Source organism: Balaenoptera musculus, chromosome 4 (genome assembly GCF_009873245.2).
Source record: "Balaenoptera musculus isolate JJ_BM4_2016_0621 chromosome 4, mBalMus1.pri.v3, whole genome shotgun sequence".
Lineage (NCBI taxonomy): Eukaryota > Metazoa > Chordata > Mammalia > Artiodactyla > Balaenopteridae > Balaenoptera > Balaenoptera musculus.
In genome coordinates, this window is record NC_045788.1 from 64,457,632 (window position 1) to 64,601,810 (window position 144,179).

Sequence of the window (144,179 nt, forward strand, 5' to 3'; positions counted from 1 at the left end):
TGGTTAAAAAATTTTAAACTAGGAGTTTCCTGTGTGCTGCCTAGTTCAAGAACCACTGGTATAGAACAAGTGGAGCGAGAGCCTGGGCTCCAGAGTCCATCAGAACTGGTTTCAAATTCCAGTGCTCCTAATCTCCTAGCTGCAAGATCTTAGGTCACACTGTTTTAAATACAAACTTTTAATTTTAGAATACTTTTAGATTTTTAGAAGAGTTGTGAAAATGATGGAGAAAGTTCCCATATACGCTTCACCAGTTTCCCCTGTTATTAACATCTCATGTTAGTATGGTGCATTTGTCACAATTAATAAACCGGTATTGATATATTATTCTTAACTATTCAGATTTCCTTAGTTTTTACCTAATGTCCTTTTTCTGTCCCAGGATGTCATCTAAAGATGTCTTCTTAGGCTCTGCATTAGTTTCCATAAAGGGCTGCCATAACAAAGCACCTCAAACTGAGTGGCTTAAAACAACAGAAATGTATTGTCTCACAGTTGGCAGGGCTATGCTCTCTCTGAAACCTGTAGGGGATAATCCTTCCTTGTCTGTTCCTAGCTTCTGCTAGTTTGCTGAAACTAGCATTCCTTGGCCTTCCTTGGCATTCCGTGGCTTGCCGCTGTGGGATTTCAATCTCAGCCCCCATCGTCACATTGTGTTCTGCCCTCATGTGTCTGTTTCTCTGTGTCTCATCTTCTCTTAAGGACACCAGTCGTCACCTACTCCAGTATGACCTTGTTTTAACTAATTACATCTGCAAGGCCCCTATTTCCAAATAAGGTCCTGTTTGGAGGTACTGAGGGTTAGGACCTCAGCATATCTTTTGAGGGATACAGTTCAACCTATTACAGGTTCCTCTTGGCTGAGACAGTTTCTCAGACTTTCTTTGTTTTTGATGATCTCCAAAGTTCTGAGGAGTGTTGGTCAAGTATTGCGTAAAATATCCCACAGCTGGGAGTTTTCTGATATGTTTCTCAGGATTAGAGTGGGCTTATGAGATCTGGGGAGGTAGAACACAGAGGTGCAGCAACATTTTCATCACAGCATATCAAAGTCACAAACTAGCAGTGTGACTCACCTCTGTTGATATTAACTGCGCTCGTGTGGCCGAGGCAACGTTTTGTCAGGCTTCTCCTCTATAAAGTGGCTCTCCCCTCACCCCATTTCCATACTGTACTCTTTAGAAAGAGGTCACTATATGCAGCCCACACTTAAGGGATGGGGAGTTATGTTCCACCTCCTTTAGGGCAAAGTATTTACATAAATTATTTTTTATTCTCCTCTATTTTTTTATTCAATTATTTATTCATATAAGTATATATTTACGGGTATTTATTTTATACTTTGAGTTATAATCCAATAATATTTTGCTGCTCAAATTATACCAGCTTTTACCACTGGAGCTCTTCCTGTTGGTTCCTGTGTCACACACCCCCATCATTGTGTGACTTACTTAATTTCTGGTACCTGATACTTTTGTATCATCTTGTATATTTCCTGCCCTGGTCCTAGAATCAGCCATGTCTTCAAGGAGCCCTTATTTCTTTTATTGGAGAATAGTATTAGAAACCAAAATCTGGACAGTACGTGTGCTCATTGCTACCGGGGTGTTGTTGTGTCTAGGTAGAGCCACATTTTTAACCTCACCGTGCTTCAGTTTGCTCAGCTGTAAAATGGGGATAATAATAGTACTTTTGTCATAGGTTATTATGAGGACTAAATTAGAGAATTGTGTAAGAGCTTAGTGTGGTCTCAATCATATGGTAAATACTCAGAAGTATTTTAGTGATTATTTCCCATAGACCTTTTTATTTTGAGCTAATTTAGTTTCCAAAGTTCTTTCCTATATGCTAATTCATCTGATTCAACAACCCTCAGACAGGGGTAGGGCAAAGATTTTTCTGCCAGTTTATAGATGGAGAAATTAAGTGGATAAAGAAGTCAACATATGCTTGCATTAGAACCTAGGTCTCTTGATTTCAAGTCCCATACTAGACCCAGATTGGCCACTGTCTCTGCTGCATGAGGGGTATAGATTTTCCTTCCAAGACTGTTGCCTACCTTTACTTGAAGGACTTCTTAGTGTTGCTGATTCTTTGATTCCTGCCACCTGGGAATAAGGTTAACTCATGGCAGAAGGAATGTACATACTCCAATTCAGAACAGGCCACTCATAGACCCGGTGCCATATTTTCTGAACCAAACAATTGAACACATGATCTGAAAAAAAATGTTTTTTCTATTCTAGGTGTGGGTGACAATCAAGAAATACAATTTGGATATTGAAAGATTGGCATCCTGGGATATTTTGATAACTTACAGGAACAATAGAACAAGGTATTTAATCAGAACTGACCTGAAAAGCCTAAGAAGTGCTTTTGTATCGATAATTTGATCTTCCCATCATAATCTCTCTCTCTCTCTTCATGGTTCAGGGATCCTAATTGGATACAGAGAAATGTTGATAAACGAAAACACAACTCACCAGAACTATCAGTACGTGAAAAACATACAAGCCAAACAGGATGCTTTGACTCAATACAGATTTTATTGGAAGTAATGTGTAGTTACAGCTACACATGTTGTAGAGCAACAGCTTCTGTTTCTAATGAAATCGGGCATGATCATTATTGCTGATAACAACGTTCATGGTACAGAATCATAGCTTTAGATATGCTAAGTATATTCTGGGAGGTGGATTTTGGTTGTATAGAAGAGATCTTTCTAAGAGCATGTTTGGAAGTTGAAATTGGCTATATTTGGAGGTAGTGAGTTTCCCATCTTTAGATATGTTCAAGAACGAGGTCATAGAGTTAGACAATATGGTCCTAACAGACACTCCAACCCTCTGCTTCTATGACTCTGTGAGACATTTGGTTTTCTTGGACCTTAGCATCAGTGCGGGGGCTGGTATATCTAGTAAATGTTTGTAGATCAAGGGTAAGCCCAAGTCCAGCAGCACATCTAGACATACCTTAGAATCAGGATGAAATTGCAATTGGAATAAACAGGATAAACTGGGTCCAGCCAGAAGTTAGTATTTGTACACAAATTCCGAGGCTGCTTCAAGTCTCAGGGTTGTCTGATTTTAAGGAGAAAGTTTCTTTTAGACGTTGGCTCTGATCCCAGAGTCAGAGCACTGGTCTGCTGGACATGTCCTTTTTGTGAGGGAAGAGAGTGTAATCTGAGGAAAGCCTGAGTGGACATGAGCTCTTGTTGTCCTTCTACCTGGAAGGGCTCCCTGTGTCTTACCTGTGGAAATGCCCACCCTCTTCAAGGCTCAGCTCCAACACCATCTCCTCTGGGATGCCTTCCTGATGCCCCCTCCTCCAACGTCTCCATACTAGAATGGCCTTTCTTTCACCTCTGCGCTGTTCTGACACATAGCACTTGGTGGGGTTCATTCTGTTCATGATAGACACTTGTGTATGTGTCAGCTCTTCCTGTAGGAGCTCCTGGAAGGTATGAATCATGTTCCCCTCGTCTTGGTGGTCCGCATAGCAGTCAGCATAGCCTGGCACATGGGGGCACCCAGGCAGTGCTGTGAAATTGGAAGGCATGGTGTTTGGAATGCCTTAGGGTAGTTCCAAAACTTTGCATTGCAATTCTTCTCTGGTGTCTGAAATAGAGCTCCAGTTTGCTTGACAAATGTCTGGTGGGATTGAGTATGATTGTCATCTTCCGTTTAGCGAATAAACAGCAGGGCACAGAGAGGTAGAATGACTTGCTCAGAGAATCAAAAGCAGGCTGTGAATTGCCGTCCCTGAGTGGTGAGCTTAGGGCTTAGTGTCCATAAGTTCTCATTCCTCAGGATCATCTTCCTTCAGCAAGAGACCCTGAACGACTCCAGCAGCTGCAGTGCAGGTCGAGAAATGAAGTCTCGCATGAAGACCAATTTTGATAGAACAGAAGCCAGGGACTTGGGGCTTCTGATCCCTTGAAGGGCTTAAATCTCAGAGCTCTGGAGGGGAGGAGGTCCCTGGAAGCTTCCTGAGAGAGGAGGTGGCTCTCGGAGAGGAGAGGCATTCTGCTTGGGAGGCACTTATGACCCTGCAGGGCTGTGGTGTTCAGGGTGAGGAACAGGGGTGAGGAACCAGGGGAATGGTGGCTTGGGGTCAGCTGTGGACACAGGGAGGGAGAGTGCAGGGGGCTGAGTCTAGCCTCCCAGGGCCTACCTTGTACAACTCAGGTTCCCAGGAAGAAAAGGAGGCCGGTGCCTAGAGCAGAGGCTCTGCTTAGGAATAAGGAAAGGCCCCTTGGCTAGCACTTCGCCAGGGCTAGTCCTTGGGAACTAGGGTGTGGTGCACAGGGGTGGGTGTTGCAGTAGCAGCAGTGTTTGGTCTGCAACAAAGCTCTGTTGAACCTAAGGCCATTTTTGCCTTTCGGTTATTTTGGCTTTAACTATCTCTTCAGGGAGAAATGGCTTCATTGGATCCTAGATTGTCAGAGCTGGGAGGGTCCTTTGGGATGAGGGGAAGGGAGTTGCATAGAGTCACAGGGAGCTGGGGGAAGAGTTGGTTCTAGAACCTGGTGTCTGACTTCTTAATTCACCATTCCCAGTCTCCCCACCCTGTGAGAGTGCCTGCTTCTCTCAGGCACTCTCACAGTTTGGTATCTAGCTCATGGTCGTAAGTGCATCACTATGGGACATGCCATAGACTAAGAACATTGTCTCTTTTACCTTTTTATGGGGAGGGGTGGGGATTGGGGTTGGGAAATGCATGGTAGCAAAGAAGCATGGAGCATTCGGGGGCAGGTGAAGGAGATGGTCAAGGTTGAGGGGAGCGGGGCACACTGATCAGCCCTAAGGCCCAGCCAGGATTTGTAAGAGAACGTAATGTGCCTAGTAGACACACTGGCCTTCTGCTAAGTCATATTTATTGAGCACTTAGTTTATGCCTGCACTGTGCTATGTGCTATATGTATATTAACTAAATTTGATCCTCATCAGACTTTTATGAGGTAGGTAAGGTATGCCATTTCCATAATATGGACAAAGAAACTGAGGCTCCAAGAGGTGAAGTCACCTGCCCAGTGTTACAAAGCTAGTAGGTGATACAACCTGGATTCTGACCACCCTGCTACTCTGCTTCTTTAAAGAGAGTGAGAAGGGGGCTGAGATGCCCCCTTTATTGGCCAGTAATAGATGGGCCGAATGAGGTGCGTGTAGGGCAAGGGGCATCTTGCATCAGATAACTATCCTCTGCTGCTGACCGACCATGGACAGGTGAGGAACCGAATTCAATTCCTTATCCCGGTGACCCTCTGTATCCAGTCCTTGTTGTGGAAGATGTAGGAATACACTCCGTAACGGTCCTTCTTTCCGCAGTCCACACCCCAGGACACCGTGCCCACTAGGTACCATTGGCCTCTCTCTGTATCCAAGGTCGCCATGGGCCCTCCAGAGTCACCCGCACAGGCATCCTTCCCGCCTAGAGGAAGAAGTGAGGCAGGTTAAAGTGTCTCCTTCCCTAGCCCCAAATCCAGAGAAGCTGCCTTCTCTCCACAACTGCCTTGTAGTTCAGAGAATCAGGCACCAGGGGGCGCAGTAGACCATTGGACCCAGACCTGGACTCTCAGCTGTTGTGGGTCAGACCTCCTCAGAACTCAGTGATTTTAATAAGTGCAGGTTAGGACTCTCTCATTTCATAAGGCAAGAGCTGGGCTGGGAGAAAGGAATTATGGAAATTCCTTACTTAGCCCCCTTCTCTCCGATGCAGCTTCTTCAGTGGAATCCTTCCTCTCATGACCGTCCTCCCTCTCCCCCGCCTCACTCCTCCCTTTACGCCGCTACTCAACCTGCCAGCTCCAAGGTCTGCAGTCCTTCCACTGCCAGGCTCGGCTCCCCTCCCTGGCTGGTGTTGCCCTGTTGTACGTCGGCCTCTTGACTTACCTTCCTTCTCCCCAGCACAGATCATGTCTCTGGTCACTTTCCTCTTCAGTGGGGTATAGGCCTCCTGGCAGATGCGGTGGTCAACAACTGGGATTTCGATCTGGAACACAAGGCCACTGTCGGTCCCCACCCCTGGCTGAGGAGCCCTGCTGCTCTGACACCTCTAGAGCTGACTCATCCCCATCCCCTTCCTGGATGAGCCTGGGTCTGCCTTAGGCCTGGCCTCACAAACTGCCTATGGTACAGGTGAAGGAACACTGAATGCAGAATCAGGAGATCCATGTTCTGGTACAGTCTTAGTCATGAACTTGCTGTGTGACCTTGCGCAGGTCATTTGCCCTTTCTGGGCCTCAGTTTTCTCATCTGTAAAATGGAGATAATAATACTTGCCTAGCACATGTATTATCTCAAATATGGCAGTGTATGCAAAACATATGGGCAGTCTTCTTTTCCTCACTCTTCCCATTATTGGTTGTGGGACCTGGGGCACGTAGCCTTCATCACTGTTTTCTCAGATCTCTGAGACTCTGTTTCCTTATCCAAATAATCAGAGTCACAATATTTGACATACTAATCGCATAGAGTTGTTGCACAAAGAGGAGATGAATGAGCAGATATTCTGTAAACTATAAACACTGCATAAATAGTAGGTGGTGTAGGGTTAGTGAGGCTCACCTTGCAGCAAGCATTCACTTACGTTCTCCCCCACCACAGTGTGAGCCTCCAGACACTCGGTCTGTATGTTGTCCATTTCTATCTCACATAGCTTGGAACGTGGTCAGTACTCAGGAAATGTTATTTTGAATTGAGGTGATACATTGATACATAAAGTAAGGTATTGTGATTATTATTGCCCTTGATTCAGCTTGGGGGTAAACATTGGAATGGACGTCTAGAATAAAAAGAGGAAACATATGAGTCTCATTCAGCCAAACCAAGAACTGAATGGGTCACACTCCCTCCAAAAGCACAACTCCTGTTGGCCCTTGCTGGGAGGGGACCAGAGGCATTCAGGTCTCTTTGGGGCCATGGCCTTCCCAGAGAAGTGGGGAGAGGAAGTCAGGCAGGGTGGTCGTGAGCACATGTCCTCGGCAAGCTGCTGAGCGCCTGATTGACCTCTATCCATCGCTCGTGCATCATTTAAGTGTCACTTCCTCTGGGAAGCCCTTCTGTGCCCCTGAGACAAGGTCAGGGCCCCTGCTGTACATTCCGGAGCATCCTGCACCTCTTCCTCATTCCACTGATCACACTGATAACTGCTTTCTGTCTATCCCACCTGACTGTAAGCCCAAGGAGGCCAGGGGCCAGATCTGTCCTCTTACCTCCCAGCATACCTAGTAGTTAATACAATGTCTGGTACACGGGAGGCACCGAATATACACTCTAGAGTTAATGATTGAAGGGCTAAATTGCTGTTGCCAATCCAGAATTTTAAAGTACGCTAAAATAATGCATGTTGAAGGGTTTAGAGACTAGCTGCGGCAGTCGTAGAACCTGGTAATGTCCGAGCCAGGCAGCTCCTGGAGGACATCTAGCGTTGCCCCTGACTTTGCAGCTTGAGATAACTACACTGCGGTCTAGAGAGGCAAGATGACTGGTTTAAGATCTCGCAGCAGGTTACTAGGAGCCAGGACTTGGAGCCATGGCTCCTTACTCCTGGTTCAGTGTTCTTTTCTGATATGACAAGAATGTAAACTTCTAAATGCAACAGTCAAGTTCATTGCTGCAAGGACTGCAGCTCTCAAGGCCCATTCCTTGGCCCATTCTTGGTTACTCTGTTATGTGAATCTTCATGATGTATATAGATGGATCACCTTTGGGGGTGTCCAAGCTGGCTGTTTTCTGGAAGAATTTCCAGAAATTGAGACTTTAATAAGCTACAGAAACATTAAGCAATGTTTAGAGACTAGAGCCCTATGACATGTAGAACAAACAGATCAAACTAGTTGGGATTCAGTCTCATTTAACTTTGAAGGTGAGTTTGGGCCCCTGGTACCTCTCTCACCCACCCCCTGCCGAAGCCTCTAACCCCCTAAGGGGCACTATGGTGCAGAAAGGTCCAATGCAGGGCAGAGGTGTCACCCTCTGAAGGGTATACATTGAACTTCACCTCCATCAGGGTCTCCGGGAACCTTTGCAAGAACTGCTTCCCCCAGCCACTGACGATGACCATGGCCCCTGGAGGAGAGAAGACACAGTGAGAGCAGAGAGGCTGTCTGTGGGGTTTTCAGAGGGTGGCATCTTGCAGCCCCATCATCCTCTGCCTGTGGAGGAAGGGCTGAGTTTGCCCCCTCAGAGAATGGCAGCATGGTGGGGAGGAAGACTGCTGCGTTGGAGGTTACCCACGACAGAGGTTTAGGCATTTGTTTCTATGAGACGTTAGCTGGTTTATTTGTTTAGTTGCCTGTTCTCTCCCACTCCCAACTAGCTTGGAACCTAGACTCCATGAGAGCAGTAATCTCGTCTATCTTATTCGGCGCTGTATCGCCATGCCTACAGCAGTGCTGACACATAGTAGGTGCTCAATAAATAACTGAATAAACACAAAGTCCAGCTTAGCCCACAATATGCTATGTTCCCTCCCCTTCTGAGCCTCAGTTTCTCCATCCATAAAATGAAGAGGCTGGACTTGGTATTCTCTAAAACCTCTCCCAGCTCTGATATTCTAGAAGTCTATAAAGTTGGCAGATCTCGAGGCAGTGTGGAAATGGGTTGAGCACTGATAGAACACTTATCTCTTCATTTGTAAAAGAGCCTGGATACTGAAAACAACATTGGGCTTTAAGTTGGAAGATCTGAATTCTATCCCCAGATCTACTTCTTACAAGCTGAATCTTGGGTAAGTCACTGTACCTTGCTGAGCCTGTTTTCTCATCTGGAAAATGGGACAATACCACCTCACAAGGTTTTTATAAGTAGTACATAAATTAATTAATGTAAATCAAGTGGCACATGGTAGGCGCATGGCATCTGATGAATCAGAGCCATACCTGTACCTTTCCTTTTGGCTTACTTCCCCTGAATACTTCTCAGGTTCCATTCAGCCATTTTTAAAAATAACTTCTTTGAACTAAAGGAGGTTATCTGTGACATGGCACCACTGAATTTAGAACAGGATGAAACAAAAGCCAACTGCCCTGGGTTGGACTCTCACTCTATATTGGATATGTTTGATTATTATTTCATTTAAACATCACAACCACCCATGGGATATTATCCCCAGTGTAGAGGGAAGGGCCTTGAGGTTAGGCAACTTCCTCGAGGTCACCCAACTAGGAAATGGCAGCATGGGGATTTGAGCCTGTGCTGGTGATTAAGCTATTGTCTCTCAGCTCCAAACGTACCCTTCTACGCTCTGCTTTGTGATGCTGCGAATGAGACTCTGAAGTGGCAGATCTGCTTTGTCAGGGGCGTTCCTGAAAATAGGGGGCACTTCCAGGAAGGCTTGCCATTCCTGTTGGCATCACCCTAGCAATGGTTCCTCACCCCAGCAGCGGCAGTTGGTTCCAGCTATTCTCCCCGGCACCATCAGCACAGGGCCTCTTTTGCAGCGTCTGAGTTCCTGCTTCACAGGCCCCTGTCAAGCTTCTAGGTTCTATATCTCCAACTTCTTCTCTTTGTTTCTCCAGCCCCAGGAGTGGTGGTTTCTTCCTGCAAGTGCTATCTCTATTATCTCAGCATCCCCCTTTACTTCTCCAGTCCTCCAATACCCTATATTAAATTCTCTGTGATATAATAACTGGTCTGGTTTCTGTTTTCCTATCTGGACCCTGACTGATATAGTGCTTGCAGTACTGATCAAGCCTGCCTGTTTACCTTGGAACCAGTTTTGACTCAGCTGTTTTAGGGGAGGCAGCTGAGGAATCACACAGACATGGTCAGCTGGCTCAGTTGGCACCAGAGCCTGAGCAATGCTGGAGAAGAAGGCTCTATGGAGGCACCAGGTGCTCTGCAGAGGTGGAATCACAGGTGGGGGTGGTACCTTCCTGCGATGGCCCCTGGGGCAGACAGATGGGCATCACAAAGTCATTCAGCACCGGGCTCTTCAACAGCTCCACCAGAGCCATGTCATTCTCAAATGTGTTGGGGTTATACAGGGGATGGAGGAAGATTTGTTTGACGTTGAGACTCTGTTCATTCTCATCTGACCGGTACCGCCAATGCTTGCCTGGGCAAGAAGAAGGCATGTGAGGCATGAGGGCAATGCAAGCTTAGAGGATAAGGTCACACCTTGTTTCCTGTCAGCCCCTGTCCCATTCAGCCCATGTTCCCAGCCTTAACCCTTATACTGCCCTTCATCTACCTTTTTCAAGGCATCCCATCCTACCTGCCCTTCTCCACATATTCTCATGGCTCTGACCTCTGTCTTTCTTCATGACCTGATCCCATTGCCTTATAATACTCATTCCAGTGCCCATTGCCATATGTCCAAGCCTTCCTTGCCTGGGTCATGTGTTGCCTCCCTCCATGAAACCTCTCAGAGTCTTGAGTTAGATTCTTCAATTAGAAATCTCTTCCCTACGAACTCCCATGCCCTTTATCTGTTCCTCTCCTATAGAACTTACTGCTTCCTACTTTATATTCGAGGTCTCTGTGCTCATATTCTATTCCTTCATTAGACTCTAAGTCCCTGTGGGCAGGAACTTGTGTAGTTAGATCCTGGCATAGTGTCAGGACATAAAATATGTGGTGAACTAAACTGAATCAGCTGGTGGTCTCGATTTTACAAAGGAGAGGGGAAGCTTGGATTGTTTGTGTATGATCCACTTGAAACCATGGATTCACAGAAGCCTGAAGCATTTTTGGAAATTATCCAGATGGGGCTCTTTACTATAAAAACTGAGGCTTCACCTTCAGTGACCTGCTCATGGTCCCACCACCTGAGAATCACAGCCTTGGGCTTAGATGCAGGTCCCTGGCCTCCAGTCCTGACTCTTCCTTCATCCCAGGCACCTTCCCTGATGATTGAGTGAGTGAGTGGACACACCCCATCCCCAGAACCACAGCTGGCTGCAGGAATCACCTTGCTCCGCACTCACCCATGATGATTTTGAAGGCAGAGGGGCTGAGCAAGTCCAAGCCATGTAGGGTTGCCTCCTCTGAATCCAGCAGTTGGTGAAGGCAGTGAGCCGCGGTCACAATCCATTTGGAGCCTGAGAACAGAATTGTACACACACTCTGTCCTCACGGCCCCATCCTGCTTCCCACAGTCTCAAGCTGAGGGCTTTCAGACCTCTCCTCTCCATGGCACCCCTCTCTCTTGCATTTCACAGCCCCAAGGCAGAAACTCATATGATCCTAATCTGAAAATGGGGAGTCGAATCTGTGATTTCATCTGCCTTATCCAACCTAGGCCAAAACTGAATGTTTTAAAGATGATTTCAGGTCTCCCTTAAACCCATGGGGTTGGTGAGCTCCGGACAGCCCAAGGTGTCCACAAGAAACTTCTTGCTCACTGGCTTCCCCTCAGGCCTTGCTGCTCAAGGTGTGGTCCCTGGACCAGTAGCCTCAACCTCACCTGGGAGCTTCTTGGAAATGCAGACTCTGAGGCCCCACCATACGTCTACTGAATCAGAATCTGCATTCAGTAGTAAAATCTGAGGATTTTAATAAGATCTCCAAGTAATTTCTATGCATATTAAAGTTTGGAAAGCACTGTTGTACGTGGTTCTTCTCAACTTTGGGTGCACATTTAGAATCACCTGGGGAATTAAAAACAAACAAGCAAACAAATCACCAAAAATAGTACCTGGGCCTGAAGCCAGACCATGTATGTCATGGGAGTGAGGCGCAGGTACAAATACACTTTAAAAGTGCCCCCAGATGATTCTACTGCCCCCAGGGCTGAGAACCACTGCTCTGATCCAAACCTCTCATTTTATAGACATGGATTCTGAGGCCTGGAGGAGAGCAAGGATGTCTAGGGCAACTCTGCAGGTTGGTGGCAGGGCCAGGGCCAGACCCTGGGTCTCCTGATGGTCAGCTGAGCACATCTCTTGCATCTTGGCTGTCTCTTTCCCTTCATGGACAGGTTCCTGCCCTTTGCTCAATATAGGGTCAGGCTTCGGTTCATCCTTAAGGTGGAACAGATGACAAACCCATAAATAGCTGAGCCCAGAGACATGCTGGGTTGAGCCAAGCAGATAGAAGGGCACCAGGGCTTTGGAGTGGGGTATCAGGGCCAAGTACAGAGTCCAGGGCAGAGGCCCTTTCTGGAGCAGGTCCCAGGCTCCACTGGGCCCTCTCAGGAGCAGCTATGTTCTCTGGCTACTGGCTTCTGGATAGAGCTCCGCACAGGCCACCCTCTTTTCCCTGGTGGCATTTTTGATACCTGTCCACAGCCAGGGGCTGTTGGCTAATTTTCCAGGTAGGTAAAGTGGGATGAGGTACCCAGATTAGGGAGCGTGCCTTGGAGCGGGGCTCTGGGCCATTTAGATGAACCTAGGGTATGCAGTGGTGAGTCCAAAGACATGGCTTTGCCTCGCAGCTCTGCAAATACTGAGTCCCTGAGCCAGAACCCAGGCTTTAGGGTGGGCACTGAGCGGGAGCTTCCTGTCTGTCCCTCAGCTCCTTCCCTGCTTCCTCTGCCCTCTCCTGCCTTTCCCTCCCTCTAAAAAACTAGACAACAGAGGAGGAGAGAGATTCTAGACAAGGAGAGCTGTGGGGAGGGCTGAGTAAGTCAGATCTTGTAACTTGGCTGAGGGTAGAGAAGTGGGAATAAACACTCAGTAGACACAAGTGAGTGCTGAACATCATTGAACTGAAACACTCAAGGCTTCAGAAAACGAATCTAACTCTTAAAACCGTGGGCAGTAATCCATCTATTTACTTACATTCTAAGAAAACCAGAAATGTCTTTGCTCCCTTCTGCTCTCCCTGCCGGCTCCTCCCCTCTCTCTGCTTCTCTTCTGATGCTTTCTTTTCTGGGTCCTCCCTGCTTTTCTATGCCTTTCACAATTCTCTCTCTCTGTCTCGTCTCATGCCCCACCAGTTTCTCTTCCTCTGGTTGTATTTGCTTCCTTTCATTTTCCCCTTAATTTCTCTTCCCTTCCCTCTCTAGTTCTCTCATACACCCTCTGTCTCTCTGTCTCTTTCTCTGTCTTTGTCCTTGTCCTTCTAACCCCTCTCTCTGTCTCTCTGCCCCTTCTCATTCTTGGTCCTCTCCCCTGCCTGCTCCCCACTGGGCTCCCCTTTAACCTGTGCTCACTCTCTGTGCCCCTTTGGGAGGCCCCATAGGGTGAGACCACTCATCTTTGTGTTTGTGGGAATATAAGGATCAGACCCTCTGCTGGGTCACCATCTCACATATCTCGGGATGTCCAGACTGCAGTCTCACCAGAGCCTGCGCCTCCCCTCGGGGATCCCGGTCTGGGAGCTGTCCTCACCTGAGTGTACCCTGGAGGAGGAGGGTGGGTCAGGGCGAGGCGAGACCGGCAGCCCCAGAGCTGCCCAGGCAGAAGTGGACCCATCCATGCCTTCTTCCTCTGTGATAGGGTCAGGGGGACTCTAGATTGCTATTAATTTTTATTATGATGTCAGAGCTGGGATGGACCTTAGATCATTTGGACTAAACAGGCAGGAAGAGCCATCAATCATTTCTTCCCTGCCTTTGCTCCCACTCCCAATTACGTTCAGTCCATTACAAAATTCTGACAATCCTATTTCTCAATGGCTTTGAATCTGCCTCGTTTCTATGCCTCATCCCCTGTCCTTTTTCTGAGGCTAATGACTTCCCTCCCCACTATTGCACTATAGCTGCCTCACTGGACTCTTGGCTTCCAGATTCACCCTTCTTTCAATCCATGCTGTCTCAGGAGAGAACTTTCCAGAACATGCTTATAAACCTGGAGCAGCATTCAAGATAAGATCTAAATTCTCAAGCATGGCATTCAAGGCTTTGTAAATCTCCCTTCTCTGACTCCTCCAGGGTGGGTTTCCTGGTTCCCCCTGGTCCCACAGCGCTGGCACACCCTCACTTTGAGCCGCATGTAAGTGCCTTGTGTTGTAATCCATGTTTAAGGGTCTGACTCCCTCACCCTTCTCAGTGCCAGAGAGTGACCAGGGCTCGGGAAGTGTTGTTGGCTGAAGGAGCCAGCTAGAACAGAACACATGTCTCCTGGCTCCAGCTAAGGTTTCTTTCTACCACTTTGTACTTCTGGGTCCCGCTACTACTATGGAAGATTCTCAGTGAAGAAATCTTGTCAGTCTCCAGGAAGAGGGTCAGGTCCCTTTCCTTCTACCTTACCCTCTAATCCTGGGTTCCCCACCCCTTCCACCTTCTCCTTACCTAAAAGGGAGCCCCCGCAGAAGGGCTGCCCATTCAGGTGCGACAGCATGGCAATCCATGGAGTGGTGCCCTTCTGGGCTGGGCGTCCGTTGAAGATCCTGGCCATCAGATTCCGGGAGAACTTGGGGATCCCACACACTGCAGCCAAGGGAGGGAGGACAGATCACACTCTGGGCTCCATCTTGCCCTTTGCCAGAGCTACTAGCACATCACCCTCTGTTAGGAACATCTGTTATTTTTGATTTCCCAGCATCCATTGCTCCTTTCAGTAACAGCATCCCAATTTTCCTCTGGGGCCCACTCTTCCCCCATTTCTTGTCCATATAGCCTGAGTTGCAACGATCTTACCTCTGGTTCTAGGGGTAGGAATGTGACCCAGACCTGACTAATGAAAGCCTCTTATACTCTGGTCACAGCGATTGCTCAGAGATGGGAATGTAACCCTGGCCAGGCCAATGAAAGCCTGCCTTGGGAATTTTGCTAGAAGGTCCTTCTCTGCTGGGGTTGCTAAGCTGCTGGCTATAAGCCCAGATTTGCCAAAGATCACTTCATGGAAAGTTTGTAGAAAAACTTTCTACTAATGGAAAAACCAAACCAAACCAAACCAAAAGACATCCTCCTCTCCATCTGCTCCCTCTGTAAACTTTCTTCTCTTCAGAACTAATTCTGGGCTTTGGATCTCCTCACTTCCAAACTTTTGGGGACCTGGCTTTGAGGATTCGCACCCCTCTCCTCTGTCTTGCATCTCTCCTTTGTCTATGCCTCCAAAACATGATCAAGACCTCTCATCCTAAAAATTAAATTTCCATTTTCCCTGATTCTCATTCGTTCCACAGTCTCTCCCTCTCCTCTCTTCCATAGTCAAGCTTCTGGAAAGAGGAGTTGACACCCTGTATCCACATCCTTCCCTGTCCTTTGGAGGTGGATTCAAAAGAAGAAAGTGCCATGCTCCACACAAACTTGGACATAAAGTGGCCATTTGAATATTTAATAGGTCTGTAATCATAGATGGAGATAAAATGACTCTGGGCCCATAACTGGAACTTCAAAGATGATATTCACATGTATAGGAGAACACTATTTCTGAAATTTTATCTCACGTATTCTTCATCTCTAGGAAATCTCCTCGCCTTGTGGCTGCCTGCTGTTAAAGCTGGAGCATCTGTTATTTTAGGTGAGGCTGGATACAGCTTTGACTTTTGGAAGAGCAAAGCAGAAGCCAAAGTCTGGAAATACAAACCCATTTGAAGAGTCAGACTCTGTGGTAAGAATAAAAGATTTGTAGGTTTCAAGGAAGAAAAACCTGGAGAACTGAGCATATAAACCACAGAGATGGGAGGATGTAAGGGCAGTGTGCTATCTCAGGAAAGAGATAAAAACCTAGGAGAAGCTGGAGAGAGAAAGAGAAGGAGGGAGGGTGTGGGAGGGAGGGAGAAAGAGAGAGAGAGAGAAGAGGGAAAGAAGCAGGAGAAGAAAGAAGTGGTGGAGGAGGAAGAGGAGGAGGATTAAGGACGAGGAGGATAAAGTAAGAGGGAGGGAGGGTTAAGGACTTCAGCATGAGCGCGGGCCTGCTCCCTGGATCCTCTCTCAGAGTTGACAGTAGAGACCGGGTCCCAGCACCCAGGAAAGTCCAGCCTGGAAGCATCCTCTGGACTGTCCTGGGTCATTTGCACTGTTGATCACTTTATCCTTCTTGACACGTTCCCTCCTTGGCTTCTGAAGCTCCTCTCTTCCTGTGTTTCTGATTCCTCTTTCTTGTCTCTTTCTTGGGGTTTCTCTTCTCCTCTCCATGCCGTCCATGCTCATGTTTCCCTTTTTGAGTCCTCAGCCCCCTTTTCTTTTCTCTTCCAGTAGATAATGCCATCTCCTCCCATGCCGTCATACCATTTAGACCCTGATGAATTTCAGATCAGTGTCTCTAATCTGCCCTTTCCTCTGAACTGATCCTTACATCTCCAGCTGGATTGCACATAAACTCCTCAAGCACAGAAAACCCAAGTCCTGGTCTCCACCCTTCACCACCCATCTGTCTCCCCTTTGTTATTCCAGATGTCTGTTAACGTCTGCACGGACTGCATCCTCGTTGCCTCCCTCTTCTTCAACACCCGTATTTAATCAGCCACTAAACTGGTAAAAAAAAGTCACCAGAAGAAGCAGAGAGTAATGTCACAATGTGCTCTCCATGCAACCTCATGACACCTGTGTCTCAATATGTCACAACATAAAGTCCAAATACCTAGAGGAAAGTAAAACTCTGAAATGTAATAGAATACAAGACATGATAATCTTTGAAATCAGCTACATATAAAGTATAAGGCATAATGTAAGATTCATTTAGCTCTCAATAGTGTAAAAAGCATGACAGTTTCATTATGATACAAACCCCAAACAAAGGCAAACTAGGAGCGCATTGTATGGGGAGCCCTCACTGACAGATTAGCTTGTGTCACTCCACACCTCTGTGTCTGCACTATTTCACACGATGCCTCCTCACCAAGCCCTGCCCAATACACTACTTAGATGTTTTCAAACTCCCTCACGCCCACATCTGCAGTGTCACGCCCACATCTGCAGTGTCACGCCCTAGGTCCCGGGGGTTTTCACCACCTCTCTCCAGAATGGTTGCTGCAGTTTCCCAACCGCTCTCTCTAGCTCGGTCCTTCCCCCCACCCCTCCACTCTTCACAGCACGCTGCTCGCGCTCCAACCTGCTGATTCAGAATTTCCCATGGGTGAGACCCAGGAACCTGCATTCCTAACAAGCACCCCAGGTGATACTGATATACCCCAAACCAGAGAATCACTGGTTACAGGACAGAGCACAAACACAGAATGACCTTCGAGGCTCTGTCCGCCTTCCCCTCATCCCCTCTGCCCCCACTCTACTCAGGGCACACTTTCCTGCTTGATCTCTGTCCCCTCTCTCCTTCTCTCCCATCTCCCAGTGCGTTCTTTGTAACCTCTCTGGAAAGCTATCCAGATCCTCTTCAGCTGTATGAACCTCCCCCTCCTTAAGTTCCCGAAGTACTGCCATCTCCACTCCTCTAATGCCGTTAATTCCCTTTGCCTGTGTGAGACCTAGGTGCGCACGGTCTTGCCTTGCATGCTCATTCGAGCTCTTTGAACTCAAGGAATTAAATGGCAGGCACTTCCGTGATGGAACAGGCAGCCTTCGAGAGGACACATGTCCAGAACCAACTCCATTCCTCATCACCCTTACTTGGAAGATGTCCAGGTGACAAAAATTGTACTTTTCCTGCAATGGGAGAGATTTTGTCTTAATGAGGGGCCAGGTTTTCTTCAAAAAGTCAAAACAAACAAACATCAACAATAAGCAAACCCCAAAACAAAGGCTGTTGGTTATCCACAGAGGGTTTATTTCCACTTTAGTCCCCTGACGGGAGAAACGGAGTGCAGAGGAAACTTACAGAGGAGTGAAGCTTGTGATATGAAATATACAAAATACAGTATCCTCTACATGCACTGTTCATACACATAGGAGTGTGCTTCCAGGACCCGACTGGAAAAGTGGATGCTTCCCAATTGCTCCCTTGGAATCCCTCTCAGGGCTTCTTCTTTCTCTGATGGAGAGTCCCCAGGAGAGCGAGCCTGGGGAGAAGGAGGATGATCAGCCCCGTGAGGGCCAGGGAGAGGCTGCTGGCATTGGAAGCACCGAACGCTGGAGCTGGAAGGACCCCGAGGGGGATCTGATGCCTTCCTTTTACAGATGGGGAAATTGAGGCCCAGAGAGGGAAAGTGACTTGTCAAAGGTTACACAGCCAGTTGGGGGCAGAGCTGGGGCTAGAACCCAGGACTCCGGGCTCTCCCTCTCTTCTCACTGTCTTTCACGGGCAAGTCCCTGCTTCTCTTGGCTCTGGCTCCTGGAAACTGGAGGAGTGGATCCCTCTGGACATCCACGCTGGGTGTGTTCTCTGTAGAGCTCAGACCGCAGACACGCTGGGCAGTCTGGTGGGATTGGGTCACTCCTATGTCCTGAGCCCTCCTTCTTCTGTTTCCCTGTCCAGAGGCACAGTGGAGCATGGTGTGAGCCTTCTCTTTCTCCAAACAATCCAGTTGAGTCTTCACGCCCGAGGCTGAGGCTCAGGTAGCCTTTTCAGATGACACATTTCAAGGCTGGAAGGTTGCTTCGTGCTCGCCTGGAGTGTCAGGTGTGGACACCCACGTGGTCAGCTGGTATTCGGGAGTGACGTATGGGTCCCAGTGATGTGTTCTGAGTTGTTGGTAGGAATTTAACGGGGTTGGGGAGTCTCCCGCTGCCCTTCTCCTCCCCCCAGCCACCACGGAACTCCCCAGCTTTCTCTTTGTCCTTTGAAATTCCTTTAACAGGGAACAGAAGGGATAAGGCTTGGTCTGCAAGAAGTTTTGGGAGAGAAAACCCAGGGACAAAAGTACTACAAGGCATTACACTCGGAGAGAGGGGCCTCGGGGTGTCATCCCTGTCTCCCCAAACCTGAGGAGTTTTCTGCTAGAACGTACCCAGAGGGCAAAGCTGGGAGAATACACGGACTTAGCTCAAGGCAAGGAAACATTTTCTAACAGTCAGGTCCAAGCTCAGTTACGCCAAGAGTGAGACCAGGACCACTGGGTTTGACAAATGACTAGGAGTGAACGAGGCCCCTGGGGTAAGCACTCGGGAGAGGAGTAGGGGGGTACTGGCCCCAGTCTAGCTCCCTCACTGTACTGCGGGGAGAAGGAGGCCTGGAGAGGGGAGGGGACTCAGCCGGGGCCAGCGACCCAGGTCTCCTGTGCAGGGCCTTTTTCCTGTACCACACTGCTGCCTCTCAGGGTCCCAGGGGCTGTCTTGGGAGGGTGGGAGCAGCGTGGTCCATCCCACCGGTCACGTGAGTAACATGGAGCGTGCCGTGTTTGGGAGCATGCGGTGCAGCCTCACTCAGGCTGGCCAGGGCAGGCGCCCCGAGTGCGTCAGGCAGCTCACCGCTCCACCTGGAGCTCCCCCAGGCCCCGCGGGGAGCCTATCTGCCCCCACACCCAGTCCACGTAGTTGGAGACCTTGGTGTAGACCCCGTACACCTGCTTGCTGCCACATTCTTCGGGGCCCCCCCAGGACACCAGGCCTTGGGCCACCCAGCGCTGGCTCGAGTCGTCGAGGACGACAAAGGCGCCGCCGCTGTCCCCCAGGCACGTGTCCTTGCCACCCTCGTAGTAGCCGGCACAGAACATGTTCTCTGTGACGCTGTAGTTGCCTGACCGGGACTCGTAGCTAGTCTTGCACTCGGCGTGCGGCACCACGGGTAACTTGACGTACTGCAGGACGTCTGACAAGGTCCGCGTGCCACTGCTGATGATCTCGTCCACCGTCACGTTAGGATTGGAGATGCCCCAACCAGCTACCAGCCCCAGCATGTGGGGTGCCGGGCCTTCGGGCTCGGGCCGCGGCAGGCACACGGGCATGATGTGAGGCCCCAGGGGCACGGGCTCCCGCAGCTGCACCAGAGCGATGTCGTGGTTGTAGTTCTGGATGTCGAAGTCCGGGTGGAGCACCACTCGGGCGGCCGAGCTGTTGACAGCCTCCGATTTGTCCCGCACGTCGTGCAGGCCCAGGTAGACGGTGACGTGCTCCTTGGAGACCGGTGTCACCGTGTTGTCTCGGCGCTGGGAGCGCAGCACGTGGGCTGCCGTGAGGATCCAGGACTCAGAGAGCAGGGCCCCGCTCCCAAACCACTTGTCATTGGGCACCCTTGAGGTGTCCTCCACCACGATCAGGGCCTGCCATGGGAAGAGGCCGGGCTCTGCATTCCGGCCCCCGATGATCCGCTTGACCAGGTTTGGCAGAGAGCGGGAGGGCTGACCACACACTGTAAGGAGAAGGAGGGGGCGGGGACAAGAGACAGAGACGGGTCAGGTCAGCCAGGTGGAAAGACCCTCTGAAAGAAATGCACATCTCACCCACTGTAGATTATGCCACCACGGACCCTACTCTACATAACAGAGCCATGCTAGCCTGGGGAAGCTCCGAGTGGGGTCATCTTTGGCCTAAGTCTTTCTAGTCTGGCCCATCTGTAGTTGGACCCTTCTGTAGCCAGGGCCGTCTATGGACCAGACCTTTTTATATGTGGGCCTTCACCATCCTGAACCATTCCAGCCAAGATCACTTGTGGCCTGGATCATCTTTAGCCAGGACTATCTCTAGCAGTGGTCACTTTGCCCCTTTCTTCCCTAGAAAGCCATCTCAGAACCCAGATGTGGTCCATGCTGTAGGTACTTAGAAAACTTCTGAAAACCACAGGTCAATGGCTTTGAGAGACGGAAGGAAATTAAAATACTGTCTAGCAGGTCACAGCAAACACTGGACCGGGAACTGAGACACCTGGGGCCTTGAACTGGCTTTTCTCTCCTCTGTCCTGTGTTACTCTGGGTAAGGAAATTTCCTTCTCTGGATTTCAATTTTTGATCTGCTAAATAAGGCAGTTGGTCAATATGATCTCCAAGGATCCTTTAAATTCCAAATTCCTTTGATTTTTATTTCATTTGCCCTGGTCACCCCCGTTTTATAGGTGAGTAGAACTCTCCAGAGGTTAAATGACTAGCCCAAAGTCACATTGCTATTAAGTTGAGTAGCAGGGCTTAACTAGATTCTAAGATGAATGTCTTATCCCTGTATCCCACAGTGCCTCATTACATATAAAGATTTTCTTCTCTGGCCTAAAGGACACATGATGTGAAGGGATGCCCAGGGCATCTAAGGTTAGGGAAAGGTGGCATAATCTACAAGCAATGATGCATAGGCTCTGCTCTACCCATCATTGCACCCGGGAACCCTGTAGTACCTTCAGGGAAAGAAGAAAGGTCTGATCAAACTTCGTTCTACCGAGTTGTACCCCGAGCATGCACACGCACCACCAGCCTCCTGTAGCCAAACACCTTTGGCCCATGAGCAGAGGGTCTTCAGAACCAGCCCCCTGCTGCCTAAGAACAAGCTCCCAAGGGCCCCTCCCAGCAGGGTGCTTAGGTCTGGGGGCTAAGCCTGGTATGAGCGTGGACCTCCTCCTGGTTGCAAATTGCCAGGCTACACCCCTTGGCCTGGAATACTTTCGGCAGTCCTTTAAAGACCAAGGAGCATTTGAGTTTTCTTGGCAACTCTGAGAGGTCAGGCTTCCAGCAACCTAATGCTTTTCAGATGCTCTTCTTCTGGATGCCAAATGCTTCTTACGTGATCCTGAGGCACCCTGCTGTTCACCCCAGGCCAGACGTGAGCTGGTTTTTGCTAACTGTCTGTGGCAGGCCTTTCAGAGCTGAAGGCCAGAATCCCAATTATAAGCAGCAGCCTACAAAGTGACTTCTCCAGGCAGGTCTGTGACTGGCCCTGCAAAACAGCTCATTGAGTGCTCATAGGCCCTCATCTGGTGAGGGACATGTCTGTGGCTCAGTCCATGGTCACAGCAAAGCCAGCACTGAATGGTGCCTTTTTCCCACGAAGGTGCCAGTGGCATAGTCCAGGTCACAGAGTGTCTGAGCGGGGGAAGCTTGGAGAACAGCTAATTTACAGATGGAAAACTTGAGGTTCAAAGAAGGCAAGTGACATACTCAAAGTCATTAGTGGCAGAGCCAGAAATGGAGCCTGTTTCTTTGGACTCTGGCTTCATTTTTTTCCACTAAAGTCTGTTTTTCTTCTTGATATGCTCTTGTCCTTTCAAGAGCTTGAATGATGCAGCAAGCCTTTGAGAGTGCTCATTGAAATGGGGCCATTCTTTTAGGCTGCTACCGTTCTCCATCCAGTCTTTCCTGAGGCAAAGGATTCACCTTGAAATACTAGAGCTTCAGCTGTGCTGAAGTCAGATTTGGGCTCTAGAAGACTGGAGGTACTGAGGGAGGGCCCTAAAAACAGAAATGTGATATTCGAGAACTCTGGGTTCATGAGGATGGCACAGTCACGAACGGCTCAGCATTGCTTGTGTCGACATCAAAAGTCTTGGGTCCATCTTCCAGTTCTGCCTCTAACTTTTTGTAGGTAACCCTGGATGAATCATTACACCTCCCTGATCCTTAGTTTTCTCATGTGTAAAATAAGGGGCAAATAATATTTTCTTAACAGTTTCCTTGGAAAGGTGGGATATTATGATGCCAGATGAAATGGCTTTCTCCATTCTGGCTTGCCTTTGGGTTCAATCTCGGTGTTTTAGGGGGGGAGAATTTAGAATTCTCTGGCCTGGTCCAGTGATACACGATGTTCTGCTCAATACCAGGTGTTAAAAGAATTTCATGACTCATTGTATCCAAGATGCTTTGTATGAATCTAGAGGACGATGACCATTAAGAGTCATAGAATGTCAGGGATCACCTGGTCCTGCTCCCTCGCTTCTGAGGTATGAAATCCTAGCCCCAGAGAGGTGAGGTTACCTACCAAAGCTTGCAATTAGGAAAAGACAACAGTGGGACCAAGACCTGGGCCCATGACTCCCAGCTCAGTGCCTCCTCCCCTTCTAGACACCGCAACATGGCTGCCCGGGATGGAATCCACCTGCAGTGCCGTTTTCTTTGGCCCCCCTAGTATTTTAGCAAAATGGGGGTTTGGCCTCCAGTTTGCCAGAGCACCACCATTCCCCATCTTCTCTGAGGCTTCTCCAGCCGTGGCCCCTGGGTGTGCTCCTGGCTAAGCCTACCTGAGATGATGGGGATCAGCGGAGTGTGGACAGGTTGGCCTTTCCCCTGTTTCAGCTCCTCACGAATTCTTTGCGTTCTTTCTTAGACTTAAAGCCCTCTTAAGTGAAGTCTTCCTAACCAGTCCCCATCCCTTTATTCCCAGACAACTACATGCAGGAATTTCTTCCTTCTCTGGGAACTCGTAGCAGCTGTGATGGCCAGGGACATTTCCTATTACCACAACGTTCTTTGTTCGTTTTAAAGTGGGGTCAGTAGACAGGCTTGGGGGAGGTAGCAGTCACTAAGACTTGAGCGCATTGCTCTTTGGAAGAACCTGTTGCTCTGTCCTATGGTCATTTGGTATTTGTCTGATTTCCACCTCCTCTGAAACATAGTGAGTGCTTGAGGACAAGGTGTCTACTTTCTCACTTTTCCTGGTGCACAGCCAGTGCAAACACCAACTGTGTGGGATGAAAAACCTGGTGGGAAGGGTGCAGAACTGCAGAGAGAAGAGGCAAGAAGTCTCCTGGTGTGACAGAACAGGTTGAACATAGAGGCTGGTTGGTTTGAGAAGATGTGAGGCTAGGCTTTTCTGACCTTTGACCTTCTGACGTTATCTCTTAAAAATCAATCGAAGCATCATGACCCCACCCCCACCCCTTACTCCATTAACAGCCAGAGCACCTGTGGCCCGAGGGCCTGGCGTGGGAGACCTTGAGGCAGAGAACTTGAGGGTGAGGTACCTGGCAGGCAGGTGGGCTGGCTTCTCCCCAGGACTTCATTCATCCAGACTCCTTGGGCAGAACACGTATATACATCTGGGAGAGGGAGAAAAGGTTGAAGAAGAAGGAGAACATAGGTGATTTATAACACATGGAAAATAGATCCGGGTTTTTAACTCCTCTGTTGTGGATCATTGCAAGTCTTCCAAAGAGTCTTTTTGATGCCGTTCTCTCTGAGCCAGTCCTGTCTGCAACTTGAAGCATCTTTCTAAACTGGGAATCGTTTCATCTCTGCTCAAAATCACAATAGCTCCCCACTGGCCTCAAAAATAAACAGGATGCTCTTCAGTACAGTGTCCAAGGCTCTGAGCAATCTGACTCCTGCCTGTCAAGGCCCCGCCCAGCCCCTGGAAGGCACCTCTCATCATTAGTCACACAGCTCTCTGTGGCGCACTTCCCCTGCCCCCGCTTCTCCACTTAACAAACCCTTTCATAAACCACACTTGTGCCCACCATCTCATGAGGCTTATGCTAGCTCTGTGAGCACTACCACTATTCCCCTTCTGGAAGGAGGACTTGGAGGCTTTGAGAAATTAGGAGAATTTTCTTAATGCTAGTCTGTGGTGGAAGCAGAACTGACTGGCCTTCACATCTCCTTGAGGGTTCCTTCTCTGCCAGAGGCTGTATGTCTGTGTGGGTATGGGGATGTCATGTAGCCTAACTCGGGGTGCAGGCCTGAGGCAGGGAGAGGTGAGGCATGTCTCCAAGGGTTTCTCTTCCCAATTCCTCCCAAACCATGACCAACAGACTGGCTGTTTCAGCCCCCAGCCTAACCCTGAGACCTGAAGCGTGTGAGGAGGGAGTGGGCTGGTTTAGCGTGGAAGGCTCACCTGTGATACTGTGCAGCATCTTGTAGTAGGGCTGCTGGCAGGAGTATCTGATCTCAGATTTGTATGTGGTAAGGTTGTTTCTGGTGGAAAATGTGACCAGCCCGTTTTCCAGCTCTGCCGGGGCTCCACAGTCCACAACTGAGAGAGAAGAGAGTGAGACCCCTCAATCACCCCTTCCTCTTCTTCTTGGGGCCATCTGGTGCATGTCTCATATGATGTGCAGCTTGTACACTGCACACAACTCCAGAGAGCAACGTTATAGGCTATGCAAATGGTGGCCCTGCACTTGGGGTCTCTCCCATCTATGAGTACTGTGTGGTCAACTCACCTGGCCTGGTGTCAATTCCAGGGCAGGGGCAGGTCTGCTGAGATTCAAGCAGATCCCAGTCTTCTCCCCACCAGGGCCCTTTCCTTGACTTCCAGTTCTATTGTGCAATCCTCTTATCCTCTTCTGTCCAAGCATGAAGCCCATGTCTCAGTGAGAAAATTCTGGCTCACATGAACCAAAGAACCTTCAGTTCTTCCAGACCCAACCACATGCTGAGTAAGAGCAATTATTGTGCTCACTTTGGAGCTTGGCATAAAAACAAACAAACAAAAAGAAACCCAGCTCCTGCATGAGTACACAGCCGCACCCTGCTGGCTCTCTGCAGGCACAGAAGGCAGAAGGGGGGTCAGGAGGGACCAACTTTTAGTCTTCACCTACTTATTTTCTCTGGTTGTCGGTGGCTGGACGTTGGGGCTGGCTGTAGGGCAAGACCAAAGATGCCTGCTCCTCGGAGGTGGTCTTAGGAGAGCTTGCCAGTCCAGCCAAGTCTTAGGGGAGGCGCCACCACGAGTCTGCCAGGAGCCAGGTCAGGGGCTGAGGACCCAATTTGTCTATGTCTCTTCAGGGGCCTTTGTTAGAAGATGGTGCTCATTTCTAAGGAAATCCTCATCTTAGTTCAAACAGCCTCTGCCAGAATTGAAGAATCCCAGAGGACTGAGAACTTCGCAGGTGGAAAGGAACCTGAAGTCAGGCAACCTAGAACATGATCTTTACCTACAGATGAGCCCAGAGGGGAGACTTGACTGGTCTAAGGTCACAGAGTGAGTTACAGTCAGAGAACTAGACCTGACCTTAAACTCAGTGTGTTTTTAAGTAAACCAGACTCACGGTCCTTAGGATCCGTTTTCTAGTGACAGTGGCCTGTAATCAATATTAGCTGGGTAATGGTGGACATTAGCTGTCCATCTTCTGATAATTTCAGAGGATCATATTCTAAAGCCAGAGTTTCCCTCCTCCTGAATTTTACCTGATCACCTCGGGAAACAGAGATAGGGGCAATTTACCTCTGAGACGCTATTCAGAAGTTGTGATTTTTAAATTTGGGACTCCAAATTTATACTTTTGATTGAACAGAGAGTTATCTAACTGAAAATACAGAGGATTCTCTAAGACCCTTCAGGGTGGAGGAGAGGGATGAAGCATGGGAGTAAAAGCAGGTAGGTACCTCCTGTCTACAAGGAAGGCAAACGCCAAGAGAACTGGCTAGTGTTGTTTCCTGGCCTCCAATCCCCCTGGACAAATCGCTCCCATTTGTTTTGATCTCCCAAAGGTAGAGACACCCTTCTACTCTGAGGAGAAAGCATGTAAGGGTCAGCACTATGATAACAAGAGGCAATAGTATTTACTATCTAAAGCTATAAACAATTTTAAAAGTATTTTCCTGCAGAGTCTCTAAGCAGATTTTTCTTCCTTTTTTAGGAAATACCATTGATTAGTGCCTGGATCTTTGTATTACTCTTGAGTCCCTTAACTTCGGTCTAGCAGTTTATTTTGCCCAAATTATCCTCAAGACCTAATACCTAGTTCTGGGTGGAGGATTCCAGGGTCAGTCGTAGACATGGCTAGGTGGTCAGGCCATTGAGAGCCTGTACGCAGCCAGCACCGGTGCAGAGAGATTGTCTGGACGGAGGGCCTGCTTTCACTTTACTCCAGAGAAGTAACTTTGCCCGCTGATGAAGCTGGTTTTACAACCAGACACAGGGGGTGACAGATAGTGGAAAATAGAGGGTCATTTCAGCTTGGGTATAGTGAGTGGGGAAGAGGTGAACCTTTTCCCCAAGTCTACACTGGCAGGCAAAGAGCCATGTGTCTCTGGGACCTAGAGACAGCTTCCCTTTCGGAAGGCCCTTTGAGTTCTGCCTGCCGCAATCCAAGATGCTAGATCCAGACCCTGCTTCCTCAGTTAGTCCATCTTCTTTGCTTGGGAAAGGGTCTCATCATCTTCTCTAAAGTGTGCCTGGCCACTTCCACACTCTGGGATCAAAACGCTCTTTCTTTCCCCTTTCCTCTGGCCTCCCATCCTCATCAGTCTCTGGGTTGGGTTGTGCCACCCACACCCTGTCTCCACTGTCACTCTTCCTGCCATTTACTTTCCTTCAGACATGTCTTTCTTGACCTGCCGCCCTGAGGATACACTGACACAGTCTTGGGGCTTCCTAGGGAACCACACACAATCAGCTCACCTGGCCCTCAGGTCCCAGGCATGCCCCTGACCTGCCCCACCCCACTTTCATCTTCGTCTCTCCTGTGGTGCCCTTGCACTCCAGCATCACACACCCCTCACTGTGCTGCTGCTTTCCCTACACAGGAAATCCTGTGGTTCATGCTCTGGCCGCCCTCCAGGCCTTGATCGAACATCGCTGCTTCTGGAAAGGCTTTTCTCATTCTTCTAATTGGATAGGGCTGCTTCCTCATTTCTCCTTGCATGGCCCTTTATTCACTGCTCTCTGAGGCATGTATCTTAAGTTGCCTGGTACTGCAATTATTTGGGTTTATATCATATCTTCTGTCTAAATTACGATCCCCTCTCTCACATTGAGTACAAGACCTGTTATACTTTGTGGTCTTAAAAATATTGATTCAACTGATGCTTATCTTTAGTGATTGCCCCATCTCCTCTCTCAAGGGTACCCTTGACCTAGGATGGTGCTGCAGTCTCCGGACCATTCATTGTCCGACTTTGCAGGATTCTGCCTTCATCAAGGGGCCATTCAATCAGCAAATAGACTGAGCAGTCACAATGTAATGCGGGGGTGCTCTGATATGTCTACCCAGATTTTGTTCAGGCTGAAGCAGAGATTCCCACCCTCCACAGCCCTTTCTTTCTCATTATTTATGACCCATTGATGTCCCATGGCACCAGAGCTGAGGACTGCTGCTTTCAAGCGTGATACCTATCTTTTGAAAAACTTTAATTAGGGAATTTTCAGAAATGCAAAGTTTGTAAACCCCAGAGGAAAGATCTTCTGATGATGGAATTTCAGCCCTGTGTTAGGTATAGGTGGAAGAGAAACTCCTGGGCATGAGAATAGGTCTAGGTTTCCTAAAAATCCATGCTATATGAGTTATTGTTAGTTTCACCTACTCATGGTTGTTAAGAAAGTAGCAATGGGGACAAATATTAAAGTCATAAAGCCACAGGCATTCTGGCCCATTTAAACTTGAAGTGTGGAGTGGAAATCAGGGCCCACTTTGACCTGGTCCACCTAAGACCATGTGAATGTCTCTAGAATGAAAGCCATTTTTCCTTTGAGAAGAGTATAGTCCACTTAGAAGTGCTAAAAAAAAAAAAAATCCCCCATTATCTTTTCATTATCTTTTCAGCATAATGTTTGTATGATGGGTGAACCCTCAAAAGGAGAGTTGTTATATACGCCGCGGTTTCAGCTGCTTAGGCCTGTGTTGCCTTGTTCAGCATCCATTCTAATCCGCACTGAAATGGGAAATGGAGTGTTGGCAGGATGGGGAGGGATGGAGGAGCTCTGGGACCCAGGGGTCTTGTGAGTGGTCCATTCCTGGATGTCTGCACTGTGTGGGGTCCCGCCATTCACTCTGCCACTTGCTCTGACTCAGGTTCGCTCTCCACATCCATTTCCGTTTCTGCCACCATGATGAAGATCAAAGAGGGGTCAGGAGGTAAAGAGAAAGGAAGCAGAGAGAAGGAGGGAGAGAGAAAAAGAAGAGAAAGAAAAATTAGCAAGCAAAGCAGAAACAGTTTCTGCAGGAAATACAGAAATCACTCCACCAGAATCGATTAAGAATGCATAGTGTAGGTACAGCCAGTGTGAAGGACAGCTTGGGATTGTGGAATGCGTACCATTCTGAGAATTTGCACAGTCATAAATCCTGGCTCATGGCAATGATAACATTCTGCCCGTGGAGCAAGCTTTGCATTCATCTGGTCCAAACCCTCATTTGGCAGATGGCATCAGAGTGGAGCAGGACTTGTTTGGGGTCACCCAGCAGGGCCAGAACCACAGCCCATAATTCCCACTTCCTGTTTTGGTGCAAGTTTCTTCACTGCACATGCACACTTCCTGTCTGTTCCCAACCCCTTTCCCCACAGTCCCTGGGGACTCACAACTTCTCAGTCTTTTTTGTCTTTTTTGCATCTCGCCTAGGACCCAGCACATGCCTGGGACAAAAGTACTCAATAAGTACCTACTCAGTGAACAAGCAGAGATGCCGGGTGTGTCTGAGTGGGGAGTCTAATAGTCCTGACTCAGGCTATGCTGGGAGAACCAGGCCATATTAGGGAGGAAAAATTCCTCTTTTCTTTAGTACAAAATGACAGCATACCTTTGTATACTAGCATACGTCACATAAAAGAGCACCAGCAGATACATTAGTGCCTTACTCTATCAATAAAAAGTGTGTGTTTCATCAGGGACAAAAAATTATCACCAACGTTTCCTACTTTCCAAGAGTATGAATGAGAGAAACCAAACCTCTTCCTATGAGGGGGTTGGGTAGGGGAAAGAAACAAGCTTTTACTGAGCTTTTACTTATTCCTGGTGCTCCATGGGTATGATACATACATTAACTCAGTCCACAGAACAATCAAGAATGCAGGAAACTCAGGCCAAACGAGTCTCAGTCAACTGCTCATGCCTATTTAACTGGTGGAGTCTGGCTTTGAATCTAGAACTTCCTGTCTCCAAAGCAACATTCTGTCCTCTCTACCCCTCATCCTCTGCCTTGTCCTTCAGAGCGCCTCCTTGTCCTGTTCTGCAAAGTGCTTCACACAGAACTTAGTCACAGCACCACACACGAGCCACATGTTGGAGGAGGTGGCAGACGTGTGTGTTGGCATTTAGTTCTTCAATGCCTGGGCCTTGTCTTTTCCATCTGAAGTCCCTGTGGGCCTCTGCACAGGCGTCCAGTAAATGTCTGTTGAGACCTTTTGTTGCAGCCATAAAGTGCACCCATTTCCCACACTGGGCTCCAGCCTCTTCATCATATAGAAAAGAAAATTGGAAACAAGCACTTTCTGCTCCAAAATTATGCCTGGGATTTGCCTCAAGGGAGCACCACCCTGACAGTGTCCTCTTGGGGCAGTGGGAGTGGATCTGCCTGCCTACTGGACCCGAGCCATTTAGTAGAAGGGAAGAGGACAACACTCTAAAGTTTATATGAGGTCATGAAATGGGGCTGGGCAGGACCCACCCTAATTCTTGACTTCTCACCTCTCCATTCGAAAATATATCCTCCTTCCCTCCCTCCCTCTTTTCTCCTTCCCTCTCTGTCGTCAGGCCTCCTCTCATCACCGTTGCCACAGATAAGTTTTCTAAAATTGTGGTCCTTACAAGTCTTGCATTGAAATCACCTGGTTAGGGGCAGAGGGCGTGGTGGTTGGTGATTTGTATTTTTACAAAGCTCACTAGGTGATTTATATGGATTACATTATTTCTGAGCCAGTGGGATATATTCTAGAATGTTAAAGCTAATCCAACATCTTTATAGCTGAGGTGAAGGATCTTGTCCCTGGTCACAGCGTGGGTTAGAAGCAGAGCCAAGGCAAGAACTCCGGGTCCCAAGAACCAGTGCAGAACTGGACCCCCTGCTTCACGTAGGTTCACTGTGTTGACCACACAGCCCTTCCTGCACAGCCCCAGCTCATGAGCTGTCCCAGGAGACAGTGGATATAGCTGATGGCCACGTAAAGACTGGCAAGGTCACTGGGCTCTGGGCACCAGTGCCAAAATAGTTTCCTGAGTTAGCAATTGCCAGAGCTAGTTTCGAACCTGGAAACAAGCTATTCCTTTAGCAAATTTGGCAACCTGTATGCAGGCAGAGGTAAAATTAGTATTTAGAAAACAAACTGGGACCCACAAGGTCCTTTTGGAATACTAACATCTTATTGCTGAAAGAAACATTAATAAACTTTTGTCCAACCCCGATGTGTCTGTGGAATTCCCCCCTAACGCGCTCAGAGTGTATCTGCCAGGATTCCCCCCTTGTGTGGGCTCTGCTCGGATCCCACCCGTGCTGGGGAGCTCATGATGCTTATAATCAACCGATGGTGTGTTCTTACTTTTACAGGTGGGAATCTTGTTACTCCATGTCCCATCCTTCAGACACTCGATCTGGAACGTGTCCATCTCCACATTATCCTGGGAAGAAACATGAAGAAGGTATGGGAAGAAGGAGGAGGGGTGGGGTTTGTGGGTTTTCCCCAGTGAAAGCAGCTCGAACAGCAAAGGTGGCTGCCCTCCCCTGAGCTTTCCCAACCATGGGCCTCCAAGGGCTTGAAGCTAAGGGGAAGACAGATGCTGAATTCCTATCCCCCCGCTCCTACGCTGGAGACAGGCCAGGACTGCGTGCAAGAAGGGGTCCGGGAGGCTGTCCCTGAAGGGAAACCTGGACCCGTGACTCCTTCAGAGCAGCGGCTCTCACACCTGAGTGAGCAGCAGTACCCCTGAGTCCCCGAGGGCTTTTGCACAGGTCCCTGGGCCCTTCTGAGTCAGTGGGTCTGGCCTGGGGACCACAGCCTTGCATTTCTAACAAGTGATGTGCTGATGCCGTGGGGTCCTCACTTGGATTATCGTTCCCCGAGAGCAGCAGTCCACTAGCTTGGCTCACATCAGACTCACCCGGGCAACTTAACAGAGAACAGTCACTGGGCCCCGCCCCAGAGATTCTGCTTGAATTGATCTCAGGTGGGGTTGGGAGGTGATTTTTGTTGTTGTTGTTGTTGTTGTTTTTAAGTTAACCATGAGGTTCCTAGGAGAACGACTGTTTCAGAGAGCAAGCAATGCCCACCTGCCACCTTTAAAATCTCTACTTCTATCCCAGGTTCCCCCCAGAAGCCTGACAAACTTTGTTAATGTTGTTTGTACTGGTTATCGGGCTGAATGGATTTGATGTTTTGCTCTGACTTTTGTGTCACTTTCAGAAATGAGAGTCTGGGACACACACTTTGAATTTTTAGAAGACTGGAAATTCTGATGCAGTTTGGAGGTTTATGGAGAAGCTAGGAAATACTGTGGTGGGACCGGGACAAGCTCTAGAAGCCCATCTGCCCTGGGAGGCTCTGGAGAATTTCTCTGGCCCGGATGACCTCCCTCCCCCGGCAGGACCCTGTACCTTCAGCACTTGGTAGCCTGTGTCACAGCTGACGAGCACCTGGTCTTTGAAAAAGTACTTGGCTTGCAAGGGCTCGATTTTCCCATCGACAGGAGGCTGCAGCTTGGGGCACTCATTCCCTGGTGGGGAACAATGAAAGGAGAAGGTGAGAAAACAAAGAAAAGTCTGGTCACGAGAGGCCATTCCCTAGAATGCAAGGCCTGATGAAGGTGGAAAAGCCACACAAAAAACATACCCCCAGGCTATGGGGGCCTGGACCTACCAGGCCCTGAAGAAGGCTTACTTTGGAAACTTGAGCAGGTCACTTTCCAACATGGACCTCTATTTCCTCATTTGTAAAATGAAGTGGTTGGCCAGATGATTTCATCAAAACTCAGGGTTGGAAAAGACATTAAATGTCACTGAGTGCAACTCCTGTCTAAAGTTTCCTTTACATCTTCTATAGTAGACCTCAGACATCTATTTGCATTCCTACAGGGACAGGGAGCTCGATATTTCCCAACCTGTATCTTTCATACTAGACTCCTCTGATTAAAGGAATAGAATTTTCATATTCAACTGAAATTTATACCCTTGTAATTTTTACTCAGTGGGCATAGTTTGCTCTTTTGGGCCATGCACGATGACCCCACTCTTTCTTCCCAAGACCATTCTTCAAAGTGTTAGAGAGACTGTGATTATATGCCCCTGAGCCCTCTCTTCAAAAGGCTAAATTGGATAGGATTCCTCTTTCCTGGACAAAGTCTCCTTTGTTAATATCCTCTTCCTGCCTCTCCCCACAAGCAGGCACTAAATGTGATGATGCAGGCAAGGCCAGGATAGTCTCTGAACTGGATTAGTCACACACAGCTGTGGTCTTGTCACTGATGTCTACCCCCTTCTTCCTCAAGTTACTGCAGGCCCGTTGGATCAAATACCTCCAGCAGGGTATGGACCAGGACTGGGTGCCCTGAGGTACTGGGGAATGAGGCCTGTGGGCTTTGTCAGTCTGGGGGACACATGGAGGCAAACGGCCATGGTGAAACATTTTGAGCTACAGACTCTCACCCAAATTCCTGCCCCAGACGTGAGGAGGGCTGGCACTGGAGGGGTCCTCCCCACGCCCAATGAATCACAGTGTGAAAGGGTGAAGCTCAGGAAACAGTTTTGTTTTTTTTTTTTTTAAATCTCCTCATGTGATTCTGAAGTGCAGCCAGTTTTGAAATCTACATCTAGTCCAAACCCACCATCATTGCTATCCTTGCGCCCATTTTACAGATGGGAAACTGAGTCAGCAAAGAGAATTTGCCTCGGTCCCAAGCTGCTCACTGGCAGAGTTGGGAGTTCTGCCACATCCCCGGAGGAGCCCCAGGCCTGCTCCCCCTCACCACCTGGCCACTGCCCCATGAGGTCTGAGCATGGGAGCCAAGTGTGACCCAGGAGGGGAGAGGCCGTGTTACCTGTTGCCCTGTACAACAGCCTCCAGCCCCGGTTCTCGCCTGAGTTGTCACTGCGGAACAGGATCTGGACGCTGTGGCTCTGGGTATTGATGGGTTCTGGGGCTTTCTCTCCACAGAAGGGCCCCAGAACTTTTGGACCGGTTTTAATCTGTGAGGGGCAAGACAGAGAAAAAGCAGGGTCACACCTGAGTGGCAGTGGCTGCTGCAGGGATTGTCTCTACACTGCACCCGGGGGTTTTCTGGAAGCTTCGATGTGAGCCCATGGTGTTCACTCACATTTTTAGTGGGCATTACCACTCACCAAAGGGTTCCATCACCACTCTCCCATTTACAATTTACAATGACCCTGGAAGTGGACAAGGCAGGCTAATAATCCTCTGCTCATAGATGAATATATTATGGCTCAGAAAGGAGCACAGCCCTGTCCACGTGCACAGGACAGAAAAGGCCTCTGCTCACAAAGACCCTGCAGCCTAGTTGGGGCAGACTAATAGATAATAAACAAAATAATTACAGGCTGTGGTAAGCATTATAAAAATAATCAGGATGATGTACATATATAATATAAATATATGCTATATGTTTATGATTTATGTAGTAAAATCTATGTAGTTTGTATAATTCATCATTAATATAATAGATAATAACTTTAAATAGGAAGTCAGGGAAGGCCTCTTTGAGGAGGTGACATTGGATTTGAAATATGTAGGATGAGAAGGAGCTTGTCATTGGAAGAGGAGGGAAGAATACTTTCCAGGCGGCAAAAACAGCTTATATGGAGGTTGAGGCCAAAGGTGGGAAAGAGCCTGGCAAGTATCAAGAACAGGAAGGATTTGCATTTCTCTAATGATAAGTGATGCTGAGCATCCTTTCATGTGTTTGTTGGCAATCTGTACAAACAATAAATGCTGGAGAGGGTGTGGAGAAAAGGGAACCCTCCTGCACTGTTTGTGGGAATGTAAATTGATACAGCCACTATGGAGAACAGTATGGAGGTTCCTTAAAAAACTAAAAATGGAACTACCATATGACCCAGCAATCCCACTACTGGGCATATACTCTGAGAAAACCATAATTCAAAAAGAGTCATGTACCACAATGTTCATTGCAGCTCTATTTACAATAGCCAGGACATGGAAGCAACCTAAGTGTCCATCATCGGATGAATGGATAAAGAAGATGTGGCACATATATACAATGGAATATTACTCAGCCATAAAAAGAAACGAAATTGAGTTATTTGTAGTGAGGTGGATGGACCTAGAGTCTGTCATACAGAGTGAAGTAAGTCAGAAAGAGAAAAACAAATACCGTATGCTAACACATATATATGGACTCTAAAAAATAAAAAAGGTCATGAAGAACCTAGGGGCAGGACAGGAATAAAGATGCAGACCTACTAGAGAATAGACTTGAGGACACAGGGAGGAGGAAGGGTAAGTTGGGACGAAGTGAGAGTGGCATGAACATATATACACTATCAAATGTAAAATAGATAGCTAGTGGGAAGCAGCCGCATAGCACAGGGAGATCAGCTCGGTGCTTTGTGACCACCTAGAGGGGTGGGATAGGGAGGGTGGGAGGGAGGGAGACGCAAGAGGGAGGGGATATGGGGATATATGTATACATATAGCTGATTCACTTTGTTATACAGCAGAAACTAACACACCATTGTAAAGCAATTATACTCCAATAAAGATGTTAAAAAAAATGAAAAATAAATAAATAAATAAAAGAACAGGAAGGAAGCCAGTGGGGCTGGAACAGAGGGAATGCCCCGGCTTGAGGTTGGAAAGGCAGACAAGGACCATATTGTGTTGAGGAATTTATGTTTACTCCAAATACAATCTTGATGTAACCTGGCTTTCATAGAGTTTACCCTGGATTCTATGAGAGAGCAGACCGTGTAGAGCAAGAGTGGAAGCCAGCAAACCCGCCAGGTAGCTTTGCAGTTTACCGGAAGAGAGCAGGGTTTGGACTCAGATGGAGGCATCGGGGATGGAGAGAAGGGAAGACGCATTCTGGGCTGGTCCGGATTTCCCAGCTCCCAGGCCCGGTCCTGCCTATGCCTTTAACTCTTTCTCCTTCCACCTCTGAGGACCAGCACTCTTTAACCCTCATTTGATGAATTCTATAATCCTGGGTACATCTTCATCTTGCCAGCCTTACTGTGGCAAGGGGGAAAAGTGAAGCCCCAAGAGGTTACATGCCTGGATAAGGCACATAGCATAGCTCCCAGGATATGATGTGTGGTAGACAGAGTTCTAAGATGGTCCCCGTGACCTTCACCCTGGTGTCACTTCATGATGATGTTATGTTACCTGGCAGAAGGGATTTTGCAGGTGGGCAAATGGCTAGTTTGGGATCAGGGAAGATTCCTAGACTGGATCCAATTAAGCTGGTAGATGTTATTTTAAATAATTATTTTTAGGAAGAAATCTGCTTGGCCCCCTCTCCTGGAAGAAGGGAGGGCCAAGAATGTCAATTTTCCCAGTTCATCCAAGATTTTCCAGCATTTCCAGGGCTTATGCCCACTGTCTTCTTACCTTGATGTAGTCATAGGGGCAGGACACCTCAGGATGGTCCTCAATGTCGAAAATGTCCTCAAACTGCAGGCTGATCATGAAACCCTCCTCCAGCTCAATGGTGTAGAGGCATTCAGAACTCTTAGGGTAAGGGCTGGGGAAGTCGGGGCTGGTGATCACACCAGTCCTCTGCGTGAAGAGGTTGTCACTGCACTCCACTGTGGGAAACACACCGGAGCAAAGTGGCACACCACACCCACGGGCACAGCAACCCCTTTCTTATCTGCTACTGTACAAGTTTCCCAGTGGTCCTGAGAGGCAAGTGGGGAAGGAGTCATTATCCCCATTTTACAGATGGGGAAACTGAAGTTTAGTGAGAGGAAGTGATTTAACCAAGGTCACACACCCAGTAATTTGCAGAGTCAAGACTCAAAGGCAGTGAGCGTGATAAGCTTTCTTGTCAAATTCTCTGGTCTTCGTGGGGGGCTGGAGGGGTATGAGATGGGGTGGTCCGGGAGAAAGCCTGGTCTTCTTTTGTCCTGCTCTCCCCTCAGCCAAGGACTCCATGGGGTCTCTGCTCAAAGCCTTCCTTGATCCCTCATGTAACACAGGACCTTCACAGGTACCCTCACTCTCTGGCCCTGGTCTTGCTTTGTTTCTCTTCATGCTGCTGACCACTGCTTGCCAGTATGAAATATATTTGTCAGTTGATTTTCCTGTCTCCACTAGACTGTAAGTTCCCTGAGCTCAGGGATTCTGCTCTGTTCCTCACCACAGCTGCAACCCAGCACCCAGGGTCCTGGATCCTGGCCATGGCTGAGCCCTGCCAAGGCCCTGTTGTTTGCCACCGAACCATTGTCCTTGGGCTAACCCATCCTGGATCTGGCATGACAATTCTTCCTAAGCCTTTGTTTATCCTGCTTATTTGTAAACGAGAAAACTGTGGCCGGAAAGGGGGCGTGACTAACCTGAAGTCCCACAGCTATGAGCTGCAGAACAAGGTTTAGAGTCGTTTCTGAATCCCAAAGCTTTCATTTTCTACACCAACCACTTTCATGGGGAGAATATCACCCCTAAGGGGGCCAAAACTGGTTCTTTGGGAGGGGGAGTTGTTACTTTTTTTATGCATAATACACAGATAGACATACAGTGCATAAGCATATATACAGTATGTCTGTAGTATTAAAATTTCATGGGTGAGGCAATTAGGAAGAGAATGTTTAAAAAGGCTCCTGGGGGCAGAAGTGAAAATGAAAAACAGGATTGGGAAACATTGCTCATTCTTAGCCCCTCTGTACTCAGCACATAGTAGATACTCAATAAATACTTACTGAATGAAAACCATGGAAAATACAACCTTCTTCAAGAAAACTCCTGTATGTGCCTGCTTTGTACTGATGGGCCCTATAGGGTTTTATCTGGAAGTAAGTAGAAGTTTTTGAAGGAGAAAGGAAAAAAATTCTTGTTTCCAGCCTTTCCTTCCTCCAATGATCCCTCACTCAGCTTCCAAGTGACCTTTCTAAAACACAGATCCTTACCTTGCAGTCATACTAATCTACTGGCAATTCCCCAAACATTCCAAATTCTGTCATGCTTCTGAATGTTTGCAGAAGCTGTTCTCTCTGCCTGGAGTGCCCTCCTTTCCTTGTTCTTTCTCCTTCATCAAGGGCACCATCTCTGAGAAGTGCTTGCTCACTTCTCTGTGCAGACTCAGGTCTGATGGTACCATGTCCACACTTCTTTTACAGCACTTACTACATTTTACCATTTTCCTATGTGGCTATTACCTGCTAGCCAGGAGGTCTTCATGGAAAGTGGCTGAGTCCTCCTATTTCTCCACCCCTGCCTCAGCCTGGAGACTGTGGCAGAGAAGGCACATTGATGAGAGGTGAAAGCAAAGGGAGCTAGAAGGAATGGGACGTTTTCTTGCCATCTCTGTCTTTGCCCCTCTCTTCCCTCTTCTTTCCCTTGCACTGAGGTTCTCTCTATCACAGAGGAACTTGCGGGGCCATGAAAGAGCAGGAAAAAAGGACCTGGTGGGTGAAGCCTAGTTCATGGTTCAGGACTGGGTTTTCCCTTGACTTGGCCAGTTACTTACAGTAGAAGGGGAAATAGGGACTAAAGAGCAGAAATTCCTGCTGCCCAGGAAGAAAGACGGAGTAGAGGCTAGGTAGGGCTTCTGAAATGCGGTCCTCTGAGAACCTGAACCCGACTTCCAGGCTGGTGGGCATTTCAGCATCTTTATCCCTGTGGTATCTGAGGCACAGCTCTCTGATTTCATTTTACATCATTCCTACTGCATATCTGTCCTTCCTCTGAGCCTCCCCAATCTTATCGGAAAATACGGCGCATAATGGTGATGCACAGAATCACTGCTGGGCCCCACCTCGGCATGTCCTGTTGTCTGTGTGGAGGATGTAGCCGAAGCGGCAGGAGCAGTAGTAGCCACCAATGTAGTTATGGCAGTAGTGGTCGCAGGACAGCTCCTCGTCCTCCCGCTCCGTGCACTCGTCCACATCTGCGGGGCAGGTAGAGCCTCTCAGTCAACCAGGTCATGTGTGACGGTGAAGACAACAGCCAACATTTACAGAGCACTCAGTATGGGCCACTCACTGTGTTGGGCGGTTCCTGCATTCCCTCATTTAAGCCTCACCGAAGGCCCATAAGTAGCCATCACCTCCATTTACAAATGAGGAGACTTAACCCAAGATCACAGAGAGCCTGGTTCAAACCCAGGCAACCTGACTCCTGGTGGTGCCACCGTTCTCTAACAGTTGTGATAATAGCAAGCAGGACCATTATGATCCCCTTTCTATAGATGATGAAACTGAGACTTAGAGCCATTAAAGAACTTACTCCAAGTCACACCAAGAGTTAAGTGGTGGAGTCAGCATTCAAATCGAGGTGGGCTGGCTCTGGAATCCGGGCTCTTAACCTCTCCTCCATGCTGCTTCTCTCTTTCTAAGTCCCTATGGGGGTCAAGCCCTATCCTAGGCATTGGAAATATAAGGATAAAAAGAGGTATGTTCTCAACCCAGTTTAAAAATTGGAACATGTATTTCTTCCCAAAAGATACAGGAATGGCCACGAAGCACATGAAAATATGCTCAGCATCACTAGGCACCAGGGAAATGCAAATTAAAACCATAATGAAGCACCACTACATACTCCATGGAATGGTTAAACATTTTTTAATTGATAACATCAAACGTTGGTGAGGATAAGGAGCAGCCAGAACTCTCATACATTGGTGGAGAGACAAAATGGTGCAAACACTTTGGAAAAAGTTTGACAATTTCTTATAGAACTAAACATACACCTACCCTATGACTCAGCAATTCTGCTCCTAGATATATACCCAGCAGAAGTGAAAACATGTTTACAAAATGGCTTGTACAAAAAGGTTCATAGAAATTTTATTAATGAGAGCCAAAAAATGGATAGAACCCAGGTGTCCATCAATAGGAGAATGGATAAATAGATTGCAATATAGTCATACAATAGAAAATTATTCTGCTAGGAAAAGAAACAATTACTGATGCATTGCAACAACATGAATGAATATCAAAAACTTTATGTTGAGTAAAAGAATCCTCACCTCACAAAATATATTTGGTATGTGTTCATTTACATGTAGTTTTACAAGTGGTAAAGCTAATGTATGGTGGAAAAAAAATCAGGACAGTTGTGGCCTCTAAAGGAGGTGGGAGTAGGTTGCAGTTGGGAAGGAGCACAAGGGAACTTTTTGGGTTAATGATAAAGCTCAACATCTTTTTAGGGGTTTGTGTTACACACAAATATAAATTTTTGAAAACTTAAATGTACTTAAGATTTGTGCATTTCATTGAATGTAAATTTTACATTAAAAGAAAAAAAATGTGAATAGATTAGATAAACAATATGCATGCTAAAGTATTTAGGAAGAAGAGTACTGATGTCTGCAATTTATTTTGAAATGCATCCAAAAAGATGAATTAATGGATAGAGGATAGATAGATGGATAGAGCAAATGCAGTAAGACATTACTGGTAGAATCTATGTGGTGAGTATAAGGTGTTCATTTTAAAGAAGAGAGCACAAGTCATTTTTAATCTTGAGAGAGAAAGGGAGACCTGGGCATGAGCCACCCACTTCTCTAACTTACCCACAGCCATGTAGTGGGCATCAAAGCCTGTGAATCGCTCCTCGTTGGAGAAATCTGAGCGGAAAGTGATAGACATGAAGGAGCCAGGGGAGAGGACCACTTCCTGGCCAGGGGTCTGTTCTGTGTCTGTGGTCTCCCTGCCACAGAAGGTTGCCAGCACCTGGTCTTCAGTTTCTACCTTTAGGGTCAAAGAGAAAGGGAACAAGATGAGCAGCTTCCCAAATTAGCTTCTCTGCTGGTCTCCAGGAGAAAAGATGGAGGGGCTGCCCACAAGTAGACCAGGCAGCCTGGGAAAGCCAGGGAAAGGGGTTTAGGGATTCTGGGATTTGAGGAAAGACACATTACAGGTTAAGTCAATGTGGCCGTCCAGCCACTGTTTCACTCATTTTGCTTAGGTCCATCAGAAGTAGCTTGACATTTGTCATTCCTGTTGACAACAAAATGGCTTATTTGTTAAAAATAACTCAGTGTTAAAATAAATAAATTTTAACATTGGATAATAGAATAAATAAATAAGAAGAGCTAGATAATCTCACAGATAGATTCTATATGCAACAGGAACTTACATTTCCAGGAAAAGAAAGTTTATACACAATGTAAGTCATTCATTGAACATTCAGTGTGTGCCTGCCACAGAGCAAAGCGTGGGGTGGGGATGATGGGAGATGAGTAAGACACAGAGCTGTCACGGGGAGGCAGTGTTCAGGGGGAGGAAAACAGACAGAGACAGAGCTATCATACAGTGTGACAAGTGTCTCATTGCGGATGCGCTCAGAGAGAGGTGAAGGATCCCCATTAGAATGTATGCTGCAAGAGAGGGAGACTTTAATTAATTACTTGTTTATTGATATATCTGAGCTTTATTTATAAAATGATACAATATCTGTATCAGAAATGGAAGTTTTAAAAAAATTGCATATGCTTTTTATTTATTATTATTTTTATTGAAGTATAGTTGCTTAATAATGTGTTATTTTCAGGTGTACAACAAAGTGATTCAGTTATACATATATATGCATCTATTCTTTTTCAGATTCTTTTCTTTATAGATGTATCTTCAGTGCATGGCGCAGGACCTAGAACATAGCAGTTACCCAATAAATATTTGTCATTAAGAACTAAAAGTGCAAGACCTATTCTGAGAACAATGAGATGCCAGGGTGACTGTGGGGATTGTAGGAGGAGATATATTTGGAGGAATAAGTTGAAACTAGATTACAGTTGACCTTGAATGACATAATAACAAGTGACTCAATTCTGTGAGTAAAGGGAAGACGTAATCAGAGCTGTATTTAATAGGTAGTCTTAATAATACAGAAACTACTGGAGTCACCCAGAAATAGTTGCATTTGTGTTAAGACTCAGATGCAAATATTGCCTGTTTGCTAAAGAATTCTCTACTTTGCAAGAGTCTGAGGCCCTGGGTAAATTCAGAGACCCAAGGAGAGATTCTAAACTGATTGCCTAAAGCAGAATTTGTGTGTTTGCTTTGGGAAGCACAGTGTTGGAGCTGGTTGGTATATTTATTTGACTACCAATACTTGGCCAACCTACCACTCTATCATTTACACCTACCGCGATCCTTTTAAGGTAGTGTTTCTGTTTGCAACCTCTAGATTGGTATTTTAACCAAGATGCATGAGAAAAATCTCTGACCAAGAATGATTTCTGCTGCCTTTCAAAGTCAAAGGAAAGTTCTCAAAGGCTGCCTATCTCTAGTAGCTTCTAATGAATTCATTGTTTTGTTCATTATCTTAGTATGTCAGAAGTATCTTAACATTTGACACTTCTGTTTTGAAACTAATGATTTATTTATTTAAAATAAGTGGGAGTTTTAAAGAAAAACAATTTGCCCTGGCAACAAAACACAAGGACAATTAATCACTAACTTTGGGAACTGAAGTGTAAACAGAAGATGAGATCATAGCTTTGCTATTTTTTCCTCTTCTCTGCAGATACTAGCCCAACTCACACCAGACTTACTGCTATAGAATGTGCCTATCTGCACACAGCTGAAATGTCACTTCCTTGAACATCACAGCTGGTTTGCTGTTTTGATGATCTGAGTTTTCCAGGTAGCTGAAGTTTTTACCTAGCTATGATTAAAAAAATTTTTTCGGGGGTAGGGGGGTGTAATGCTTTTTAAGTGCTTTATTCAAATCCCTGCTTTCTCAGGTAAAACATGCTAATCCTTCTTGGTGATCCAGGGACATTGTTATGAACATCAACTATCTTAGGGATATTGAGTTATGTAATGTTGCTTGCCCTGCTTTGAAGGTCCCCAGACTATTATGCCTTTGCAATTCTTATGTCTTCTTTATGTAATGTTTTATTCACTGTTTTAAAATCAGTTTATTAGCTGAAATATGTTGTAAAATAGAAACCAGTTAAGCTGTTATCATTAAACTTAATAAAAATAAGATGAAATAGATTTAGAGTGAGGGCCTGGGAGAAGGCTTCTTCCATGAGTAACTGCATGAGCTGGAGTGCACTATCTTGGTGACCTCTGCTTTGGAGTGTATGGACCTGGCATTTAGAGGTCCTGAGCCCTATTCCTGACTCCACCATAAACTGTTATATGGCTGACTCCTGTAGCTCTCAGTTATCCACCTGGTAAACTAGGGGTTTCAACTTGCTGAGCTCTACACTCTCTTCCAGTCCTGACATACTAGTATTCTAACAAGTCATCATATCCATACATTAAATAAACCAACTAGAGGATGGTGAGCAGGAATTTCAACACACAGATTGCTTCCTGCTGAAGAACTTGATGAACTTGAACTTGTTTGTGGTCTATAACCATGTGATACAGAATCAATTACTAATGAAGAGTCGTGCCTTGAGCATTAACACTTCCAGGCACAGCAGCCTCCTTCCTAATTCGGTATTCCCAAGGTCTCTGGGGTTCTATAGTACCTGTAGCATGGACACTTTCAAGTGAAACCAGCCAGATATAATTTGGATTAGGGAGAGACCTAATGAAAGTCTGTGATAAACAACCTCCCTCCTTGTAACTTCCAGGCTTAAGGACCGTTTATGATGGCAGGTAAACGATCATCACCTGCAGAGCCTCACTATTCCAGAGGACAGGTAAGCATGCCCCAGCTGAGACCCATGGGGAAATCTGAGCCAGATATACCTTTAGAAGCAGGGAAGAAAAGGCCCCAGGGCCCTAGGAATTCAGCCTGCAGCTCCGAATAGTCCTGGAATATCAGAGCGTGGAAGGAGGGACCCTTAAGAGCTGTTTCAATCCCCATCCTTCTAGAGGAAACTGAGGTCCAGAGAGGGGCAGTGACTTGCTCAAGAGTAGAGAGATAATCATGATTTCCTGATACCTGTTTTGTTTTTGGAACTGTTTTGACCCTGGAGAAAGGAACCCACCAACCCAGAGAGTGCAAGGCAAAAGACATAGGCACTTTGCCAAACAACTTTTCTGGCTCAAGGGCCTCTTGAAACTTTATCTTGGGTGCATGGACTGTCGCCCAGAGAGGATGTGGCTCAGTGACAGCTCTGGCCATAACCTAAACAGAGGGGTCACTGGCCCTACTTAATATCTTCAGCCCTTGCTATGATTGTAAAATTCTACAAAAACCATTGACTTCTGAGTACAGATGGAGGATTGAGCTCTGGCTTCTGTTCAGACTATCCCATTTCCAGGGTCATCGTATTAACATGATGGAGGGAAATACCTTATCAAATGAAAACACAAAATTCGTAATAATAGAGAACCATCTGGCTGGGGATCACAGACTCTTCATTTTTCTACTTCTTATTATGGGCAGCCATGTCCTTTCAGACTATTGTGATTTAGGGCACCAACACATGGATGCATGTCCTCAACTTGCTTTCTTTCAACTCAACTCAGCAAATATTTATATAGCAAGTTCTGTCTGCATTATAATGTGAAGGATGTCAAAAATTACTTATTTGTTGCACGTGCTTAATAAGGAAGTCCCCTGCCTCTGGGAATGTAAAATTTAGTAGGAGAATAAGTACTCAAATGTGTATGTGTTAGGGAATCACCAGATTGTAGTTATTGCAATGAAAGCTAGGAAGCCCCTGGGCTTATAAGATGGGAAAATATTGCATCCAGCTGAGAGGAATCAGAGAACACTTAAGAAGAAGAAAATGTTCTTTGATCTGGGGACTGAAAGGTGAGTAGAATTTAGGCAGGTAGAAATAGTAGGTGGAGGGTTTGGGGGGCAAAGGGGAGGACATCTAGGCAGAGGGAATAGCGAAGTCCCGAGGGCATTAGGAGTCTCAACTGCCCCTCCCTTCCCACCACCACCTAGGAAAGGGGTTCTATTGATGTAGGAAAGGGGTTCTATTGAGGACAGAGAGCAGGGGAGAGGGATCTAAGGAAAAGAAGCCAAAGCCTGTTTTCTATGAATTTTCTACCTTAGTAGAAACAGCACAAACCTCCTAGGCAAAGCTAAGGCAGAGCAGCAGAAAACTTGGTCAAATTTCTGTAGGAGGACAGCTATGGGTGCTTTCCACATGTCCATAAGGTTATCTCACCAGAGCTTAACAAATACACTGACAGCCACCCAATGAGAAACTTGAAGCCCAGATGATTTAAATGAATCAAGCAAGGTCATTTTCTAGTGAGTGGTGGCTTCAGGTTCACAATGCAGTATCCTGATTCCCTAGTCAATAATGCTCATGCTTCTTTAAGACATGAGGCAAACAAAAAATGCTGTCCTCTACTGTATGATATCACTTATATGAGGAATCTAAAAAATAATATGAACTAGTGAATATAACAAAAAAGAAACAGGCTCACAGACACAGAGAACAAACTAGTGGTTACCAGTAGGGAGAGGGAAGGGGGGGCAACATAGGAGTAGGGGATTAAGAGGTACAAACTATTATGTATAAATAAATAAGCTACAAGGATATATGTACAGCACAGGGAATATAGCCAATATTTTACAATAACTATAAATGGATTTTAACCTTTAAAAATTGTGAATCACTGTGTTGTACACCTGTAACTTATATGATATTGTACATCAACTATAGCTCAATTAAAAAAAACAAAGAGGCCGTCCTATAAGCCCAAATGCCTGCGAGCTTTGCTTGTCGATGTCCCCAAGCTTCATCCTGGAGCCCCACTGACATCTTCTCTGGGCCCTTGAAGAGCTTTTCAGATTTAATTTAGGCAGACATTCAGGGAGTGTGCTGAATTGTCCTGCTGTCAATTTAGTTAACCTGGGAACCATGTTCCCCAGAATCTCCTTCTCTCTATAGTTCCAGGTTACTGTTGGCCAAAAGAGGAACTTGTGTGAGTTTGGAAGGCAATAGTCCTTACTCTCTGGAGGTTGTTTTATGATCAGATACAGAGATGGACAGATGTAGATGTGCCAATAGGTTCTAATTGTCTTCACTCTCCTCCTCTCTGCATCCAGCTCTTCTTTCCTGCTTCTGGCTCTGAAGACTAACAGTGGCCCAGGCCCACCAGAGGCTTGCAGGTGTCCCCACAGACGTAGTGGCTGCTCAGAGCCAACAGCTTCTCATAGACTTCTCTCCATGAGCTCCCCCTTCATGGCCCAACTTTGGCTTCTTCAATAGGTTTGAATTCTCAGATTTCTCTGCAGATGCCAATATTTCCACCCATGCCAGGGCTTCACGAAAATGGGTAAGTGAACTGTCTGTGGTCCTCCAACTCTCTGTCTATGAGAAGCTGGGATCTTTACTTTCCTAGCCTCTCCTATAATTACATGAGTTCTAATGCCCATAAATAGCTGTTATCTCACAATACTCACAGAGGCTCTGCTTTTCTGACTGAACTCTGACTGATACAGACTGGAGCCAGAGGAATGACCTCAGGCAAATCCAGCAAAAGGACCATCCTGCCAAGTCTAGCCTAAACTTATGACCACAGAATCATGAGCAAATAAAATGGATATTGTTTTGGCTACTAAATTTTGGAGTGGTTTGTTACACAGCACTAGACATGTTATAGGGAGTAAGGAAGTAATCTGGGACAAAGAGAGACACTGACCTTTGTGAACTGAAATTTTGAGAATTACAGTCTCATGGGGTCTTAGGGCCTTGAAAGTTACCTCATTTAACCTCTTATTTTTCTACCACACCCTTGAAAAATTCACACCACCTTTTCACGATCAGTTGCTGAGATGAGAAACTCACTACCTTCCAAGATAGATGAGGCCATTTTGGATTATCTTTGGCTTAGAAAGTTCTTCCTTGGCCCCATATCTGGGAATATAATTTAGGGGAAGATATTCCAATTGTGGAAAAACTTATGAAAAATGATGTTTCTAGCAGTTATATATAATAATAGAAAACTGGAAACAACGTAAATACCCAATTCTAGGGGAACTGTTGCATTAGCATTAGCTTAGTTAAGCAGCTATTAATTATTGCATTAATGGAGAATTTTCAGTGATCTGGAAACATTCTTAGTAGGTTATACTAAGTGAAAAAGCAGGACAAATTGTATATTCGATGTAATTATAACTATGTTGAAAGTATACATTGAAAATAAAAAGTGGAAGGAATTAGAGCGAACAACAATGGCTAGTGAAATGATAGGTAATTTTTCTTTTTCCTGTTTTTATATTTTAAAAGTATTTTAAAAAGAAATTTGGGCCCACAGCTACTTCCCTCTAGCTTCTACCGAATGGCATAAAATCAGTTGGTTCAGGTCAACCAACAAAGGGAGCACACAGGTGGGGCAGCTGAACCAGCCTGGAAGTTCAGGGTTGGTTTCCAGTCTCTCCATCTCTTATAACCACCTGAGTCTTCCCTTCCTCATGGTCATGTATGGAGACACCTCATCAATCTCTCACTTCCTTCTCTCATTTTTTTCTAGCCCTTGGGTCCCAACAAAGCTGAAAAAGAGGTGAAAATTTTTGCTTTAATTCCACACAAACAATACGGTGAAAAATAAAATTCTGAGAAAACAATCAAGAAACTCGGAACAACTAAAATTCACATATGGCAGTACATGGCAGGGAGGGTCTCATGTCAGGGAACAGTTTTTGTGATTGTCAAGTCCAAGAGGGACCCAGAGGATGGGGTGTAAGTGGAGGTATGAGGGGAGATAGAAGAGATCCTTGGTGTGAAATTCATGAAGACTTTAGGGGAAAGAAGAGGAGAGGGAGAGAGGCGGCATGGAGGATTGAACATTTAAGAATGTTTGTGATAAGAACATCTCTGCCCTTTTTTGGTTCTCAAGAGAGTGAGTCAAACTGTGAATTGCTTTCAATTGTGTAAGTTTTCTGTTTTTTTGGATGTAACCCTTTACTGAGACTGGATCATGTGGGATCTCATCTTTATATAAGTTGCACATGAGTCTTCACCAATTAGTAGATGTTAGGAAAATTATTTAAATTCTCTGTGTTTTAGGTTAAATTGTATTCCCTAAAAGATATGCTCAAGTCCTAACTCTTGGACTTGACTTTATATGGAAATAGTTCTTTGCCTATGAAATTATGTTAAGATGACATCATACTGGATTAGGGTGGACCCTAACCCAATGACTGGTGTCCTTATAAGAAATGGGAAACTTGGACACAGAGACATACACAGAGGGAAGTGTGAAGACAGAGGCAGAGACTGGAGATATGTGGCCGTAGCCAGGAATGCCAGGGACTGGCAACAACCACCAGGCAGCTAGAAGAGGCAAGGAAGGATCCTTCCCTAGAGCCTTCAGAGGAAGCATGGCCCCACCGACACCTTGATTTCAGACTTCTGGCCTCCAGAACTGTGACAGAAGAAACTGCTGTCATAAACCACCAGGTTAATGGCAATCTGTTATGGCAGCCCTAGGAATTGAATACACTCTGTATATAGGTTTTTCTCATTTGTAAAATAGTGAAAATAATAGTATTTATAAATCATAGGACTTTGTGAACATGACATGAGTTAACATATGTAAAATATTTAGAAAGTTACCTGAAATATAGTCAGCACTCAGTAAATCAGTGAGAAAAACAGGACCACTGAGATTCAGCCAACTGAGGTGACACCTTTCTGGACTCCCAGCTAAGTGGGGCGTAGGTAATTTCACATATTTGAAGAAGAATTAAGAGACTGAAACCGTCCCTGGATACCCTCTTGTTTCCTGGTTCCACTCTTTCATTCCTAATCTCACTGGGGGCATCAGCACAGACATCTCTTTTTATGAGTCCCCCAGATCCGAGGCTGATGGGGCAGGCAGGGAACCTAGGGAGACCTTGCAACCTGGCCTCCTCATTTGGCAGGTGGCATCTTGGGTCCCTTTGGCTCTCTGAACTTTACAAGCCTCCTATCAGTCCTGGGAGGTGGGTGACATGGAAAAGGTAGTATCCTAATTTTATAAGAGAGGACCAGAGTAATTTAAGGGATCTCTGAAAGCTTCCATCCACAAGAGAATAATATCAAGTTCAGGAATCCCTTTACTTTCCTGTGTTTCAAAGGATTTCTCTAGGTGTGTGAATTTAGGCCAATGATTCAGTGACAGCCCTGGGCCCAGGACCCCTGCCTCACAAGTGAGTGCTCTGTGCTCCTGTGGTCACCTTCACCGCAAGTCTGTCACCCTCCAGGGACTGGGCCAGGGGTTAACAGCTCAAATTGCTACTTTATCCAGGTGCCCAAACTGCAGTTAAAGATCATGAGAAGGAGCAAAGTAAAGGTACCAGATGCCAGACAAGAACCTGGGTCTAGAAAAAAAGGAGACACGTGTGTGTGTGTGTGTGTGTGTGTGTGTGTGTGTGTGTGTGTATGTGCATATTGCATTTCAGAAGCTCTTGAAAGCCATGTAAGTAAAAATAGCACAGCTGGTGGGGTTAAGACTCAAGTTGGCCACATTTGTGAGGGGCTGCAGGTTGTTGCTTCAGTCCTGGATCAAGTCGTTTGGCCATAAAATAATAATGATGATAATAATAATAATAACAATAATAATAATAATTGTAGTAGTAGTGGTAGTAATAGTAATAATTCCCACTCCCCCCCCCATGTGGAATTTCCAGTTGACAAGGTGTTTTCACCTTCTTTATTTTATTTGCTTCTGATGGCAGTCTTGTAATGAATGCACTTCAGGTAGACATTGTGATTCCCTGACCAGAGAGGTGACATGAATTTCCAAGGTCACATAGCCTAGGAGTAGCTGACCTGAGATAAAAATCCAGATGTTCTGACTTCCAGCCTTGTTCAGTAACTGGAATTACAAGACCACAGAAGGTCAGAGATAGAAAGGACATTAAAGGCTACCTATCATTTTCCTCTCTTAGATGGGGAAACTGAGGCTCAGAGAAGTGAAGTAACTGGTTGAAAGTCACATGGCCAGATAATGGCAGAGCCACCATCAGGGCCCAGATATACTGACAGTCCCAGCAAAGTGTTCTTATACATTTGTTAGTCAGAGTAAAAACCTCCTAACAGAGCTAGGTAAGCCCCTAGGAAGGTATGTATCGTGTACATGCAAATGCTAGACGCCATTAGCAGTGTGAGGACCTGAGACCCAGCTGGCAGGTGTTAGAGTCCCCGCATCCCTCTGCTACCAGGAGGATTGCCCAGTTGCTAGGAGGGCTCCGGGCAGAAAGGGAGATGGTCTCTAGGCAGCAGAGCACGGGGAGAAGAAAGAGCTGGCTGGGGAGGGGTGGCCGCGAGCTTGGGAAGCAAGCATCCCGCAGGTGGGAAACTGGAGGCGCCTGGCATCTCAGTGCGGCAGGGCTGGCGGGTGTGGGTGGGAGCGTCTGGGAATCATGGTTGGGAAGGGGGGCCAGGAAGGACTTTACTCTCATTGGCCCGTGAATGGCTTAGACTCCCCATCCACCCCTTCTGTGACTTCAGAGCCAGGCCCATTCACATGCAAATACCCTGTGGGACCGGGAAGCTGAGCCCCAAAAGGTTCAGGACAGGAAAATAGCCTGGGGACAGGCAAAAACAAAGCCTTGTTGTGTTCTTCTCCTGCAGAGGCAGCCTGGCTCCAGGTCAGTCACAGTCAGCACTGGGGTGAAAGCAGTGATTAAGTAAGTGCTGAGCGGAGAGAAGGGACCCGCCACGGGCCAGCGTCTCCAGGCACTTTCCAGGAATGTGCAAGCCGGTATGTCCCTCCGCCGCTGCCCAGGACCCTGCCCGCCCCAGCCCGAATGCACATCCTCAAATCTTGGAAAATTTTCAAGACAGCTAGAATAGGGACCAAAAGACCTGACTTCTGGTCACCGCCCTGCCACTCACATGTGTCACTTTAACCTCCCCAGGCACTGGTGCCCTGGAGCTGGCTCTTACCAACTTACAGGGGCCAGCTGTCAACTTTTCAGGGATTTTTGCGATGCTGTTAACACAGCCATCGTGAAAAACTGTTTCATAAATTTACAGTTAAATAAATTATATTAAAAAGAAATAAATTATATAAAAACTCATCATCTCCTAACTATTCTATCATTTTACTATTATCTCAGCACTTGAGTTTACTAATGTCTAGGATATCCGAGTGGTGAATAGAGAGCTACCGAGGTATCTCTTCTCTGCCCTCCCAACCCATCCCCCAGTCCAGACCAGGTTGTTGATCATTGATAAGTGCACCACTGGGTTCAGCCTCAGTTTTCACAAACATACTAGGTGGACCTTAATTCTATCCTCTAAGAGTCAGGAGGTCAAATGACACATGGGTGGGAAAGCAGCTTGTAAAGTCTGCCATTGCCTGTGAGCATTAGCAGGGAGCCTATTTCCCAGGCCCCCTGGTGATGGGGCTCCCACCTGTACCTCTGTCTTCATCTCCCATCCCTGTCCCTCCTGCTCCAGCCACACTGCCATCCTTGCTGTTCTTCAAACACACCAGGCACTTTCCCACTAAGGTCTTGGCTGTTCTTTCTGATTGGGATGCTTTTCCCCAGAAAGCCACATGGCTGACTTTCTCAACTTCTTCAAGTCTTCGCTCAAATGTCACCCTTTCAACAAGGACCACCTTGATCAACATATTTCAGTGTTAACATGCACCCCACCTCATGTGGACACTCTTTACCCTGCTCTGTTTCACTTATTTGCCTATCACCTTACTACTCAGTATATAATTAACCTGTGGATTGTGTTTAGTGTTTATTGTCTGTTCCCCCCAGTGTCATGTAAGCACCCAGACGACGGGCATTTCTGTCTTGATTACCGCTATACCCCAAGCTCTAGTAAATGGTAGGCATTCAATGAATATTTGTTGAATAAATGAATACCTCCCCTTCCCTACTTTTTCTCCTATGAGCACATCAAAGCAAATTCAAGCCCTGCTTTTTACCAAGGTGTGTCTGAGAGCGGCCTGTGTACACATAAGCACACAGATTTGCACACCGGGGCGCCTATTCCCCAAAGCACTCCCACCTCACACTCACCCACACTTGCCCCAGAGCCTGTGCTCTGCCCCAGTGCTGCGGACCTTCCTTCTGTTTTCCATCACCCCAGAGCCTGTGCTGTTTGTACTTCCTTCATAAAATAAGCTTTTGTCACACTTTTTCTGAAGCTCATTTTCACTTCCTGATTCTTCTGAATCAGCTAGAATGGATTTGGAAACCTGGTATCTCTGGAGTGAAGAATTCCACTAGGGAATACAATTGAAATTCATGAGAAACATTTACCCATTCCTCTTTTCCTTCAGGGGCAAGGCCTCCTGTCTACTCCCAGAGAATGAACAGAGCTTCGGCAGTAGTTGAAGGTCGAGGGCATGTTCAGAGTAAACACAGAGCACTGCACAGAAATTAGGAGCCGGGGGTCAGAGGAGTCAGTCTTGGAGCAGGGCCATGGGAGGGACTTATCTGTCAATTACACAGCAGGATGCAGACTGACCCGACGAGGCCTGGGAAGGGAGCATCGGGGCTGGAAGGGCTTAGCCAGTCCAATTTCCTCATTGGGCAGATGGAGAAACTGAGGCCCAGAGCAGACAGGTGACTTGCCCAATGTCTCAACAGGAGTCAGTGGCTGATCTCTAGACCAGAGCCCTTTCCTTTATGCTTACCACCAGGAGATTTTTGCTTTTTCCTGTTCTGCCCCCAGGGCTGTGCTCACTACTAGAAATAAACACAGACATAGGCCCTGAACTCCTGGGGCTGACAGTCTAGTGCAATGTCCTTGAGTTCACCATTAGACTTGTGTACCACAAACAGATAAATTGAGCACTTTCCCAACCTTCATAGCTCAGACTCCATTTTTATTATTTTTGTAAAAATTTTTTTTTCTCTCAAAGTCAGAATAAAAGAGTAAGTTCTTTAACAAAATCTAGACAACACAGGGACCCTCAAGGTCCTTCAGTTTTACAAGATTTTACTAAATTTCTCTTATAGCCAGGAAGCATATCAAAATCCTGAAATCCCTACCAGGATAAAACTTGTTCTGAGAAGGGCCAAATGGAGAAACACAATCATGACTTAGGAGTAAGGAGACCAAGGGTTGAGACTTGGATTTGCTCTAAAGCCCTGGACAAATGCACTTAAGCTCTTGATGCTCAGCGTCCTTTCCTGTAAATTAGGTGCAGTAATCCCAGCTCTCCCTAGTCCATGAGAATCAAAGGAGGCAATAGATCAGAAAGTGCCAGACCTTGGGTTACGACAAATGAATACACAGGAGAAATAAACAACCTCTTGCATTTGATTAGTCCTTTCAGAGTACTTTTCCACAAATTGCCTGAAAAACTGAGTGATATGTGCAAGGTCACAGACAGCCAGTTAGTGGTAAAGTCAGAGCAGATGAGAAAACTGACACTCATTGAGCATCTGGTGATACCAGCAGGCACTTTAGTGCTCACACCCTTGCCATCATTACCACTATAATAATGCTTACTGAACTAATTACATAGGTGTTGGACATATGTCAATATAGCATTTACCTCACTTGACATTCACAATAAGCCCAAGAGATAGGCATTACTGTTATCCCTATTTTACGATAAATAGTGGAGGCAGGACCTGACTCTAGGTCTGAGTGGCTCTAGAGCCTGAACTCCAAACCATTGAACATGTTTGCCTTTTGCAGTACTGATTCCACTCATAGCCATCATTTCATTTAAACCCTTGCATAAACTGCAAGGAAGTCTTTATCATTGAGTATCATTGAGTCTTTTTTTTTTTTTTTTTTTTTGGTACCAATCACAAAACTGATGCTTAGGTAGATCAAGAAGCTTAGGGAGATCAAGAAGTTTAGGGAATTACACTGTTAAATTCCTCTTTACCCTTCAAGACTTATCTCAAACATTAACTATTTCCAAAGCTTTTCTTGAACACACAGAAAGGGTCACTCCACAACTTACATACTGCCCTATACTCTTGTGTTACTCTGCCCAGCTTTAGCTTATTAATTATATACTTGTCTTATGACACACTATGAAATCATGAGTTCTTGGAGGGCAGGTACTGTCTTACCCATCTTCATGAGGCCTGTCTTTGGTGCAGTGTCCAGCTTATGGTAGATATTCAATAAAATTCTTGGACTTCATTCCATAGACAGTGGAGAACCACTGAAAGGTTTTGAGAGTTGCACAATCAAAGCAATGTTTAAGAAGATCTCTCTGGACACATGTAGAGGGTGGACTGGTTGGGGAGAGACCCACAGCTGGTAGACATTTAGGATGGTATTGCAATAAACTAGGTGAGAGGAATAAGAACTGGAACTAAAGGGTTAAAGTGGAGAGAATGGAAGAAATGTTGACTGTATCAAGAATATTGAGTTAAGAGGAGAAAAGTGGTGTTATGTCATATGAGCATTTAACAGATGCCAGTTGAGCTATATGCACTCAATAAAAGAAGGGAAAAGAGAGAAAGAGAAAAAAGCCAAATGCAGGTTTTTATTATCTCCTTTTCCAGTGAACAGATACCATGAAGTGAACTTGAAAATAAGATGTGTGAATCTGCTGTTCCCTTGGTGGTTCTGGTTTCTGAGTACTTTTTCAGTAACTATAGCTCCAGGGCTCATTTCTCAGCACAAGTCAAACTACTTCATCTGATGCTCAACTAAAGGAACTATATAATTTGTTGCATTTCTGGGAAAAAAGTCTCTTCTGGACATTCTAAAAGACAGTGCTCTACTATATTTAAGACAGTAAGTTTGACTATAGACAATATTTGCCTTACATTACACTTAAAAACCTAAGCATCCATAAGATGGGGGACTCCACTGTCACTTAATGTTTTTAAAAGAAGAAAAGAAAAGGCTGAGAGTTTTGAGATATAAATTCTGGTCCCAGTGTGACCTTGGCCAATGAATTGCCCTTTCCAGGGCTTGAGCATGATGATCATGAAGTTGAACCATGATTCCTGAGGTCTTAGATACATAGAATATCAGGGCTAGGTGGACCTTAGAGAACATCTGGTTCAACTCCCTGTATTTGAGAGAGGAGGAAAGAGTCCACTCTAAAAGCAATCACTTGCCCAGGGTTACTTAGTTAGTAGAGAATGGCCACAAGAATCTAGGCCTCCAGTTTCCTGGCCAGTGTCTGTGCTCTGCCCCTCGCCTACAGCATTAACCAGCTGTGATTCGTATGTCTCATCTGTGCACTGTAGGAATCCACACATTGCAGCCACATTCCAAGGAAGCAAATCCTGTCGTGCAGATGTGCATGTGCCTTGAAGACCAAAGACTGCGGGAAGTCAGGCTGGAGAGGAATTTTCATAAAATGAGAGCATCCAGACCACAGCCTTGGGGTCCTGCCCTTCTTCAAGCTGCTGATGTGCAGTGTCAGCAATTCCGTCATCATTGCCCTGATGGGCCAGGGTGGGAAGGGCAGTCTGTGGACTGGGGCTGGGCTGAAAGGATTCCTGTGAACTGGACGGTCCTTTAAACCCACTCCCAGGCCTGCCAGGGGAATTCAGTCACAGAATGAAAGAGACTCAAAACAGGGGATATTATCCCATCAGACGGAAATGAGTGATATTCCAAGTTCCTTGGAAAAGGACAGCACTGGCATGATATATTTACAAGTTTTCTTCAAATGACATGTCACTAAGGCAACTCCAGCAGACTATAGTCTCTTAATGGAGTGCTTATGGCCACGGAACTTCAAGAAGTGGCCGCTGTAACATATTATTACCGTTTTCTGGCATTATCCTAACTAGGATAATGAGGGTTTGGGGGGGGGGGTCATCTGGAAAGCTCTGGCAAGGAGAATGAAGATTAAAATTCTGGAATTTAAGAGACCTTAGGGATCGTCTCATTCTACTCCTCATGGAACAGATGAAAAGACAGAATTTTGTAGAGGGGTATTGACTTATCTAAGGGTGACAAGGCTGGCATGCTCATGCTTCGTTCAGATGAAAAGGGAAGAGCCTCCTTCTCATTCATAGCCAGGAAAGCCACATATTCTGGGGGTGGAGGGTTAGGGAGAGAACACAATTAGAAAAAGTCAACGGGTTTTGACTATATGTTGAAGGCTTCTGGGTTTTAGGGTTCACAGGCGAGAGTACTAGTCTTGTCCCTGAATTGGGAACTTAAGGAGTATTCAAGCTGTAATTCCTGCAAGGTGTGACCTTCAGGGGGACCAAGAAGGTTGAGCGAGCAGAGTGAGCTTCTGAGCCACCTTCAACCCTAGCAGCCTCACTTCTGTTTCCTATATCAGGACTACTAGAAGATTTGTAAGAAGAAAATGTCCACGAGGGAGAAAATATATGAAAAACAACAATGACATGGGACTAGGTGGGTCTCCAGAGGGCCCCTGTGGCCTGACATCTTGTGAGTTCTTGAGTCCAGGAGGGGAACTCTGCCGGGCACGTGTGGGCAAGGACACAGGGCCTGTCTCCACGTGAGCACTAGTCATCAGCTGACCAGGGTGCAGCATCCTGTGAAGGAAGGCCTGCTCAGGCCCCATGGCTGCTAGAACCTCTGCAGGGAGGCCAATGCCAGTGCTGGGATGGCATTCTGGAAGGAAGTGAGCTGTGCAAGCCCAAGCAAAGTAATACCTCTCTGTCCAATATGTTAATCTCTTCTTCTAAAGGAACTGGAGAAATGTGTTGGAATCAGAGAAGCAAGGACTGTTGGGCACTTCAGGTAGGCAGCTCAGTCTCTGTGTTGCCTCACACAGACTGTTTCTTTGCTATGCTCAGAGGTCACAAGTCTAATTTTGGAGCAGAGAGAGTGCTAAAAGATTGTCTTTTCTGCTCCAGATCATTTGGGAGTTAGTGGCAGATCTGGGACTAGAACAGGCATTTCCTGAATCCCAGTCAAGAAACCAGGATGATGCTGCCCTCCCAGAGGGCTGGGTCAGAAGAGGTCTTCACAGTCTATTGTTGTCCTTGAAAAGTATCATTTTTTTCCACTACAAAATGTAGCTGATGTCAACTCTTTAATCTGCCTTGCCAGGAGACTCAATTTATTTGGGGGCAAAGGAATGAGTTAAATCCTCTATTGTGTGTTTATCATCTCGATAAAGGAGTCCTAACAAGGTCAAACCTGGCATCCATCTAAGTAAGAGGAAAACTTGTGAGAAATGATTGAATATGAATTGAGAGTGAATTCTTAGGGTGGAGGCAGGGAGGAATAATGAAAATAAGTCATTGTCACAGCTACAGAAAAAAATTCTAATTTCCGTGGTCTTGAGGCCTCAGCTACTAATAAAGGCAAATGTTTCCGCTGGCAAAATTTCTAGATGGTTGACATATTTGAAAGTAGAGAAAAAAGCAGTTAGGAAGTTCACATCTAGCCTTGTCTAAATCTATGGAACTTACTCTTCTATTAAGCCAGTGTTTGGTCATTTTCCTTCTGCTAAGTTCACTCTCCAACCTAAATATTTGAGGATACCATGGTTGTACGGCGAGCATTAGCTAGGGGAATGGGCTGGGAGATTCTGCTAACCTAATGTCCCCTACCCATAATGCATCTGGGATCCTGGAGTTTGGTTCTGCCGGAGGCTAGATTATGTGCTAGAAGACATAACTAACCTGTTTGTTAGAAATTTCAATTTAGGATGATGAACACTTAGGATCTTGGTGAATACTCCCTGCTTGATCCTTGCAAGTCTGAGAAGTTGGCTCCATTTTTAATGAATTTATAGAAACTGTATGTCAATCTAGATTACCAAGCCACATCATCTCTTAGAGCAAGCAGTTTTACCTTTTCTCATTCTTTTTGTCAATCTTTTATTGTCGTTACTCTTTTTCATCTTGTGCAATGGCTATTTTTCTAGGCTCATCTCTCTTTTTAAGGGACTAGATTTTTGTGTCCTTAAATTCTCACAGTTTCTAGCACAGGACATTCAAAGATGGGCAGCATCACATAGAGAGAGCAATGGATCTCAAATGGGGAGAGTTTGCTCCCCTGGGGATATTGATAACTGCTGGAGACATTTTTGGTTGTCACCGCTAGAGTGGGAGTGCTATTGGCATCTAATGAGTAGAAGCCAGAGATGCTGCTAAAGATCCTATAATTCGCAAAACAGCTTTCTTCAGCAAATAATTGTTTGGCTCAAAATGTCAATAGTGCTAAAATTGAAAAACTGTGTCATGGAGCACCAATTTTAGAAAGTTTTCAGTCACATAAAATGTGCTTTAAATGGGATACTTGATGCATATCCAACATATATAATTAGCAGCACCCACCATTTAACATGAGTTAATCAGGGTAGGGGTTCACAGCCCCACTTACCAGGCCTCCGCCCCACCCCATCCCACTGTTCTTTTCAGCCCTTGCAGTATCCTAGGGCTCAGTGGAGTACAGCTTGTGAGCGGTTTGGTGGAGCCAAAAGAACATGGTATTGAAAGTCACAAGACATGGGTTTGGAATCTTGATCCATCACTTACTAGCTGTACAACGTTGGGTGAGTTGCTTCACCTTCTTGGGGTTGTTTCTTTGCCTGTAAATGGGATAGTAGTACCTGTCTCATAGGATTGTTTTAAAGGTTGAATGAGATTTTAAGTGTAAATCACCTTGTCAACTCACTTCTTTGTTGTTGATCAAACATTCTGGTAAATACAAGGTTAACTCTTGTTGAATTACAGGCTGTGGAAAAATGAGACTATACTAATACCAAAAATATAGAAAGCCTACTCTAGAGTGGTTTGATGAGAACTTCTTCCAGGAAGCCAGAGAGAGCTATAAAGTAGGTTCTTAGGTCTCCACATCTTTTTGAACCAGATACAACCTTAATAAGTGTCATCTCTCAGAAGTACTTTAACATTTCTTAGCTCCACTTTTAAAAGAGAACAGCTTCCCACCCATGGCATTGTTTGTGGGCTCTCCTTAAATTCTGGGAAATGTTGTTTTGATGTTGTAATCATTTTCTGCTCCTCTTCCATTTGTTTTTTACATCCATCTGTGTAGTGACCCCCCACTGTTGCCCATACTCTTTGTTGATAAAATCCAAACTCTTTAGCATCATATTCAAGGCGCTTCAGAATCTCACCCCAATCCAACCTTCCAACTTCACCTCCTACTCTCCGCTGCGGCATAGTCTACACTTCCCAAACACTTGATCATTACCTAGGGAACAGGGCAATGCTTTCTAATGCCTCAGCTTTGGATATAATGCTAGCTTACTCTGATTAATGCTGACTCTGGGGTCTCCGCCCTTTTCTGCTTGTTGAATTAAAGGTGACATTGGAAGCAGAGGTTAGTGGAAACGTTAAAGACTTTGAGATCAGAAAGGAAAAGGCAAGGTTGTGTCTGGCTGAGTCACACTTTGCCAGTTTCAGTTTCCCTCAAGGCCTTTTCTAGGTCTTTCTACTCAGCCTGCACCTAGCATGCCACCCCCAACCCTCCTTCATAATGTTATAACATTGTATGTCTCCCTCACTAGACTGCCAGCCTGGGTGGTAAACACAGCATCTAAGCTCCTCAAACTCCCAGCAGATTCTCCCGTAAAGAATCTGGCCCAGTTAGGGAACATCAGGGGTCTCACCTTCACATAGTCGTATTCACAAAGGTAAGAGGATTCCAAGTTGAAGTGCATGAAGTAAAGCTTGATCCGAAATCCCTCTGGGACAGTGATATTCCACGTCACCTCTGAATCACTTGGATAAGAGTCTGGATAGCCAGGCGACTGAATCTGGCCAAACATATTGTTAAGCTCCACTATGTGGGCCAAAGCCTTCAACAAGGAGAAGCACAGAGCATGAGAGAGAAGGAGCCACCTGAAAGACATGAATGGATTCACTTACATTCACAGACACTGGTCCTTGCCATTTAGCTAAATCAACAGCCAGGAGACCAAGTTCCCAGCATGTCTCTGCCACTGACCTGCTGTAATTACTCTGTCCTTATGGGTCTTGCTTACCCAGCCTATAATACTGGAGGGGTAACTTGATTTTAAAGGTTGCCTCCAGGGGGCTTCCCTGGTGGCGCAGTGGTTGAGAATCTGCCCGCCAATGCAAGGGACATGGGTTCGAGCCCTGGTCTGGGAAGATCCCACATGCCACAGAGCAACTAGGCCCGTGAGCCACAATTGCTGAGCCTGCGCGTCTGGAGCCTGTGCTCCGCAACAAGAGAGGCCGTGATAGTGAGAGGCCCGCGCACCGCGATGAAGAGTGGCTCCCGCTTGCCGCAACTAGAGAAAGCCCTCGCACAGAAACGAAGACCCAACACAGCCATAAATAAATAAATAATACATAAATAAATAAATAAAGGTTGCTTCCAGTTGTGCTCTTTTTAAAGATTTGATAATAGTATTAAACTTTCCCAGAAAATACCATATTTGGGACTCCGAGGCATATCATTTTTTGGTTGAAAATATAAATTTCATAGTTAGGTAAAAGCTGATATCATTTCTTTAGCTCAGCTTCATTTAAGAATCATAAACTCTTGATTCAATTTTCTAAAAAGTAAGTAATAGTAACATGGTAATATTGAGATAAGACTTATACTCAATGATGGGATCTGTAGTACCTAAAACAAATTTAACAAAATGAATCAAGAAATGCAAAATTTTGAATTAAGAAGGAATGAGCAAAACAAGTTTTTTCCTTTTGGCAAGTGTTTTTATAAAAGGATCAAAAACATACAGTTTATTTCCAGCTGCAGGAATGAGAGATGATGGACTGTGAAAAGAGTTGCATAAGGGGCACGGGAAATTCAACAAAACTTGCAGAATACACCCAAAGTGGCTGATGCAACAATGAGGCAGAATGTCCAAGGCTTGTCAAAAACCTAATGGTCAGTATACAACACAACCAAGGCATCTAATAGATTGCTCCCCCTGTGAGACTCAAGGACCTTGAACTCAAACATCCCAAACCTGGCTCATCAACTTCTCCGTTAAATACTATGTGTCCTGCTTCCTATGTTTTGGGAACCCCTCCGCTTCTCTCCAGTCAATTAATTTAAATGTTCTTATGTGGACTGTTGCTATTGCATCCTAACTGATCTCCCTGGCCACCACTTCATACCATTCAGCAATCTTCCGCCAAATTTGATTTTCTAAAACACAGATGTGTCCACACTGCTCCACCGTGCCTGCAGGGCAAAGCATCTGCTACCGGGATGGCTGATAAGCCCTTTTCGATCTAGTGCTGATTTACCTGTCCAGCTTCATCTCATAGCAGCCATGCTGAGGCAGATCATTCTGGAAGCATGCCATGCCCATCCAGGCCTTGGTCCCATTGTACATGCCCTGCTCATTCCTCACCTGGTTGTCTTATTTATCCCCCACCATCCAGCTCAAAGCTTCCCAAGATACCACAGAGTATCCTTCACTCCAGATTCCAGCTCCCTGTACATGCTTCCAATTAGAGCACTGCTTTAGGCACAGCCCCTGAAGTTAGGTGTATTTGGGTTCAAATCCCAGTTCTCTTACTTACTGGCTGTGAAACCTTGGGTAATTAGTCTCTGAGCTCAGGTTTCCTCAAATGTAAAATGAAGATTATAATCTCTAATTTACAGAGCTCACATGAACATTGGAGATGATGTATGTGAAGGACCTAACATAAAGCCTGGTATATAACAGATGATGAATGAATGAACAAAAGCATGAAAGTGGGGTCAGAGTCTTATATAGCCTAAAAAATAACTTCTGGGAAATTATACCAGTGTCTTAAGATTAAGTTACAATTTGGCTAATCAGGAAGTTGTTTCTCCCCAAGCTGCCCCACCCTGCTCAGTAAACAGATGCACATATGTTTATATATGCACACATATGAATTTTTGAGTGTGTAAACACAATGAGATAACTACAATGAGATTATCTAGCTGTCTTATATAACATTTACATAAAAGGTAAATACGTAAGTGCAAAATGGCCTAGAAGGGTGTCAGTAGGATATTAACAGTAGTTATCTCTGAAGTGGTAATATGAGTGTTTTTAATTTTACTTTTGTGTATATAAAATGTTCAGATGTGTCTAGAAGGGCCTTGTGCTATTTTTTCAATTAAAAAAAAATAGAGTTATTTAAATTTTTTCCAAGGCCTCTGCAATAGCAACATGTGAGATGCAACGAAGGAAACAAAATGTTTTAATCCAATTGCCAGGGTCAATATTTTTATAAACCAATCTGTGGAGGAGAGAGAAGGGGAGGCACAGGTCCAAGCTCTCCCGTGAACTAGTAGGAAAGCTTGAGTCTAGAAACTATGGCTTGCAGGGCTCAGGCAGCCCCACTTTCAAGTGAGGAAATATACCGATGGTACCTGGGCTAGGAGTTCTGGTTCAGTTCCGCTTGGGGAGGGGAGAGCACTGGTCTTAGGTTGGAAGAGCTGGATTCAAGTCCAGACTTTGACTTTATTTATCTGACCCATCTTGGGGAAGTCACGTAAGGTCTCCCTCTCAGTTTCTTCATTCTTTAATTGGTGATAATAATGACATAGCCCGGGGCTGCTATCAGAATAAAGGAAGATTGTACTTTGTTAACTGTCCAGCCCTAGGCAAACATTAGTTATGATTACTCCATCATGCTGCTTCCCGAAAAGCAGGGGTTAGGAATGAGCTTTGGATCCCCAACTGGACTTCCCTGCAATAGCAACACCCAAGATTATGTAAGGCTGAATGGTCAACTTTCTCCACATCTGCTTTTTCCAGACCACATGGAGGAGACTCTGAGCTTCCTAATGCTGCTTCTGTCAAGGGCTGGCCCAGGCTAACGGCTCCATCTATCCTCTGAGGCCAAGGACCATGTGTAGTAGGCAACTGGTCATCGTGGGAGGAAGGCCTGTGAAGCTTTCTGTTCTATTTTGTTTGCATCTCAAAACAGTTTCAAACATATGAAACAAATCTCTCTTTTCACATAATAAGCCTGAGCATATGCTTGCTTGCTTGCTTTCAGGGCTGCAAATTAAAGAATGTAAGTGGCAGCTTTCATTTCCCATCACACTCTCTGAATGTTTTTGGCTTCTTATCCACCAGGCACCGGCTGTACAAATTCTGACACCTGCTATCTATTCTCCAACTAATCAAAAAGTTTAATTACATTTGCTTGAAATGTCAAAAGTAATATATAACGCCAGGAGTTCCTAAGCTCTACTGTAGGAGCAAGCTCTCAGGAATGCCTTAAAAAATGCCGGCATATATCCATGGTTGTGGAATGAGTAGCACTTTCTATCCTTTCCATTCACTCCTCACTTCAACCTACACTACACCAAGACTGTTTTGGGGTAGAAGAGTTGAAACGGACTATACAGATCCCTTTGACAACACCCTTACTTGACAGATGACGAAAAGGATACCCCAAGAGGTGACATGTCATGCCCAATACCATATGGTGAATTAGCTTCAACAGAAGAAGGGAATAACAAAAGCTCACAGAGGATGCTGGGCCCATGCCCATATCATGCCCAGGCACCTGGCCAAAGTAATTAATCCTGTGAAAAATAATTTAAAAACCCGTAGCTTTATGTGAAAATTAAAAAAAAAAAAAAAACTAATACCAAAGCCCCTCCCCAGCAGATTTTAGTTTAATTGGTCTGGAGTGAGGCCTGGTCACTGACATTTTTTAAAGCACCATAGATGGTTCTAATGTGCAGCTAGGATTGAGAGCCGCTGGTGTAGAATAATATACTTGGTTGAGAGTCTGGCAAAATATAGTAGAAAAACATCTTGAACTTGGAGCCTAAAGATCCAAATTTGGGTCTGGGCTTTTTCAAGATCATCAGTGTGGCTTTGGGCAAGTTGCTAAACTCTTTTATCCTCACTTCTCCATAAATCCTACCTCATCCAAAATCTGAAGACCAGATGAGACAGTGCCTATGAAAGGGCTTTGCAAACTCTGAAGTGTTGTGTCTATGTGAGGGAAGACCTTTTATAGACTTCTAGTGGAGCACTTTTCCAGTAGTAGTTTTGCTATTGAACAACTGAATTCAATTCAGCTAATATTTATTGCATGCCTAATAGGAAACAGACATTATGCTAGGTACTAGGCGTACAAAGATGAACATGCCATAGATCCTATTCCTTAAGGAACACTCAGTCTTGGAAGAGGAGGTGGACATTTCAACAAAGAGATATTAAGAAAGGTAGCTCCCAAGGACAGAGATATCACAAAGGAGGAGATGCTGACTCTGGGGATACTGGGCAGGGAAGAGGAGGTGATTTATGAGCCAGCTTGAACAGTCGGGTCCTCTAGAAATAGAGGAAATAAGAGGGAGAGCTATTCTGGCTTAAGGGATCAGCAAACACAAAGATACAGAACTGATCATTGGCCTTGTAGTTTGGTATGGCTGGGTCACTGGGTGGTAGGGTGAGATTTGAATAGTGGACAGATCAATCAAACTGTCATTCCATGTAGATGGGCATAAATCTCCTCTCTTTTAGGAGAAAGGAAAATGAAGTTAGATAACAGGTTTAACATTACAATGGATTTAAAAAGAACAGAATGATTGGATTAGCCTTAAAGACCTGATTATCTCTCTAAACCACAGGTAATCTGAGTTCAAAGAGTTAACATAGCCCGAAGCCCCTCATTGGCCCCAGACCCTGAAAAGTTGCTAGGTGACTTTGCAGAAGAGAAACAAATAGAAACTCTTTTCCAATTGAGAAGAAAATTAACGGGAAAAGATGTTTAGAGACTTAACACATCTGCAGAGTGTTTTTTTTTTTTTTTCTTTTTTGTATTTTTAACAGTATTAACACTTATAAGTAGTAAAAGTAATTATGGTGGTTGGATTTTGACACTTGGAGAGAAAAACTTACAAGAAATGTCTGGTAACAAGCATCAAGTAACTCTAAGTATAGGCTGAGGAATGGGAAATATTGAAGAGCTTGGAAACAATTAGAATTTAAAGTCCTAGTTTCAGAACTCCAAAGACTCTTTTTTTTTCAATTTGTAATATTCCTTTAAGAGCCATTTGGTGCAATTCATAGCCTGATTCATGCCACTGGCGGCCTCTGATTTCAGTAAGAAATGCAGAAATTTATAGTGGAATGTAAAACGGGGACAGGTTTTTAGTTTTCTAAATTGAGGTTTTAAACTAGCAAACTTCTGAAGGTTTAAGAAGCCACAGAGCTGAGCTACGGGAATCTGGTTTCTTTTCCGGTCAGAACAAATAAACACACAAACACATATCTAACTCACAAAGTGTTGGAAGAGATAAAGCAATGCTCTTTACAAAGGAGGAAAACAAAAACTCAGCCTTGTGGGCACCAGATGAAAAGTCACATTGGCCAGCAGACAGCACCCTACGCTGGCAGAGGGAGAAATCTGAGTTCCAGCGGCGTCAGGGGCATTTGCACACAGCCTCCCGTTTCAAGTTGCATGTCTCCGGAGTCCCAGGGAAGGCCCAAGCCCGTCTCCTTTCTCAGAGCCCCAAGGAGTGATGAAAAGCCCCTGAACCACCCGCAGGACACGCAGGTGAGTCGGCCCAGAGACAAGGTCAGACCTTCCAGGGCTACTTGGCACCTGGTCCCTGGAAGGACCCCCTGTGCCCGCTCCTGCCCTGGCACTCACCTCATTTTCCTGCCTTGGGTGCTCCTGGCTGCCTGGTCCCCCCGGCCTGACTTGTCTGCGAGCTCGTCCCCGGTGTGGTGTCAGCGATGCCTTATCTTTGTTCTGAGGTCCCTGTGTGTCTCTGGAATTGGCTGGCATTCTCCATTCAGGTCACGCCTTCCCCTGCCTGCAACAGATCCCCTCTCCCCCTCTCTCCCTCTGCCTTTTCCTCTCTCTCTCCTCTCTCTCTTCTCTGACTTGCTCGTACACACACTCAGAGGAACCTGACAGAACAGAATCTGTCTTCTTCCTTAAAAGATCTGCTCCTCCAGGTCCCTCCTTCATCCCATACGGCTGCTTCCAGCTCCTGAGAGAGAATAACTGAGCAGCTCAAATAGGTATTTGTATCACCGTGTGTGTGTGTGTGTGTGTGTGTATGTGTGTATGTGTGTGTATATGTGTGTGTATGTGTGTGTGTGTGTTTGTGTGTGTGTATGTGTGTATGTAGAGGGTGGAGGGGGACAAAGTCTGATCTCTCCGTCTCCCTTGCCAGATGGCTATAGTTTTCTTCTCGTGTTCAGGACACTGGCAAAGGACACCAATTAAACAGGATGACCAACTAAGAGGGCAATTCTAACATCTACACTAGGCGAGAAAATAGATCCGAATCGCAAAGCTTGTCTGTCTGCAAACAACTCCAGGCTTTCCTGTGAACAGAGCGGCTGGCCCGGTATGCGAGGGAGCAGTCAGTGCTGCAGTTGGTTAGTTGTTCTTCGCCACTTAAAAGCAAGGCTTGTGCTGTTTACCTACTCAGAGCATTCAGAGGCCTGGTACAGCCCGGGGAGGACCCACTACACACAGAAAGCCCCGCATCCCATGGCTGTAGAGAGATCTGGGCCTGTAAAGGTGGCTAGATCCGGAGTTTGTGGAGAAAAGCAGCATCAGATATAAGCTGAGCTGAATAAGAAGAAAATTCCTTTCTTCACAACAATGACCACCAGTCCTGAATAGGGAGAGAGACATCTGGGTATAAAAAGTAGATTTTACTGAGAATCTTTTCTGTGTTAGGCACATGGCTAGGTGCAAACATCATCTCAATTACTCCCACAAACCTGTGAGGATCATACTATTATTCTCATTTTACAAATAAGAAAACTGAAGCATAGAGAGGTACACAATTTGCCTGGATTATCCAGCCCTTTATTACCCCTTACTGCTACCACGGTAAACGCAAGCAGTTAACATTTACTGAGCACTGCGTGTCAGGTACTGTTCTAGTAATGTACTGATTGCTTTTGATCATCTTTACATTTTGTGTATCTGGGTAGTAATATTATCCCCATTTTCCCGATGAGGAAACTGCCCAGAGAGTTTAAGTAAGTTACCCAAGATCACACAGCTAGAAAGTGATAGGGGAAGAATTTGAATTCTTACCCACAATATTGTACTGCTTCTCACTAGAATATTATAGTACATACGACATTTCAAATACACACCACATTCACAAAGAAACTCAGTTTGGGGCATTTTGAAAAGAGCAATTAGACTCAGCATTAGAGTTGGCTATAATCTTCCCTTTCTATCCAAGCTGGCTGTGCACTTTGGGCCCAATTGTCAACATCTCTGATCCTGTTTTCTCATCTGGAAAATGGGGGTTGCTTTGAGACTTAAAGGAAATTATCCTTGTCCTTTTTTTAGCTGTTCAGTGTACCCAAGAGAGGGCTCCCACCCATTCTAACCAAGGCGGCAAACACTTGCATTCTCCACCCTCTGATAACACTGCTTTGGCACATTTTGGGGAACAGTGCCTTGCATCTTGCTGAAATTCTCCTGGCTCCATTTTCTCTCCAGTTTCTCTATTTTATCACTTTTAAAGGTCAGCTTTGCTAATCTGGACATTATTAAGAGGCTGTGTTTGATAATGTGAGTGCAAGTATATGAGATGAGAGAATATGTGTGAACCTAGGCACCGTTCTGGCAAAACAGCCTAAAAATTTCTGTTAGGCAGGATAGAAAAAATCCCTTTAAAAGTCCCATTAAGAAGACTCACAGGCTCCTCAAACATCAAATAACTCTCACACAACATTTTAATGATTTAAGTGCAAATGAATCAGAAACACATGGACTACATTTCTCTTGGAATATACAAGGGTTTTAAAACCAAGGGAGAAAGAACTTGGCACGAAGCATCCTGCGCCATGCAGAGGGCTCTGCCCACTAAAGACATTCCCTCCATCAATACTGCAGCTGAGCTGACCCTCTTGTAATTTAGGGCACATCCAGGGAAATGCAATCATTTGTTCTGGGCACAGAGGGGAGAGCTTGGGAGGGAAAGCCATCAGCTTCTCCTTGCAAAGTGTCATAGAGTAACTGAGTCTCCTGGAATAATTTCCTGGCCATGTTTCTTTAAGGCTGCCAGTGCTCAATGGGAGGCATTTGAAATATGTTCTGAGCCAAAGTTCTGCCAATATACAGCAGAGCTGATATGTGCTTCCCTGGGAGTTAGCCAAGGCTCAGATGGAATCTGCATGATAACGGGAGCTATGTGGCTCCGGACTGATCTGGGTGGGATTCAGGGCAGTTTCCCACTGTGTTGGGCTGCATTGGTGACACCTTCCTGACCTCTTGATAAAAACTGCCATGAATAGATCATGGGGAGTGGGAGGAATGGAAAAGACAGTGGTCTAGGAATAGACTCAACATGAGTAGGCTAACTCGTATGGGACCTTGGGCAAGTCACCTACTTTCTCTGCTGGAGGAGGGGAAGGAGTGACCCCAGTTTGCTCCGCTATAAAATCAGGGGAGAGGAGTCCGTTGAGATCATGGAGCACATATAAATGTGGGGGTGAGGACTAGGAAATTGCAGTGGAGGTGGGGAGGTGAATTGCTAATGATCTGTAAAGAGAGTCAAGGAGTCCAGAGTGACCTTCTGATCTTGACACTTGCTTTATCTGTGGTCACAATAGCATTACATTACTCAGGATTCAATCATAGGTATTCAGAAAGATAATTTTTAAGAAGATTCAACTCGTTTTTTAAAATGTTGATGAAAAGGTTAACATATGGGTATAAGGAACTAACAGTATGTCAATTAGAATCATAGAAGTGTAGAATGACGGAGGTGGGCTCAACATCTCGTTTATAGTCAGGGAAAGGGATCAGAAAGCTACTACTAAGAGAGTAAATACTACAGCATTCCTACAACTAGAACTGGGCTTGGTTTACATGTTCTACCAAAGTATTTATTATATGCAACTCCTGAGCCCAGACTTTCTGGAATTCCATGAATGCGCTGGAAAATGTAAAATATTTGGGCAATGAGTTTTTGTTGGCAAAGTGTGAAATCCAGGCTTCCTATAGAGTATCTAAGAACTGATAAATAGCCCCAAAGATTACACCTTAGAATTAAATTTTAGGTTATTCAACACATTGGCTGACAGTATGCTGGAAACCCTGGCTTCAGAACCTATCGGATCATCAGAATAATATGGGAAATAAAAACAAAAAACAAAAAACAAAAACAGTGCCTGAGCTTCATCTCAGAAGATTCAAATTCAGTGAATCTCGGGTGGGGCTCCTGCATCTGTAATTTCAAAAGCGCCCATGGACGATTTTGTCATTTTGGGTACTTATAATGGTGCATCTTATTATTAATGGCATCTTAGATTTGATGATATAGTCTTAGTATCTGCCAGATACCTTCATATACATCATTACATGTAATATTCACATGTGTTTACAGCTGAGGACACTGAGGTTCAGAGAGACTAAGTGTGCCAGCAAGAGGATGATGGACATCTAGAGCTCAGGACTCCTGACCCTCAATCCAGGGCTCTTTCAGCTGCAGCCCCTTGATCCTGCCTGTGGACTTTGAGCATCCATGAGCCATGCTGTCATGTGACTGCAAGATTTCAGGGAAGGGAAAAATAATTTACATTCAAAAAATAAATTATTAAGCTCTCTTATGGGCTAAATTGCACCCCTTCAAAATTCACATATCAAACCCAGTACCTCAGAATGTGACTATTTGGAGACAGGACCTTTAAAGAGGTGATTAAGTTAAGAGGAGGTTATTAGGATGGGCCCTAATCCAATATGACTGATATCTTTATAAGGGGAGGAGATTAAGATAGATACAATCAGAGGAAAGACCATGTGAGGAGACAGCAAGAAGGTGGCCACCTGTGACCCAAGTAGAGAGACCTCAGAATAACAACCTCGATCTTGAACTTCCTTAAAATACCTGCCAACACCTTGGGCTTGAACTTCTAGTCTCCTAAACTGTCAGAAAATGCATTTCTGCTGTTAAAGCTACCTAGTCTGTGGTACTTTGTTATGGCAGCCTTAGCAAACTAATACAGGCTCTCTCACAGAAGTTCTCCCAAAGCATGAGCGCATACCACCATGGTGTCAAGCTGATTTCAAGCACCGCAGGCACAGAATTAACAAATACTGGGTCAGTTAAGGTTCTGTTTGGTAGGTAATAAGAGACACCTTGACTAAAGCTGAAACAGAGTTTATTTTCCTCACTTAGCAAGAAGTGAGGCAGTAGGTGGGCTTGGGGACATTTTCTTTTTTTCTGTTCTGCCATTCTTAGGAGCTAGGCTATGTGTAAGGAAGAATCCAGGGGTTCTTAAGTACTTGAGACATAGACCATTTGTTATGGGCTGAGTTATACCCCCCACCCAAATTCATATGTTGAAGCCTTAACTCCCACTATCTCAAAATATGACTGTATTTGAAGATAAGAGCTTTAAAAAGGTGATTAAGTTAAAATGGGGCTGTTAGAATGGGCCTAATCTAATTATAAAAAGAGGAGATTAGGATACAGACAACACAGAAAGCAGGGAGACCATGTGAGGGATACAGTAAGAAGGTGGCCATCTGCAAGCCCAGGAGAGGGGTCTCAAAAGAAACCACCTAGACTTCTAGCCTCCAGAACTGTGAGAAAATAAATTTCTCCTACTTGAGTAACCCAGTCTGTGGTATCTTGTTACGGCAGCCCTAGGAAGCTAATACAGCATCCCCATCTCCCTTACCTTTGCTCACCTAAATCCATTTGATACCAATTATTGTTGCTATTCACTCATATTAGGTCTCCCCTCCCACAGAAGTTCCTCAGATGCTAAAACTACATGGCCCAAGCAGATTCAGCCATAGGACAGGATTAATTAGGCCTTAAGAAGCAAATGGACAGCTGAAGTTAGACCATGTGAAAGGCAGGATTCATATCAGGGGAGTCAGTGTTATCACTTCTCTAACTCCCTAATGCTGTTTCCATGACCATGACTTTTCCACCCTCCTTCCAAACTCCCCTGCTCTTCTATCATTCTGGCACACCCTACTCATCTCTATTACTGTCACCTTCCAATCTCTTGGTCCCATCCTCTGTTCCTTTCATTAGGAACTTAGGCATGTGGCACCATGCTTACCTCTCCTTCCCAATTCCTCCTGACATCCTGAGTGACACTGGACTCTCACTGCTTGCTCTCCTCACTTCAATGATGACTTCTTCCATTTCATTGTAACCATCTACTCTACTTAAAGCCACATCCACCTCTGAAACCTTAAACTTGTAACACCCCATTCTCTGACCACCATCTCTTATCTTTCTAAGTCTTTGACTCCTTCAATAACCCTAGACTTCAACCTCATCAAGACATCCAGTCCTCTGACACCACTCCATTTCCAGTCTATCAGATCCTCTTGGCTTTATATCTTCTGAATCCCACAACCAATCACCAGCACTCCTGTGTGGATCCTTCTGTCTCTACCAGTTTCTTGACTCTCTTCTTACTTCAGAGGAATGATTTTTCATCTTTCTGGTGAATCATTGAGAATCTAATGAAAGCTAGATTCTCTGTCTGGAATACCCCCATAAAGCCACGTAATTTACTCCCTCACTTCAATTCTTTCTAAAAATGTCACCTTTTCAGTGAGGTCCTTTCTGGCCAATCTATTCTATTACTTCTATTTCCACCCAGCTTTGCTCTCCCCATATCCTGTTTTATTTATCTTAATGGCAGTAAGCATCAGCTAAGATGGTATTTATTTTAAGTTTTTATTGGTTTGTTGCTTGCTCCCCACCCATTAGAATAACACAATCTCCAAGTGGACAAGTATTTTTATATTTTTTGTTTACTGCTCTATTCCCAGTACCAACAATAATGCCTTTGACTTGCACAAAGTAGGACCTTAATAAACATTTGTGGAATGAGCCTTCCTCCAAGAAACATTTAAATAGGCACATATTCTTGAATTTTGGCATATAATTTCAGGGACTTGATGGCTCTCCTGAAGCCATGAAGCTCAGAAGCTCAATTTTAACCATTCTTCCTGAATATTTCTCATACATCCCACCACTGCAGTTTTAAATATCATTACATACTGATCACTAGCAAATCTATTTCTTTAGTCTAAATGTCTTCCCATAGTTCCTCACCCTCAAATCAAATGTCTGTTCTCGCCTCCATCTGAAAGTTCCACTGGGCAGAGGTCATTATTTTTCTATTCCTGACTTGCTCATTCTCTCATACCAACGATGTCCATGAACTACCATCAACTCAGAAATTCAAGCCAGATATTTGAGTGTCATCCCTGATTTATATTTTCCTTTTCTCCTCATATGCCATCAATCAATAACTCCTATTGTTTACATATAAGTATCTTTCAAATCCATCATTACGCATAACTTCAATTCCCCACTGCCCATGCATTAGTGAAGGGATTCATTAGTTCTCACTGGATTATTTCAACAACTTCTCATTGGTTTCTTTGCCCTTAGTACCAATCTTATAAATATAAAAGTCTCATTAATTGTCTCCCTTTGTCAAACCTTTCAGATCACTCCTTTGCTTACAGAATAAAATAAAATTAACTTAGAATAGCATTTGAACCCTGAAGTTTAATGTTGACATGAGGTGCAGTGAAACTGAAGTAGCCTGCAGTGCTGAGCCAACATGTGGAGGACAACTGCCCTGGCCTGGACCCACAGCAGACTTTGCATAAGTGAGAAAGAAACTGCTGTGTGAAGCCACTGAGCTTTTAGTATTATTTGTTACTGCAGATAATTTAGCCTATTCTGACTGACACGATACTCTTATATGGGATTGCTCTTTCACCTCTATATTCTCTCCTACAACCAGCACACTTACACATACAGACTTTTATGTCTAGAACTGGTACCAAACTAGTTGCATATTCCAGATTTTATCATGCTCTCTCATGTCTGTATGTATTGATATACTTGGTTCTCTTGGTCTTTAATGCTATTTTCTTCCTCATTTGTCTGTAGAATTTCCTCTTACCTATCATATGAAATCTTGCTTAAACATCAGCTTCTCTGGAAAATCTTCCCCAATCACTCAACATGGAAGTAAACACTACCTTTGTTCCTTACACTTAAACTTTAAATTATACTTTAAATTGCATGTGTCAAATTATAGAGCAAATTTTTGTCTACTTGTGTCATCCTTTCATCAGAATAATTTGAGGGCCTGAACAATATCCTTTGTACCTTTGGCTCAATAAATGTTTATTGAATACATAGATGTCTAAATAAATTTTTAAAAAGGCATCAAGACAGGTAAACACACAACTAAGTCTATAATTATAAATTGTGGTGAATGCCATGTAGAAAGAGAGCAGAGTTCTATGAGAGAGGCTAATAGAAGGGTTTAATTTACACAGAGTGGTTAGCAAAGTCATGGTGAAGTGGTATCTAAGCTGAATAGGATGAGTACAAGTTCGCTAGTGAACAGCTGGTGATTTCACAGTGATGGACTACACTACCTGGACTTCCACACATGTGGAAATTCCCCATTTTTATAACCCAGTTCATAGAAATAATAAAGATATAGAAATGAGATTAATAAATGAACAGCTGCACTCAGAATCAAGAAAAGGTATTTCCTGTGGATGAGGAAGTGGGAAAGTCTGCAAAAGGAGGGCGGTAGATGAGAAGCTATGGCAGTGAGTTTCCCACAGTGGGAACCCATCCTGACCATGTGGGAAGTCTTCACAGTCCCGCTGGAAAGCTGGGGGCTGACAGGGCTGTATGTGAAGTCACTGGGGAAGGAGTGAGAATCACCACCACAGAAAAATTGCCAAACAAGAATCAACAAATATTTTTCAAAGCCTGCGTATGGAAAAGGGGTAATAAACTCAATAAGAAAAGGATTTCATGGAAGGAAATAGAGTTAATAGAACCATAAGAACAGGATTTTAAAATAAGCTGTTTCCATAAAGCTAAAGGAGGGGATATCATCTATGATACAAGAAGAGGAGAAAGATTTGAAACAAGAACAGGTTGAAATGCAAAAAGAAGCAATTGGATAATTAATGAAATTAAAATAACAATTTTACATTTATTAAATATAATTTATTAAATATATTTATTGAAATTAAAAATAAAATGCAATTGTAAGTATAAACAGCTGAATGGTCAAAAATGAAGAATTAATTAATGATTTGGAAAATCAAGCTGAGGAATTCCCCCAGATAAAGAGATCAGAAGTATGAAAAAAATAAAGGGGGTATGGATTCAGAAGGTCCTACATATGTCTAATAGAATTTTCATTAAAAATGGAATAAAGAGGGGGAATGGGAAGTAATCTTTGAAGAAATATTGGCCTCAGTTTTCTAAGAATTGAGAAAAGACAAGAATTCTCAGACTGAAAAGATCTACCAAGGCCCAAGTGAGATACTTACATAAAATTAGACCTAGATTTCTTGCAGCAAAATTTCAGTGTACTAAGGATAAAATTAAAATCTTAAAAATTACCAAAGAGAAAGAATGAAATTAGATTATCATTCAGACATTCTCACCAGCCACCTGGAAACAAAAGGGAAATAGAGAATACCCACATGTACAAAAGGAAATTACTTTTAAACCTATCATTCTATACTAGCTGAAGGATTATGTAAATGAAGCTGAAATAAAGACATTTTCAGACTCTAAAAAGCCTACCATTCGCAGGCCCTTTCAGAAAGAGTTACTAGATGATGTTGGAGCTGGTTAGTGTTGGTGAAATTGTGGAGAAATAACCACACTTGTACCATGCATGTGGGAATATAAAGTGGCCTGGCTGCTTGAAGTACAATCTGGGGGTATTAATAAAATAAAAATTTGCATATCCTACAAACCAACAATCTTACCTCAAGATATCTTCCTAGGGAAACATTCATTTGCAAACATGTTTATTGTAGCATAAGTTGTCAAGGTGAAAAATGGGCATCAGTAAAGTAATGGCTAAATATAATATGGTCATTCTATGAAACATAGAGCACCAGTTAGAAGAGATGAGAAAGATCTTTATGCATCAACCTGGATTTATCTCCAAGGTTTACTATTAAGTGAAAAGGGCAGGCTGAAGAATGATACGTGCATTAGGATACCATTTATTTAATGAAAAAGCAATAGGCTCAACCAGCAATACATATTTTTCACATATCATAGATATTTTGCATGTATTTTCCATATATCACTGAAAAGAGCATGGAAGGAAATATACCAAACACAACTAGTTACTTGTATGGAGGATGTGGTGAGAGGCTTTATTCATATTTGCAATAAGCAAAACCTTTAGTGTCTGGTCAGAGCTGTTTAGGTAGGGGATTTTAAGGATAAAAGAGGACTCTGGGAAATGCAAATCAAAACTACAATGAGATATCATCTCATCCCTGTCAGAATGGCCATCATCAAACAATCTACAAACAATAAATGCTGGAGAGGGTGTGGAGAAAAGGGAACCCTCTTAAACTGTTGGTGGGAATGTAAATTGATACAGCCACTATGGAGAACAGTATGGAGGTTCCTTAAAAAACTAAAAATGGAACTACCATATGACCCAGCAATCCCACTACTGGGCATATACCCTGAGAAAACCATAATTCAAAAAGAATCATGTACCACAGTATTCATTGCAGCTCTATTTACAATAGCCAGGACATGGAAGCAACCTAAGTGTCCATCGACAGATGAATGGATAAAGAAGATGTGGCACATATATACAATGGAATATTACTCAGCCATAAAAAGAAATGAAATTGAGTTATTTGTAGTGAGGTGGATGGACCTAGAGTCTGTCATACAGAGTGAAGTAAGTCAGAAACAGGAAAACAAATACCATGTGCTAACACATATATATGGAATCTAAAAAAAAAAAGGTCATGAAGAACATAGGGGCAGGACAGAAATAAAGATGCAGACCTACTAGAGAATAGACTTGAGGACACTGGGAGGGGGAAGGGTAAGCTGGGACGAAGTGAGAGAGTGGCATGGACATATATACACTACCAAATGTAAAACCGATAGCTAGTGGGAAGCAGCCGCATAGCACAGGGAGATCAGCTCGGTGCTTTGTGATCACCTAGAGGGGTGGGATAGGGAGGGTGGGAGGGAGGGAGATGCAAGAGGGAAGAGATATGGGGATATATGTATATGTATAACTGATTCACTTTGTTATAAAGCAGAAACTAACACACACACAAAATAAATAAATAAATAAATAAATAGAAAGAAGACCAGGGAGAGAAATAAAAAAAAAAAAAAAAAGAGGACTCTGGGTATTGTGAGGAAAATGGATTTGGAGGATAGGAGCAGGGAGACCAGTTTGGAGGCTGTTACAGTAGTTAGGACCATTAGGCACAGTGGGCACACAGCCCGGGGCCCATGAAAATGTTTTAATTTTAATTCTTTTAAAATCAGAATTAAAAACTAAGATAATAATGAATACATAATAAAGAATCCTTTTATAGCAATGAAGCACTAAAATACAATTTTTATTTATTTATTTATTTATTTTATGAATAAAGCCCAGATTAGGAGAGAGAATGCTTGGATGGATCAGAGTGGTAGCAAGCGAACATGGAGCCAAGAGGATAAAGACAAAATATATTTTGTAAGAAGAAAAGCCTGAACCTGGCCATAAATTGAGAGTGAGGAATTGAGGGAGAGAAAGACAGCAAAGAAAACTCCCAGAATTCTGACTCAAGACGGTGTTGGTGCCATTTACTGAGATGGGGAAGAGAGGTGGAAGGTGAGCAGGGGTCAGGGTGTAAGGAGCCTTGCGTGCCGGAATAGATGTGGAAAATCTACTAGGCAGGCCAGGGATTCTCAACTCTGGATGGATGACAGAGTCACATGGGAGCTTGAAAAATTCAAATTTTTGCAACAACTCCCAGACCAGATCCCACCCAGAGTCTTGAAAGGGTTGCGGAGTGCTGAATTTTTAGGCCACAGGGAGACAGAAAAGATTTTTAAACAGAGAATGACATGATCAGATAGCGTTTTTAAACAAATTCATATCTGAAAGCAGTATGGGAGCTGGAGACGAGTTGGCAAGAGACTGGAGGATAACCAGGAGCTACAATACCTAATGAACACAGGCTGCCTGATTCTCAGGCCACTCCCAGGCTCAGAAAAATTTAATGGAACTAAAGAAGTTTGGAAAAAAGTTGAAAAGACCTCCCAGCCAGACCCAGTACAGAGCACAGCTTGGCTGAAGGCCAGGGGCATTTGAAGCACATGGGCCTTGGGGCCATCAACATTCTCTCTGGCCAAACCACAGTGCTAATTTAAATGTTCAGTTGTCACAAGACAACAAACCTGAACCACAATTGCTTTTTATTTTATTTTATTATTATTTTTTAAATTTGTTTTATTGAAGTATAGTTGATTCACAATGTTGTGTTAATTTCTACTGTACAGCAAAGTGATTCAGTTATATATATATATATATATATATATATATATATATATATATATATATATATACACATACATACACACACACACACACACATTCTTTTTCATATTCTTTTCCATTATGGTTTATCACAGGATATTGAATATAGTTCCCTGTGCTATACAGTAGGACCTTACTGTTTATCTAAGCTATAGCCATTTTAAACTTCTTTCTACTAACCCCGGAGCCTCCTAGAATCACTTTCTCCAGGCGCCTGAATTAAATCCTTCTCCTCACTTCTATCATGACACCCATTACACTTAGTTATAATTGTTTTTGTCTGTCTGCCCTACTAAGCCCACAATCTCCATTAGGGCAGGAACCATGGCTAGGCCTTTTTTCAATGTATCTCCAGCATCCTGAACTATGACAGGCACAGACAAGCCACTCAAATTAAGTATCACCTGAATGAATGATGCCCTCAAATTCCATATGTCCCAAACTGAACACTCACCAACACCTTCCTTCCACAAACTAGGTTCTACTTCTATATTCCTCTACCATCCCTTCCACCTCCCACATACCCCATTCATGTATTCTCATCAAAATCTTGGCATAATCCGTCACTTCTTATTTTTCTCACTCCATACATCCATTTTGGTGTCTTCAGTGAGAAGCAAGATCTGTCCTCTAAACCTCAATAAATATTCATCTGGTAGACAATCTATGGAAAGAGCATGGGCTTTGGAATCAAATAGAAGTGGGCTCATCTCACATCTGCCTCTTAATCACTAGGTGATTTTGAACAAGTTATAATCTCAGAGCCTTAGTTTCCTTATCCTTAAATGGGTTTAACAGCACCAACCTTACATAGGTTTTTATGAAGTTAAACGTGAAGTGCTTAGCACTTCAATGTTACTCAATAATAAATGTTTCATTTCTCCTCACAGCACCCCTGACAGGAGTAAGCAGCGGTCAGGAAGACAGGTAAAGAGCTAAATAAAAGGTCAATAAAATGCGAGAGAGTGAGAGGGATAACATGGAAAGCCAAAGAAGAAATAAAAATTTAATTCCCTTAAAGAATCATGTTTACTTTTCTATTGTTTTCTTTTCTCAAAATTTAACACATAACATTTATATTGATCAAAGAACACAGTAATATCCAAGAGAAATGAAAATATATGTCCACCAAGAAACTTGTATGCAACTGTTCATAGCAGCATTATTCACAATAGTATACAAGTGGAAACAACCCTAATGTCCATGAACTGGTGAATGGATAGACAAAATATGGTACATCCATACAATGGAATATTATTAGGCAATAAAAGGAATGGAGTACAGTTACATGGATGGACCTTGAAAACATTATGCTGAGTGAAAGAAGCCAGACGCAAAAGACCACATATTGTATGATTCCATGTATATGAGATGCCTAGAATAGGCAAATCTATAGAGACAGAAAGTAGAGTAGTGGTCTCCTAGGGTTGGGGGTGAATATAATTAAAACGATTGAATCATATACTCTAAATGGGTGAGCTGATGGTGTGTGAATTATATCTTAATAAAGCTGCTAAAAAAGAAGATAGAAGAACAGCTGGAGAAATGTCCAAAAATTTTTTTCCTAATTATTTCCTTCCTACATCCTAGTAGATTATCTTGTATATCCCACTCTGAAGACTGCCACCTTTGACTAAAGAGAAACACAGTTGCTTTCTAAAAGCAGGATTTTAAAACCCGAAATACTTCACAAAAAGCATGTCAGGAAAGCTGGCTCTCTTTGGGACAATTGTTTTAAAAGGTGGGCCTCAAAATATTTTCAGCCCCCCGATGAAGGGGTTGAAGAGGGAAGGGGAACAGAGCTCTATGGACCATCTGTCCTTACCCATATCTGACTGTGAATAAGGGTGACTCTTCTGGAGACATGCCAGCAGACCCTGATAGTTGAGCAGGAGATCACGATACTCAACGCTTATACTCATCAGGACAGTGAGGGTATTTGGGTAAGCTATGGCAACTCTTGGGGCCTGAGTTATTTTGTTTTGTTTTCCCCATAAGATGGGAGAAATGATAGCACTTTTTTTTACATATTGTTTCAAGGACACAGTTGTTCTTAAAGTCTTTTGAATGAATAATACCTTTGAGAATCTAATGAAAGTTGATATTCTCTGGAGTAAAGTATAAAATATACATGTATCTGGGTATTTATAGGACTGGTAATTAATCCTTGGTAATGTTATAAATCACCTGCAAAGCTCCTGGCCCTTTGTGGAGACTCAACTGATAGTAATTATTATTAACATAATTAGACAGTAAGGGTAGGAGGATCATGAAACGTATACGTAGAAAGTGGCCTTCAGGATGGGACTAAAAAGATGAGTAGGATTTCAATAGGTTGAAGGAAGAACAAGAGCTACAGTAATGGCAAAAAGTGAAGTGAGAATCAGTGATGGAGGGATTATGCGTAATGAGTAATAATACTGACCATTTGCTGAGCCCTAGCTATGTGCCAGACATTACATGCATGATCTCAGTCAGTCTTCACAAGTAAGGTATTGTTAGCCCCACTTTAGAGATAAGGAAACTGAGAATTAGGGGGGTCAAGAGGGAGGCAAGAGTAGAGGCAGGATCTTACCTTAAAAGTCTCTATTTCTGTTCTTTATGCAATTCTCTTTAATTTTGTGTATGTTCGAAAATTTCCATAATAAAACATTTAAAAAGTCTCCCACTCCCTACAATTTTTATACCACAGGATGGCTTAATGGGAAGCCATTAATGGGAAATAATTTTTTCTAATTATTGAGTTATCTATACATGAGTCCATTATATATACAAGTCCATTATCAGATGCATGATTTGCAAATATTTTCCCCTAGTCCATGGCTTGTCTTTTCATTATCTTAATGTTTTTTTGCAGAGGAAAAGTTTTTAATTTTGATGAAGTACAGTTTATCAATGTTTTCTTCTATATATCATGCTTTTGGTATTGTATCAAAGAAATCTTTTCTTAACCCAAGTGTCCACCATAATAAAATACCATATACTGGGGGGTTTAAACAACAGACATTTATTTTTCACAGTTTTGCAGGCTGGGAAGTCCAAGAGCAAGGAGCCAGCAGATATGGTTTCTGGTGAGAGCCCTTTTCCTGGTTTGCAGACTGCCTTCATGTTTTGTCCTCACATGGGAGAAAGAGAGGGTGTCTCTTCTTATAAAGACACTAATCTAATCATTGGTCCCACCCTCATGATCTCGTCTAAGCTTAATTACTGCCCAAAGGCTCCACCTCCAAATACTATCACATTGGGGGGTAGGGCTTCAACATATGAATTTTGGGGGATACAAACGTTCAGTCCATAACACCAAGGTCACAATACTTTTTCCTGTATTTTCTTCTAGAATTTTTAGATTTAGATTTACATTAGGTCTATGATCCTATGATTTACATTTAGGTCTATGATCTATATGGAGCTGATTTTCACATATGGCACAAGATATGAATTGAAGTTCATTTTTTTACATATAGATATCCAATTGTTCCAGCATCACTTGTTAAAAGGATGATCCTTTCTCCACTGATTTGCCTTTACATCTTTCTCAGTTGTCCTTATAAGTGTGGATTTATATCTGGTTTCTCAATCTGTTCCATTCATCTATTTGTCGATCTTTATGCCAATACCGCATTGTCTTAATTACAGTAGCTTTAGAAAATTTTTGAAATATGTAGTGTTAGCTCTCCAACATTGTTCTTTTTCAAAGTTGTTTTAGTAAGAGTTTGTCAATTTCTACCAGAAAGCCTGTTATGATTCTGATTGGGATTATGTTGAATCTATACATCAGTTTGGAGGAGAATTGACATCTTAAGAATATTGAGTGTTCACATTAAATGAACACAGTATATCTCTTCATTTATATAAGTCTTTAAAAATTTCTCTCAATAATGATTTGTTGTTTTCAGCAAATAGTTCTTGTCTACCTATTGTCATATTTATCTCTAAGTCGTTCATAAATTTTGATTTCATTGTATCTGACATTTTTATTATGATTTCTGATTGCTTAGTACTAATATATAGAAATACAATTGATTTTGTAAATTGGTTTTGTCTCCTGCAACCTTGCTGAATTCATATTTTAGTTCTAATAGCTTTTTTAAGATCTCAGCAGATTTTTTTCATATATGATCATATCATCAAAAGAATAAAGACAGTTTTACTTCTTCCTTTCTTTTCTTTTCCTTATTTTGTTGCACTGACTAGAACCAAAAGTACAATATGGTATAGAAGTGGAGAGTGTGAACATAAATGTTTTATTCTTGATCTTATGGAGAAAGCATTCAGTCTTTCAACATTTAGTTGTTAACTGTAGGTTTTTTGTAGTTGTTCTTTATCAGACTGAGGAAGTTCCAGTCTATTCCTAGTTTGCTGAGAATTTGTACCAGGAATAGCTGTTGGATTTTATCAATTGTTTTTTCTGACTTTATTTATTAATTTTTTTGGCCACACTGCGTGGCTTGTGGGATCTTAGTTGCTGACCAGGGATAGAGCCCCAGTCCCAGGAAATGGAAGCATGGAATCCTAACCACTGGACATCCAGGGAATTCCCTTTTCTGCCTTTATTGACATGATCATATGATTTTTCATTTTTAATTTGTTAATATTTAAAATGTCAATGTTAAAAATTTACCATATTAAAAATATGGTAAATTACATTGGTTTATTTTCTTGACTTTTCCAGAAAGTTAATCTTGCATTAACTACACTTGGTCATGATATATTATCCTTTTCGTACATTGTTGAATTTAATCTGATAACATTTTGTTAATAATTTTTTTATATATGGTTTTGAGGGGCACTGGTATGAAGTTTTCTTATAACATTTTAATCTGATTTTGGTATCAGGAAAACACTGGCCTCATAGAATGAGCTGAGAAGTATTTCCTTCTCTTCAATTTTCTAGAAGAGTTTGTGTAGAATTGGTATTATTTCTTTCTTAAGTGTTTCTTAATACAGTGAAGTTATGTAGGCCTGAGTTTCCCCCCCTCCCTCTCCTCTGTGGGAATATTTTTAACTACAAGTTAAATTTCTTTAATAGATAAAAGGCTATACAAGTTATCTGTTTCATCTTGAGTAAACTTTTGTGTTTTTCAAGGAATTTGTCCATTTTATCTATGTTGTCAAATTTATGGATATAACATTGTTCATCGTAGTATTCCTTTATTGTACTTTTAATATTTGTAAAATCTTTAGTAATGTCACTTCTTTTATTCCTGAATTTGGTATTTGTATCTTCTCTCTTTTTGTGCTGACCAGTTTATATAGAAGTTTGTCAACTTTATTACCTCCTCGGAGAGGCTGCTCTTGATTTCATTGATTTTTTTCCAACATATCTGTGTTGGGTATTTTGTGGATTTATTCCCAAATCTTTAGTATTTTCTTTCTTCTGTTTACTTTGAGTTTAATTTTGGTTTGCTCTTTAGTGCTATAAATTTCCCCATAAGTTCTGCTTCAGCAGCATCCCACACATATCTATATGCTGTGTTTTTGTTTTTACTCATTTAACATTTTCTTTTTATTTTTTGACTTCTGGTTATTTAAAAATGTGCTATTTGGTTTCCAAATATTTGGTAATTTTCCAGAAATTATTCTGTTATTGATTTCAAATTTAATTCTATTTTGGTCTGAGAACCTACTTTGTATGACTTGAATCATTTTAAATTTACTGAGATTGGTTTTAGCCCTGAAATATGATCTATCTTGGTAAATATTTCACATGCACTTGAAAGGCATGTATATTCTGCTGTGGTTGGATGGAGTTGTCTTTAAATGACAGGTTGGCTGATCATGTTATTTAAGTGGTCAGTATAGTTACTGATTTTCTTTCTGCCTGTTCTATCAACTATTTAGGGAGGAATGTTAAAATCTCTAACTATATTGTCAATTTTTCTACTTCTCATTGCACTTCTGTCAGGTTTTGTTTCATATATTTTGGAGTTCTGTAATTAGATGTGTAAACTTAAGATTGTTATATCCTCTTTGTGAATTATTTCTTTTGTTTACCATTATGATCTTCTTTATCCCTGGTAATATTCTTTGTTCTGAAATCTACTTGTCTGACATTAATATAGCCACTCCAACTTTCCTTTAATTAGTGTTAGCATGGTATATATTTTCCTACCTTTTTACTTTTAATCTATTTCTATCTTTATATTTAAAATGCATTTATTGTACAAAGCATATAGTTGGGTCTTGCTTCTTTATTTAATCTGAAAACCTCTGGCTTTCAATTTTGTCCAATTTAGACCATTTACATTTAATGTGATTATTATTTGGTTGAGTTTGAGTTTATCATACAGCTCTTTGTATCCTATTTGTCCCACCTGTTCTTTGTTTTCTTTGTTTTTTTTTCCCTTTCAGATTTAGACTAGAATTAGTACATTTGTTTTTAGTTCATTTTATCTACTTTGTTGGCTTATTAGCTATAATTCTTTGTTTTGTTATTTTACTGTTGCTTGGGATTTTAACTTATTACAGTCTACTTTTGAATGACATTACACAACTTAATGTGTATTATAAGAACCTTAAATAATGTACTTCCACTTTCCCCTTCATGTCACTATATGATTGCTGTCATTAATTTTCCTTATACATGTGTCTTGAGCCCCTTGGTACATTGGTATTATTTTATTTAAACAGATAATTATCTTTAAAATAGATTTAAATAATTTTAAAAATCTTCTGTATTTACCCAGGTAGTTGCCATTTCTGGTGCTCTCATTTCTTTGTGTAGATTCATATTTCCATTTGGCATTATTTTCCTTCTGCCTGAAGGAGTTCCTTTACTATTTCTTTTAGTGTGGGTCTGCTGGTGATGAATTCTTTAAAACTACATATCTGGAAAAGTCTTCACCTTGCCTTTGTTTTAAAAAGATAGTCTCATGGAAGCAGAAGGGTCTATATTATTTTGAGTGTGAAGAAAGGCATAATTAAGACGACAGTTCACATATATCAAGCACTTAGTTTATGCCAGCAACCTTCTGAGTTAAGCATTATTATTATTTGCATTATACAGACTTGGAGACTGAGGATCAGAAACATTTAAGTTTTCCAATGTCATACACCTAACAAGAGACAAAGTGACATTCACATTTCTCTAGAGTCTCTAATGTTAACCACAACATTCTGCTGTCTATCAAGAAAATAGAGGACATATAAGTACACACTCCAGGAAATGCCTCATACTTATATTTCTGAGAAAAAAAAATTAAGTCACTTGAAAGTCATTCCAGACTCTTTCTGGGACAATGGTCTTAACAGGAAACTCCTGGAGCCCTGTGAAACCATACAACTCCTCAGAGATATGCTTATAGAGAATACAATCAACAAAGCTCCACAACATAGCTGGTTGGTCAAGGCCACCCAAGGTCATTCCCAGAGCCTGAGAAATGGCTCTATAAAATTAGCAGCTGGGGGTTGGGATGGGTGTTGGTTCTAAGGGAGCATTTCCCAGTGGATGGCTATACACACTCATATGAAAAGAGAGCTGCATTGATAATGCTGGATAGGGTGGCATGTTCTTTTCTCAAATGTTCTGTGGAAGTAGCATGGACAAAACAAAGAGCACTGGGTCTGCACCCATGCTACCTGGATGGATGGATTTAGCATTAAGAACTTGAGCATCGTATGTTACTTGCCTGGGCCCGTTTCCTCAACTGTAACAAGAGGACATGAGTGGTCATTCAGCCTACCATTTGGTGCTGTAAAAATGAGAAGGATTATTATTTTTGTTCTTATTTTTATGAATGTTTCAGGATTCTGCACAGGGATACAATGAAAACATTTTATATCACACACTGAAAAATGAAATATACCAAAAAGGCTGCACCAAGTTAGAATTTGGAACAGAAATTATTTATAAAATAGGCAATGCTACTGGGCATGTTTTGGTCTTCAATTAAATTCCTTTTAAACTCTGGCTCCACAGTGTAATGGTTTTGGAATTAGTAATAATAAAACATTAGTTACACTGGTGAGTAATAGTTTATTTAAACAGGATGAAATGTTAACCCAGTGGTGCCCAGAACCAAATGTAAGACCTCTAAGTGGCTATCCCGTGAAGATCAGAGGCCAGGGTCATTGCTATTAACCTTTAGGTGGGGGGTTGAGATACACATAGCACAGCTACCTGCATTTCACCCCATCATTTCACCTCGATGTTTTATCTGTGCCTCAAAATTCTTTTGGGAGCACTCAATATTGACTTTTTTTTTTTTTTTTTTTTTTTACTGGCAGAGACACTGGGGCTCAGAAAAATTGATTTGGTCAAAGTCTCACCGCTTGTAGGGGGTGCAGAGCTGAAGAGGTCATGACAGTGCAGAGAGCACAGTTTGACTGTGACATGACAGGCGTCAGCTGGGGTGGGTACCTGCATAACTGAGGAACAGTTACTATGTGAGAACGGGGATAATACCTACTTCGTGGAGACTAAAATGTGCTTACTCAGGCTCCGGCACTTACTTAAATACTTAATAAAAGTTGGCTATTCTTCTCCTTCTTCATCTCCCACCTCACTTTCCACTAGAGCACACAGGCGTCTTGACAAATACAGCCACAGGCAAGCTTCTACTTACGCAGTTCCCCAACCACCAGGAACACGTCCCCAACAAACCTGTCTGAAATGGACTCCATTCCACTCCCCTCCCAGCTTGTGAGTCCTGGGCTTTGGAGATGTTCCCGCACTGCTCCCTTTCCCTCCCTTTGCCCTGGCAGTCAGCACTTCAGCTTGGGCCCGTCCTCACCTGGTTCTGGAGACTTCCCAGGGGTGGGAGTGAGGGAGTGGGGGCAGTGCTTCGTTTCAGGTGGGAAGGGAGAAAAAAGAGGAAAAGCTGGAGAAACCCCTCTCCTGGGGGGGGCGGTCCCTGCCCTGATCTCCTATCAGACCCTGTCCCATCTGTCAGGCCTGCATCTCCTTCTCCTCCTTGGCTTCAGCCCCTAGGGCCAAGCTCCCTGGCAAGTCTGCCTTTCCTCTGGAACATGGGGCCTCTAGCTCTCCTCTGGGTTTGCAGGGAACCCCTGCTAGCAGCACTATCACCTGAGAACTTGCTGGAGACCCACATTCTCTGAAGTCTGGCACCAGGCCTACTGAACGGGAACTCCAGGGGCAGGCCCCAGCAATCTGTGTTTTAAGAAGCTTCCCAGGTAATTCTGATGCACCCAAAGTGTGAAAAATACTGTTCTAGGGAAACAATGCAAAAGGAAGCTGAGGACCTGAGTATTCAGCTCTGCTTCTTGACAAGCACAGTGAGAGCCCCCCAGGGTGTGGTTAAAGGCTATGTGCTAGTTCCAGGCACAGATGGTGGGGAGGGGGAGGAGGATGAGGACGGGGAGGAGGAGGGGGAGAAGGAAGGAGTGGGGAGGAGGATGGGGGTGGGTACAGGGAGATGGCTGGAGAGTGGAATGCAGATGGGGTGGGGAGTGGGAGATAGTGGGATAGTGGGAGAGGGAGGGGTTTGTGGAGGTGGATGGGGGAAGGGGGAGGAGCTCAGAGACTGAGCTCTGTTCTGTGGGAAAGGAAGGGGCAAGGGGTAGGAACCCCACATTTACTGAGTACTTACTATTAAGCAAGTACCTGGCATCCACTGTTTCCTTTCACTTTTAATTTAAAATTTTTTTAAAAAGTAAATGTTATTTATCCCTGCATTACAGATGGAGACTCTGAGAGGTTGGGCTGGGAAAGGGTAACGAGAATAGGGTGAGAGTGATACCAATTCAGGACCATAAATGTACGACCATAGATAGGATAGGACATTATTGTCTTGTGGAACACCTGCACTGTACAGATGGGGAAACTGAGGGCTAGAGAGGAGAAAGGACTTGCCCAGGGTCACACAGAAAGTCAGTGTCTACTAATTCCTAACCCCGTGCTCTGTCCCCAACCCTTTAAAATGCAAGAAAATCAAAAGCATTTTAAAACTTGTTTTCAAACTTTTTATTTTGAATTAATTTCAGATTTACAGAAAAGTTGGAAAAAAGTATAGATATCCTTACATCCCTCACTGCTTTTCCCCTAAAGGTAACATCTTACATACGCGTAGTATAGTAATCAAAAAGTTTTGGGGGAGTTAATTACACTTTTTACTTTGAAGTAATTGTAGATTTACATTCAGTTATAGGAAATAATGCAGAGCATCCTATGCATCCTTTATGGAGTTTCCCCCAATGGAAACATTTTGTCCAGAACTTTTATGCTTGTGTGTTTTTGTTTTACTCTTCAGATTCATCCTCCTCACTCAGGAGAAGGTTCTCAGATCTCTTCTGAAGAGACAGAGAAGACAGGATATAAAAATAAGAATGGAAAGGGTTTTCTCAGCAGGAAAGATGGGCATCTGCTTTTCCTGGACCCACTATTTCCTCACCAGCAACCACCCAGGCCTTCCAACAAAAACCTCCGGGTCTAAGCTTCCGCAGGTGCCGTCCAAAGATACCTGCGCGGGCAGCAGGGGAGCAGTGGCAGTGTTCCAAGAACTTAAAACCTCGTGAAACCTTGCGCTTGGGAGGAATCTTGGAAATCAGCCACCCAAATCTTCATTTGATGCTTGAGTCTCTATCAACCTCTGCTGGGAACTCGCCCCTATTCAAAAGCTTTGATAACTAACTTGGAGTGCTAGAAAGTCCTTTCACTGGACGTGAGAGCAGGGCTGTGATGTCTTGTTCGCTGTGATATTCCTACTCCCCCCGCCCGCCCCCCACAACAGTGCTCAATAAATACTAGCTGAATGGATGGAGGAATGAATGAGCTAATGAGCAGATCTTCTGCCCAGTGTGTGTGGTTGGAAGCACAATCTTCCTCTGAAGGAGGGCATCAGGGTCTGCCTGGGATGCTGTCAGCGTGACTCAGCACAGCCTGTGCCTTGCTGAGGGCAGGTGCCCTTGCAACTTGAGGTGGATAGGAGAGTTCCCGGCTAAAAGGTCCCTGGGGTGGGGAGACTACTCTTTCCAGTGTTCCGAGTGGCAGGGCCGGGTAGCAGCCTTACTCCATGGCCATGACTTATTACATTCCCGGGTAAATCGAGGGAAATACAATCCATATGTTGTTCTGGGGTTATTTACACAATTCTCATCAAGATGCCGCCGTTGCATAAGAGCCATTTGACATCGATGGCCCGGCTTTCTTTTTTCCATTCTGAGAAGAGTCCCTGAAGAAAAGCCAATCCCACTGTCCCTGGAAAGGGAGGGGCAGGAGCACAGGGAACAGTCATCTGGGGCAGCCCTGCCGGCAGCGCGGTGTCTGGGGAGACTGTTTTCAGTGAGTCTCATAGGGGAGGCTGAGCAAAGAGGGGGACTCCTGCCAAGCTGCGTGGCCACAAGGGCTCTGCCAGCTGCTGCCAGCACGACTTCGGTGGAGGGCGGGGTGGAAATGGCTTAAGCAGTTGCCAAAGAACAGGGAGGAACAGCTGGTGCATTGGGAAGATGGGGGCTTCCAGGAAGGGCACCTGGGTCGCATTCTGGTGGATCTTTGGGTAAATTACTTCCTTCCCACCGCCCCTGGGCCTCAGTTTCCCCTTCTGCGAAGTGTGAGGCTGCACTCATGCTCCACCATCCTTATGCATCCCGATAGACTATTCTAGGACCCCTTTTTTATATCTTATTGTGAATATTATCTGGCAATGCCTAGATAAATATTTTTCAAGAAAATATCTTTACCACAATCCTTAGTCAGAAATACATTTTACACAGTAATCTAGTGTGTGTGTGTGTGTGTGTATATATATATATATATATATATATATATATGTATGTATATACATAAATATATAAAACTGAAACAAAGTTTTCACAAATCAATGCTTACCCTTCCTACAAGGATAGACATGTAGATTAATGGAACAGCAGAAAAGAGTCCAGAAATAAACCTACGCATTTATGGTCAAGTGATTTCCAACCAAGGTGCCAAGGCAATTCAGTGAGGAAAGATAGCCTTTGTACGTGGTGGTGGCACAACTGGATATCCACATGCAAAAATCCATCCATCCATCCATCCATCCATCCAGACATACATACATACATGTATACACTTACACCCTTACTTCACGTGATACACAAAAATGAATTAAAAATGGATCTTAGATTGAAATGTAAGAGCTAAAAGGAGCGAACTATGTGTACTTGTTAACCACAAGGATGATCCTCATGAACATTATGTTAAATGAAAGAAGACAAATGTGAAAGACTAAATACTTTGTGTTTCCATTTACATGAAATTTCTAGAAAAGGCAAAACATTAGAGTCAGAAAGCAGCTCGGAGGTTTATTTGGGCTGTGGGGCTGCTAACAGGCATGGGGGAACTTTGTGGAGTGACAGCAGTGTTCTGAAACTGTGGTGATGGTTACACAGCCCTATTAATTAACTAAAAATCATCAGATTGTACACTTACAATGGGTGAACTTTATAATATGTAAATTATAACTCAAAGAGACATGACAACTAATAAAATTAAACTTGAAGGATAAAGATGGTACGTGATTTGTTCATTTGTGATGTGTTCTTTGGGTATGATGAGTTAGTTCCAAACCGCCTCTTACTGTCTTATTTGTCTCTCTTCATAACATGCACAGCATCATTGCACATAGATATACTACTCATAATTACTAGTCATTTGAAAAGATTAGAAAGAATAGATATGTAGTGATTAGATTTATACTGAAAACTAAACTTTTTTAAGAAAAGGAGTTTATAAATCTAAGCAAGTCTTCCAACATTATGCAACACCAACAAATGCCATTAGTAGACCATAATTAGCCATACTTTCAAGCATGTAGTTTGTCATATTCACCAAAGGCATAATCTGATAGTTCTGAATGATCGTGAAGCACAAGGAAAAACGTTCTGTCTCTCCTTAGTAGTTTAGGATGGGAATCAGACACATCCAAAGATTTCCAAACCTAACTGCTCATGAGGATGATTCATGGACAGCTCCCCACGTCACCCCGAAGACCTCCGAGGGGGTGAAGTTTTAGGATTCTTTAGTCTTGCAAAGATCTCCCCGGTGGTAAGGGAGGTTTGTGAGTTTCACTTGGTGAAATCAGTGTAATCAGATTTGAGATAGAATATGAAGATTGGTTTCCAATTATAGTTAAAATATCAAGGTTTGCAAATGAATGACTTCAAAAAATATATAAAGCAGAGTATAGATTAAGTTGTCTCAACAATCATACCACCCACTCTTCCTTGTCTTCATACCTTTAGAAAGGGGTGGAGTAAGAGTTGGTAGGCTAGAACTCTGCAAACCCCTGGGATCCCACAGTGATAACTTCAAATTCTTAGCTTTTAAAAGCCTCATAATCCTTCTTAGTTAAATGGAGAATATCATCAATCTTAATTTTTTGAAATTGTTGGCTGCTGTTAGGTCATGTTGCCCTCTTGTATTTTTGGAAGCTAATTTTTAAACCAACTGCAGAATTCACATTTGCACAGTTGAAGTTAGTTTCAAGCTCTTCACTCGAGACTCTTAACATCTTTTGGACTCTTAATCCAGTTACTTAATAAACTCACTATTTCTCCCAGATTTATATATCAACTCAGATTTTGACAAGGTGAGTTTACATATTTATGGGATTTGTTTTCCTTTGTCCCTTAATCAACCTGCAAACATATTTTCACTCACGCTTTTCCCCTTCCTCTCATCACCTGCCTGAGGAAAGAAGGGCCTCTCTTCCTGCCTCTGGGGGCTCAGGACGGCTCCTCACCTGCTGCTTGCTCTCTGGGAGCCCCCTTCTCCAACCACTCCTCTCTCTGGAACCCTCTGCCGTGATGTCAGCCCACTCCTCCTCCAGGGCATTGAAAGGTATCCCAGTCTTTCCCATCTGAAACCAAAACACTTCTGCACGATCAGTCGCTTCTCATCCACTCTCCATCCCCTTTCTCATTTTCTTTCCTTGTCAAGCTTCTGGAGGGAGGGAGGAAAATCTCCTGAGTGTCAGTGTTTCTCTTCTGCAGGGAATCCCTACCCTCTGTTGTCTGGCTTTTTCCCCACATTGTTCCATAAACCACTGCTGGATAGAGTCGTTAAGGATCGTGTAGTTGCCCAAATCTGACCAACCCTGTTTTCTGTTCATACCTAATTTAACTGTCTCATTGAGTTTGTTTTGGGGAACTGGTCTCTCCTTCTGAAAGCAATCTTCCTTTGGTTTTTCAGGCGCTGCTTCTCCCTTCCCTTTCCCGTCCCCCAACTGTTTTCCCTCAAGGACCACTGGGAGGCATCTCATCTCCTTCACTTCCCATCCCCTACATGTTGACCTCCGACCTCTGCTCTCTCCTCCTCTCATTCTCCTCCAGTGGTTTCTCAAGTGTGCCCTTAAGCCATCTGTATCAGAAGCACCCAAAGAGTTTGCTTCTTGCTGAAAGTGCAAATTCCAGGGCCCTAGCCCAGATCTACTGAATCAGAATCTCTGGAGGGCACCTAGGAATCTGCATTCAAGCTGTCTCTCCTAGAAATTCTAAAGCACACTGAAGTGTGAGAACAGCAGCTCTACAGACTTCCCCTGGGCCACACTCTTTAATCTAATGTTTCCTGATTCATCCATCCCACTGCTGCCCAGACCCCATCTCATTGTTCTACTCCTTAAAATCTTTTACACAGGCATCTCGTCCCTGGAAACTGAGGCTAAGCTCCCAGATCCTGGCATTAAAGACCTTTGTCACTTGGCCCTTGTGAAGCTCTTGGGTTAGGCTTTTTCTCCCCACAACTCTCAAATTTCTCTGCACTCCAGGTATACCCTTAACACACCTGCCTGCTCACACCTCTGGGCCTGGCCGTTCCTGCTGCCCAAGTGCTCTCCACCAAGGTTCTCCTGAATTCACCTTCAGGTCTCAGAAACTGCCTTGAACATTATTCTCCGAAACTGCCCTGAGCTTGACAGCCTCACCATGTTCTCTTTTTGCCCTTAGGGCACCCATCTGTAAGATTCCTCACTCAGTATTGTCCTGGATGGGCCTCCTACCCACCAGAGCTCTGCCCGAGGGGACCCATGTCCTTTCTCTTCAGGACCCCAGGAGCATGGGGTTCCGTAGCACAGAACAGGAAGACAATGGTCGTGATGACAGGTACAGCAAGGGTGCTGCTTACCTGGGTGAGGGGCGACTTCTCTCATCAGTTCACCTGCGCTAGGCTCCAGGCTGGGCCCTGTGTTTGGAATGTGAACTGTCTCTGCTCTCAAGGGCCTCTTGTTGAGTGAAGGACACAGAAAAGTTGGTGGGGATCATCTGGGTGCAGAATGCTGTTACAGAGGGAAGTGTGGGGAGCTGTGGGAGCGTGGAGGAGAACAGTCAGCCCGGACCTTGGTTCCAGATGGAAAGTTCCTGTCCTAGGAAAAGGGCAAAGTGACAGGGAAGGTTAAACACGGAACATTGCGCAGGATGGGAAAGAGCTCCTGAAGGACAGCGAAAAGGCTTAAGCCTCAATCTGGGCTCTGCCACTGATAAGCTGTGTGACACATGCTTATACAATTCCTGAGCCCAGACTTCATGTAAGTAAAGGATGGAGTTTAAACTAAGTTCCGTTCTGAAACCCTTGAAAAGATCAGCGATGGGAACTTGATACAAATGCATGTTGTGAAAGGTGCATTAATAGTGTTAGACACCAGATGGCAGGAGAGGATCTATTTTTGCACAAACTTGGGGCTTTACCTCCATCACTGATACCTCACCTTGGGGGTGGTCCATCAGAATTGGGGCCAATGGACGCCACCAGCTCCAGACCTGGCTTCTAGATAAGAGGCTCTTCTGAGACATATGAGCAGCAATTCTTATTAAAAAGAATTCTCCTTCACTTTGGGGGAACTAGTCATTAGTTGTCTTTAAATATGCATATTTGAAAAGCAGCCCCCGTGATGCCTACTGATATACTTCCGAGGCCGTCCCAGCATTGCTATGCTGCAGCTCTGGTTCTGATCCCGTGTGCTGGACACATGGAGGGAGGTGTTTTATTCAGGTCCTAGTGGGACAACCTGCCCACCCCTCACTCTCTGTGGGGGTAGGTATTGATCACAGGAAATGGATAGGCTGCCTTGCAAGGTATCTATTCCCTACCCCTGGGGCTTTGAGCAAAGCTGGGCAGCTGGGGGGCTAAGGAGGTAACTTCTGATCCTCAGTGGCTGGATTTGGAGCAGAGACCCTTGTGAGGATCTGATGGAAGCCATAGACCCTGTCCTCCAGAACACACGTAATATACATGTTATTTCAGCAGTTTCTCAGACCTTGTGTCTAGGGACCCAGACTATGGACCACTCAGAGTTCTTCTCAGCCTTAAGAACCTAATGTCGTGTATTCACTCTCAGTGGCCAGCTACACACATTAGCTTTCTAATCTGTGGTAAGACTAAACTCTTGGTTATTTCCCCCAGAGAAGAAGTAGCAGGAGTGATGAATCCTGAGTCTTACCATGGCTAATAACTAAATAGCGGACCATGAAGGATCAGTTAGATATAACCGTAATGCTTTTGGATCTGGGTTTCCTGTGAGCACTTCAGCCATGCAAAAGGCTGCATTCTCAAGCTCTGCTCCAGGGGGCGCTGAAGAGCTGCGCGTTTCCAGCCAGTGCCTGCCTGCTGGAACACACCTTGGCTGCATAGGGAGGACATGGAGCTTTTTGCCAGCTATGTGTCCACACCTTGGTCCTGAGTTTTCTTTGAATATCTTTCTCTTTGCTAGAAAACCCCCGCTGCCTGCTTTTCTGTGCACTGTACAGTGGCTCCACACACTCACGGCTTTGGGGTTGTTTGTTTCCTGAGGCTAGTGACCTAGAAGCATCAGAGGACAGAATAACTAGCAATGACCTTGGGGTGGGAGTCTCCGTCTGGTCCTGGCTCTGCCATTTATTAACTGTGAGTCTCTGGGCCTCAGATATATAATGCGGATAATGATTCCTTTTCTGGCCTCACAGGGTTCATTTATTTGACAAATATGCATTAGAGCCTATGTGCCACTCCCTGCTCCAAACACTGTGGATACAATGAATGAGACAGACGTGGATTCCCAGTGCAGGCTAGTTTGAAAATCAAATCATAAAACATATCTGAACACCTTGTGTTAACTACAAAGTGCTCTGCTGACATACAATCTTCCTTCTGTTTTTGTTTGAATGGTTTTGCGGCCTATTGTGGCAGGAGACACAGACTCAGGGTTCCAAACATCACAAATATGAGGAAATTACCTTCAAGCAGAGTTGACGGACCTCAGTCCTGCTCGGTGGGAAATTGCAACCAGGCTGGCCCTGCCCATCCGCATTCCTTCTTCGTAGTCTTTCTCCTGGAAGATAAGTGGATGGGACTGCAGCCTCCATTATTCAAACAAAATCCAAAGTCCTCCACTGAGCTTTGCGCAGACAAGCGCCATCTTGTGGAGAATGTAGGTGGGATGCTGCTGGCCAGGGCAGCACCCCAGGACACCCCCGACTCTCATGTCCCTCGTCTGTATGTGTTCTTCCCCACAGTGCCCTGGGCCTCCCAGGCAAACTGATTCCTAAGACAACCAGTTGAAAGTTTCCGTTTGATCTTACTGTTCCATGTGATCCCAAATTTCCACGTCATATGTTACATACACAAAATAGTTTAATATTAGTAATGGGGAGCTGGGAGACCCTTGATCCTCATTTCCACTCTTTTCCCCTTTCGTCTCCAACAAGGCCCTTTCCTCCGGGTTAGGCTCCGTCTGGGCGAGATGCTGTCAGTGGACAGGCTGACACTGTGTAGTGGCAGAAGTCCGACAGCCCAGGGGACTCTGGACGAGAAAACGGGGCTCATCCTCACCCCAAATGCTGAGAAATGTAGAGTATAGCCCCTCTCTCTCCCCAGTAGCCCTCTCAGTCATTTGAATACCCACCGCTCTCACTGGGTGGGCTTTAAATCAACACTGATGCTTTCAGACAAGACCTGCATGTTGAGGGTCTGAGTTCACTCAGGAAGGGGTGTGAGTGTGTGGACATTGTTAAAGTTGCATTTTTATTAAACAATATGTTAGACTTGAGCTATTCTATTCTGTGCAAATTATTCAGAAAATGAATTTTCCTGGACAGAGTAAAAAAAAAAAATTAGAGTAGGGAAAGGAGGAATTAATTATTAGGAATTCTGAGGACAAAACCTTCTCTCTTCTTTCTAGGAAAAATTGAAGAACAGTTGTCTGTCTGCTTTAAAGAAGACATATTTGCAATGTTTGTGTATAAAACAATTCAATGCAACCCTTTCTCTGCCCGCCCCCCAGCCATATACATCTTTTCAATACCAAGAGTGTCCTGTGGGTCACATGAGGTGCTATGACAGCTCCCATCTCTCCAGGGGCTAAGCCCCAAAACCATGCTGTCTTTGTGACCCCTCTCTTTCTCTCATACCATAGATCCAACCAGTCAGGAAATCCTATGGACTCTACTTTCAAAACATATCCAGAATCCAACCATTCCTTACTTCTCTACTGTGAACTGAGCTCTCAGGAGGATTAGTGCAATAGCCTCCTACTTGCTCTCCCTACTTCCCCCCTACACTCTATTCAAAAAAATTACAGCCAGAGTGGTCCTATAAAACCTAAGTCACATTCAATCAGTTCCCTGGCAAACCCTTCCATCGAAAAAAAATTATAAACCATTTGTGTTCTCTACTGACCATGGGAATGTCTGACGGGCTGGGAAGAATCTATTTGTCCTTTGTTCAGTAGTATTAACTACTACCAGCTGTTGGGTTTGGACCTAATTCTCCTATAGCCTCTTAAAGACTGAAAAACCCTGGAAATGAGGTAGCAGCAGAGACAGGCTGAGATTTCTCTGAGGTTATTAATTTTTGTTTCCCGCTGGCTAAATTGGGCTTGAGGTTCTCCTGAGAAGCACAGAGCAGTGATTCTAGCAGAGCCCTGCCAGGGTAGGTCCAAGGGATCCATCCAAGTTTGGCACAAGAGAGCAGTCAGAGGAAAACCAAAAGAGTCCATGCAAAGTCAACTGGAAATAAATGAGCCTTGGATAAGCTTCATTAACTGGCAAGTTTTCCTCCCTCACCCAGTGTCTTTCCTTTAAGGGGCACTCTGCCAGCCAAGTTCCTAGATCTTCCTGCTGCAAAATCTGATTTCCCATTCAATAATGCAAGGTAATATCGATGATGGCTAATAATTCTTAAGCACATATTTTGCACCAGACACTATTCTAGACACTTTATATTCATCCTTTCATTTATTCACTCATTCAACAAATATTTATTGGGCACTTAATAAATCTATAAATAAACAAAACAGAAAAATAAACCCCTACCTTCCAGAGCTTGCATTCTGGTGCAGGGAGACAGAAAATATAGGACCATAATGAATAAGTAAATTATATTGTATACTAGGAAGTGATGGGGCAGGGGGAGGGAAAGGGAACATCTGAGAGCAGGAATCACAATTTTATAGTTGGTCCAGGTAGGTCTCATTGAGGAAGTGACATCTGAGAGGGGATGGAGATGGTAATGAAGTTATCCATGTGGTTACCTGGGGGACCAGTGTTCCAGTGCAAAGACCCTGCAGTGAGAACAACCTGGATACTCTGGGACCAGCAAGGACTGCTGTGGCTGGAGCAGAGAGAGGGCGATGAGGTCAGAGGCCATGAAGGGACCAGGAGGCCACTGGAAGGGCCCAGCTTTCTCTCTTATCAAGTGGGAAGCCATGGGAGGACTTGACTTAAGGTGAGCTGTGTTTTACAGGACCTGACTGCTGTGTTGAGAATAGAGTGTAGGATGCAAGGGAAGAAGTAGGGAGACCAGTTAGGTGGCGGTTGCAATAATCTTGGTGAAGGATGATGATAGCTTAGCAGAGGGGATGAGAAAGGTTTAGATTCCAGATATGTTTTAAATGTGGAGTCAGTAGGACTTCTTGGATCTGTGGCGGGAGAGAAAGTAAGGAGTTAAAAACGAATACAAATGCTCTGGTGACCTAAATGGGAAGGAACTCCAAAAAAGAGGGGATATATGTATACGTATAGCTGATTCACTTTGCTGTACAGTAGAAACCAACACAACGCTGTAAAGCAATTATACTCCAATAAAAATTTTAAAAAGCAAAAAACAAAAAATGAATACCAGGTTTTGGTCTGAGCACCTGGAAGAATGGAGTTGCCCTCAGCCGAGATGGAGAAGAACGCAGGTGAACAGGCTTTCGGAGGAAGATTGGGAGTTCAGTTTGGGACATGTTACGTTTGTGGTATATCTATTGGAGTGGGCAGTTGGCTACGTGAGCCTGGAGTTCAGGGGAGTGGCTCATCTGGAAGTATACATTTAAAAGTCTTTGGTACATAGATGGTAATTAAACCTTGAGCTTGGATGAGCTCACTGAGGGGCTGTATGTTGTAGGTAGATAGAGAGGAGGACCAAGGACAGGACCCTGAGTCTGGGAGAAGATGAGGAACCACCGAGGGAGAATGAACAGGAACAGTCAGAAAGCGAGGACAAAGGCAAGAGTGTGTAGTCCCAGAAGCCAAGGGAAGAAGTGCCTTGAGGGGGCAGCAATGATCTGCTGTGTCCAATGTCACTGGTGGCTCAGGTAGGAGCAGGACTGAGTTGGTCAGTGGGCGTAGCAATGTGCAAGCCGTTGGTGACTTTGACGAGAACGCTTTATGTGGAGTAAAGGGCATGAGAGCCTAGTTTGAGTGTGTTTAAGAAAAGATAAGAGAGGAATCAGAGACAATGAGTATATCAACATAAGAAGTTTTGCTGCAAAGTGTTGCAGAGAAAAGAAGTGGTAGAAGGCAGGGAAAGCACGGTCAGGGGAAGTTAAAAACAATTTTTTTTTTTTTTTTTGAGATCAGACAAATAACAGCCTGTGTGGAGCCGATGAGAATGATAGAGTAGAGAGGAAAAAACTAACGCTATAGGAGAAAAATGCTTTTGGACCAATGTCTCAGGGTACTTTAAACGGGGTAGAATCTAGTCACTTTAGGTGACTGAAGGGTTGGCTTTTGTTGTAGTTTTCTAGAGCTGCCAGAACAAAGTACCACAAGCTGAGTGGCTTCAACAGTGGAAATTAATTTTCTCACAGTCCTGGAGGCTAGAAACCCAAGGTTAAGGTGTCAGCAGGGTTGGTTCCTTCTGAGGTCTATGAAGGAGGATCTGTTTGCAACCTCTCCCCTAGCTTCTGGTGGTTTGCTGGAAATCAGTCATTTCCTGGCTTGTAGGCACATCACCCTGGTCTTACCTTCCTTTTCACTTGGCATTCTTCCTGTGTGTGTTTGTGAACAAATTTCCCCTTCACATAAGGACACCAGTGGTATTGAATTAGAGGCTCACCCTACTCCAGTATGACCTCATCTTAACTAATTACATCTGCAATGACCCTATTTCTAAATAAGCTCACTGAGGTGCTGAGGGTTAAGATTTCAATATACAGTTTTGGAAGGCACAGTACAACCATAATAGCTTTCGATAAGAGGTGGACAATTTATCTTTAGTAACGGAATGGAAGGTAGAACACTGAAAATGCTGGAAGATTTACAGATAGATTTGTGGGAGTCCATGCAAATATTCTTCTGATCGCTTCTATTTTCTCAGTGATGTGAAAAGCAAGGCCATTAGCTGAGAGTGTGGGCAAAGGCAGATTGAGCAGGAAGATGTTGTGAAGTTGTTTCTAGCAGGGTGGGAGAGCGGGTGGTCTAAGGGGATACAATGCAGCAGCTGGGTAGTCTTAAGGGCACACCTGTGGTCCTTGGTCCTGCACCTAAGGCAGGTCAGTCAGTGTGGTCCTGAATTTTTCTCAAGCTCCACTCAGCTGCAGAAGGGCAGGCAGACAGTGTGGGGAGAGTTACGATCCACTAGGGTGTGATCTTGCAAAGTGAGTACAGCACACAGAGGAGAAGGAGCAGCAAGGGAGTTGAGAGTAAATACAAGGAAGTTGTAATGATAGACTGTGGAAATAAAACTGGGTAACAGGGAAGGGAGGATCCTATGTGGAGATATTATGATCACTCTGATTTCACAGATGAAGAAAGTGACCGATAGAGAAGTGAAGTACTTTTGGGGGTTCATTCAGTGGCAGAGTCAGAACCCAAATCTAGGCAGTGCATCTCAGAGCCTGTGTTCTTCGAGACAAGACCAGAAAGGTGGGAGCAAGGAGGCAGGAAGGATGGGGCATCAGTAGTTATGAAACTGTTCTCTACACTGACCCCATGTGACTGTAAACAAGGCATTCCCATCCCCTGTGACACAGCATTCCATGATTCCAGTGATTTCCTCCTCTTTGGAGAAGAATCTTTTCTCTTTTGTTCTGACAGATATTCTCTTTCATTTAAGACAGATATCCGTGTCTCTACTAACCTCTCATCCTCCCTTCCTTTCCACCCTTAAACATGTACACTGTTTCATTGTTCACCAAATACTTTTGTATTCATTTCACACTTTGTGTTCACCGCTACCCTGCTCTGGCAGTTATTATTATTTTCAAGATAAGGAAATGAGGCTTTGAATAGTAAAGAGATGAACACAACAGCCAGTTACTAGTAGACCTGGGCCTCAAATCTAAACCTTTAATTTAAAATTCAAATCTCTTTCTATCTCCTAGGATACTTTCTTTAAAAACGATGATTTTTCTGATTTTGAAATAGGGTGAATTGGAGGGCAGGTGTATCCCTGACACTGGAGAAGTTCAGGAACATAGATTAGTACTCTTCTAGGATTCTGTAGAACAAATTCACGCAATAATTATGGTGTTAGAGTACATGCCACTCACATTTTCCACCCTTGACTCGGTGGTAAGTCAGGGAATAAACGCCTATGTTAATAGAAAGATGGCTAGTTAAATGGTTTAGTTATGGTACACTATTGGTAATATCATGTTAAATATGGTAGGTGAAGCTGTCTTACTTGTTCTTGGGACATTCTTTGTATTTCAACAAAATATTCTTCAAATATTTCAAAATGCTTCTGGAATATTTGCTAAAGCTCCTCAGTGAAGTTTATTCACTCAAACATTCAATCATTCATTCATCAGACTTTTATGAAGCCCTTGCTATGAGCCTGGAATTGTGCTAGGTGTTGGATCCTTGTCTTTAGGAAATTCATAATCCATCAGGTGATACAGACCTATAGACACATACCCTATAAATGCTGTAGGGAGAAATGAACGGCTAAGGAGCACAGAGCTGAGACTGACCAATTGCCTGGGCAGAGGAAGGAGGACTTCAAGTTGGAGGTGACATTGGAGCTTCTTAGAGGAGTTTCCCAGGCGGTGCAGGGGAAAAACTGCACAGTCCCACAGCTCTCTCCATTCCTCTCCCCCAGACTGGTCTTAGCATGACCTCTACACCTGTACTAACAAAACACATGCCACACTAATAGTTTAAGACAAGCAAAGAGCCGAATGATTTCTTCAGCTCCTCGAGGTCATGGAATTCAAGAGGAAGACATTGCTGTGACCAACGTGATTATGGGCAGGAAAGAGGGCATGGGCAGGCAGAACTGAGGGTTCTTGTGTGGGACAGTAACTCTACCCAGGCTTGTAGTCAGTTGTGTGTTCCTCTAACCAATAGAACAAAGCACAGTCTTCCTGTCTCAGGGAGAAGGACAGAGGATGGTATGGAGGACATGCGGCCAATGACCTGTTGACAGGTCAGATTGTTGGCTGACCATTTCTCCTCCGTGGGCCACAGTCCATAAATTATGGAGCTGATAGTGCTAACTGGGATGGGCTTATGGATAAAAGTTTTTTCTTTAAATTATTTTACTTTTTCTGTATTTTCTATATTTTCTGCAATGAGAATGTTTTAATTAACCTTAAAATGTTAATGTATTTATTAATCTTTAAAAATGAAGAGATTGAAGTAAATGGCTTCTGAGACCAATTCCAACTCAAAATCGGATTTCAAAGGAAGAGTAGAGATAGAGAAAATAAGCAGATAGTATTGACTTTTGGTGGCAGTAATACATTATGTTGATGATGCTTCTTTATAGTAGCTCTCATTTATTGAGTGCCAAGTCTTATGTAAAACACTTTATGTACATATTTAAATATATACGTAGAAATATTTAGTATATATGTCTAGCTATCTATATATCTATAGACATAGCATATACCTTATATAGATATTCAGATAGATATCTATATCTATCTATATATCTCTAGATAGATATCTATATATAGATATAGATATATTCCTAGAATAAGGAGAAGAAATACAGTGAAGTGTTTGGGGTCCTTTTGACTTGGAGTTAAGTTCTGGCTGGGTCTATATATTCCTCATCTGTCTCTGAGCCCAGTTCTAATAAAATTCAACGACAGACACACTTCCTCTTTATGTGAGCATCAGCCGTATACTTCCCCAGGTCCCGACGGTCTCAAGACCCACTCCTAGTGCTAACCATCCCCACTTCCTCCCTTCAGTGAGCCAACAGCAAGCTGCATGGGTGAGTACCCTTAGATCAGGATGGAGCCTCTGAGTGCTGGGGCTGCAAAGAAGGGCAGTACCTGTGACAACCAGGAGCAAATGGGTGCTCCCACATCCAGAAGTCTGGCCACAGGCACAACTCATTGCCTACAGCACATCCCACCCCTCCACCACAGGGCTAGAGTCAGATTTTGGTAAAGAAAATGCATCCTCAGGTGGCATTAAAGGCAATCTCTAATAAAAGTTGAGCACGTTACTAAGAATTGCTAAAGATTTAAGGATAACAAACATTGTATAAGAAGGGAATAAAACTCAACAAACAGAAAAATTAGCTCCCTAGGAAAGAGAAAGTGGAATAGATAAAAATGGGGGAAAATGTAGTTAATATTTACATTTATGAAACAAGAACAAATGTTATGAAAAAGTACCAATTAGAGATTTCAGAAATGATAAAATATGCTTGTTGGAAAGAAAAAGTAAATCAATGAGTGCAGAGCACATTGGACATAGTTGAAGAGAAAATGAGTGTGCTGTAAGCTGGAGCTGAGCAATTCCACCAGTTTTTAGAACAGAAGGACCAAGAGACAAAACATGCAGAGAAAGTTAAGACATGTGGAAGACAGAGTCAAACGTCCAATATCTATTTATTGAATACGGGTTGAAGATGGAGAGAACAGACAAAACAAAAGAGAGAAAATCAAAAATATAGTAGAAAAAAATACCCCAGTCCTGGAGAAAGATGTTTTTAGATTCAAAAAAGGACACCTTGCTTCTGAGTAAACAAAACAAAACAAAAATTCAACCTTAGACACAGCCTAGTGAAATTTTGGACAACAAACAGAAAAACAATCTAAAAGCTTCAGAAAAAATTACCTACAAAGAAGGAAGAATCAGATAAACAACCAGTTTCTGATGACCAATAATGGCTACAAGAGATAATGGAATAATATCTTCAATATCAGGAGAGGAAATAATTTTGAGCCTCGAATTCTTTAACAACCCAAATAATCATTAAAATGTAAGGTCAAAATAAAAGGATTTTAGAATACAAAGTCTGTACAACAACTCGTATTGTAAGAATTTCTGAAAGCTATAGTCCAGCAAAATGAAAAATGAATACAAGAGAAAATTATTACAGAGAGACAATTTTTAATTAAATCTTAATAATTGTTGACTATAAAAAATAAATCAAAAAAAATAAAAAATAAATCAATAATATGCTAGATCCCAAATGCAAAATGATTCCTATGTATGATGTGGCGAAGAGGAGGTTACCATTTTTATCATTATAAATTGGGGAAAATATAGGCATGGTTTAGTTTTAGATCATAGAAAAATATATTTATTGTGTTGTTTGGACTACAGCAATAAGTGGATTGCTTTCAGAGTTTGAAAGGAAAATCAGCAAGATATGTATAAAAGAAAAATAAGAATCCTTCATCAAAATGAGAATAGCATTCTTAGCTAACACCTCAATTACTGAATCACTCATTTCCTTCTAATACTTATTGGTTGACTGTTTAAAGGTACGAATGGAGCTGTGAGTCTCACGCTTTGCTGCACATTAGAATTACCTGGGTAGTGTTGATAACTCTCAACACCCAGGCCCCAATCCACATTAATTAAGTCAGTATCGCTGGGGGTGGGACCCAGGCATAAATATTTTTAAAACTTTCCAGGTTATTCCAATGTGCTGCTGAGTGTGCTAACCAGGGAACAGAGGAGGGTACTGTTAGGGAAAAGGTCACACTTCAGGTGGGATTAGATGGCAGAATGACCTTGGGCGGGTCCTTGCACCCTTAGACATTTTCTGAGCTATAAGAGTTGGTATGCAGGAGCTCTATGGGCCCCCCAGAGCTGAGGAACTCTGATTCTATAAGACCAGTCTCAGAAAGAAGAGAATGTGTTTCCTCCCTTTTAAAATGTACCACATGGGACCAGTATGAGTATAGGGCTCACCCCATCTGGTCCTCAGAGCTGGCCCCACACTGTTGCTCCATTTGCACTGTTGTGGCCAAACATGACCCCTTCTCATTAGAAGCTTGCCCACAGCTACAGGTAAAAAAACCTATCAAGACCTTCTCGGTCTATGATAACGGTTAGTGCCCTTGCTGAGAAGTGCTGCTGGACCCAGTGCCAAGCCTTTCCCAGCCTGAAATACCTTCTCTCTCCTCCCTGCCTATTCAGGACACACCCGGTTTCTCTAGGAAGACATGGCTTCCTTCTCTCAACTCCTGGTAAACACTATCTTGGCTCCTAAGTAGATGTCAACCTCCTATTTGGCATTTCTTTTTAAAATCCTCCAAATGCTTGTTTGAGCCTAAGTCTGATGCAATGAAGAGGCATTTAAGCCTGCAGTGCCTCAATGAATTCTCACCATAACCCACCAATGTGTAGGGCAGTCTCCTGAATGTCTTTCCCCCTTTGACATGATTAAATCCAAATGCCTTTGCGTGGCATTCACACTCTTCACAACCTAGTACTCATCAACCTCACGGAACATCACTTTCTCTGCCTTCCAGTTAAGTCCATTCTCCAGCAGTCTCACCAAGGTTCCACACCATCCCTGCTGTGAGAACATGCTACTCACATGAGTGCTCCATTAATGCTCTCTGTGAAGTGTTCCTGGACTCCCTATTCAGAGCTGAGTTCACCTGTCTCTGTGCTCCTATGCTATTGTATTCCTCCCTCTGTGACAGCAGTCATCACTGTGTATTATAATTACAATTCTAATGTGTAGTTTTTCTTGATAGACCAGAAGGAACTAGAAAAGAGTACTGGTCTCTGTCTTCACCCATGGCTAGCACAGTGCCTTATGATTAATAAATATTTATCAGATGAATGAATGAATAAATAAATGAAATGATTTAAGACCCTGACTGACCTGGCCAAAAAAAAAAAAAGCTCTTCAGCTTGGCTAGAAATTCTAGAAATCAGAATTAACATGAAAATTTGTTAAAATGCTTATTCCTAAGCTTCAGTCCAAAATGATTTTGATTTAGTAGGACCAGGGTGAGACCTGGCAATCTGTACGTTCAAAAGTCCTGTCCTCCCCAAACCCTCACTGAGTCTGATTTGTAAGATCTGGGGACCTGCCATGGCTTTGGGAATTCTTCCTTGGGAAATGATGTACTTTTGCCACTGTCCCAGTGCTCAGGGGCCAGAACAACACAGCTGGTTATCAGTCTGTTTAGCTCTTCTCTTTCCAAGAGGGCCGAAGAGGCCAGTTGCCCCTCCAGTATGCTGACCCCACATAACGAAGAGTCTTTACAGCTTAAAAACAAACAACCCAATCCAAAAAAGGGCAGAAGACCTAAATAGACATTTCTCCAGAGAAGATATACAGATTGCCAACAAACACATGAAAGAATGCTCAACATCATTAATCATTAGAGAAATGCAAATCAAAACCACAATGAGGTATCACCTCACACCAGTCAGAATGGCCATCAACAAAAATCTACAAACAATAAATGCTGGAGAGGGTCTGGAGAAAAGGGAACCCTCTTGAACTGTTGGTGGCAATGTAAATTGATAAAGCCACTATGGAGAACAGTATGGAGGTTCCTTAAAAAACTAAAAATAGAACTATCATATGACCCAGCAATCCCACTACTGGGCATATACCCAGAGAAAACCATAATTCAAAAAGAGTCATGTACCACAATGTTCATTGCAGCACTATTTACAATAGCCAGGACATGGAAGCAACCTAAGTGTCCATCGACAGATAAATGGATAAAGAAGATGTGGCACATATATACAATGGAAGATTACTCAGCCATAAAAAGAAACGAGTTATTTGTAGTGAGATGGATGGACCTAGAGTCTGTCATACAGAGTGAAGTAAGTCAAGAAAGAGAAAAACAGGGAGGGAGGGAGATGCGAGAGGGAAGATATATGGGGACATATGTATATGTATAACTGATTCACTTTGTTATAAAGCAGAAATTAACACACCACTGTAAAGCAATTATGCTCCAATAAAGATGTTAAAAAAAAAAAAAAAGAAAGAGAAAAACAAATACCTTGCGCTAACACATATATATGGAATCTAAAAAAAAATGGTTCTGATGAAACTAGGGGCAGGACAGGAACAAAGACTCAGATGTAGAGAATAGACTTGAGGACACAGGGAAGAGGAAGGGTAATCTGGGACGAAGTGAGAAAGTGGCATGGACATATATACACTACCAGATGTAAAATAGATAGCTAGTGGGAAGCAGCCGCATAGCACAGGGAGATCAGCTCAGGGCTCTGTGACCACCTAGAAGGGTGGGATAGGGAGGGTGGGAGGGAGGCTCAAGAGGGAGGAGATATGGGGATATATGTATACATATAGCTGATTCACTTTGTTATACAGCAGAAACTAACACAACATTGTAAAGCAATTATACTCCACTAAAGATGTATAAAAAAAACCAATCAACTTTCTGAGAGCTGTGTCCTGAACAAGACAGGGCTGTGCCCATGCAGTTGTGCCTGGTCATGGAGCCCAACCTGACAAAAGATTTGTATTTTGGCTAACTTCTAAATCTGAGAGGATGTGAGAAAAATAGAGCAACATTCTGCTATTGGAGTCCTGTCATCTGTTACTTTCTGATGTGATGGACAACCCTAGTACAAGCAGTCTTCTTTTCAGCCTCTGTCTTCCTCTAAATGAATATTGATGCTGTGTTTACCTTTAATTAATATTCATTGCGATAAAGGAATTACACTCATTCACTTTTAATTATACCCTTCTTGCATAAACAAGCTTTTAAAAACAGATTTTCCAGGGTAGAAAAAAACAAGCTCTCTGCCCACAGCCTTGTTTGATGCCAGGAAATCTGCCTCTGCAATTGATAAAGGGAATTTTTTTTTTTTTTTCAGTTTGTTACTTGGTGCAGTGGGAGGAGCCATGGTGGAAAGTTAGGTCTTCTAAGTTCTAGCTCCATCCAGCTATGCCATAGCTACTGTGTGTTCTTGGGCCGATTCCTTGCCCTCCTGTGCTTCACCTTCATATCTGGAAAATGGTGATGGAACCCAACCAATCGTTCTCACCCATGGCTGCATACAGGGAAAACCTGGGGGATTACTGAACAATACCAAAGCCCAGGCTGCATTCCAGATGAATTAAAACAAAGTATCTATGGGTTGGGTGTAGGTACAGGTATTTTAAAAAAGATCCTCAGGTGGGATTCTTTTGATGTTGGGAATTATGGGTATCATTCTCACCAGACTTCTAGGTGTTTGTGGCTCCTGCCAGGGTGGCAGATTGCACAGGGCCCAGAAGGAAGGCCAGCACGGACCTCAAGAAACAGCTCAGCCATGCCCTGGTGCTCCCCTGTGCTGGGTGGGTGCTCACATCCTGGGATTGGCTCAGTGGTATTCTCTAGGAGCAGGGAGGAGGGATAATGTTCACTGAGCACCTGCTCTGTGACAAGGCACATCCAATGTCTCATCTGTCAGTCATGAGACACATCCCCTGTCTTCTATGTGCCAGGCATGGGGGGTTTAATGTTGGTGAGTAAGGCAGTTTCTGCCCTCACAGACCTTATGACCTAGTAGGGGAGAAAGACTTTAAAGTGTGTAATTAACAATTACATGAGTTTAAGGAGTTGAAAGGAAAAGTACAGGTTGCATCAGAGCACATAACAGTGGTGGGGCAGTGTTGGTAAGAGAGACCTGCTTTATGAAGCAACGTCTAAGGTCTGAGGCCTGAGGATGAGTAGGACTTAGTTCAGTTCATAGATGGCGAGCAGCATTCGAGTGAGAGATAGTGCTTCTACAAGGCAGATGTTGGCACTCCTGTTTTACAGATGAGAAACCCAGTCCCAGAGAGACCGGGTCCAAAGCAACCTCCCTGGTTCTGCCTTTTCAGCTGGGAGAGATATCAGAAATCACTGAAATCACAGGGTGGGACAGAGCTCATTAAAATGACCATGGCTGCAGCTGGACAGAGCAGAAATCAGGTTGAAATAGGAAAGGAATGAAGCCATAGGCTTAAGGCACATAAAGGCAGAAAATGCCACCTGCCTGGTCAGGCAACAGGCCACATGCAGTCCTGGGAAGGAAGCCACGTCACAGTGTCCAACACGAATATTGGATGGGAGTGGGGTTCTGCAGATGGAGACTGGTGTGGCATGACCACAGGAGGGGTCCAACAGCAGGGGATATTTTGATGCTCCTAGCAGGTGGTCCAGAGCAAGGCAATCTTTCAGCCAATAGCAGGTCTCTTCCCGTTAGTCTGGAGTTGGGGGATGGGACCCCAGATGCTGAGAAAAGCAAAACAATGCTCTGCCAATCAGTGCTGGACAAGCCCAGCAGTGCAGCTCCCTCAGGGAACAAGGTGAGACCACATCTCGACAGCTGGCTCGGGCTCAGGGGTGAGACTAAATCAGGAGTTCAGAGACAGTTTAGCACCGGCAGCTTGATGCCGAGATCCAGAGCTTGAGGACAGGATCAGTGCTGGAGGCTGTGGGAGGCTTATCCCAAGGGCGAGATCAAGTCGTTCCAGGTGTGGGGGGAGCAGGTAGGCAGAGGTGGGAGGCAGGTGGCACCTGACCATCCATTCCAGTGGTTCTCAGTGAGCATCTAATATCCGCTGAGAACCTGCTTCAACATAACAGGGTGGGATGTGGGTACCTGCATTTTTAAGAAGCTCCACAGGCAATTCTAGTGTATATTTCTGGTTAAAAATCACTGAGCTAGACCAATCCCTTCAGTTTTCAGATGAAGAACCTGAGGCCTAGAGAGAAGAAGTGACTTGCCCAAGGTCCTATAGCACACCAGCAGAAATAGGACTAAAACCTTGGTTTCTTCACTCCCAGTCCGCCACCTATACATTCAGGTTAGCAGTTAACATCAGCAGCAGTAGCAACAGCCCTTGAGATGCATACGCCCCTGCCTCTGATATCATCTGATGTTCTCAGTTAGGGAACATTGCTTATTTATGCCCCATAAGCAAATCAAGACTGTGCGAAGTGAAACAATTTGCTTGCTCAAGGCCATATAGCTGGGCTGGGACTCTTTCCTAGTCCTGAGATCTTTCTCTGGCTTCAAACACCACATGACAAAGCTGGAGTTTAGGCTTTTCTCCCAGGAGGCAAGACCTGACCTTTTTCAACCTGGATGGTCTAATGGCCTCTAATCCGTTTCCTGTGCATGGGGCCAGCAAGCCCCTAATGGAGTGTAGCTATAAGGCTAAAGGGGAGCCTGGTAATTAGAGGCCTAGAGGCATAAGCGACATTTGGACAACTGGCCAGCTGGCTACAGTGCATTTGGCACCCCAAGGGCTCCAGAAACCAGAGCCGAAGTGCCAAGCATATCAAACTCATGTCACCAAGGTCTGCGCTCAGCTGCTACCTTAGCATTTGCAAAATGTCCTGCCCACACTCTTCCCCTCACATCCTCCCTTGGCCATTTGCAGGAGCAGATGAGTTGAGGTTACATGCAGCTGATCCCAGACCTGCTGGTTAATGATCTTGGCCTGTAATTAGTGTTTCCTATTCCTCACTCCTTGCCAACTCCTGCAGTTAATGTATCATTTCTCTCTCTGCAAAGACTCCTTCGGGAGGGTTCTGAGGCCCTGGAATGAACATTTCTGGTAGTGGCAGGATTCTGGAGAGGCTCCATCTGCTGCCTGTCCCACCACCCCTTGGCATCATCCCTGCTCCCTCCCACCTCAAAGTCTACAGCCATCAAGTTCTCTCCTGAACATTTCTTGAACGTGTCTTTGCTTTTCCATCTTTGTGGCTCTGATTTGATCAGACCTCATCATCCTTCATTTGGACTCCTACAGTATTTTCTTAATGGGCCTTCCTGTCCTGGTCCTGCAAGTGTCTCCTCTGCAATATAGGAAGAATAATCTTTCTAAATTGCCAATCAGGCTGTATGACTCTCCTACCTAAAAGCCCAGACTTTTTAGTTTGGCACATAATGTCCTGGGCAGTGTGGTCTGCCTAATTTTCTACTCTCACTTTCACATGGTTTTTACATGGTTTTAAATTCAGAACTGCTGTAATTTTCTCCCCTCCTCCCTCCCTTACACGTCCCAATACGTATGTACATGTGTGTGTGTGTGCACACACACACGCACTCCATCCATCCATGTTGCTCCATGAGCAGGAGGACAGGAGACAGGGCAGGAAAGGGATCTGACTGACTTGGGCAAGCACCCTAAGAACGATCATTAGGAAAGTGAGAAGGGACTCATTCTCTGTGACTTTGGAAGATGGGACTAGAAACTATTAAGTTCATTTTAATACTCAGAATAGATATTTAACTGATAGGGACAGAGTAAAGGGACAAAGTAGGTGATTAAATAGTTAATCTCACTAGGGGATTGTAAATAGAGAAAAAAAGTATGGGAGACCCCTGTAAGTTAATCATCACTCAAGAAAGTACGCTTTCGTAGCACGAAAACCATGCAACAGAAGCATGAGACATGCCCCCAAACAATAAAACAATGGTGGAATGAGGTCCACATCCTGCCCAGTGAGATCAGTAAGTTATCGATTCCTAGGACATGCTTCTCTGCATGTACTAAAAACAAAAATATAGGGAAAAGGTGACATTATACTGAAACCTGAGATGATTTATCATATTTTAGTATGTTACCACCTTTTGGCCCATTTCCACAGCGCCATGACAGTCCCAGTATGACGAAGTAGGGACAAGAAAACTCCCCCCGCCCAACGTGGAGAAGGAGCTGATGATGGAAGTTTGATGTCTGTTCAAAAATGAGGAAGGTGGTCTTTTCCCCCTCCTCACTTTTCCTTTGATTATAAAAACTGTATAGTATGACCAACAATTCTATTTCTTGTGCATTTGAGCACAGCATAAGTAACAATGGAACATCATCACAGTAGAAATGACTGATGACATTAGAGCCACAATAAGTCAATGTAAAAATCTTGATAGTGAACATTAGTGCTTGAAAGGTACTGTAGAAGTATGGAATGCCTACCAGCACATGACAAAGTCTCTGGGACATGAGAACGTTGTAGAGCAGAGGGTTACAGATGGCCAAATAGCAGTCATAGGTCATGGCTGACAAGATAAAAAATTCACTGATAATGAACATAAGGAAGAAAGCCAACTGTGTGGCGCATGAATGATAGGAAATGGTATTTTGATCCACAACAAAATTTACCAGCATCTCAGGACAAATGACAGAATTACCAAGATCAATGAAAGCCAGGTGTTTGATAAAAAAGTACATAGGTGTGTGTAGGTGGGAATCCACTTGGATCAAGATGATCATGCCCAGATTTCCCACCACTGTGATTGTGTAGCTAATGAGGAAGACCCTGAAAAGTGGGGCCTGCAGCTCAGGATGCCTTGTGACTCCCATCAGAGTGAATTCAGTTAGCGATGATAGATTCTGTTGGCCTATTTAGTCCAGTTAGCTTTTCTGGAAAGAAACAGGTTGTTATTAGCTTCCTTGTGGTGTCATCTAAATAAAGTATAGTATGTATAGACAGAAAAAAACAAAAACAAAAAACTGTAGCCCACTAAGCTCTCGGGGTGACACTCCCTTGCCTACCACTTGTATTTCTCACAAGCGTCCTATACTAATAAATTCTTTCCTTACCTGTCACTCTGCCTCTCGCTGCTTTCTTTCTGCACTGAGACAGACCTATGCTCTACTGAGTCCCAAAATGCGTTCTGCAGTGTCATAACCACCGAAGTTATTTGAGCACAAAGTGGGCTCCCCCAGGAAATAGTGAGTGTATCACCTGGAGGATTCGGGAAGAGGCTGTCTGTCAAGATGCCATAGGTGCAATTCCTGCACTGGGCATGGTCTGGGAGTCTTTGGCCCTCAAATAACATTCTAATTCCAAGATTCTGTAAATCTCTGATACAAAAGCCCCATCAAGTTTTGCTGCTTCCACAGAGACTTTCCTGTCTGGGAAAATCTCTCACCTCTCTGCACATTTGTGTCTGAATCCCGTCCATGCACATACACACACACTCCACACACGCCCCTGACATGGAAATCTCTACGAGACACAGAGAACGTTACCACACACTGCGTCAAATGCTTCAGATATCTGGTGGAGGCACATCTTACACTCATTCATCTATAAAAGCTAGAGGGGGAAGAAGAGCAGGAACATAATTTGAATAACATGGGGGTGACTCCTGGTCTTCCACTCAATAAGCAGAGGCCCCAGGCCAAGCGGAGGTGCGATGGGAGGTGAGCGCCTGCCACCGTGTCCTCACTGTGTCTCATTCCCTGTGTGCCGCTCAGAGTTGGGAGGCATCTGGAATATAGGGCTGCTGAACACAAGCCAGCTACTGCAGCTGAGGCATCACCAAAAAGCAGAAATCAGTTCCAGCCTCAAAGGACCTACTGGTGGTGTTGAACCCTATAAGAGACATGAAGTCTGTTTCTGTTGTGAGGTCTTCCAGTGGGAGTTCAAAGCGAATTTAGGTACTGTTTGATTTTTCCCTCATATGCCGACTTTAGAGGGTATTAAGGTACAACTCCACTGTGCAAGGTCTATCACCATGTCTGGTGTGGACCACAGGATGGGGAGACCCCAGATCTTCTACTATTCTCATCTTAGAACCCTGAGAGAGCATGGTGCTGGGCACCTAGTTATTAATTGTTTAGAAGTTACTTTAGTCTTTCAGAACTGGTGTGGTAGAAGAAACACGAGTCTAATGGTTAGTGACCCAATCATGGTCCCTTCCAGTTCGGTGATTTTAGGTAAATCTCTTCCTCTCTGTGGGGCTCAGCCTCTATCTGTGTGTGTGGAGTGTGCTGCAGGGGCTGGGGAGTGGGGAGGGGAGAAGAGTATGGATTAAATGACCTCCATTCTTCCTTCCAACATGAATGTGCTAGGATTCTGATTTTTCTGTTCTAGAGGTTGGCAAACTTTTCCTGTAAAGGGCCAAATATTTTAGTGTCCACACACCACACAGTCTCTGTAGCAGCTATTCGGCACTGCCATTATTGCATGAAAGTAGCAATACATGAATGAATGAGCAGCTTTGTCTCAATAAGACATCATTTACAAAAACAGGTGGCAAGCTGAATTTGGTTTGTTGACCCCAGGTTTGTGGACTATTGTTCTAGTCTAGTCTATCTATTCTCCACATAGTAGGACTTTCTTATTCAGTCTGAACTGAGTGGGGGGACTCCATTCTATACCACTCAGTTGCCTATCTCATGAAGAGACTCTCACCAAAGCTCCTTACTCCTCCTCTGCCAGAGTCAAGTGGTTCCAACTTACAGTAAGCCTTTCCTTAGATCATCTCAGAGTTCTGCTGAATTCAGAGCTAAGAACCTTGTGGTGAAGCAGGTAATAACAGTTGACCATTTTCACTCTGTCAAAGAAGTCTAGGGTTTCAAGATTTCCCAAACCATTATGATGAGTGGAAAATTTAGTTAGTAACAAATGTGTTGAATCTTTTCAATAACAATATCTGGGAAGAATATATCAAGAGCTGGACACACTGGTCTCCTAAGTTTGGCATCCAATATCCTCTTGATTTATCATCAGTGGCTTTTACATACCCTCCTGTAACCACCACCAGACGTTGTATCAATTCCAACACTTCTAAGCTGTGTGACTTCAAAGAAGCTATTCAACCTCTCTATGCCTCAGTTTTCTCAGTCTAATGAAATAATTAGCTTCAAAGAGTTTGCATAGCACCTGGCATATAGTAAGCACTTGATAAGTGCCATTATTATCTCCTTGTCCATGAACATCCCTCATATTTACCTGCCTCTGGGCCTTGGCTCACCTTCATCCTGGCACATCTGTATTCTTCCTATTCCTCAGGATTGAGCTCAAATACTGATTGGCCAGGAAGAGTTCCCTGAACCCTTTGGTAAGAAATAACCTTCCCATGTCCCACTCACACCTTCATCTCTCTCTACTTCTCAAGGTAATTTTCTACTTTGTCATAGTTTGTTGGTACCTATTACTATAAATATCTTGGGGACAGAACGTGTCACCAGTTCTTTTCTGGATCCCCTTCATGATGCCGAGCAAAGTACCTTAGCACATAAAGGATTCTTGGTAAGTGTTGGTTGAATTAATGAATCAAGTAAATCAAGAAAAATCTCAACAGCCAGATTTTATTTTCCCTTTCATTTTGCATTGTGATACTTGGTTTCATGAGGATGGGACTCTACTGTCAGTTTCCAGTAGAAGTTTAACAGGCTCATTAGTTTTCAGAATATACTGGATATGATAACTGACAGAGATGTGATTCTCACTCAGGTTTCATTTGAGTATGAGTGGATGGTTTTTCTTGATAACTTGCACCCTATGAACTCATCCATTCCTACCACATCTAGGCACAGACTGGAGATTGGAATTCTATGCCTACGAGGCAGCAGGAGCAGGTGGGCTTGGAGCCTAGGGCTCGAGAGAGAATTTGTCAAGTTTTGCTAATTAAGCCTGGGATCCATCTCTCCCTCAGCCTGCCAGGATGATGACAATGGACTGCAGCTAGTCATTTTACTAAAGAATTCCCACTGTAATTTTTTTCTGTTATTAGTGAGAGAGAAGTCTGTGTGCATTAGCCACATATCGAGGCCATACTTTACCCCAATTTGGAATATATATTTGGTCCTACTTGATTTCACATTTATGGAGTTGAGTTTAACTTCAGAGAAATTTCAGTTCTCAGGCCTATGATACTTCCAAGTGCTGGATGAATCATAGACTTTTGGAAAATTGAAAAGGGTCTCAGAGATTAACAATTCTAATGTCTGATGCATCCATCTCTCCAAATGTCTCTAAGCTCTGAGCAACTTTCTCATGCACGCTTCCAGTGATAGGGAGTTTTACTGCTACATGAGATAGCCCATTTCTTTTTTATTATAACTTGAATTCTTATTGATGTAACATCAGCTTGCATTTTCATGGTGATTTACTTCCAAGAAAGTATCTTCACATTCATAATGTTTGATTTTCACAAGGTTGTTTGGAAGAGGCCTGGACCCATTGGTTCCATCACCCCTACTTCACTGAGGAGGAACCTAGGGCTGGATGGCTCTAAGCCATGGATCTTGTGCAGGGTATTGGACTCCACACATGAGGTGATTCCACTATGCCATGAGTTCCCTTTTTAACAAATAAAAGTTATTTTTACCTTCAATTTTAAAGTAATGAAGTATATTTTCTGCAGATGTAGAGGGAAAATGAAATACTCTAACTGCATGTTTTGAATTCACTCCCAGCTCACTACTCTTTTGAGATGGCTTAACCCCTATGACCAAAGTCCAGGGAAGCAAGGAAGCCTGGAAGAGGTCCCACTGGCCTGAGTACGGTATCAGTTTCCATGGAGATGATTCAGGCAACCACCTGGGATTTGCTTGCAGTGGGTAATGGCTTGCATCTCAGAGGGCAAGGGGTAAAGCCCAGGAAAAGCCAGCCTTCCAGTTAGTGTGCTGTTGACAGTGCCAGGAGGAGCTGACCATCCTGGCACCAGCTGTCCTAGGTGGGCCAGTCCTGCTGAGGGGCATCGATCTTTTTCAGTGCCCCCTTTTTCTTCTCATGAACCTGGACAACTTCATGGACCCAGTGGCCTTTCCTTTTCCTAAATTCAGGAATCCTAGCCTGTCTACCCTTTGCTGTTCATCTACCTGGAAAGGGTCCAAAACCTTCAAGTCACCAACAGCCTGACCTCAATAGTGTTGAACGAACCTGCACTGGCTGATGGTGCTGGTACATCTAGGCCTGTCTTCATAAGAAATAAAAATACACACAGACAGAAGAAGAAGGAGAAGGAGAAGAGGAAGAAGAGGAGGAGGAGGATGGGAAGGAGAAGGCTAAGAAGAAGAAAAAGAGGAGGAAGAGGAGGAAGAAGAAGAAGAAAGAATGATAAGAAGAAGAAGAAGGGGAGGAAGAAGAGAAAGAAAGACTGGAAATTTGAAAGAATGAAAAGCCTAAAAGGAGAGCTATAACATTGAGAAATCAAAATAAATTGGAGGCTGTTTAAATAGAATAGAGGCAAGAGAGCAAGAAAGAGAATTCTCTGATACAAATTTTCAATGAGATTCAAAAAGATATTACCGGGCTTCCCTGGTGGCGCAGTGGTTGAGAATCTGCCTGCCAACGCAGGGGACACAGGTTCGGGCCCTGGTCTGGGAGGATCCCACATGCCGCGGAGTGGCTGGGCCCGTGAGCCACAACTGCTGAGCCTGCGCGTCTGGAGCCTGTGCTCCGCAACAAGAGAGGACCACACACCGCGATGAAGAGTGGCCCCCGCTTGCCACAGCTGGAGAGAGCCCTCGCACAGAAACAAAGACCCAACACAGCCATAAATAAATAAATAAATAAATAAATAAATGAATAAATAAAATTAAAAAAAAAAAGATATTACCGACCAGAGCCTCCCATCAAGCCTCTTAGATAGCCTCAACCATCAGAGGGCAGACAGCAGAAGCAAGAAGCAAGAAAAACTACAATCCTGCAGCCTGTGGAACAAAAACCACAGTTACAGAAAGATAGACAAGATGAAAAGGCAGAGGGCTATATACCAGATGAAGGAACAACATAAAACCCCAGAAAAACAACTAAATGAAGTGGAGATAGGCAACCTTCCAGAAAAAGAATTCAGAATAATGATAGTGAAGATGATCCAGGACCTCGGAATAAAAATGGAGGCAAAGATCGAGAAGATGCAAGAAATGTTTAACAAAGACCTAGAAGAATTAAAGAACAAACAAACAGAGATGAACAATACAATAACTGAAATGAAAACTACACTAGAAGGAATCAAGAGCAGAATAACTGAGGCAGAAGAACGGATAAGTAACCTGGAAGACAGAATGGTGGAATTCACTGCTGCGGAACAGACTAAAGAAAAAAGAATGAAAAGAAATGAAGACAGCCTAAGAGACCTCTGGGACAACATTAAACGCAATAACATTCGCATTATAGGGGTCCCAGAAGGAGGAGAGAGAGAGAAAGGACCAGAGAACATATTTGAAGAGACTGTAGTCAAAAACTTCCCTAACATGGGAAAGGAAATAGCCACCCAAGTCCAGGAAGCGCAGAGAGTCCCATACAGGATAAACCCAAGGAGAAACACGCTGAGACACATATTAATCAAATTAGCAAAAATTAAAGACAAAGAAAAATTATTGAAAGCAGCAAGGGAAAAACGACAAAAAACATACAAGGGAACTCCCATAAGGTTAACAGTTGATTTCTCAGCAGAAACTCTACAAGCCAGAAGGGAGTGGCATGATATACTTAAAGTGATGAAAGGGAAGAACCTACAACCAAGATTACTCTACCTGGCAAGGATCTCATTCAGATTCGATGGAGAAATCTAAAGCTTTACAGACAAGCAAAAGCTAAGAGAATTCAGCACCACCAAACCAGCTCTACAACAAAGCTAAAGGAACTTCTCTAAGTCAGAAACACAAGAGAAGAAAAGGACCTACAAAAACAAACCCAAAACAATTAAGAAAATGGTCATAGGAACATATGTATCAAAAATTACCTTAAACGTGAATGGATTAAATGCTCCAACCAAAAGACACAGGCTTGCTGAATGGATACAAAAACAAGACCCATATATATGCTGTCTACAAGAGACCCACTTCAGACCTAGGGACACATACAGACTGAACGTGAGGGGATGGAAAAAGATATTCCATGCAAATGGAAATCAAAAGAAAGCTGGAGTAGCTATACTCATATCAGATAAAATAGACTTTAAAATAAAGAACGTTACAAGAGACAAGGAAGGACACTACATAATGATCAAGGGATCAATCCAAGAAGAAGATATAACAATTATAAATATATATGCACCCAACATAGGAGCACCTCAATACATAAGGCAACTGCTAACAGCTCTAAAAGAGGAAATCAACAGGAACACAATAATAGTGGGGGGACTTTAACACCTCACTTACACCAATGGACAGATCATCCAAAATGAAAATAAATAAGGAAACAGAAGCTTTAAATGACACGATAGACCAGATAGACTTAATTGATATTTATAGGACATTCCATCCAAAAACCGCAGATTACACTTTCTTCTCAAGTGCGCACGGAACATTCTCCAGGATAGATCACATCTTGGGTCACAAATCAACCCTCAGTAAATTTAAGAAAATTGAAATCATATCAAGCATCTTTTCTGACAACAACGCTATGAGATCAGAAATGAATTACAGGGAAAAAAACGTAAAAAGCACAAACACATGGAGGCTAAACAATACGTTACTAAATAACCAAGAGATCACTGAAGAAATCAAAGAGGAAATCAAAAAATACCTAGAGACAAATGACAATGAAAACACGACGATCCAAAACCTATGGGATGCAGCAAAAGCAGTTCTAAGAGAGAAGTTTATAGCTATACAAGCCTACCTAAAGAAACAAGAAAAATCTCTGGTAAACAATCTAACCTTACACATAAAGGAACTAGAGAAAGAAGAACAAACATAACCCAAAGTTAGCAGAAGGAAAGAAATCATAAAGATCAGAGTGGAAATAAATGAAATAGAAACAAAGAAAACAATAGCAAAGATCAATAAAACTAAAAGCTGGTTCTTTGAGAAGATAAACAAAATTGATAAGTCATTAGCCAGACTCATCAAGAAAAAGAGGGAGAGGTCTCAAATCAATAAAATTAGAAATGAAAAAGGAGAAGTTACAACAGACACCGCAGAAATACAAAGCATCCTAAGAGACTACTACAAGCAACTCTATGCCAATAAAATGGACAACCTGGAAGAAATGGACAAATTCTTAGAAAGGTATAACCTTCCAAGACTGAACCAGGAAGAAATAGAAAATATGAACAGACCAATCACAAGTAATGAAATTGAAACTGTGATTAAAAATCTTCCAACAAACAAAAGTCCAGGACCAGATGGCTTCACAGGTGAATTCTATTAAACATTTAGAGAAGAGCTAACACCCATCCTTCTCAAACTCTTCCAAAAAATTGCAGAGGAAGGAACACTCCCAAACTCATTCTATGAGGCCACCATCACTCTGATACCAAAACCAGACAAAGATACTACAAAAAAAGAAAATTACAGACCAATATCACTGATGAATATAGATGCAAAAATCCTCAACAAAATACTAGCAAACAGAATCTAACAACACATTAAAAGAATCATACACCACGATCAAGTGGGATTTATCCCAGGGATGCAAGGATTCTTCAATATATGCAAATCAATCAATGTGATACACCATATTAACAAATTGAAGAATAAAAACCATACGATCATCTCAATAGATGCAGAAAAAGCTTTTGACAAAATTCAACACCCATTTATGATAAAAACTCTCCAGGAAGTGGGCATAGAGGGAACCTACCTCAACATAATAAAGGCCATATACCACAAACCCACAGCAGACATCATTCTCAATGGTGAAAAACTGAAAGCATTTCCTCTAAGATCAGGAACGAGACAAGGATGTCCACTCTCACCACTATTATTCAACATAGTTTTGGAAGTCCTAGCCACGGCAATCAGAGAAGAAAAAGAAATAAACGGAATACAAATTGGAAAAGAAGAAGTAAAACTGTCACTGTTTGCAGATGACATGATACTGTACATAGAGAATCCTAAAAATGCCACCAGAAAACTACTAGAGCTAATCAATGAATTTGGCAAAGTTGCAGGATACAAAATTAATACACAGAAATCTCTTGCATTCCTATACACTAATGATGAAAAACCTGAAAGAGAAATTATGGAAACACTCCCATTTACCATTGCAACAAAAAGAATAAAATACCTAGGAATAAACCTACCTAGGGAGACAAAAGACCTGTATGCAGAAAACTATAAGACACTGATGAAAGAAATTAAAGATGATACCAACAGATGAAGAGATATACCATGTTCTTGGATTGGAAGAATCAATATTGTGAAAATGACTATACTACCCAAAGCAATCTACAGATTCAATGCAATCCCTATCAAATTACCAATGGCATTTTTTACGGAACTAGAACAAATCATCTTAAAATTTGTATGGAGACACAAAAGACCCCGAATAGCCAAAGCAGTCATGAGGGAAAAAAACGGAGCTGGAGGAATCAGACTCCCTGACTTCAGACTATACTACAAAGCTACAGTAATCAAGACAATATGGTACTGGCACAAAAACAGAAATATAGATCAATGGAACAAGATAGAAAGCCTAGAGATAAACCCACACACCTATGGTCAACTAATCTATGACAAAGGAGGCAAAGATATACAATGGAGAAAAGACAGTCTCTTCAATAAGTGGTGCTGGGAAAACTGGACAGCTACATGGAAAAGAATGAAATTAGAATACTCCCTAACACCATACACAAAAATAAACTCAAAATGGATTAGAGACCTAAATGTAAGACCGGACACTATAAAACTCTTAGAGGAAAACATAGGAAGAACATTCTTTGACATAAATCACAGCAAGATCTTTTTTGACCCACCTCCTAGAGTAATGGAAATAAAAACAAAAATAAACACATGGGACATAATGAAACTTCAAAGCTTTTGCACAGCAAAGGAAACCATAAACAAGACGAAAAGACAACCCTCAGAATGGGAGAAAATATTTGCAAATGAATCAACAGACAAAGGATTAATCTCCAAAATATATAAACAGCTCATTCAGCTTAATATTAAAGAAACAAAAAACCCAATCCAAAAATGGGCAGAAGAACTAAATAGACATTTCTCCAAAGAAGACATACAGATGGCCAAGAAGTACATGAAAAGATGCTCAACATCACTAATTATTAGAGAAATGCAAATCCAAACTACAATGAGGTATCACCTCACACCAGTTAGAAAGGCCATCATCAGAAAATCTACAAACAACAAATGCCGGAAAGGGTGTGGAGAAAAGGGAACCCTCTTGCACTGTTGGTGGGAATGTAAATTGATACAGCCACTATGGAGAACAATATGGAGGTTCCTTAAAAAACTAAAAATAGAATTACCATATGATCCAGCAATCCCACTACTGGGCATATACCCAGAGAAAAACCGTAATTCAAAAAGACACATGCATCCCAATGTTCATTGCAGCACTATTTACAATAGCCAGGTCATGGAAGCAACCTAAATGCCCATCGACAGACGAATGGATAAAGAAGTTGTGGTACATATGTACAATGGAATATTACTCAGCCATAAAAAGGAACGAAATTGAGTCATTTGTTGAGACATGGATGGATCTAGAGACTGTCATACAGAGTGAAGTAAGCCAGAAAGAGAAAAACAAATATCGTATATTAACACATGTATGTGGAACCTAGAAAAATGGTACAGATGAACCGGTTTGCAGTGCAGAAGTTGAGACACAGATGTAGAGAACAAACTTATGGACACCAAGGGGGGAAAACTGCGGTGGGGTGGGGATGGTGGTGTGCTGAATTGGGTGATTGGGATTGACATGTATACACTGATGTGTATAAAATTGATGACAAGAACCTGCCAAAAAAAAAAAAAAAAAAAAGAAAAAAGATATTACCAAAGAGAAAGCTGATAATAAGAAAACTCTCAAAATTAGGAAAAATAATTTAAAAAACAATTTCTGAAATTAAAACAATCTAGAAGGAGTGAAAATATATGGAGGGACAGAAAACTGAATTATTGATCTCAAAAATAGACCTAAAAATATACTCCAGAATATAGAGCAAAAAGGACAAATGAATGAAAATTATTAGTAAAAAGAAGAGAGAAATGGAGGAGAGACTCAGGATACATAACTGAAAAAGACAAGCAGCTCGGGAAGAGACAAAGGAAAAAATGGGGAAACAATACTAAAAAATAAAAATAAAAAAATTTTCTGGAGCTAAAAAAAGACCATTTTTGGATTAAAAGTCACAGAGTTATACACAAGATTAATAAAAATAATATAAACAAACATTTTCTTGGGAAAATGTTAATTTCCAGGAATAGAAAGCATATATTACAAGCTTTTAGAAAGAGAGAACAGCTTACTTACAAGGGCAAGATAACTATTTTGACACTAGAATTCTTATCACAACACTGGAAGCTAGATGACGTTGAGAAATATTTAAATAATATCACTGGGATAGGACTGTGATTCTCTGGTTTTCCAACCAAGAACTGCAAGGACTCAAAAAGCATGCAGCCATGGACTTCTTACAAAGGACTTGAAGAAATATGTCTTCTTCATTAAAATGTAATTAGAAAAAAAAATATCAGATTGGGGAAGATAAAATATGTAAGAAAAATACTGATTTTCAATGAATTCAATAAATCTCATTTTTAAGTATAAATCAGGTTTCTTAGAATAGAATACTGAAATAAATATTTTAACAACTCAGAGTAAAACTTCCAATCATCTTAACAGGCAGAAAGAGGATAGAGTGAGGGAAAGCATTCTAAGAGTCTCTTCTTGAGGGACTATAAGCATATACAATGTACAAAAATCAAATGTATTCACACATACCTGCAACAAGCAGTTAAAACATAAAATTCTAAAAGTATGTCATTTATAAGGGCATAACAATATGAAATATCTAGGATAAAATCTAATAAAAGATGTTCGAAACCTCTCTGCAGGTAAGCATAAAATTGTTGAGACGTTAAGGAAGACCAAACTAAACGGAGAGATACAGTATACTCATGGACTGAAGACCTATTGTAAATATGACCTTTCTTCCAAATTGATCTAAATATGCAATACAATCCCAATCAAAATCTTAAAGTATTATGATCATGTTTATGATTATGATAATCTTAAAGCTTATCTTGATAAGCTGATTATAAAATGTATATGAAATATGAAGAGTCAAGCATAGCCAAGATACTTTTGAAAAAGAAACCAAGGTAGGAAGACATGCTGTAAAAATATGAAGCCTTATTATGAGGTTACAGTTATTAAAACAGTGTAACCTTAGCACAGGAATATAAACCAAGGGACTAGAATAGAAAACATAGAGGCAGACTCCAGTATATATGGATGTCTGATATGTGATATAGGTGACAATGCAGAGCAGTAGAGAAAGACAGTTTTTTCAGTAAATGGTGCTAGCTTGACCCCTGCCTTACAACATATGCAAAAATTAATTCCAAGGGGATTTGAGATCTAAATGTGAAAGACAAACAAAAAATATTTTACAAGATAAAATAGGCAAATTTCTTTATACTTCAGGGAAAGTAAATTTTTCTTATAGAGGGCATGAAAGGGGAATTCCCTGGCAGTCCAGAAGTTAGGACTCCACGCCTCCACGGCATGAGGCACACGTTCAATCCCTGGTTGGGGAACTAAGATCCCGCAAGTTGCGCGGCACAGCCAAAAATAAATAAATAAATAAATAAATAAAATGGACATGAAAGCAACGATCATATAATAAAGAATGAAAAATTTGAGTATATTAGAATGAAGAAATTACGTTCATCAAAAGACACCACTGAGAGAGTGAAAATACAAGCCATAGATTGGGAGAATATTTTTTCCAGGAGTTCATACCCAAAAATATAATTAAGAAACAAATCAATAAGAAAATGGCAGACAATCCAAGAGTTAGCAAGAGTCTGGAACAGGCATTTCACAAAAGGCAAAAAATTGTAGGAAATTAATATATGAAAAAGCACCCACTTTCAATAGTAATCCCAGAGATACAAAATTAAAATCACTGGAAGATATCACTACACATTCACCAGAATGATTATAATTAAAAAGACTAACCATATCTCATATCAGGGAGAATGTAAAGCAATAGGAACTCATACGTGTGGGAGTTATAAATAGGCACAATCCCTTTATATGAGTTAGGCAATCTCTACTAAATTTAAAGATACTCACCATGCTCCAACAATTCTACTTATTGTTACATAGCCAATGGAAATGTGTGCACAAGAAACTTGTTCAAGAATGTTCATAGCAGCATTATAAAATAGCCCAAGCTGGAAATAACCCAAATGTCAGACAATGGTGGAAGAGAAAAATTGTTGTGTATTTATACGATGGGATATTATACAGCATCGCCACCAACAACCAAAAGCTATAGCTACACATAACAAGATGAATAAAACTTTAAAATGTAATACTGAGCAAAGGAAGTAAGACATGAAAGATTTATATAGAATAATTTTATTTATGTACATTTCAGAAACAGGCAAATCTAAATGTTAAAGTACTGAATATACACCTTGGTGGTTAAAATATGAAGAGAAAGGAGGAAATTCCTACACAAATCAGGATAATGGTAACATTCAAGGGGAAGGTTGAGAATAACTGTTGGCTTTTAGAGTTCTGTCAATGATCTACATTCAGTTACTTGAACTGGGTAGTGGTTAGATGAGCAATTCTTTAAGCCATACATTTGTGTTCTATGCATCTTTTTCTGTATATTTCATAGTAAAAATTTAATGTATATCCTTAAAATACAAAAAAAAAGGAAACACCTAAGAGTGGCAATGTTAATATCAGATGAAGTAAAATTTGAGTCCAAGAGTAAAAATGGAAAAAGAGAATATTTCCCATTTGATTAAAAACACCAAACTAGAACTCCCTGGCCGTCCAGTGGTGAGGACCTGGTGCTTTCACTGCTGTGGCTCGAGTTCAATCCCTGGTTGGGGAACTAAGATCCTACAAGCTGCATGGTGTGGCCAAAAAACAAAAAAAATAAAACCCCACCAAGATTATATATTTGTCATAAACTTTCATGTACTCTACACTAAACAGTACTTTGCAAGATATACAAAACACAACTCTTAGAGACAAAAACAAAATTTGATAAAAACAGAATTGAAGAGTTTTTTTTTAATATTGTTGTCTCAGAATTTGATTGACCAAATAGACAAAAAAATATAAAAAGGATAAAAATGAGTTTAAGCATATAATTAGTAGGATAAACTTACTAGATAATCTAGTACTTGATACTTTATAGAGAATATATATTCTCACATGCCCATAGAAGTAGAAGAAAATTGTGATGTGTTTAGTCATAAAGAAAATCCTGAATAATACTTTTCAAAATGTAAAAATCTTACCACATTTTGGGACTATCACACAATCAAACTAGAGCCACATGAATGGTAGATCAAAACAAAAAAAAACTAAACAAATAAAATCCACAATTTCTTTAAAGAAATTGTAAATTAAGTCAAAATCATACTCTGAGATCATCTAAATATCAACAAAAATAAGAACAGTGCATAGCAAAACTATGGGTTGGTGCTAACAAGAACTATTATAGATTTAAATTCTTTTACAATTAATCAAAAAAGGCGAAAGATAACAACCAAGCGTTCAACTCAAGACAATAGAAAAATTAATAAAATAAGCCAAATATATAAAATTATATATTGTAATTAATAAAAGCAGAAATAACCTAGAATGCTAAAAATAAAACAGAATTAATAAAACAGAATTAATGAAAAAAGGAAGTGATTCTTCAAGAAGATAAAATAAGCAAGTCCCTAGGAATTTGGGCTTTGAATAAAGGGAGAAAATAAAAATATAAAACATTAGGAATGAGAAAGGTATAACTACATTAAGAAGCTAAGTGAAACATATAATTCTTTAGGAAAGTTGAAATAATCAAAATTGACTTGCAACAGGGCTCTCTGGCTCTCCCACCTTGCCTATGTGGGCACAGGGGTATCGGGAGAAGAGGCCTGTGCTCTCCAGTACTTTTCAGTGACTGGGAAGTTCAGTTCACCATTAGAGCTGCAGAGCTCCCTATGTTCTTCAGTCCAGCTTTGCCAGTAATAAAGGGTATACTGTGTTTTCATTCCCTCCTAGGTCCAGTGTCTATTTTTCAATGCATTCTGAATATGAATAGAAGGAGGTGTGAGTAATTAGCTTTCCAACATATTTAGAGTGTAAATGAAATGAAAAATTTCTCAAATCTTTTTATGAGACCAACAAAGACCTGACACCAACACTTGCTAAACAGAGCACAAAAAATTAAAATACAGACAATTCTAGTTTATGAATGTTACATTGTATCAACTGACTTAAGGGAAAAGGGGAGCTTATGTTCATGTCCACGTTACCAAAAAATATGGGAGTGTGTCTTTTGGCACACTAGAACAAGTGCGTAAAGCTTCCCTTTGTGCTGGTTTCATTCCCAATCACACTTCCACCTGGCTGTGGCAAGGTACTTACCAGTTGCACAAGCTAACATTCTATCAGCTTGGAACTGCAGCAGAATAAGAGAACCTCTCTCCTCACAATTCCAGCACAACTCCTGATAAGGAGTCTCATTGGTCTGGCTTGGCTCCAGTGCCCATCACTGAACTGTTCATTGTGGCCAGGAGATTGGTACTCCAGCTTGACAAGAGTGGATTATGTGTCCACTCCTAGAGCAGGGATAGAGTTAGCTTGACCTGATCCTCTTGGGCTAGGAGTGAGAAGGCAGTAATTCTCCAAAGGAAAACTGAACCTCTTTCTAACAGAAGGGAGAATGGGAGAATGGATTCAGGGTAAGCCAAAAAAGAAGAAAGAAAAGGAAAAGAAAAAAAAAAGACACACACACACACACACAACAGACAAAAAATATAAAACAACATCTAATTTAAGATTACTTATAAAATCTTAGCAAATCAAATGCAGCTATATATTCAAGGAATAGTATATTGTCAATAAGAAGAGTTTATTCCAGGAGTGCAAGGATGGTTCAGTATTAGGAAGTCCATGAATGCAAATCATTACATTAATTATTTAAAAAAAAACATATGGAGAAAAGGCATTGGACTTGATTCAGCATCTATTTCTGGGTAATTGATTCATTCCTCCAACAAGTATTTCCTGAACACCAACTATGAACTAAACATTCTTCTAGTCATTGGATATAGGAGTGAGCAAAATGGGCACAACTCCCTGCCTTACAGAAGTTACATATTAGTGATTAAAACTCTATGCAAAATAGTAAGAATATGAGCCATCTTAAATATGGTAAAAAGTATCTGTCACATGCTAACAGCAAAATTTACATCAAATATTGAAGATTTAAAGATATTCTCATCCTAGGATTTCTATTTTATTTATCTTTCAGGGCACAATTTTAATAAGATTTCTGGAAAGAGGCAATGTATATATTATCTGGATTCTTACTTGTTAAGAATATCTTTTCCTGCCCTTGCAAGATTTCTCAGTCTTGAATATTTTCCCTTTAAACTCTGCAAATGTTGCTTCTTTTCCTTTTGGCATTTAATATTAATGAGGAATTATCTGAAGCCAACCTAATTTTTGTTTCTTTGTAGGTAAGCCATTTCCTCTCACTCAATTAAGAATTCTGCAGGACACAATCAATTTGATTGTTCTTTATGAAATCCTTTCAAACTGAAACATTGTCTTTCTTTGACTCAAGAAAGGTTTCTTCTTCTTTTCCTTTTATTGTTTCTACTCAATTTGCACTTTTCTCCTCCAGGTTTTATTTAATAACTAAATGGCATCTTCTAAAGTTTTTCCCTATGTCTTTATCTTCAATTGTTCACCTTCTCCCTTTCCTTGGATTTGTGGAGACATTTTTGAAACTTTCTCCTGCTTTGGTTTTCCTTGGTATCCCTGCTGTTTGTATTTTGTTGGTGTTGTTCTTTGTGAGGCTAACATAGGGAAGACAGGCCTTCCTTTATAAAACTGCATGATGTTGTTAGAAGAAATATCTATTTAGTTAAACATTCTCAGAATATACATTAAATACAGTATCCTCTCTTTCTTTCCCTAGCAATTTTATTTAATAGAAAGATGACGCTCTGATTCCAGAAGTCCATGCTTTCTCAATATCAGATGTTGAGCCTGAATCTGTGAAAAATGATATGCTGACCTTTTAGACATTTAGGTCTAGACAAGGAGAGACCAGAAAAGGTTAGATTTGCAGTACTTTTCCTTCCTGGTTCTGCATTCCTGAAGCCTGGGAAGGGGAGGCAGAAGCCCAGGGGCAGTGATGGTTGGGATCTTGGCATTCTTTGCAGGGCTCCTTTCCTTTCTTGTATCCTGCATGATCTGGGAGTTAGAAGTAGCCTCATTTGCCCACCTTCAGGGTCCCATGGTACCCGGCTCATAGGTCCTTGGACAGGCACCAGTTACCAGTATACCTTTATGTTAAAAGGACCAGGAAACCTAATTCAAATAGTTCCAGGCAATAAAGGAGAATGATGTGCTCAGTTAACTGAGATAAGGTGAACTCCACAAGGGTTTTTTGGCTTTTGGGGTTTTTTGCCACAGCCCAGTGATGTTGTCAAGGACCAACAGTCTCCCTTCTCTGCCTCTGAAGTGTCAGCTCCACTCCTAGGCTGAACTTCCTTAAGGAGACAAGGTAGCTGCAGCAGTTCCAGACCACATGGTACAGCAGGTGACGAAGCTGACTAGCTCAGAAGAGGGCACCTGGACTTCATGTGACTTCTGAAGGGGAATGCAATTTCACTAATTAGCTTAGACCAATCTTGGCACTCCTGCCCCCATGGCTGGGATGGGCAATTCACTCTTCCCTACCCCACCACACGGCTGCTACCCAGGGGAAAGGGTGAAACGGGTGGTGAGGAGTCACCCATAATATATTCAGATTTTTAGGGTTCCTTTTAGCATGTTCTCAGAGTTGGAGACAAGTTCCAGAATTGGTCTAAACAATGCAGGGATAGGTTTATTTGGCTATGTAAATCTATTATATTAATTACTCAGTTTATTAAAATCCAATTTTGAGAGTGAGACTTTGGGAAAGCCCCTTAGCTGTTATTTTGGTTTTATTTCACTTTGATACTCTGTCAATCCAAAATCCATCAGAGGGGAGAAAGGAGACTGGACTAGCAGAATCTCATAAAATAATACTATATTTTGGACATTTGGATTTATTTATATATATAAGAAATACTTTTGAACACCTACTACTTCCCAGGCATTTCATTCCTAAATGTGGGGATACAATGGTATACCAGCTAGAAAATGCTCCTGTTCTCAAAGAGCTTAAGTCATAAAAGAGATGATAGCAAAGTCAATAGATTTGTGAAATAAAAGGAAAAATACCAGCTGCTATGAGACCACACAGGGTGGGTGCCAATCCAGGCTTGAGGAAGCAGTCAAAGCTTACTTATCAGAGAAAAAAGTCAACTGAGCTAAAACTTAAGTGATGGGTAGGAGTTGGCCAGGTGAAGAGGAGATGAAGGAGCCTTCTAGTTAGAGGGTTAGTATGTAGAAAGGCCCAGAAGTGAGAGAGGCAGCAGAGCAATTCTAGAGGTAGAGCACCTGGGTTTGATTCCTGGCTCTGCCACTTAGCAGCTGTGTGAGAGTGAACATTTAAGTTTCCATCTGAGAAACAGATAAGAATGGGAGTGACCTCATAACATTATGAAGTCTGAACAAATTAATACTTGTAAAGCACTAAGAACAGTGCTCCGTTTGTTACATAAGAAACAAAATAAATCTAACATAAACCATAAAACACATCTTTCCACACTGCTTCAGTCAACAATGAGTAAGAAAGAAGTTACTTTTTGGTGTCTTCTGTTCAAGAGAGCCATGCTTTTTCTCTAACCTCCACAATAGTGGGTCCAGCTGCCTGAACAAGACTGTCCACTCAGTACTCCCGGACTGAACCCCTGGTCCATTCAAGAGAGGCTAAAGTGTGAGATCACAAGAGAACAGTGAGAGTGGGAGTTGACAGCTAGGGCAGCAACTAAATGTGAAGAAGGTCAATGAGGAATCCAGGAGAGATGGTTTTGTATGTTGAAAGTGAAGGCAGGGGCAGAGCAGCAGTCAGCCTCCTGGGCAGGTTGTCAGAGAGACTGACAGCAGGTCCTTGTCAACGCTTCCAGACCCCATACAGAGGCAAGACTCCATCTCTGGGAAGCCTGACCAGGACAAAGCCAGGTCCAGATCCAGGGAAACCATAATGCCAGGCAAGTTATCAAAGCAATGATTCCTCGTTTCTTGCATTGATTCCTCAAAAAATTTATTAAAATGCTTAACATGTGCCAGAAAACACACCAGGGGCTGGAAGTATTAGTAATAAGACAATGTCTTTGCCTTCAAAAGATTTAAATTAGTGAGACTAGTGAGAGGATAGACAGTAAATAATGTAGTGTTTTGATAAAACTATTCACAGGGCACCATGGTAATGATCCCAAAATTCTGACCTTACCAAGTCCAGTTGTAAGGGTGAGGAGAGAGGCAAGAAAAGGGGGCATAGAGAAGATAGAGATAGAGAAAGTGGATACAGAGTCTTCACTGAGAAGAAACCCAATTATTAATATAAAATCCAAGCAAGATGGCTTCCAGAGTGGCCTGTTGAAGCCACTCCATAACATGACTCTGTTTCTAGAAAGAAGGAGTTGAAGTGTGCAAGGACAGAATCATATAATGAAGGTAAGGAAGGACAGTGTCTGAATGAAAGAGAAGAAAATGCAGAGTATCCATAAAATATGAACAAAACAAACCTCAAAAATATCATCCTATAGAAAACTATTCAACAAAAAAAGGGAATGAAGTACTGATACATGCTACAACATGGATGGACCTTGAAAACATTATGCTAAGTCATAAAATACCATAAAATTGCATGACTCCATTTATATGAAATGTCCAGGAAAAGCAACTGAATAGAGACATAACATAGACTAGTGACTGCCTAGGGCTCAGGGGGTTGAAGGAAAATGGGGGGTAACTGTCTATGGGTATGAGGCTTCTTTTTGGGTGATGAAAATGTTCTAAAATTGATTGTGATGAGGGTTTTACAGCTCTGTGAATATACTAAAAACCTTTGAACTGGTATACTTTGGATAAATTGTATGCGATGTGAATTACATGTTTAAAAAACTGTCACAAATATAAAATAAATTAAAAACTGTTCAGTAGAGGAATAAGGAAAAGCTACTATGGCTAGCAGTTCAAACATATAGGGTGTAGGGTGTAGTGACAGATTAGTCTCAAGCAGTGGTTCTCCACCAGGGTCGATTTTGCCCTCTAGGGTACATTTGGCAATGTCTGGAGACATTCTGGTTATCACAACTGGGGAGGTGGTATGACTGGTATCTAGGGGGTAGAAGCCAGGGATGCTGCTAAATATCCTAGAATGCACAGGAAAGCCTCCTACAACAAAGAATTATTTAACCCAAAATGTCAGTAGTGCTGACGTTGAGAAATCCTGGCCTAAAGAGGCAAGCAGAGTTCAGGTCATGAAGGGTTATGGGGTCAAGTCAAGGAGTCTGGCCTTCCTCTTAAGAGTAGTAAGGAACCATGATGGGGGATTGGCATGGTGAGATCTGAATTTTAGATAGATCACTTTCGGTGCAGCCTAGAAAAAGGACTGAAGAGGCAGGGAGATAGAGATAACGATGACCCAACTAGGATGGCAGGAGAAGAAATGGAGGGATTTGAAAGATATTAACTTAGGAGGAACAACTGGCAGAATGTGATGATTTGTTTGATTCAGGGTTCAGGAAAAGATAGAGAAAGAGGGGCAGGTTGGCGTCTAGACTTCCAGCTTGTGCTAGAAGCTGGATGGTGGCAATGCCATTGACTGAAGTAGGAAACAAAGGTAAGGGAGTTGGTTTGTGAAATAAAATAAGAGATTATATTCTAGATGCATGGAATGTCCTGTGGAAATCAAAGTGGAGATGTTCAGGGGATAATTGAAGATAAAGTTATGCAACTTGGGAGAGACTGGAACTGTAGATGGATATCAGGGTATATAAGGCAATTGTATATGGGAATCCCTGGGATAATCTAAGGAGAGTGAGGCTTGAGATGAGAAGGAAGAACTCTGAGGGATACTAACAGGTATAGAAAAAGGAATTTGCAAAGGAGACTAAGAGAGTAGACAGAAAGTTGAGGAGAAAAACAAAACAACACAAAACAGGACTGTGTGGTAACATAGAAGTCAAAGGAAGATTGTTTCAAAGAGGCCAAGAGTATAAAATTCTGCACAGAGATCAAATAATATGAAGACTGAGAATTACCCAATGGATTTAGCAACAGGAGTTTGAGGGAGACCATGGTGAGATCAGTTTCAGCGGTATGTCGGGGATAGAAGTCAGATGTAGTGGGTTGGAGAGTAAGTGGGAGGTAAGGAAGTCGGTGCAGTAAGTGTAAGTGACTCGACCATGACAGGGAGAGAGAGATCAGTGGTAGCTGGAAGGGAATGTGGGGATCAGACTGGGGGCTTTTTGAGAAAAAAGACTTCAACACTTTAAATGCTGAGTGGAAGGGGTTGGCAGACAAAAAGATTAGAGATATAGACTAGAGAAATTAAAGTGTCACGGTTTGGGGGAAGGACTGAAGTCATTGCTTAACTTTGGTTGAAGGACGTCTCTGCTATCAAAGCACTAGAGAAGGACAAAAGGATGGATGCAGATAAAAGAGAGTTTATAATTTTGGTGGCAGAAAATTGAGGATATTTTCATCTGAAGTTTTCAAATTTCCCCGTGGATGAGGTAAGGCCATCTCCTGAGGGTAAGCCAGTGAAATGGCAGGGTTATAATTTTGTGGAGAGTGGACACAGTTTGAAATAGCTATAGTAGAGTCGAAGAGAAGGAAGCAGATGGATAATCTGGAATATGACAAGGTCAAGTACATGGCCATGGGATCGGGTGACAAATAAATGGACGTGAAGGTCATTGAAAATGAATGGGGTCAGGGATTTAAGATGGAATTTCTTCATTGAAGCTGACTTGTCTTGGCAGAATAAAAGTATATCATGCCTCTTGGGGTATGTGCAGATTCTAAGTAATGTCTTGTTTTGTTTTTGGTTCTCAATTGGATTTTATCCTTAAATCTAGACTCAATAGTACTTGTTACACTTCAAATCTCTCTAGCACTTACACTTAAGGAAATCACGCAGAGAAGAATGGAAACATTTCAGAAGGCTACAAATGAATACAGACCATGATGTGCTCAATGACTTGAAGGTTGCTTCCTCTTGCACATGAAAAATCTTTGGTCATTCCAGGTAGCCACCTGTCTAGTGCATCTTCCCTTCCTCAAGGTAAGTAGTCCCATTTACTTCACCATTTCTTCCCTCTTCTCAGACACTGACTTGTACATACATACTGGCTTTCTCCTCTTCCAGCAGGTACATTCCAGATCTCCTCCTTAGCTTACATACTCCCCAGTTTTCTCTGAGGGAAAAGCCTACCAGGAGATACAACCTTCTGGAGTATGGCACTCAAGTTCACTACTCTATTGCACACTTGGGACATTGGGACAACCTGACGCTGTCAACAGTACTAACATGGGACACAGGAGGACTCTTTCACACCCCCTAATGTAGATCCAGAGTCCTGATCCATCCACAGAATGCCAGAATTGCAACTGAACTTGGAGATCATCTAGTCCAATGCTTTATTATGCAGAAGGGGAAGCTGAGGCAGGGAGTTGAAGCAACGTGTCCAGATCATGGCAATCAGCTAGTGGCACAGCCTGGATTCAAATCCAGAGCCTCTCGCCCTTAATCTGATCCTTTTTATGCTTATTAAATTCCCTGGAACAGTATCTCATTTTCTTCTCCCTAAATATCTATGGCAGAATAATTTTTCAGCTCAGTTCCACATATTGACACTCTGAATATTCATTTCCCAAACCTCAGGAGCTTAACAAGAACAGAAAAATGGATCAAAAAAATTAATCCATTATTGGGTGACATGGATTATAACAAATACAAAGTGGGAGAAAACACACAAGAAAGTAAAACCTCAGCGTGTTTACAGCCTTATGACAACCATCAGGCCGCTACCAAAATTGGACATGACAGAGCATTATAAATCATGGGATTGTAAGGGAAGAACAGGGAGAGAAAAGAGTACAATAGTGCTGATGCGTCAAGCAGCATTCATCACCTATAATCTCCCAGCCTTTCCATCTTCTGAGCAGGTCATGTGCGCAGTAGGTTTTGGTCTGAAGCAGTAGCCCTTACTGATCTCTCTCTGCAGACCTGACACGTTCAACTGATTCCCAGTAATTAAAGGTGATCACAGGGCCAGACAGGCTCCTCCTCATTGAATCAGGGTTATAATGTACCTGGATTTTTAAAAACGAAATGGAAAAAAAATACCTCTGAAGAGTTGGCAGGGAGAGAGATAGCATTGACCTCTTTTTCCCCAACAACAATGAAAAACCTAATCTTCAGTCTGTGGCTGAGAATGAAGAATGCCCCACGGAGAGATACACAAAACAGGCTATCACAATGGCCTGTCAGAATGAACTCGGGAGAAGTCAATAACTTCAATGGAAGACTCTAGGTCAGACTGTAAAACAACTCCAGCATAAATCTCATGAACTATCCTTTAGGGGGGTAATTCTGAATTTTTGCAAAACACCTACTTTGAGGTCAAGATCAATGACCTTTAATGCACTCACCAAACCACCCCTGGGTGAGTCTGTGGCTTTGAGCCTGCTTGTTTCCTGCTACTGGCCTGGGGCCCTGGTTGCTCTTTGCACGGGTCGGAAGTTCTCACTGACATCAGGAGGGGCCACAGGGCTCTCACCGAGGCCCAAGCTGCACGTTCATGGCCAGACTGAAGCTGCAGAGGTGAAAAGCCAAGTCTGGCTTATTGGTGTGACCATCAGCAGGCTGTGCAGCATCTCCCAGCTTCACATCGCCTTGGCCCTGGATGATCTGCCTTCACTTCTCATAGCTCCCCTCCCTGGATTTCAATGTGTGCTGCTGTTAATTCAATTCGTACATTAGGACTGTGGCCATCTCGTGGCCTCCTTCCATAGGAGAGCAAGCTGCTTTCTGGTGCCAGGTCAACTCAGCCATAATGACTAGACTAATGAAGGCTGACCTTGCCTTCCAGATCTGCATGGTGGAAAAAAGCACACAAGTGGGATTTAAAGCAGCGGGATTCATCTCCTATCTCTGCCACTCATATGTTAGATCTTAGGATTTGCTCAAGCTTCCTGAGCCTCAGATTTTTAATTTATAGTGATTTTTATGCAGGAGTGTATTTTGGCATCATTCTTGGAGTTTTCTAAAAATACATGCCTCTCTACCCCCAGACATGTAGAATCAGAATTTCCAAAGGTAGGCCTGGACTTCTGTATTTTCCAAAGCTCCATTATATGCATCTGTTCTGAAACATTCCTTATTAAGGGTCGTAAGCCATTGGGCTATTGTAGGAACAACAAAGATATGGTGATAAACATATCTAAGAGATAAAGTGCTCTAAAATTTAGTTATTCATTTTATCTTCCACTTCTCCATAACATACAGACACAAACACTTTCTAGGTTCTTGGTCTTACATATCTCTCTCCTTTACATATAAGGGTCCTTATCTCTTTTTTACCCTTTAAATATCTGGTTCAAATATTCTTTTCCATCCAAGAGCTACTACTTCAAGCCTCTACATATTCTTTTTTTTTTGAAATAATACTGATATTTTGTAGTTATGGTTCATATCTATATCATATTAGTACATATACCATTAAATCTAATGGTATGGGTATTATTATTTCCATTTGGTAGATGAAGACATTAAGGTTCAAAGATCTTAAGTAACTCAGTAAGTGTTGGAGTTGGAACATATAACTTTGTCTTCTAATTTTAAGTCCAATGCATTTCTCCCTGAGTCAGTCTAGAAATAGTATCTGAATTTTTACTCATAGGTCAAATGGTAACCATTACAAAGCAAGCAAGTAAAGAATAGGACTTAGAGGGCCTTTAAAATCTCTTCCAAGTCTTGGTGGTTTAATGATTCTAGTTGTATATTTAGAAATCTTGATAGCTAAATTCTTTATTCCTCCCGCAAATATTATGAGATGAGTTGAGAATTAGTTTGACCTGTGTGGGACCTGGCACCTCTCCCAGAAAGCAGCACAGGGGTAGCCCTGCCCCCTTAAGTGTATGCCAGGCTCTGCATTCTTGTCTCTGCAAGTTTGGTGGCCTTTGTACTCATTATCGAGCAGAAAAGGAGTGAAGTCATTCCCATCCCTCACAGTGAAGGATAAAAGGGGCTGGCATTTGGGTATTTCCTTTCCCCCAGGTCAGTTAGGCTTCTGTAAAACCCAGCTGTGTTATGCTCTAGTGAAACAGTTTTCCTTAAAGGCAGACTTTAAGAACAGAGAGTTCTGGGTGTTTTAAACAATGTTTTTTTCCTCCTTCCCCTGTCAGAAGCACAGGAAGATTTTTCTCCATCTTCGTAGTGAGTTTCTCCTGGAGGTAAAACTCACAAAAAGGTGGGAAACCCCCCTAAGACTGGGTCTCCTGGATTTTTAAATTCTCAAGCTTGTCCACTGAGCTTCCAGCAATTGGCCATTGACAGTGTAAACTGTTCTTTCTGGTACTGGTTCTCGCGGGGGCTTCTGCTTCTGAGCATTTGACTGTGGTAAGCTGTGATCCTCTGTATCCACCCATCTGTCCCTCTAGTTTTCAGGGCAGTGGTTTGCCCTTTGACCCCAAATTCTCTCATGAATCTAAGAAGGGTTGTTGACTTTCAGTTTGTTCAGCTTTTTTCTTGTTGTAGGCATGGAAGTGATGACTTCTAGGCTCCTTCCATGTCAGACTGGAAAATGCCTTTTTTACACATGGGCAGGAAGTGAAGGAAAATTAAGTTGCTCTTTGTCTTGATTGGGGTTCTTCTAGAAGCACAGCCCAGGACAAGAACTTAGTGCAGGTAGTTAATGTGAGGGGTGATCCCTGGGGGCAGGAGGGAGGAATGAGGTAAAGTGAGTCAGAAGAGAAAAGCCAATGAGTGGGTATAGCTTCCACCTGCTGGTTTCCTGGCCTGGCCTGCGGTGGCAGGGGAGGGGGCCCTAAAGACCCTGCTTTATCACATCTTCACCACAGCTTTGGAACAGAGCCCAAATATTTCTGACTCTGGTTTTAAAACCACCTGTGCTGAAACAGAGAAGGTGGATGTCAAGAATGGGAGTCTGGGGCTCTATTTGTAGGCTGAGCAGCCTGGGGTTGGCCACTCTACTCTCTGGGGTCAGCTTTCTTCAAGTTCACAGATGGTCTTTCTACCCTAAAATATCCAAATGGTTGTCTATCAAGGCAAACCCCAGTTTCCCAGATGGACTGTGCAAGGCCTGACACCAAACAGGTCTTCACAGAAACTGTGAAACAAACTGCCTCTTTGAAAATTTGTGAGCTTTTGTTTCAGTTCTTTTGATTTTACACATTACTTCTGGTTCTTTCTAAAAGGTTTACTTTATTGTCCTTTGAGCGTGATCTTTGCTGTCTGGAATGGTGTTCTCAGGAGGCCTAGCCCTGGGCCCGAGCGGCAGCAGGCTCTGGGCTTCCTGCCCCTTTCACAACTCTAATTTCACTTTTACAGGGGAGTTGACTATCCAGACAGGGGCTGAACATGAGTCCTGGGGGAGCACTGGCCCCGCCCAGGGAGGTGCACGGAACAGAGTGGGGCTGGGGATAGATAACAAGGTGTGATAGGAATACATATCTCTGCTCAGACTGGATTCCTAAGTGACTGCTGTGCTCTTGGAGGCCTTATATACACAATTATTTGCAGTTTTTTTCACCCTGTACTACTACAGATTGGTAGATGACAGACATATAGATAGATAGATAGATAGATAGATGATAGATAGAGAGGTGAAAGACTTTATGGTAACTTACAAAGAAACATGCAACATAGCAACAATAGAAAACTAGCAAACACTTCTATTTGCTTACTAAATGACAATAACTATTTTTATACTCATTCAAGCCTCACAACAGCCCTATAAGGTAGGTAGTGTTATTATCCCTACTTCTTTTGATGGAGAAACTGAGGCACAGAGAAGTTAAAGGGACTTGCCCAGGCCACCAAGGTATACATGGTGGAACTAGCACTCAACCCAGGCAGGCTGGCTCTAGTTCTACGCTCTTAACTAAAAGGATAAGCTCAGAAAAGTGAGACAGGGCAAAGTAAAGCTAGATGCTCTTTTATATACATACTGTCTTTCCTGCTGGGCTGTTCCCTGCCTGAGGATAAGGACCAGCAGCTTATAGGTATTTGATATATGTGTTATTTGATCTTTTCAAGGCAACGGTCTAATTCTGCTTTCTCTTGTGTCTGCTGGTTCCCTGTTGTGACTATCCATACATGCAGCGAAGGGGCAATGATGAGAGTAGAAACAGCCCCTTCCATGACATTCCAGGCGATGTGAGCTCAACGCCTCCCTTCCCCTCCAGGCTGACCTTTTGCTGAGAAGTCATCCTAACTGGAATGGCAGGTCTTCCTAGGATGTGCCCAGGGGCCCCAGCTCAGAGAGCACAACCCTTAGAGGAGCAGCATGAAGACCCTACTTAGATTCCCCCAAATAGCTCCCCACGCCTTCTGCCTGTTCTTCAACCATTAACAACTCATTCTTTCTTTAGACATGCTCATTCTTTCATGGGACTTAGTGTGGCATCAGAGAAATTTGAGTCCTGGCCCTGCAACTTACTGGACAAGTCATGTCAGGGTCCAAGAGATGAAGATATTTGTCTGGCATCACCAACACAGCAGGAACTCCTAGTCCAGAATTCACTTCTCCCTACTCTGAAGCATTGAGGCAGGAGAAATGGATTTAAGTTAGGGATCATCCAGCCTCATTGTTCCCCAGATCAATCACCTTAAATTTTTTTTGTATCTATGTTCCATATACCTATAGTATTTGTGCTAACTAATCAAAGAGGTATTTTTTTAAGTTATTACAAAATAATGAATATAGTTCCCTGTGCTACACAATAGGTCCTTGTTGTCTATCTGTTTTATATATAGTAATGTGTATATGTTAATCTCAAACTCCTAATTTATCCCTCCCCTCCCTTTTCCCTTTGGTAACCATAAATTTGTTTTCTATTTGTGAGTCTACTTCTGTTTTGTAAATAAGTTCATTTGTATTTTGTTTTTTTTTAGATTCCACATATAAATGATATATGATATTTGTCTTTCTCTCTCTGTCTTACTTAACTTAATATCATAATCTCTAGGTCCATCGATGTTGCTACAAGTGGCATTATTGCATTCTTTTTTATGGCTAATATTCCATTGTATATATGTACCACATCTTCTTTATCCATTCATCTGTCAGTGGACATTTAGGTTGCTCGCATGTCTTGGCTATTGTAAAAAGTGCTACTATGAACATTGGGGTGCATATATCTTTCTGAATTAGAGTTTTCTCCAGAAAAGAGATGTTTAAAATGTAAAATTATTACCACGTTAAGGACTACATTCCTTATTTCTTGTTTCTCTCCTTTAACCAAGCCAATCCCTCCATCCCATCCACTCGCAAGCTAGAGTAATTATGGAAATAAAGTATCAAATGGATTACTTCCATAGATAGGGTCTCCATCTCCTTTTTCAGTCCCACCCCCTCAATCCCTATCAATAATGTCTAACCTCTTTTCTTCCTCTGCCTAAAATGTCCCCAAGAAGAACATATCTCTTTGTGTTAAACTTTGTGCTAGACCTATTTGTAATAGGTCATGTGATATTCTGAAAATGGGTACATGCCTAAGATTACAAAAACTGTACTTTAGTCCTAGTTAAATTAAATCTATCTTGGCTTTGGTTTCTGCAACTTGTAAAATGAGGGAGCTGGACTATTGAATGAATGGCAAAAAAATTGTCATCTATCAATCAGTTGGCAGTGGCTGCCTAGATCACTGATGAAAGAGATTTTGAAGTTATGCCCAGACCCAGAGAGAAGAGTGCAATCATTGATTAGCAATGTCTGCCTTGAAAAAGAATAGGGGAGTGACATCATGTGCCACCCAAGGATTAGATGACCCTGTAGATACATTCCAGCTCAAAACTGCTGAGAATCTAAATTTTTCTTTTTCAGAACTGACCTGTGCTTTGTGCCCTTTGAGGATCCTTCCTCTTTTCTGACTGTCTCTCAGGAAATCTTCAGCCAATCTATTATAAGGCACCAACTGTTGATGAAAGCCTAGAGGTCACCAGCATCACCCTGTGTGACTTGGGTATGTCATTTTGACACCTTGGCTATCAATGACATGGGAGGGGGAGATCACAAGATGATATATGAGGCTTCTTCCAACTACAAGTTCCATGATTTGATTATCCTAAAGTCACGATGCCTTGGTACGAGGAAACAAGTGGCTTACAGTGGATCCATGGGGTTTTTAAAGGGCTGTAATTTCTTTCTCTTTCTTCTTTTTTTCATCATGGTGGTGAGGAAGGTAGTGGGCTTCCTCCAGCCCTCAAATCTCAATACATACCCCTGGTCTCCCCATGTCCCTGTCCATTGGACCAGGCTGGCCTGGAGCAGTTGTGTGTGTCCAAGGAAGCACATGAAGCAGAGGCAGAGGGAAATGGCAGGGAGTGCAATGGATCAGTCAAGGCTACATTTTGGGAAAAAAGACCATTTGAGGAGTGAGGAGACAGGGACACTCTGAAGATACAGGACAAAAAGAGTGGGCTTGGGTTCTTAAACCCAGCAGAAAGTAGGAGAGGAAGGGTGGGGAAGGAGCCTAGGCATGGTTGGAGCAGGTGAGCAGAGCTCAGAGCTAGGACATGGGATGTCTGGGTTCTGGGCCTCTATTGGCAATAATTTTCTGTGTGACCTTGGGCAGGAGACTTCTTTCCTCTTTGTCTCTATTTTCTTATGTATAATAATCAGAGAGAAAAGAGGACAAGTTGATTCCTAAGGGATTTCCAGTTCTAATATTCCATGGGTTTAATTCCAAGTTCCTCCAACTATCTGTGCAGACAAGAGTTTCCTATATTGTCTCTGCAGACATAAGCACCCTCAATGTGTAAAGTTATAAAAGCAGAGAGAGTTTGTACAGAACAGAATATCCTGGGAGGGTGGGACAGGGGAGAGGGTTTCTGCCTTCCAAATAGAACACGTTAAAATCCAGAAAGCACGAGAAGACTTAGGCTTATCCTGTCTCGGATACAATAACTGTAGGGGCTTCCAAGGACATAAGCATCCTGCTTGCCTTACCTCCCCCATTTGAATTTCAACTCCAGAGGGACAGAGCTTACTTTCTAGAATCTCAGACTCTTCTGAGTTAGAAGTGACTTTATAGGTCATCTAGTTCCAATCCCTCACCCCAGGAATGGGAACTCTATCCTGACATCCAAAGATGGCTCCCACACCTGCTCGTATACTGCGTTACATGATAATTTAACACAGCGAAAGGCAGAGTTAAGTAATCCTTTCATTTGGCCTAGAGTCCTGCCTCACGACCCAGGATATCTCACTAGACCAAATCACTAGGTCAGGGTTTCACGATGGTTCTTTCCACTGGCTCCAGAGTGCCAACCTGGAACCCGAAACACCATTCTGAGCTCCCTCTGAGCTCTCCCCAGGGAGGGAGGTGGCTGGAGACATCGCAGGTTTAGAGTCTCACAGGACGGGGTTCAAGTCTCACTTATGCTGCTTACCAGCCAGGTGGCTTTGAACAAGGTACCCCCGCTCTCTGTGCCACTCACCTGAAAAATACCAGGAATAATCCCCCCTAAGGGACTGTGGTGAGGTCTCGGCAGGTGCACGAAAGGAGCCTTGGACACGTGCTCCCCTGCACCGACCCCCCCTACCCAGTGTCTGCACGAGGGCGTGAGCATCTATGGGCATAGGAACTTCTTCTTAGTCGATGTTACTTGTCCCAATGCCAAGCACAGTGCTTTGCCTAGTGTAAAAATAAGAGAAAAATAAAATAAAAACTAACTTATAGGTACCTCCAGAATCCAGACCAGAGTTTTGTACTCAGACATCCCTTAGCAAGACCTGTTCACAAACTAGCAAATCCCTGCTGCCCCCTGTCGTCGGAACAAAAACTTGCTCTGTGTACTCAAACAGTCTGAAACAAAAGTCAAAAGAGCAGGTGACGTGTCTCCAGATGGAGAAACCGAAACTGTTTTTTCTTCTTGCTGGAAACTGAAAGTTATTGTCAACATGGACTCCAGGCCTCAGAGCAAGAGAATGGTTTTGGATGTTGGGACATGGGAGCAGATATTTCAAGAACTGATCTCGCAGGAGAAACCCGAGGCAAGATGGACCCTGAAGATGCATGGGAACCTTCAGCCAGACTGTGTGGCCCCAGGGTGGAAGCAATACAAGCAGAGAGCATTTGGCAGGTATGTGAGAGTCTGTCCAGCCATGGGCCTTTCTGAGCCAAGAGGTTCAGCTAAGCATTGATGATTCTTTTGAGAGATTGTTAAAAGAATTATGTGTCACCAGGCTCTTCATGCTTTTGTAATCACAGTGTTCTTTAAGATGGAAATGATAAGGCTCTAAGCCTCTATTTTGCTTAACGGTAGGAAATTTTTTCTTTTACTAGCCTTCCTCCCTAAGTATTTCTGGAAATCCCCAGGGAATACCATAAAATTGCCCTCCTATTCTCTCACCACAATTTATTCCAGACTGCTTCTATATAGAGACCTGCTCTCCCCCATCAGTCCTGTCTGGCTTCCCCAGGCTGCAGCAGCCCTACGAGCCTAGTCCTGGTCAGTACCAGCCTAGGACTGGGGCCTTCCTTTATAGCCCCAAGAATTGATTAAGGCCAAGCAATGGCTTTGAACATTACTTTACTGAAGGCCTGAAGATAATAGGAGGGATTGGTGCTGCAAGAAATTAAAACCTAGTTCTTGGAGTCCCTAAATACTGCCCCTCCCTTATTGTCTGTCTCCCTCAACTTCCAATGAGCCTCTAAGTTGCAGGAACCAGCTTCCTTGCCCATGCAGAAGGGTGAGAAATGCTGACTTGGACAAGAATTGGACAATCAAGTCTTCTCTTTTTATATGGCATGCAGGGACCTTCGCTTCACTTTCCATCTCACCTGTTATCCTGCTTCCCTGCCTGCCCCTATCCTGCCTCAGGTGTCCTCTGTTCCATTCTTTATGGGTTACTGGACATGCCATAAATTTTCAGACTTCTATACCCTTGTCTATGATGTTCTGCCTGTTCAGCAGGCCCTTTCCTTCCTCCCTCCCTACCTGTCCCTCAAGGACTAACTCAAGTACCCTGGTCTTCCTAGGGAGAGTAAGTGTCCTTTCTTCTCCATTCCCATAAGACAGTGAATGGTTCTCTCTCTCTCTCTCTCTCTCTCTCTCTATATATATATATATATATATGTTTGTAATACATTTATAAATAACATATGTTCATGTATTACATACTACAGAACATATATATTTATATATAATTATTTTTAGCTGCAGAACCCATTGTTTACATGAAGCCTCCCGGGGCTCTACAGAACACAGTTTTCAAGCCATTGGCCAGAGCCCATGTAGCAGTCATTCTGTTCTGCTTGGAACCTGGTGAACTATGTAAGAGTCTCTCTTTGCACCAGCCAGAGCTCTTTGAGGGACTCATGATGTCTTTTATCAGTTTGGCACTGCCGCAAATGGACAGGTGCTTCTCTTGTTCAGATGAATTGACCTGATAGTCATTCTGAGTTGGGAAAAGCAACGGATCAGCATAGTTTTAGAAAAATATCAACCAGCTTTTGAACAGCACTTTGTAGTTTACAAAATGCTTTCACATATATTATCTCACTTAATGTTGACAATATAACCCTTGAATATTTTTCCCTTGAATATTTTATGGATGTAAAAATTGAGGCTCAGAGTAGTGATTTTTCCAAAGTCCCCCTGTTGTAAACTATGGACTTCAGTCTCCAACCCAAGTATTATGGTTCCAGTAAGTCAGGTACAAAACTAACCACATTGCTCAATAGAGGTGATGTGGTATAGTAGGTAGATAATGCTGGGATTGGAAACATGGCTCTACCACTTAACTTTGTGTGTCCTTAAGCAAGTTCTATACTGTTTTATGATTCAGTTTCCTTATCTGCATATTGGGCTCAATAATGCCTACCTCAGAAGGGTGCTTTAAAGATAAAATGGGATAACAATGTAAAACATTGCCTCAAAATAGGTACTTTATAAGAGTTTTCTATGACCTTGTGAAGACCAAATTTCACTGGCAAATGGCAGAACTGTTTTTCCCTCTGAGACATCCAGAGATGTTTTACTGGCAAAGAGGCAGACTTGGTACCACATATAGGTGGGAGTTCAATGGGCCACAGGAGAAAGCTTTATTAGAAATGCAGTCTCTCTCATTCTTGTTAAATTGTCAATATCACATACACTTTTTCAAGTTGAAAGGGTTCTTAAAGACCGAGGCCAGGCCCATTTCCCTGGCCTCGGTCAACAGTCAGCTGAGGGCGCGATGCTTTTCTGTCTGTAGGTTCTCGTGTTCCTCATGCCATCGAAGCTGGGCTTCTGCCCAAGTGCAGATCCTATGTCACATGTACCTGGAGCACCAGAAGTCCCAGGGAAAGGTGCTTGTGCGGCTCTTTGGTCAGAGGTGCCGGAAGTGTTCCCAGTCTCAATTTGAGAAGCCTGAGTTCTCCCTGGATAGCACCATGAGGATTCTGAACAACCTGGTGCAGCGTATTCTGGAGAGATTCTACAGAAATGGCATCAGGAAGGTTTTGGAGATGCCAGTGATCCAGGAGGTGCCTTTGAATGGGCACCATGATGTGGTCAATTGTGAGGCATGTGTCCTGGGCTTCTGTGTACAGAACTTACCTAACTGCACGACAGAGCCAGCCAAATCCTCTCTCTCCTACACGAAGACTGGCAGCTCCTCTCCTCACCTTGGTGACGTGTATGGCCAAAACCGAGCTAGGAACCAGTCAGCTGAGGCAAAGGAGACTCAGGGAAGTGGGTATTCCTGCGCCCATAAAGGCCCAGGGCCCAGCCATGCCACTGCTGGGATCCAAGTGCCTGGGACAGGCCCTCAGCTCAAACAGGAGACAGGCCGACTGCTCACACCAGGGACAGACCGGCAGGCTGCACAGGGAACAGGCCTACAGCCCATCCGAGTAGCAGGATCACTTCCCCCAGGGTGGACAGACCCACAGCCCAGACAAGCAATAGGTCCACTACCTAAAGGGTTGGCACATTCACAATCCACACTGGGGACAGGACCACAGAACCCCCGGCTGACATATTCTCAGGCTATAAAGATGTCAGGCCAGCAGTTGACACAGGACGCACAAGCCACCCAAGGGGCAGGTCGTCAGGCCACAAAGGTGACAGACCCACAGCCCACACGGGGGACAATCCCAAGGGCCACATCAAGGTCAGACACTCAGGCTACAGGGAGGGCAGACCCCTCACCACTGGGGTCAAACTCACAGCCCACACGGGGAACAATCCCAAGGTCCACATCAGGGTCAGACAGTCAGGCTACAGGGAGGGCAGACCCCTCACCACTGGGGTCAAACTCACAGCCCACACGGGGAACAATCCCAAGGTCCACATCAGGGTCAGACAGTCAGGTTACAGGGAGGGCAGAACCCTCACCACTGGGGTCAAACTCACAGCCCACACGGGGAACAATCCCAAGGTCCACATCAGAGTCAGACAGTCAGGCTACAAGGAGGGCAGACCCCTCACCACTGGGGTCAAACTCACAGCCCACACGGGGAACAATCCCAAGGTCCACATCAGGGTCAGACAGTCAGGCTACAGGGAGGGCAGACCTCTCACCACTGGGGTCAAACTCACAGCCCACACGGGGAACAATCCCAAGGTCCACATCAGGGTCAGACAG

General features: G+C 43.3%; 3 protein-coding genes across 6 annotated transcripts in view; 1 reads left to right on the forward strand and 2 right to left on the reverse strand.

Annotated features, from left to right (window-relative positions):
• Positions 1-3,167: 3,167 nt before the first annotated feature.
• MASP1 (mannan binding lectin serine peptidase 1) lies at positions 3,168-65,060 on the reverse strand. Of its 4 annotated transcripts, XM_036850089.1 has the most exons (16): positions 64,710-64,887; positions 58,745-58,976; positions 39,934-40,111; positions 38,176-38,307; positions 35,811-36,007; positions 33,265-33,412; positions 31,826-31,944; positions 30,774-30,852; positions 24,412-24,549; positions 23,543-23,617; positions 14,179-14,316; positions 10,931-11,044; positions 9,874-10,059; positions 8,002-8,069; positions 5,892-5,991; positions 3,168-5,430 (listed from the first exon to the last, which is right to left on the reverse strand). In XM_036850089.1, exons 1-16 carry the CDS (start codon positions 64,712-64,714, stop codon positions 5,240-5,242), a joined length of 2,100 nt encoding a protein of 699 aa, XP_036705984.1. In that variant the 5' UTR covers positions 64,715-64,887; the 3' UTR covers positions 3,168-5,239. The 4 variants fall into 4 exon arrangements, with proteins under 4 accessions (XP_036705984.1, XP_036705985.1, XP_036705983.1 ...); XM_036850090.1 differs by lacking the exon at positions 9,874-10,059 and having other exon boundaries at positions 64,710-64,884; XM_036850088.1 differs by lacking the exons at positions 3,168-5,430; positions 5,892-5,991; positions 8,002-8,069; ... (1 more) ...; positions 10,931-11,044; positions 14,179-14,316 and adding an exon at positions 17,532-20,014 and having other exon boundaries at positions 64,710-65,060.
• Positions 65,061-94,063: 29,003 nt separating this feature from the next.
• On the reverse strand, positions 94,064-112,495 carry LOC118893990 (olfactory receptor 8K5-like). The gene is made up of 3 exons (XM_036849666.1): positions 112,468-112,495; positions 109,505-110,125; positions 94,064-94,143 (listed from the first exon to the last, which is right to left on the reverse strand). The coding sequence occupies exons 1-3, from the start codon at positions 112,493-112,495 to the stop codon at positions 94,064-94,066; spliced, it is 729 nt and encodes a 242-aa protein (XP_036705561.1).
• A 28,012-nt stretch (positions 112,496-140,507) lies between these two features.
• The window catches only part of RTP4 (receptor transporter protein 4), a 4,170-nt gene continuing 498 nt past the window's right edge, over positions 140,508-144,179 (forward strand). The window contains exons 1-2 of the mRNA XM_036850871.1: positions 140,508-140,689; positions 142,806-144,179. The exon at positions 142,806-144,179 is cut by the window's right edge and continues 498 nt beyond it. Coding sequence (XP_036706766.1) covers positions 140,508-140,689; positions 142,806-144,179 — 1,556 coding nt within the window. The remainder of the gene's footprint in view (positions 140,690-142,805) is intronic.

What these genes read in the sequence shown, in the direction of transcription:
- LOC118893990 (XM_036849666.1), bottom strand. Translation starts at nt 112,495, where the DNA reads ATGAAGGTGAGCCAAGGCCCAGAGGCAG. An exon ending in GAGCCAAGGCCCAGAGGCAG is followed by an intron (nt 110,126 to 112,467) that starts GTAAATATGAGG and finishes TGGACTAAATAG; the next exon opens with GCCAACAGAATCTATCATCG. An exon ending in TTTTTATAATCAAAGGAAAA is followed by an intron (nt 94,144 to 109,504) that starts GTGAGGAGGGGG and finishes TTTCTCGTCCAG; the next exon opens with AGTCCCCTGGGCTGTCGGAC.
- MASP1 (XM_036850088.1), bottom strand. An exon ending in GCTGTTGTACAGGGCAACAG is followed by an intron (nt 31,945 to 33,264) that starts GTAACACGGCCT and finishes GTTCCCCACCAG; the next exon opens with GGAATGAGTGCCCCAAGCTG. An exon ending in CAAGATTCCCACCTGTAAAA is followed by an intron (nt 24,550 to 30,773) that starts GTAAGAACACAC and finishes CTTCTCTCTCAG; the next exon opens with TTGTGGACTGTGGAGCCCCG.